This window comes from Hylobates moloch, unplaced genomic scaffold (assembly GCF_009828535.3).
Source record: "Hylobates moloch isolate HMO894 unplaced genomic scaffold, HMol_V3 SCAFFOLD_19, whole genome shotgun sequence".
Lineage (NCBI taxonomy): Eukaryota > Metazoa > Chordata > Mammalia > Primates > Hylobatidae > Hylobates > Hylobates moloch.
In genome coordinates, this window is record NW_026652294.1 from 33,174,878 (window position 1) to 33,319,056 (window position 144,179).

At 39.9% G+C, this 144,179-nt stretch overlaps 5 protein-coding genes across 9 annotated transcripts; 2 read left to right on the forward strand and 3 right to left on the reverse strand.

Moving 5' to 3' along the window:
* Positions 1 to 4,174: 4,174 nt before the first annotated feature.
* ASPA (aspartoacylase) lies at positions 4,175 to 32,414 on the reverse strand. Of its 3 annotated transcripts, XM_032138550.2 has the most exons (9): positions 32,345 to 32,414; positions 30,774 to 30,891; positions 30,260 to 30,297; positions 28,039 to 28,301; positions 22,520 to 22,715; positions 20,917 to 21,010; positions 14,824 to 14,931; positions 9,087 to 9,196; positions 4,175 to 4,683 (listed from the first exon to the last, which is right to left on the reverse strand). In XM_032138550.2, exons 4-9 carry the CDS (start codon positions 28,272 to 28,274, stop codon positions 4,486 to 4,488), a joined length of 942 nt encoding a protein of 313 aa, XP_031994441.1. In that variant the 5' UTR covers positions 28,275 to 28,301; positions 30,260 to 30,297; positions 30,774 to 30,891; positions 32,345 to 32,414; the 3' UTR covers positions 4,175 to 4,485. The 3 variants fall into 3 exon arrangements, with proteins under 3 accessions (XP_031994441.1, XP_058287548.1, XP_058287549.1); XM_058431565.1 differs by lacking the exon at positions 30,260 to 30,297; XM_058431566.1 differs by lacking the exons at positions 30,260 to 30,297; positions 30,774 to 30,891; positions 32,345 to 32,414 and having other exon boundaries at positions 28,039 to 28,438.
* Positions 32,415 to 32,555: 141 nt separating this feature from the next.
* SPATA22 (spermatogenesis associated 22) lies at positions 32,556 to 59,636 on the forward strand. 3 transcript variants are annotated; one of them, XM_058431567.1, is made up of 9 exons: positions 32,556 to 32,691; positions 35,013 to 35,128; positions 36,865 to 36,993; positions 39,765 to 39,825; positions 39,954 to 40,049; positions 50,516 to 50,858; positions 53,059 to 53,188; positions 56,366 to 56,463; positions 59,308 to 59,636. In XM_058431567.1, the coding sequence occupies exons 2-9, from the start codon at positions 35,086 to 35,088 to the stop codon at positions 59,497 to 59,499; spliced, it is 1,092 nt and encodes a 363-aa protein (XP_058287550.1). In that variant the 5' UTR covers positions 32,556 to 32,691; positions 35,013 to 35,085; the 3' UTR covers positions 59,500 to 59,636. The 3 variants fall into 3 exon arrangements, with proteins under 3 accessions (XP_058287550.1, XP_031994435.1, XP_058287551.1); XM_032138544.2 differs by having other exon boundaries at positions 32,566 to 32,829; XM_058431568.1 differs by lacking the exons at positions 32,556 to 32,691; positions 35,013 to 35,128; positions 36,865 to 36,993 and adding an exon at positions 50,125 to 50,357 and having other exon boundaries at positions 39,809 to 39,825.
* Positions 59,637 to 77,398: 17,762 nt separating this feature from the next.
* LOC116458917 (olfactory receptor 1D5-like) lies at positions 77,399 to 94,392 on the reverse strand. The gene is given in 5 exon segments (XM_032139033.2): positions 77,399 to 77,713; positions 77,716 to 77,955; positions 77,957 to 78,352; positions 83,077 to 83,260; positions 94,368 to 94,392. Coding segments are annotated over 4 exon segments (969 nt in total). The 5' UTR covers positions 83,095 to 83,260; positions 94,368 to 94,392.
* Positions 86,866 to 104,513, reverse strand: LOC116458352 (olfactory receptor 1P1-like). The gene is given in 6 exon segments (XM_058431144.1): positions 86,866 to 87,155; positions 87,158 to 87,533; positions 87,535 to 87,886; positions 98,889 to 98,943; positions 102,021 to 102,129; positions 104,388 to 104,513. Coding segments are annotated over 6 exon segments (1,308 nt in total).
* Positions 104,514 to 136,344: 31,831 nt separating this feature from the next.
* Positions 136,345 to 137,331, forward strand: LOC116458959 (olfactory receptor 1D5-like). The gene has a single exon (XM_032139124.1). The coding sequence runs from the start codon at positions 136,345 to 136,347 to the stop codon at positions 137,329 to 137,331; it is 987 nt and encodes a 328-aa protein (XP_031995015.1).
* Positions 137,332 to 144,179: the final 6,848 nt, after the last annotated feature.

Below are 144,179 nucleotides of genomic sequence, written 5' to 3' on the forward strand. Positions count from 1 at the left end.
CACAGTGATATAAATTGTACGTTGTAAATTTTACAAATAACTAAAATTTGAGGGAAGAATAAAGTATTCTTGCCAAAATTTACACCTGGAAAAAGCTGACCTAGAAAAATTGGACTCAGAAATAAAACACAATGGAACATTCACAGCGGGAGAAGGAAGCTTGGCAAAACTTAGGTACAAAAGCTGATAAATCACATTTTTACTACAGAATTCAGAAGGAAGAGAGTTTATTCTAATGCAAATAATTTTGGTGAGGTACAAAAATAGAAAAAAATGCTGAAAAATTTAGAAAGAATATGTGCTTTCCAGAACAGTGAATATGAAGTAAAATTGGCTTAGTGGGGTTCAATTTGGAAGAATGAAAATGTATAAATATATAATATTCATTTATTTATTCATTCCAGATAATGTTAGTATTTTTGGTAAATACATTTGAAACTATGATTATGGATTCATTGGGGGTACAGATCATGAAATAAAAACACTCTTTATTGGCTGCTGTGGGCTAAGAGGATGGCGGGGAGGGCCCTGGTAGGGCTGGAGAGGGAGGGGGCAGCATCCAGCAGAAGGTCCTTTGAGGAGAAGAATCATGGGAGGCAAGGGATTTGGGCATTCAGGACGTGGCAGGACTTCTTGAAAGACTGTATTTGCAAACTATAGCTGTGGGTCACATTTCTATGTGTGTCCAGTGCCCTGTTGTTGACTTTCACCACCTCTGCTGGCAACAGCTGGAGCCCAAAGACCTCCTCACACCTTGCCTGGTGGGCATATTCTTTCAAAATGAGAAGTGACAGCTGTGAAGAATAGGCCTCTTCCAAATTTTCCATGTTGGGAAGAAACATTAGCTCCTCAGGGGGTGCATGAGGTGTCTGAAGGAGGCTCTGTGCTCCATGAGGTCAGTGCAGAGCAGTGGGCATGCCACAGTAGCAATGCTGTGTGGGTTACTGTCTGTTTGTGGACAAAGGGCCACTCAGTTTCTTAATATAGTCATATGTCATCTTTACCATTAAGCCCTCATTTCTCTTTCATATTTCATCTACAAAACAGCACTTAAAAGTCTCCTCTGGATTTCGCAACGAATGCTGAAGTTTATAGACTACACTTAGTATATTGCTATTAACCCAAATATAAAAATTGAAAAAATAGCAAGCCTGCACAACTTGTTTCTACTAGCACTTATACATTACAGGCATACCTCAGAGATATTTCAGCCTTGGCTCCAGACCACCACAATAAAACAAATATTATGACAGATGAGCCACACACATTTTTTGATTTTCCAGTACATGTAAGTTATGTTCACACTATACGTAGTATGTTAAATGTGTAATAGCATTATGTCTAAAACATGTACATTCCTTCATTAAAAATGCTTTATTGCTAAAAAAGAAGCTATAACCATCATTTGAACTTTCAGCGATTCACGATCTTTTTGTTGGTGGAGGGTCTTGCCCTGATGATGGCCGCCTGATCAGGGTGGCGGGCACTGAGGGTTGGGATGGCTGTGACAATTTCTTAAAAAAACAATGAAGTCCGCTGCATTGATTGACTCTTCCTTTCATGAACCATTTCTCTGTAGCATGAAATGCTGTTTAATAACATTTTACTCACAGTAGAACTCATTTTTTTTTTTTTGAGATGGAGGCTCGCTCTGTCCACCAGGCTGGAGTGCAGTGGCGCAGTCTTGGCTCACTGCAACCTCTGCCTGCTGGGTTCGAGTGATCCTCCTGCCTCAGCCTCACAAGTAGCTGGGACTACAGGCACGTGCCACCATGCTCGGCTAATATGTTTGTATTGTTATTAGAGAGGGGGTTTCACCATGTTAGCCAGGTTGGTCTCGAACCCCTGGCCTCAGGTGATCTGTCTGCCTTGGCCTCCCAAAGTGCTGGGATGACAGGCATGAGTCACTTCGCCCAGCTGAACTCGTTTCAAAATAGGAGTCAATCTTCTCAAACCCTGCTGTTGCTTTATCAACTGCGTTTATGTAATATTCTAAATCCTTTGTCATTTCAACAATGTTCACAGCATCTGCAACAAGAGTAGATTCCATCCAAGTAACTACTTTTTTGCTCATTTATAAGAAGCAACTCCTCATCCATTCAAGTGTGATCATGAGATTGCAGCAATTCAGTTACATCTTCAGGCTCCACTTCTCATTCTCTTGCTGTCACATCTGTATGACTTCCTTTACTCAAGTCTCGAACTCCTCAGAGTCATCCAAGAGGGTTGGAATTCACTTTTTCCAAACTCCTGTTAATGTTGATATTTTGATCTCCTCCCACGGATCCTGAATGTTCCTAATGGCATCTAGAATGCTGAATCCTTTCCAGAAGGTGTTCTGTTTACTTTGCCCAGCTCCATCAGAGGAATCACTGTCTATGGCAGCTACAGCCTTATGAAATGTTTTTTTTCTTCCTTCCTTTTTTTTCTTTTTTCTCCCCTCCCCCAGCCTGGAATGTATTTCTTAAATAGTTAGATTTGAAAGTCACAATGGTGCCTTGATCCGTGGGCTTCGGCTGGATGTCGTGTTAGCAGGCACGAAAACAACGCTAATCTCTTTGCACATCTCCAGCAGAGCTCTTGGGTAACATGGTGTATTGTCAGTCAGCAGTAATATTTTGAAAGGAATTTTTTTTTCCCCAAGCAGTAGGTCTCAACAGTGGGCTTAAAATATACAGTAAACCATGCCGCAAACAGATGTGCTGCCAGCGAGACTTTGTTGTTCCATTTATAGAGCTCAGACAGAGCAGGTTTAGCATCAGTCTTCAGAGTCCTAGGATTTTTGGGCTGGGCACGGTGGCTCACGCCTATAATCCCAGCACTTTGGGAGGCCGAGGCAGGCGGATCACGAAGTCAGGAGATTGAGACCATCCTGGCTAACACAGTGAAACCCATCTCTACTAAAAAAAAATACAAAAAATTAGCCGGGCGTGGTGGCAGGCACCTGTAGTCCCAGCTACTTGGGAGGCTGAGGCAGGAGAGTGGCGTGAACCCGGGAGGCAGAGCTTGCAGTGAGCCGAGATCGTGCCACTGCACTCCAGCCTGGATGACAGAGCGAGACTCCATCTCAAAAAAAAAAACAAAAAAAAACCAGAGTTCTAGGATTTTTGAAACAGTTAATGAGCTTTGGCTTTAACTGAAAGTCACCAGCTGTATTAGCTCTTAAGAGAGTCAGCCTGTCCTTCGAAGCTTTGAAGCTAGGCATTCATTTCTCCTCTCTGGCTGGGAAAGTCCAAGATAGCGTCTTCTTCCGATAGAAGGCTGGTTCAACTACACTGAAGATCTGTTGTTTAGTGTAGCTGTCTTCGTCAATGATTTTAGCTACATCTTCTGGATAACTTGCTACAGCTTCCACATCAGCAACTTGTTGGTTCACTTTCCACTTGTAGGTTTTGGAGCTGTCTTCTTTCCTTAAACCTTGTGAACCAACCTCTGCCAGCTTCCTGCAGCTTCCTCACCTCTCTCAGCCTTCACAGAATTGAAGAGTTAGGGCCTTGCTCTGGGTCATGCTCTGGTTTAATGTTGTGGCTGGTTTGATCTTCTATCCAGACCACTAAAACTATCTCCATATCAGCAATAAGGTTGTTTTGCTTTCATATCATTTGCGTGTGTGCACTGGAGTAGAATTTTTAATTTTCTTCAAGATCCTTTTCTTATAATTCACAACTTGGCTAACCGGTGCAAGAGGCCTAGCTTTCAGCCTGTCTCAGCTTTTGACATGCCTTCCTTACTAAGCTTAATTTCTAGAAGTATGACCCTTTCTTTCACTTGAACACATACAGGCTGCTGTAGACTTATTAATTATTCTGTCTCAAGGAATAGGGAGGCCAGAGGACAGGGAGAGAGACAGGGAAATGGCCAGTCAGTAGAGCAGTTAGAACACACACAACATTCACGAAGTTCACAGTCTCACATGGGCACGATTCATGGTGCCCCAAAACACTTAACAACAGTAACATCAAAGGCCACTGATCACAGATCACCATAGCAGATATAATACATCATAAAAAAGCTTGAAATATTATCAAAGGGTGACACAGAGACAAGGAGTGAGCATGTGCTGTTGGAAACATGGCACTTAGACTTTCTAGACACAGGGTTGCCAAAAACCTTCAATTTGTAAAAAAAATACAGTGTCTGTGAAGTGCAATAAAGCAAAGCACAATAAAACAAATAACTTTATATATATCTATTTCAATTTTATATTCTGAATACAAGGCTGTTTATTAAGAATGTTGAGCTACCCAAGTATAACGTATAATAAGCTATACAGAAATAGCAAACACTTCTTTGAATAAGCTACCTACATAAAATATGATATCTTTAAGATATATTAATTTAAGAAATTTGCTTAGATGCCTACCGAGTAAGGCACTGTGCTAGGAGCTATGTATGCAGTTGAATAAGGCACAACCCTGCTCTTAAGGAGCTTACAACTAGCAGAATTTGTAAGACACTGTATAAGATGTGAGCTACAAGTGATTTCTAATGTGAAGAGCAGCGAATACTTTTTGCATTGAGCGTCAGTTTAGTTGTCTTTGCAAAAGCTTCTTTCTTTTCGTAATACGCGGCCTCATTCACAAACACGGGGTACACAGTACAGTCTCCGCCCAGGGGGATCGTCTTCCCATCAAGAGTTAAAAACACGGGATCCCCAGGATGCAGTGGTTTCCAGTCTTGATCCTCTCAGGAACAATCAAAATAAATATATTATATTTGGTTTTTCTCCTCTAAAAATGTATGTGAGACTCTAGACAACTAACAAATTACAGTATTTTGTTTTAAAAGAGATACTTGAGCGAGGCATCGAGATGCAGGCAAGTGATCTGACTGCACTGAAATTGGGTCATGCATTTTGGCAGTAGTTTTAAGAGTTCCCCTTTGCATTTGTATAATTGAAACATGTAATTAACATTTGCTTCAGCCAGGTGCAGTGGCTCCTTGCCTGTAATCCCAGCACTTGGGGAGGCCGACGTGGGCGGATTGCTTGAGCCTAGGAGTTCAAGACCAGCCTAGGCAACACAGAGATCCCATCTCTAGAAAAAATATGAAAAGTTAGCTGGGTGTGGTGGTGCATGCCTGTAGTCCCAGATACTCAGGAGGCTGAGGTGGGAGGATTGCTCAAGCCCCCAGAGGTTGAGGCTACAGTGAGCTGTGTTCACACCACTGCACTCCAGCCTGGGTGACAGAGTGAAACCCTGTCTCTAAAAAAAAAAAAAAAAGAGTTTGCTTCAATACCAGGTTTACCTTGAATGTAGCCAAAGAAATTTATAATATTAAAAGGCAAAACTAAATGCATGTCTACCTAAGTGCATAGTCTGCCTGTTGCCAGCTCAAGTTAAATTCTGTTCAGCAAAATTTAGGAAATATCCATTAGGAGTCTTCTGTGTGCAAGACATTCTACTGCTGGGAAACATAAAAATGAGCCATGTTGTACCTGCATAACAGGAGATTCTATTCTGACGGGGATTGGTGAGAGAAGGTGGTGCTGGGCTGGGGAGAGTCTGGGACAAGGTGAGTGTATTTCAAATGTGCTCCTACATTAGGGTAACAACTGAGTTATCTGAAGGGTCCTGCACCAGGGGTTTGGACCTTTGAGCCCTCAAGCACCATGGCTGTCACACCACAGGAATCCCAGAACAGTTCTTCTCAAACTTTGAGGTGCTTGTAAATCGTCTGGGGATTTTGTTAAGATGAAGATTCTGATTCTGTAGGTTGGGGGTGGGGGCCTGGGATTCTGCATTTCTAACATTTCCCAGCAGCATCTGCATTGCCCAGGAGCTTGTTAGAAAAGCAGGATTGCATTATGCGCAACAGACCTACCAAATCAAAATCTTCATGTTAACAGGTCCCCGACGTTCACGTGCACAACATTAATGTTTGAGAAGTGCCGCATCACAGCAGTTTTCTCCATCCTGGTGGTGCATTATGATCGCTTGGGATGTTAAATACATATATACAGGTAGAGGGGCTGGCCCATTTCAGATATCAAATCAGAATCTGAGAGGAGGGCCTAGGCATCATTATTTTTAAATTTTATTTTAAAATTTACATACAGTGAAATTCACTCATTTTTGTGTACAGTTCTGTGAGTTCTGACTTGCAGAGCATAGAGTCATATAACCTGCAACCATGCGATCAGGATACGTACTTCTTTCACCCATCTCCTCGAATCCCTCATGCTACCCATTTATAGTTCACTGTTTTCTGTGTTTATTGTATTTAGGCCCCAGATGATTTACAGGGTGGCTCGGCTGAGAACTATTTCTCTGAACCGGTGGTTTTCAGGCAGAGACTTGCCCCAGAATCACTAAAGGAACCTCTTCAACACACGTCTGGCTAGCCCCACCTGCGGAGATTCCGATGTCGTGCAGTGCTATCCAGACCTGAGCCACATAAAAATCACCTGGTGAACTCAATTGGTTCCCTGTCTACACCGTGATGAATGAGATCAGAGCCTCTGGGAATAGGACTCAGGAATCAGCATTTTTTTTTTTTAGACGTCTCAGCTCTGTCCAGGCTGGAGTGCAGTGGCACAATCTCGGCTCACCGCAACCTTTGCCTCCCAAGTTCAAGTGATTTTCCTGCCTCAGGCTCCCGAGTGGCTGGGACTACAGGCACCCACCACCACGCCCGGCTAATTTTTTTGTATTTTTGGTAGGGACAGGGTTTCACCATGTTAGCCAGGATGGTCTCGATCTCCTGACCTCATGATCCGCCTGCCTCGGCCTCCCAAAGTGCTGGGATTACAGGTGTGAGCCACCGCTCCTGGCCAGGAATCAGCATTTTTAAAAAGCTCCCCATAATTGTCACGTGGCTCAAGTTTGAGAAGCACTACTTTAGTAGTTTGTGGTGGGTTCTAGGCACTGGGAGGGGGTCCCTTACGTGATTCCAATTAGCATCCCTTAGTAAGAACCATCACTCTTAGGACAAAATCTAGACTCATAACTAGGTCCCGGACTGTGTGTTTTCTCCAGGCTCTACTGTCCTCTGCTCACTGCTACTCTCCAGGGACATGGGTCTTCTTGCTGTTCCTCAAATGCTCCAAGTTTGTTCCAGCCTCAGGGCCTTTCACTTGCCTTCCACATGGCTGGCTTCTCATCTTCTAGGTTCCAACTTCAGTGCCACCATCTCTGAGATGGCACTTTGTGACCACTCCATCTAATTGGAACCCTTTGTTATACCCTCTGCTATATTATTTTGTGTATTTCTTTTACAGCACTTATTACAGTTTGAAATGATTTGGTTTACATATTGTTTACTTATTCATGGTCAGTTCTCCTCACCCATTGGGATGGAAGCTCCATGAGGAACATTCCCTATCTTGAATCTCAGGGCCCAGAATGAGCTTAGTTGTCATTCAAAAATATTTGTTGGAAGAATTAACCAATCAATCCCTCCTGTAGAATACTGAGCCATTCCTTATTGTCTGTCAAATCAAAACCATCCTTCCTAACTTTCAAGACCTACCACTAGCCCAGTTTGCTACTGACCTCATCCATCTCGCTTCTCCGCCTGTCTGGGATTATTTTTGTACTCCTCAAAGTATCCTAAAACCTGAAAAATCCTGTTTTAGCCTGCCATGACATCATCACCTTGGCCTCTGTTTCTTGTACTCGATATTTTTGTCACCAATAGTGCTTTCTTCCTTTCTCTCCCCCAGTCTTTACCTTTCCTTTAAAACATTGCCTAAGGCCGGGTGTGGTGGCTCACGCCTGTAATCCCAGCACTGTGGGAGGCCAAGGTGGGCGGATCACGAGGTCAGGAGATCGAGACCATCCTGTCCAACATGGTGAAACCCCGTCTCCACTAAAAATACAAAAATTAGCTGGGCGTGGTGACATGAGCCTGTAATCCCAGCTACTCGGGAGGCTGAGGCAGGAGAATTGCTTGAACCTGGGAGGCAGAGCTTGCAGCGAGCTGAGATGGTGCCACTACACTCCAGCCTGGGCGACAGAGCGAGACTCCGTCTCAAAAAAAACAAAAACAAAAACAAAAACCAACACTGCCTAAGGCTCCTTCTTCAGGTTTCCACCTGGGTCCCATTAAGCCACAAAGCAGGATTTGCTTCACTCCTCTGTATTACTGGGCAGGCCACTTCATTCCGTTGCAAGTCTGAATGACTATTAGAGTCACTAAACAGGGATAGGAACTGGATCAATCAGTGTTTTTCCATCCTGATTATCCAAGCCAAAAAGATCAGAGTATCTCAGAGTGGAGTCCTGCCATTGCTATTATTATGTTTTTTAAAAGCTCTCTAGGTAAAGGTTAGTCGGGGTTGAAAGCCCCGGACTGATAATCCACCAGTTCTCTTCCATCCCTGAGGTCTGAGAGCGTGCAGGCCACTCACGCTGGGGAATGGATACTTCGGCTTTGGAAATCTCTTCTTCTCTCCTTTTCCCTTTGCCTTTTCCAGATTTAAACCTCCTACATTCTCTCAAGAGCCTTTTTTCTTTTCCTTCTTCACTATGTCATTATTGATAAAACTAGGCGAGGAGTAGATTCTGGGTGTTCTGAGGAGAGTCGGGGACTAGTGGCAGAAGAAAGAGGTTCCAGTTGTTTTTCTCTAACTTATTCTGTCACAGGGAGGTAGCAAGCAATGTGGCCAATTTGAAAGAGCACTAACTCTGGATCTGTCATTGATAGCTACATGGCTATGGGAAGGATCTAACTTCTGGCCCTGTATTTCCTTATGTTAAAATAGACATCATAATTCCCACCCGCTGAATGTGGGTAGGAATTTCACTTTCTCTAAGCGGCCTTGGCTGACCACTCCTCTCCCACCTCATTATTCTGTCATCACATCTGGCTATCTTCATTTCTAGACTAAAGTTAGACTTTTGTGTACCTACACTATAAATTCCATTGAGCGTGTAGGCCATCCTTACTGATGTGTCCACACAGCCAGCACAGGTTACACTGAATAAGTATTGAGCGACTGTCCGAACATCTTCCCTATCTACACTCAGTGTCTTTTGAGAGCATCAAATGGGCGAATGTACGCAAAGTGCTGTATGAGCTGTAAACTTCTATTCAAAGGTACAGCATTATTATCTTCAACACTTTAAAGAAAGAACAAATGTTACCTGCAGATTAGGATGGATGATAGCAGCAATTTCTCCATTTTCATCCCTGGGATAATCAACTTTCTCTATAATTTTATAGACCTCGATGGCACAGGGAGGAAATTCTTTTCCTATGACAAAAACAATATGTATCAATGGCAACTAAAAACATCTCTGGGCTGGGCATGGTGGCTCATGCCTGTCATTCCAGCACTTTGGGAGGCTGAGTTGGGTGGATCACCTGAGGTCAGGAGTTCGAGACCAGCCTGGCCAACATGGTGAAACCCCATCTCCACTAAAAATACCCAGGTTGGGATTATCCTAGCTACTTGGGAGGCTGAGGCAGGAGAATCTCTTGAACCTGGGAGGTGGAGGTTGCAGTGAGCCATTGCACTCCAACCTGGGCAACAAGAGCGAAACTCTGTCTCAAAAAAAAAAAAATCTGGAAAAAGGGAAGTTGACAATGTAAGGAAGAAACAATAATAACAACAACAACAATAACAAAATGAAGAGCGATGGGGAGAACAGATAACGTTTAGTTAAGGATGTTCATAAACAGCACTAGGCCAAAAGATGTCCTTGAATGATTCCTATCAGCACTCTGTCCACAAACATGCCAACGGACAGAGGTAGAAAACAGAACTGAAAAAGCCAGTTTGGGAGAAAAAGAATCTAGGTTTGGGGGTCAGGAGACCTGGGCTCTAATCCCCTGGCTATGCGGCCTTGAACAAGATGCTGAACTTCTTTTTTTTTTTTTTTTTGAGACGGAGTCTCGCTGTCACCCAGGCTGGAGTGCAGTGGTGCGATCTCGGATCACTGCAAGCTCCGCCTCCCGGGTTCACGCCATTCTCCTGCCTCAGCCTCCCCAGTAGCTGGGACTACAGGTGCCCGCCACCGCGCCCAGCTAATTTTTTGTATTTTTAGTAGAGACGAGGTTTCACCGTGGTCTCGATCTCCTGACCTCGTGATCCACCCGCCTCGGCCTCCCAAAGTGCTGGGATTACAGGCGTGAGCCACTGCACCCGGCCGATGCTGAACTTCTTGAGGCTCGCTTTCTTGACCTGTCAAATGAAGGTATTGGATTAGCTTATCTTGGAGGACCCTTCCAGCTATGATGCTTTATGACTGAATATTTTCAGGAGGAGTTCCAGCAACTTAGGTGACTTCAGTATCGTGCTCTTTTTCTTTTCTTTTCTTTTCTTTTCTTTTTTTTTTTTTTTTTGAGATGGAACCTCGCTCTTTCACCCAGGCTGGAGTGCAGTGGCGCGATCTCGGCTCACTGCAACCTCCACCTCCTGGGTTCAAGCGATTCTCCTGCCTCAGCCTCCTGAGTAGCTGGGACTATGGGCATGCACCACCATGCCCGGGTAATTTTTGTATTTTTAGAAGAGATGGGGTTTCATCATGTTGGCCAGGATGGTCACGATTTCTTGACCTTATGATCCGCCCACCTTGGCCTCCCCAAGTGCTGGGATTACAGGCGTGAGCCACCATGCCGGGGCCTCTTTTTCTTAACTAAGTACATTAGACACTTGGACAGCTCCTGAGTAATGAGATCTTGCGATGCAGGCAGCCTGCCAGTGGTGGAGACCAACTTCCAAAGATGCAGCAACCTCAACCCAGTTCCCAGAAACTTGGAAAAGGAGTAATTTATGTATATACCAGGCTATCTCTGAGCAAACGGACGAACTTTTGGTCCAACGTAGGGCCCACAGTGTGTTATGGTCACAACTCAAAGGAAAGCCTTCCTTTGCTTTAGAGCAGAGTTAGAATGGGTATACCCAGTGATCACTTCTGTGTCAGTTAGCTTCTGCTGCATAACATACTACCCCAGAATTTAGTGGCTTCAAACAACCACCTCCTAATTTAGTTCATGATTCTGTGGGTTGGTTGAAAAGTTTCTTCCGTCTACACTGGCTTTGTGGATTCTTGAATGTTTTGCTCCTGCCTTTGTGGTAAGCTGACAGCTCACCTGGAGGCTGGATCCTATGGGATAGCCTCACTCTTATGTCTGTCAGCTGGAGTTGCATGACTGTCTGTTAGGGTGCCTGAGTTTTCCACCTCAAAGTCTTTCATTATCCAGCAGGCCAATGTGGGCTGTTGCACATAATGGTACATGTACAGGGTTTGCAAGAGCAGGAAGAGAGCAAGCTCCAATGTGCAAGTGCTTTTCAAGCCTCTTCTATGGCACAAAACAAGTCACATGGGCAATCTAGCTATTCCAGGAGTGGAAAAATAGACTCTATCTCTGAACAGAAGGATATGAAACATCCACTGCCAGGATGTGGACACGGGAAAGGGAAGAATTAAACTCTATCACACCTTCCAAGATGAAGATGGGAACTTACCAGATCTCATTTCTTTAAACCAAAAAGTTGGATAGGAAGAAAGTAAAAACTGATAGAACACAAAGGAGTATGTTTTTGCTACTTACAGTTGGAAGGAGTCTTGAAAACCTAACTTCCATCTATGTTTGAATATTCTCCGTATTGTTCTGGCCATCTTACAGATGCAGAAGATGACTTCTTACAGCCTCACAAAGTGTGGCCCGTTTCATTGCTGCTCAGCTTGGTTAATAAGAGATTTCTGTCTCGCCAGGTGCAATGGCGCAGGCCTGTAACCCCAATGCTTTGGGTAGCCGAGGCAGGCAGATTGTTTGAGCTCAGGAGTTCAAGACCAGCCTGGGCAACGTGGCAAAACCCTGTCTCTACAAAAACCACAAAAATTAGCCGGGTGTGGTGGTGCACGCCTGTGGTCCCAGCAACTCAGGAAGCTGGGTGGGAGGATTGCTTGAGCCCAACCAGTGAGCCGTGACTGCACCACTGCACTCCACCCCGGCCGGGAAAAAAAGGAAACCCCTTAAAAAAAAAAAAAAAAAAGAAAAAAAAAAAGAAAAAATTCTGTCTCTAGGTAACTTTATCTCATTGATTCTGTTCTGCCCTCTGGGTCACAGAAAATATGTCGAATTTCTTTCCAATGTAGACTTCTTTATTTCTTTTCTTTTTTTTTTTTTTTTTTGAGACAGTCTCACTCTGTCACCAAGGCTGGAGTGCAGTGGCGTGAACTCGGCTCACTGCAACCTCCGCCTCCTTGGTTCAAGCGATTCTCATGCCTCAGCCTTCGGAGTACCTGGAATTATGGGCGCATGCCACCATACCCAGCTAACTTTTGCATTTTTAGTAGAGACGAGGTTTCCCCATGTTGCCCAGACTGGTCTTGAACTCCTGACCTCAAGTGATCTGCCTGCCTTGGCCTCCCAAAGTGCAAGGATTACAGGCATGAGCCACCGCGCCTGGCCAGGAATTATTCTCACTATGATTTTCAAGCTCTTCAACATTCTCAATGCTCTCCTTGGCTAAATTCCTCTTTATAGTTGTTTCTCCTGGATTACAGACTCAGAATTTATTTACACTTCTCAAGTGTTGTTTATTCAAGGCAGAAAAAAAAGACCATTACCTCCCTTATTCTGGGATTTTTTTTAAACATAAGAATAAAACTTTGTCCCTGATGTTGTTAACCTTAAACATTTGGTTTAAACAGTTGTTAAAGATGGTCAGGACTTCTTGGCTCTGCCTTCTCAGCCAGGATGTTTTCCCGCTATCTTCCTGCAACCTGTCACTTAGGTGAGCATGTCGCATATGTCTTTATCCAGTTCGCTAACTACAATTCTGAGTAGTACAGAGTCAAGAACAAAGCCCTTCAACACACTTCTTGAGACTTTTCACATGGGGCTATGATTCATTTGTCAGCATTCTTTGGATACAAGTGCTCAGTTGAAAATCCACCAAGCTGGATAGTCTAAATTAATCGTGGTTGACAATTTTTGAATTGCCAAATCCTTTGCTTAAATGAAATGTTACACAGAAGAGCTCTAACATACAGAAGAGTTCTGGTTGAAGCAGAGATAAGGGGTTAAGGGGTGGGGTGTTGCAGGAACTGCTTTTCTCCACCCTTGTGATAGGATTCTATGGACCATGATCTGAAAACCCTGCTTTCCACCCAGATTTGTGGTCTTCTATCTGAATGTATCACTTCTTAACATATTGTAGTCCCACACTTACTATTTAAAGAGTTTATTGTAAATATGTTGTGGTCTTCTCAAAACCAGTTCCATTAGACACTATAGAACCTGCCCTCAGACAAAGATGGTAAAAAGCACATTTTCAGTTTTCATGATTTTGGAGTCAAAGGATTTCCAAGCACAAAAGGAAAGTCTGTGATTGCAGTAGGATGCACAATCTGAGGTTGAGGAATTTACTCCCCACAGACACTGAAGTATACACCAGCTCTGTTATTATAATTGCCCATTCCTCAACAACAATTTCAACTCAGTCTGTTGGAATAATTGTTTACATAGAATGCCTCTTTGATTTTAAGCAATTATTTTCCATTTTAAAGTAAACTTCTTTTATAATTAATAGACTTTTTAGTGCAGTTTTAGATTTACCAAATAAATGAGCAGATAGTACATAGAGCTCTATATACCCACCTTGTCCACCAGTCCCCATTTAATTTTTAATTACGGAAATAATACGTAAATACATTATTCTTATTGAATATAATTAAGACAAAATTAGCCTGGGTTTTGCCTCCCCTCCCCAGTAACCACTGTTATCAGTTTGGTGTGTTTTCTTCTAGGACTTTTCCTGTGATATGTTAACATATATATGTATCCTAGAAGGTGATGACTATTAGTGTTATTTTAAAGCCAGTTGGTGTACTGAATGTCTTGGGCTGCAACTTGCTTTCTGCTAATTACCAACGTGTTTTGAAGATTCTTCCATGTTAGTTTATTTAACTGTCCACCAACAGGTGGACATTCGTGCTGCTTCCATTCTTTTGCTGTTATAAATGATGCACGATAACTATCTTTGTAAACAACATGTTGCTTGTGCTTGTGTTTCTTTGAGATGTGGAATTGCTGGGTAATAAGATTGGTGTGTTTTAAGAAGTGGATGATGTAAAATTATCCTCTAAAATGTCTTTACCAACTTATATGTTCACTTATATGTTCATCAGCAGGTAATGAGAGTTTCCCCTTTTCCTACACATTTACCAACGCTTGATATTTGCAGACTTTAATATTTTCCCAACTTAATGGGGGAAAATGATTACTTATTTTAATTTGCATTTCTCTAATTACTAGTGATGTTGAACATCTTTTCATATGTTTACTGGGCATTTGTATTTTCTCATCTTTCTTTTCTTTTTAAAATGGAGATTAACAGGAAATGAGGATTTAATGTGGAGTCTTTATTTGGCAGCTGCTTTTCTTGGATGTGTCTATCCTGGCCATTGGGGAATAGCTGAAGTAGATAAAAATTTTAAAAAGCACTTCATATCATTAGCATGGCAAATTTGACCCAGGTTCCAATTGTTTTTTTGTTTTTAGTTTTTTGTTTTTTGTTTTTTTTTTGAGATGGAGTCTTGCCCTGTCGCCCAGGCTGGAGTGCAGTGGCGCGATCTCGGTTCACTGCAAGCTCCGCCCGCTGGGTTCATGCCATTCTCCTGCCTCAGCCTCCCGAGTAGCTGGGAATACAGGCGCCCGCCACTACGCCTGGCTAATTTTTTGTATATTTAGTAGAGACGGGGTTTCACCGTGTTAGCCAGGATGGTCTCAATCTCCTGACCTCGTGATCCACCCACCTGGCCTCCCAAAGTGCTGGGATTACAGGCGTGAGCCACCACGCCCAGCCACCAATTGTTATTTAAATGTTTGGTGGTTAAGTTTGATAACGTCACCTTCATTATTACTTACCTTCATTGAAGTGATGTATAAAATCAAGAGCATGTTTAATCATTTTTCTCATTTGATCCAAGATATCAGCTCTCAGAACCCCTTGAGGCTGAGGACCAACTTCTATACCTAGGTACAGAAGGAGAGATAGTCACATTTATATAAGTATGAAAATATATTATAAAACGAAGCATTTTAATGTATCAAGATTTAGAATTATGTTATTAAAAATTATTAAAAAGGTAAACCATGTAGCATCATGGAAAATATTTGAGACATAATGTTTGGCAAAACGTAAAGCAGAACATTTACATGTTTAAGTTAGATGCATAGTGAATAAAGACTGGGAAAGAACATGGAAAAAATCAGTGGTATTAGAAATAGGAAACTCTTGTGGTCTTTTTTATTTAGATTTCCTTCAATATTGCTAAAATATTTAAAAGTCGTAACATAGTAAAAGAGGTGGATAAGTTTATGCTGACAAAATAATAGGTGGACCTGAAGAGAAACTGTTAAGATCTAACACTTAGCCGTGACGGGAGGAAGCACATCTATTTTTATAGATTTCACAGAAATCCAGACTAGATGAATCATGGATTTCAGTCAATATGACAACCTACGTGACCCTTGAGCAATTATTTTGTGCTTAACATAACAATCCATCCTAACACAATAGTGCAATGGTTTTAATTTTTTTTTTTTTTCGAGACAGAGTCTCACTCTGTCACCCAGGCTGGAGTGCAGAGGCGTGATTTCTGCTCATTGCAACCTCTGCCTCCCAGGTTCAAGCGATTCTCCTGCCTCAGCTTCCCAAGTAGCTGGGATTACAGGCACGGGCCACCACTCCCGGCTTATTTTTGTATTTTTAGTAGAGGCAGGGTTTCACCATGTTGGTCAGGCTGGCCTCAAACTCCTGACCGCAGGTAATCTGCCCTTCTCGGCTTCCCCAAGTGCTGGGATTACAGGCATGAGCCATCGTGCTTGGCCTGGTTTTAATTTTATGCAGGAAAAACTTGTGTTCATTTCTTCTAACTCATATGAAATGATGCCTGTACTGTTAGGTCTACTTCGTGTGGCTGTTAAGCATCCATCCTTACAACTACAAAATACTCTTTCTTTAAACTATTTCTGTAGACCCTTCCTTCCTGTTCAAGTCTCCCACAGTCATCTCCCCAGTCATCACCTTCTCCATTTGTCAAACCATTTACCAACTGCACTACCCTCATTCTCTTCCATCCCATTAACATACTGCATTCTTTTACACTTATCTTGTTTTCACCCGCTTCTGTTATTTCCCAATACACAAAATCTTATCATATTCTCTTGCATCATTTTTTATTTGTTGTGCTTAGGTTTCTTGCATATACGTGTGAACATATATTTAAGTATATGTTGTTGTAAATGTGGCTAAGGTATGCATCTGTGCATAAATGACTTACACAAATACGTGAAAAAGTGTGTTTGTAGATATGTCAGTAGGAATACTATAGAATACATTGTTGTTTGCCTACCCCAAATCCATTTCACCTTCCTCCTTTTTCTAATAGAATCCTGATTTTAGTTGGGCTTCCAATTTTCAAGGTAGGTAAATTTTTCTCCAGTTCAAGAGTAAATGTTGAATAGTTTAAGTCAATCATAGTAATCTCCTAGTCAATGATTTAAGAATAAAGGAATCTTTATTATGCACAAAAGTATCAATACTTGAAGTAAGGAATTGGAGTAAGCTAAATATCAAAATATAGGCAATTAGCTGAAACAAATCAAAGGTTTAGCAATAAGAGATACAGATCCTGTTTCTCTGTGACACCAAATAAAAGCTTAAAATTTCCAAACTTTCAAATATCAATCTTGGGCTATGATATTTGTGGGCAATGCTACTCTTAGCCAGAACAAACATCTGCTGATATGTTTGGCCCTTACAAGTTCAGCCAAATCTTTAAAATATTTCAATATGAGGGAATATTAAGCTCATTGTAAATAATTAGAAATGTTATATGTTCTCCTTCCAACTTTGCTGTTTTTTTTGTTTGTTTGTTTGTTTTGTTTTGTTTTGTTTTTTGAGACGGAGTCTCGCTCTGTCGCCCAGGCTGGAGTGCAGTGGCGCGATCTCGGCTCACTGCAAGCTCCGCCTCCCAGGTTCACGCCATTCTCCTGCCTCAGCCTCTCCGAGTAGCTGGGACTACAGGCGCCCACCACCACGCCCGGCTAATTTTTTGTATTTTTAGTAGAGACAGGGTTTCACCGTGGTCTCGATCTCCTGACCTCGTGATCCGCCCGCCTCGGCCTCCCAAAGTGCTGGGATTACAAGCGTGAGCCACCGCGCCGTCCCCAACTTTGCTGTTTTATTTGGAATATTTTTATATCATGCACTCATTGGAAAAAAAGCATGTTTAACATTAGAGAGAATCTTTCTGAGTCAACATTTTATAATGCACTAAGAATATTACTGCATACAAATTTTGCTTTAACTTCTAGTAGGCATCTACAAGGACCACCTTTGTACTCTGTTCCCAAGGCAGAAGAAATGTGACAGGATCATTCTAGGTAAACCTTATCCTAGAAAGAAGCAGTTTGCTGCAGCCACTCTTATGATCATACACACACACACACACACACACACAAACACACACACACACAAAATATGGGAAAGCAACTGGACACAGCCCTCTCCTAACTTTCTCAGATTAACCGTGGTCTCATTTGAGACTTAGAAAAGTTATTTGTATAATTATTGTTCATTCAGCGCCACTCCTGACTCTGCCATAGCCATGTCCTACAATCTAAATATTCTGCTCTGATATGAGATCTTGTATTGAAAAGTTAATTTTTGGTTCGGACAATAGGGCCACCAAAGATGGCCATATAAAGATCCCTTTATTATGCACAAAAGTATCAACGCTTGAATATCCAGAATAATTTTAGATTTTTATTTATTTATATTGTTTGCCAACCTGCTTTTAAATTAAATTACTCCTGGCTAAACCATCTGAGATTTAACAAAAAATATTTTAAGTTGTAATTTTAATTGTAGTGTAGTCTGCAGATAATTAATTATGCTAATGGGGCACTCAGGAAAGAGAATAGAATAGAGAAGAAAGAGGGTGTTTGAGAGGGTGTATGAGAGTGTGGGGCTGCATCTTGGAAGTTACCAGAAGGTAAAGATGAAGTCACAGCCTAGTAACTGGCAGGATAAACAAGTGAATAGATGACAAACAGCTCGTGAAATGTCTATTGCAAAGCAGATGGTAAGAGGAATGTGCAGAGAGGATTCTTCATGGATCTTCTGCATATGTGCAAGTCTCGTGAGCAAGACACGGACTATTTTTGTTCCAGATGATCTTTTCAAGGATGTCTGTATAGTGAACAGCCTTGGAAGTTACGAATGAGGTCTTCCTTGGGGCAAGGGGCACTCGTGCCTACTGCCCATTATAAAAATGAAGGTTCACAGCTGGGCGCGGTGGCTCATGCCGATAATCCCAGCACTTTGGGAGGCCGAGGTGGGTGGATCACCTGAGGTCAGAAGTTCGAGACCAGCCTGGCCAACATGGTGAAACCCTATCTCTACTAAAAGTGCAAAAAATTTGCTGGGTATGGTGGTGGGCATCTGTAATCCCAGCTACTCGGGAGACTGAGGCAGGAGAATCACTTAAACCAGGAGGTGGAGGTTGCAGTGAGCCGAGATCGTGCCACTGCACTCCAGCCTGGGCAAAAAGAGCGAAACTCCATCTCAAAAAAATAAATAAATAAATAAATAAAATTAAAGTTCCCTCAGCTCAGGGTTTCTCTCCTAGAATGCAACCACTGGCATGGATAGCTGCCATCTGGCTCTCTCCATGTCACCCTGTGGGAACTGGAGCCTGGGGAATGGTGCAGAAATGCTAACACTCTGCTATTACTACTGTCAATAATCTATTCTTTGTCTCTGTTTCAGGAGTCTTGTGTCTTCTACTGGCATCCACTCAGAGGTGCTAGGCTAATGGTTAGCTTGAAAGTCGGGTACAATTTCTCAGATCTTCGACAGGTCTTGATAAGGAGAGGGTCAGAAAACCACCTGGAGTAGGTCACTGGTAGCACAAGCACTTTGGAGAAACAGATCCCTTGCCTTTCTGATCCAGTCAGATCTGACCACTCCGGACAAGCTCATGAATGTATGTATTTCCGGTGTTAGATGGCTAGTATTTTTTGTTTGTTTGTTTTTTTGAGACAGAGTTTCACTTTTATTGCCCCGGCTGGAGTGCAATGGCATAATCTCAGCTCACTGCAACCTCTACCTCCAGGGTTCAAGCGATTCTTCTGGTTGGCTAGTATTTTATATATGGTTATAGTTATAGAACCTGCGTGGGAAGGAATGGATAAGTTTGTATGAGTCTGTGTGGGATATGTATGATTAAAACTGTGAATGAGGTACAGGCATGGTGGCTTATGCTTGTAATCCCAGCACTTTGGGAGGCCAAGGTGGGAGGATCTCTTGAGTCAGGAGTTTGAGACCAGCCTGGGCATCATACCGAGATCCTGTCTCTACAAAAAATAAAGAATTAGCCAAATGTGGTGGCACGTGCCTGTAGTTCAAGCTACTCGGGAGGCTGAGATGGGAGGATTGCCTGAGCCCAGGAGGTCAAGGCTGCAGTGAACTGTGATCATGCCACTGCACTCAGCCTGGGCAACAGAGTGAGACCCTTTCCCAGAAAAAAAAAAACCCAACTGTGAATGATGATCATTTATAAGTTGGAATTGTGTACTTACTGGTAATTTGAGCTAATATTTAGTAAGCATATATTAGCAGCCTGCAGAAGTGGGTAGGGAACAGAGAGTGCTAAGATAAATGGAGAACACAGTGTATCAAGTATGGCATGTCATCAATTAGGGGTTTGGGGCCTTTGTATATGATATTCCTTTTTCCTCAAAGTGTTGTCTGAGGACAGGGACTGGTCCACCAATTGTCTGCTGCTAGTCCCAGGCAAGATAAGTACAGAAATTAAAGTAAGTGTTTAGAAACTTTTATAGCAATTTGACATTGCTGCAACATTCAATATGTGATCGTTTTTCTAGAAATTCATTTTAAAATCATATTTTACAAAAGTATTGCTCTATAGCAGATTGGAAATCAACAATGGCCTTTCGTCACAGATAATTTCAAGACACTTGTCTAGAATCCTGTTGAGTGCTCTCAATTTTTTTCCTTTCCTCCCCCAAACACATACACATACACAATCTTAAGATGGATCCCACTTCTTTGCGCCTTCTGTGATCCATCAAGACTGGGTTAGGTCTTTCCTGCTCTTCCGGTCTCCTGTAATTGCCCCTATTTAGCATTTATCACTCTGCAATGATTACCTGGTTACCTGTCTGTCTTCTCATCAGATACGAAGCCGTTTGAGGGAAGATTGTGTGTCTTGCTCATTGTTCTGTCCCCCGTACCTAGCACAGGGTTGGTCTCTGGTAGGCAACTATAAATATTAGTCAAATGTACACATTTCTGGAGTAATTAATGCTGTAGAGGGGGGTCAGGGAAAGTTCTATAGGAGATGACAGGTGAACTGAATCTTGAGAATGAGAAGAGTTGTGCCAGACTAAATAGAAGGGCCAAGCATTACAGCAAAGGGAACATGAACAAAACCAGAAAGCTGCTCAGTGAAATTGGGGCAATTCGGTACAGTTAGAGCCTGCCTGGAGCTACGCTGCTTGTTACTTGACAGTTATAAGCCCAAGGATATGGAAGGTAGCTGTAAATGTTTTTTTAAAAATAATTTTCTCGACCAGGCACAGTGGCTCTTGCCTGTAATCCCAGCACTTTGGGAGGCTGAGGCAGGTGCATCACCTGAGGTCAGGAGTTTGAGGCCAGCCCTGGCTAACATGGTGAAACCCCATCTGTAATAAAAATATAAAAATTACAGGGTGGCACATGCCTGTAATTCCAGCTACTAGGGAGCTTGAGGCAGGAGAATCACTTGAACCGGGGAGGTAGAGGTTGCGGTGAGCTGAGATCACACCACTGGACTCCAGCCTGGGTGACAGAGCAAGACTCTATCTCAAAAATAAAATAAAAAGTAAATTTCTCTGAGTTTCAGCTAGGACATATTTTATTGAGTTATGACAATGGGAACTATGACTTACCCACAGGATACTTGGCTATAGAACGAGTGGTCGCATATTTGAGGGAAGGATGCTCAATAAGATAAACATAGCAGGGTAGTGGAGCCAAAGAAGTCTGAAAAAAATCGAAAACATCTTTCTTATTATGTAAAAACCGTATGTTTTGTTCTCTTTGCTTCAAGAGAGTCAATAATACCTTCAATACATTTTACTTCATCAACTAAGATTGGTAAGACAGCTTTATGAAATACTTTAAAACCCAATGGTATTATAGCTTTGAAAACATACAAATAAATTATACAATATGAAATTCATATACAACTGAATTATACAATGTCTTTCCAGGTAAAATGTACATTAAATAGTTCTCCAGAACCATGATCAAAAAACATGAAATAAATGTTCTTTCTTAATGGATGTGGTGATTTTTGTTTCATCACTGGTTACACTAACTATTTAGCTTGGTATTGGTCTCTTAAACAATTCTGTTTCTATTCCTGTGGTCCAGCTCTCTACAGATGTTGGGTGATTCCCCCTCCTCTTGCTTATCTGCATGAAAATTGAAGACAGGCCTCTTGGTTTGGATAACAAAGTGTCAGCAATACTGCTTCCATATCTGGCAACCAAAGCATTCAGCTCTCTCTTCAATAGGCAATGAAGAATCGCTACATTATGATCTCCTACCGGGACCACTACCCAGTTACTGTCCAAAACTGAAGGGAAACAAAAATAATAATCTTTACTATAGGCCAGGTATTAGGCTAAATGCTTTAAATACTTTATGTCATTTAAGGCTTTGAGTACCCTTCTGGGTAAGTGTTGTTATGACACCAATTTTATAAAATGAAGGAGGCAAGGTTTTGGGAATGGTGCGTTTTGTCTAAGGTTAGTGAAGGAGAAAGTGAGGATCTGAGCACAAGCCACGCTCTTCCCTCTCAATCATCCTCACTCTCAGGAAGGAAGGCTATCTAGTACACACAAATAAGCACACAGTTCCTTATGTGTGTTTCTGGCTATTTTCTAGCAAATCTTCTCCGAGATTTCTGAGCCTTAAAATGATTAACTATATGAAGTACTGAAAGATTAGACGTGTTCTGGGGTGTCTAAATCAAATGGGGACGAGGGCAGGACTAAAGGGAGGCAATCTTTTTTATCACTCGGCTTTAGTCTACACTAAAGGGCTATTCCTTAAGTTTCCTAAAACCTTGTAATTGAGATCCCATACCATTTAAAGTTTTAATATTAATTTTACTTGGTTTTAACAAATTGACCATACCATTTAAACTTTTAATATTAATTTTACTTGGTTTTAACAAATACCCCACCATCTGGTGGCTGTCTGGATAAAACGTGTAATTTTATAGACACAAGAATCCACAAGTGTTTTATTACTTTATTAATTGTGTTTATTATTTTACTTGTTTCCTCTCTTTTTCTCCTTCCTCTCACCACTGCCTCTATGTTCTGGTAGCACCCTTTCCCCCAACCACCAAGCCTGGCTGTGGAATAAATCCCATTTCTCTTGCACCTTCCCTCGTAACCGTTTTCTGATTGTCTCACATCCATAATTGACTTAAAAGTACAAGTCCTTTGCTAACTTATAAATTAATAACATTAACATTACCTTAATATAATGAAACATCTGAATTAAAAAGTTATTCCTGGAATCCTCAAGAATAAGAGTGCACCCCATGTTAGAAGTGGTGTTGTGAAGGTCAAAAATAATGTCATAGGAATCTTCACTATCTTTTGGACCAAATAAATGATTTATTTCTTGAGCCCTTCTCACTTCATATGGCAAATCTTCTGACATCTTTTTGCTGTTATAAGCAGAAAGAAAAAGATTAACAACATCTGTGCTTGAGATAATATAAACATATAATAAGAACACAGTGTAAAAAGAACCAGCCGCCAAATCTTTAATATGAAAAATCTGTGTGGTAAGTAAAAACTTACCTGAAATGTTTATACATGAAAACTTACATTCTTTTTCTTCATTTGATTCCATATAACTAATGTTGCATTGGCATGCTTGCAGAGTAATACGTTCATTTATGTGGCTAGTCATGAATAGGACATATCAAACAGAATTTATCATTTGATTTCTATCTTGAACACAACATATCCATTAATTTAATGAACAGTTTCCTAGTAGTTATGGTACACTGGGTTATTTATTATGGGACTAGACCATCAAATGCATCTTTTTTTCCCCCACTTTAGCTAATTCTAGTGCACAAATATAGTCACTTAGGGGCTCACATAATCTAATTAGACATCATTTTAATTTTTTGAGACAGGATCTTGCTCTTTTGCCCAGGCTGGAGTGCAGTGGCCCAATTATGGCTCACTGTACCCTCAAACTCCTGGGCTCAAGCAATCCTCCCATCTCAGCCTCCCGAGTAGCTGAAACTGTGGTGCGCGCCACCATGCACAGCTAATCTTCTTATCTTTTGTGGAGATACAGTCTTGCTATGTTGCCCGGGCTGGTCTTGAACTAAAACTGCCTTTGCAAAAATTATAACTGAGACAATTATTACAATGAAAGAGATCTAACCTGACTCCATCTTGCTTCTAATCTCCAAGCTATTCTTGTTCATGCCTGGGTGTAAACTGAACTAACTTTGGGAGGAACTTATAGTTTAACTTTGAAACAAAGATGATAACAGCCCTTTCCCAAAACAAGCCCCCTTCCTACCTGGGGACTAGACTGCCTTTGCAGGACTAACAAATTAGCCACAAGATTAGAAATTATGATTTAGGAGTCATGCAGCCGGAGGGCCGCACGATTCTGAACCTCCTGAAATTGCTCCTGGGGATAACACCCCTATTGTAAAACCTAAGATCAGGGCTTGAGATACTTTGTAAACCCTGAGTTGACAGATCAGCTGGCACCACCCAGATGGATAAACTGGCTTATCTGGTCCGTGGTCCCCACGCAGGAACTGATTCAGCACAAGAGGACAGCTCCAACTCCCTGTGATTTTACCTCTGATCTGACCAATCAGCACTGCCAACTCATTGGCCCCCTACCCACAAAATTATCCTTAAAAATGCCAGTCTCTGAGTTTTCGGGGAGACTGATTTGAGTAATAATAAAATTCTGGCCTTCTGTACAGCCAGCTCTGCGTGAATTAAACTCTTTATTGCAATTCCCTTGTCTTGATAATTCAGCTCTGTCTGGGCAGCGGATGAGGAGAATTTGCTGGCTGGTTACACAAGTTTTGGCCTCAGGCAATCCTCCTGCCTTGGCCTCCCAAAGTGCTGGAATTACAAGCATGAGCAGCCACACCTTGCCTAATTAGAGATTCTTAACTGAGGTCCAGGAACCACTAGAGGTCCAGGGAGAACGTTTTCAAAGAGTCTGTAACCTCTCCAAAAAGGCCACAAGTTTGCAGGTATAGATATATGTATTTTTTTCTGGCACAAGGGCCAATAGTTTTTCTTCCATTCTCAAATGGGCCTCTATCCTCTCCCCACTTCCCACAATGGTTAGGATACATTTTTTTTCTAGATATAATAATGTTTTTCATTTACTTTTCCTCATTAAACCGTTCGACCACATTTTCTTAAAATTCCATCTATTTGTATTCCTTGGTTATTTTTGCTAGTATCTTCAAGAGACCTACTGTGCAATGGGCTAATTCCTGCCTGGAATGCGATCAGGAAGGTGGAGTAGTTATTTTGTGACTTTGAAGCAAAAACCATTAGGACAAAGCCTGCATCTTGAGACAGGGCAGTGGGAAGGTAGAAGGGACCATGTCGAAATGGTGCAGTGGGAAGGTAGAAGGGGCCACGTTGAGATGGTGCAGTGGAAAGGTGGAAGGGGCCACGTCGAGATGGTGCAGTGGGAAGGTAGAAGGGGCCACGTCGTGATGGTGCAATGGAAAGGTGGAAGGGGCCACGTCGAGATGGTGCAATGGAAAGGTGGAAGGGGCCACGTCGAGATGGTGCAATGGAAAGGTAGAAGGGGCCACGTCGAGATGGTGCTGTGGGAAGGTAGAAGGAGCCTATGCATTGATGATATCATGTGGCCACTGCGCCAGCCCTGGACAGCCTACTTCTGGACTTATTATTTGTGAACAAGAAACCCTCATTTGTTTAAACCACTATTCTTAGGTTCCTATTATATGCAAACCAAGCCTAATGGATATTTATACATTTTAAAAGTTAATTCATGAAATAACCCCCTGAGGTCGCCTCCAACAATTTTAGTTCTTTATCATTCTTCCGCATTTGAGTAAATGGTGCTAGTATCTACCCAGTTGCTCAGAGTCAAGTCTTGAAGTTTTGAAAAATGATGGACACTTTTGAGTTCTCATGCCTGCAGTTGAGCTCCCATTGGAAGAGTCCCAAGGGATGAAGAATAGGGAAGAGTGAGATTCTGAAGGGCATTAGCCATACTAGGTTGATTAAATCTATTCTGGATACATTTTTAAAGAATTTTCAGCAGGGGAGAGATATGATAAGATTTGCATATTAGGATGATTCCTAGAGGTATCAGATGGAAAATAGATGGCAAGAAGGGTCAGAGCAAGTCTGGATGCAGAGAGACCCTTTAGGAGGCTATTCTAACTGTCCACAGAGGAAATCAACTAAGGTAGTAAAACTGGAGAGGAAGGCTGGATTTGTGAAGTACTTGCAAGGAATAATTGGGAGGACTTACTGACCCACTAGACGTGGGAGACAAAGCACTGGGAAGGTTCTAGGGTGATTTTCATATGGGACTTGGTGGATAATGATGCTACTACTGAGATGAGGAATACAGGAAAATGAATAAATTTGGGAGAGGTAGGATGGGAGAAGTTAATTAGTTTATCTATTTTATAATTTTTCAGCCACGCTGGGAACAGTCTAGTCTCTGAATAGTGTTAACAGTAAGGAGCAGAAAGTGAATTTAAGTGAAAAGACTGTGCTCACTGAAATGCATACTTCTGGGTGTTCATAAACTCACCCCAGTCCATTTCACACCTATTTGGGAAGTTAATATGCCGACTAAAAGTTATTCTTCAACAAATTCTTACTTGTAATATAGAAGTTAGTTAACAGCTATCTTAGGTCAATAGATAAGCATGAATTGTGTTGACATAACCTCAGTCATGAAGATAAAGCATTTCTCAAATTAAAATTTATGCTAGTAAAAATATGATTTGATACAAACAGGATGACTGCCGTATAATTGCCCTGAAAAACATCTATTCCATAAAGTGAGGCATGTTTCTATTAAGAGTAGTGTCCATTTTTTGATCTGTGGTGAGACTAAACCTAAGGAGTGATCTAACTCAAATTAGAGTTGATCAGAAAACAGGCACATAGAACAGCGGCTAGTTGTGCCTGTGCGTATCTTATATCTTTTTTTTTTTTTTTTTTTGAGACGGAGTCTCGCTCTGTTGCCCAGGCTGGAGTGCAGTGGCGCAATCTCTGCTCACTGAAAGCTCCGCCTCCCAGGTTCACGCCATTCTCCTGCCTCAGTCTCCCGAATAGCTGGGACTACAGGTGCCCGCCACCATGCCCGGCTAATTTTTTGTATTTTTTTTAGTAGAGACGGAGTTTTACCGTGTTAGCCAGGATGGTCTTGATCTCCTGACCTCATGATCTGCCCGCCTCGGCCTCCCAAAGTGTTGGGATTACAGGTGTGAGCCACTGCGCCCAGCCATGTATCTTATATCTTAGCTAGTAGTCTACCAACTCCTTGAGGGGTAGAAACCAAGTGTATAGAGCTGTGTACTCCCCCAGCACCTGGCGCAGTTTCCTGAGAAAAACAGATGTTTCAAAATATTTTTTAGTAAAAGAAAAAAAGTGGCCCAGCATGGTGGCTCACACCTATAATCCCAGCACTTTGGGAGGCTGAGGCAGGCAGATCACCTGAGGCCAGGAGTTTGAGACCAGCCTGGCCAATATGGCGAAACCCCATTTCTACTAAAAATAAAAAAAATTACCCGGACATGGTGGCGGGTGCCTGTAATCCCAGCTACTCGGGAGGCTGAGGCAGGAGAATCACTTTAACCCAGAGGTGGAGGCTGCAGTGAGCCGAGATTGCACCATTGCACTCCAGACTGGGCAACAAGAGCGAAACTCTGTCTCAAAAAGAGAAACAAAGAAGAGGTAAAAAGCAAATATGTGGAGTCATATTATATCTACAGTGGTAGCTATTATGATGTAAACAAAGGCAAAAATAATTAATAAGGACCTAACCTAGCATGTTATGACTGCATACTTGTATGCAATATATTATAAATCAGCAAAATTTAAGCTCTGAAAATTCAGATGGTGTCTTTAGTTCTCATCTCTGGCATCCCATCTACAATAATCTACCACGGAAGTTAAGTACGTCTGCTACTTCGGATCACAGGGAGATCTGATGTCTTCTGTTTTTTTTTTTGAGACGGAGTCTCGCTGTGTCACCCAGGCTGGAGTGCAGTGGCGCAATCTCTGCTCACTGCAAGCTCCGCCTCCTGGGTTCACGCCATTCTCCTGCCTCAGCCTCCCAAGTAGCTGGGACTACAGGCGCCCGCCACTACGCCCAGCTAATTTTTTGTATTTTTAGTAGAGACGAGGTTTTACCGCGTTAGCCAGGATGGTCTCGATCTCCTGACCTTGTGATCCTCCTGCCTCGGCCTCCCAAAGTGTCTGATGTCTTCTGGCAAAAGATTTAATAACGCTTTCATTCAACAAATATTACTTGAAACATTACATTTTTTTGAACTAGAACTTTATGCATTACCGTAAACACAGTTGCTTGAAAACATAGTAGTGAATTTCCTAAAAAGCTAACAATTATGTATGCAAGCATAGTGGCCAAACACTAACTCAATGCAAAGGAGTATTAAATCTGTTTCTTTAAAAGTATGATTTTAAAACAAAACCCTTTTCTATTTATTGTCTCAGTCTGTATACATTTGAAAAGAAAACTTAATAATCCAGTGCTTAAGAAAGTTTATAAAAGAGCACGTGAATGCCCAGTTTAGATAACTGTGCAATTCACAATGCAGTATAATTAAAAGTGAAAGTAATCTTATTCAACATACGACTGCATGTACGGACATCAATTATCATCTGCATATACATATATGTGTTCTCTTTCACACGCCTACCACTTTTCACACAACATACATACATATACAATACAAAGCATAGTCTTACCCAAGATTTTCAAGGTCAAAAATGCGATTCAGGTCACAGTCAATATATCTGGTACACTTCTTCACTGCTCTGGGGTTAGTAATAAATGGTTTTACCTCCAGCCCTGTTCTCTGAATCTCAGCGCCATTCTCTAGCCAATACTTAACCAGAAATACTCCGGTTAGCTCATTGCCATGGGTTCCTCCAAAGATAGCAACCTTTTGTATATGTTCTTCAGCAATGTGACAAGAAGTCATTTCACCAAGTAGTTTTTTATCTGATTTCTGCAATTCAGAAGAGAGATCAAAGGAAATTTTATTTTCTTAAGAAAGGTTTAGAAATGTAAATGAGACTTTACCCAAAGGGCAAAGTACAGAATTCCCTTGAGTGGAGTATATTTTAATTTTCTGTTACAAGTTCTGAGCCCCATTTATGGACACTCCCTTCTTTAGCCCTGCCCTTTACCATATTTGGATTAAAATATGCAAAGATCCACTAGAGATACAGCTGTTTACTTTAACTTCTAACTCCCTCAGATGGTCAGTAGATCTAAATACAGTAATAAGTTAGCAGTTCATACTAATACAAAAATTCTGTTCTTTTCCTCAGCTAGGATGTTGTCCAGTGAGGCTTTCACAATTATTTCTAATAATAAAAATAGTTTATACATTTCTAATCTCAAAAAATAAAAACGTGGCCCACTCAGTATTTTCACGGGCATTTCAAAACAGTTCTTCTCTGAAATAAGTTCAAGCACTTTTCATGATCTGAGGGCATTTGAATCTCACCTCTATAAACAGCCAAAGGCTGACCCTCAGAGACCTCCTCTTGAACCAGCGCCCATTCTTTCAGAATGCTTTTTCACAATCAGAAACAGAAGGGCCAAATCAATGACCACTTGGGACTCGAAAAGCTACCCTGAAACATCCCTTCATTTCTTTCCCATGAAGTTTTTGGTAATTCTGTGTTAACTTACTTATGAATCTTCCTCATTTTTTGCCTAAATACCAAAGGAAAGACAACTGTTAGTAATTTTCAAGTCTTTGTGATGCCTGAAAATGTCTTGGGACATACTGCATGTGCTAACCACGTCATGTGAACTTATATAGACACAGCCTTATTCACTGTCAGCAGGGACTCTCCACTGGACTGTGTTACTCCAAAAGGGATCTTATTAGGGGAAATTATCCAGAATACTAAGATGATTACCTCCCTTTGGAGAAATGACTCTGAGCCAAATCTGATTTGATTTCATGCTCAATCACCCAGAAAGTCAAATATGTTCAAGTACTGGAAATACCATGTGCCAGTAATGCCAGGTTGTTTGATAGAGGGTACGATAAGAGTAATTTATTACAATTGCACAGTTTAATTTATAACGTTCTTCCACTCAGTTTATTCATACATTAATTTTATACGATAGGGTGGGTTAGGTGTTGACATCCCCACTGTAGGGGTAAACGAAAGAGAGGTTAAGTAACTCAGTTAAGGTTCTGCAGGGATGTAGGAGAACCTAGGCCTGAGACCCATGTTTCTCATTCCAAGTCTAGTGTTTTTCACAGGACAATAGGGTGCCTGTCTATTATTTTTGGTCTTCTTCACAGTTCCAGTTTTGCTCTTTCAGAATTCACATAAACAGCCATTACAGTGTGCTCAGGAAACAAACATACATACAAAGAAAAGACATGGTGGAAAAATGAAATATGAATGCTTCCTAATATTTAATAAACCCAACGAATGTTCTTCCTTTAAGAGCTTATAATGCAGAGACAGAGAAAGCAAAATAACCACATCAAATCTACATATTAAAATGACTGTTCTAATAGAAAAAAAAGCTCCTGTAGCCTTCGACTGTCTGTCCACATCCATGTACACTGAACACTTCAGACGGTGTAGAGATGATGAAAACACACGTAAAAGTAAACAGATGACAGTTGTTTAGTTGCTTTGGTTTTAAGAGCAGTAACTGTGGTGAATTATTAACACTCTACTATGCTTGGTTTCTTTTCTGCTGATTTGTAGTTTGTTCTGTCCTTTGCCCTAGTCTCTCTGGAAATGCTGCTTCAGTTATTTACTCGTAGCTGGCACAAATGACTTGCATTTTGAAGCTTGTTTTATGGAATTTTAACAGATCAGCACTTCGAAGCACATTTCACATTCATAAATAAAGTTTCTCTTACATGTCAAAATGAATAACTTTTTTGAGAGTTAATGAATTGCAGCAATTATTTCCCATACTTACCTTGTTTTTTGTGTACAGAGTTTGTCTTCTGTGGAAAGCTTTATTAGGAAAAAGGAGAGCATTTCCTCAGAACTAGAGCAACAGAGGCTTTTCATACTCTTATACCAAGTTAACTTCCGAAAGATTTTTAACTCCCTGTTTCCCAAAGTGTACTTGATTTTTGGGATGACCCACAAAAACCACACTTTTTTATTAGTTCTCAGCGAACTGATAGTATACGAAGTGAAACCCTTTCAAATTGTCACTATCTCATTATTAAGTTGAATATATAATATTCTGAAGTACTTAAAAGAGTAAGCATAACTTCCAGCATTACAGATGTTTTGTGGGATAGAGTTGCCTGATGTATTAATAAAATAACGTAGTTTAAAACAAAAGGAGGCCGGGCGTCGTCTCACGCTTGTAATCCCAGCACTTTGGGAGGCCGAGGTGGGCGGATCACCTAAGGTCAGGAGTTCGAGACCATCCTGGCCAACGTGGTGAAACCCCGTCTCTACTAAAAATACAAAATTACCTGGGTGTGGTGGCAGGTGCCTGTAATCCTGGCTACTTAGGAGGCTGAGGCAGGAGAATCACTTGAACCTGGAAGGCGGAGGTTGCAGTGAGCTGAGATCTTGCCATTGCACTCCAACCTGGGGAACAAGAGCGAAACTCTGTCTCAAAAACAAAACAAAACAAAACAAAAGGAGAGCAAAGTTTTACTTCACAGTCATGGCTGTCCAGTAGATCATTGCCAGAAATTTTGTAGGAGACAAATTTAAGGTGGGTTGTTTCCTAAATGGTATGATAGGGGGATAAGAAGGGTTTTTTGTTAAATATTATACATAAGATGTCTCATACATAATGTGATGTTCAGTAGTTACGTAATCAAACTACTTTTACTACTTTTTCTCCTTCCCTGTGACCCATCCTGACCAGCTTTCCAGGTGGAAATAAATAACCAGAACAAGACAAGTATAAAACAGATTAAGTTTATAAACTGCTAGCAAAGATTCTATATTGCTCACGTCTGCAGTACTTACAGAAGTAATTGGCTTAAGGTGTTTTTTTTTTTTAATGAAAAATCTATTTTTGGGGTGGGTAGGTGAGTGTTGTAAACGTATGCACATCCGTATGTAGATATCAAGTCAAAATCTGCTTCCCTGAAGCTTCTATTCATGTTTTGGGTAACTCCTCTCTGGAACCATGATAAATAACAAGTTTTATTTTTATTGTTCAAGTCTTCTTCTTCCCAAAATAAAAGATGGCCCTATTCCTTGAAAGCTATTCCTTACTCTGGCATTCAAGGTCTGCTATTATCTGGTCTCAGTCTACACCTAATATTATTTTCTAACACTCTTCTTTACTTGAGATAGTTTTAAAGCAACTACTAAAATGTCTGTGGTCTTATAGGCCTAGGCCTTTACCAACAATCTTCCTTTCATCTCTGAGCCCTTCCCTATCCCAGTCTTCAAATGGTTAGAAGATACAGTAACAACAAAACATGGTCTTTGAACTCAGACAGAACTAGAATCCACTACCTGGCCCATAGTAAGTTCCGGATAAATGGCAGCTACTGTTATTCATATTAAATAAGGGCTAACATTTACTGGGCATTTACTGTGTGCCAGGATTATTTCATCTTCTAGGATTTTTAGGGCGATTGTTGTTATTGCTCTTTTACTGGTAGGTCCAGAGGGTGTTCAGTAAGTAACTTGCCCAAGGTCACAGGGCCAGGAATCCACAGTCCTCTTTGCCAGGAAGCCTGGAGCTCAACGCTCAGGGTCACACACCACGCGGCTTCCCCTGTAGAGCGTCTCTGCGGCTCACGGGCGTTTCCCTCCCGCAAGCTCCCGCAGCCCCGGCCCTGCCTCGCTGACGGCTCTCCGCCTTCCATGGCCGCCATCCGAACCCGGGCTTCAGCTCTGTCCCCAGCCTCCTGGGGACTCAGATTCCCTGACCCTGATCCGACCCAGAAATTGAGCCAGACACCTCGGGTGGCCTTCGAGGCAATGTCTGAGCACACCCTGGCTGGCCACCAGCATCTAACAAACGGATGTCTGGACCCTAAGAAAGGGCCAGGGGGTACGGGGAAGCGGGGCACACTTTTTTGACGACGCTGGGGCTGAGGCCGGTTGGGCAGGAGATCTGCCCCTGTCTCTCCAGTCACAGGACAGTCTCCTTTCCTTTCTGGGCAAAACTCTAAGGAGTTGGAGCCATCCCTGTGCCCACAGCGGGAGAACGCCAAGGAAGCGCGCTAACGTCATCGCCACGCAGGCCGCGACAACGCCATCGCGCCGAGGAGGCGGCCACTGCGCCTGCGCCTGCGCGGTCCGCGGCGCCTGCGCACAGCCTGATTCCCGCGCTTTCTTCGCAGGCGGGAAGGGTGGCGGTTGCTGACGGGGCTGCCTGGACGACGGTTGAGGCGGCGAGGGAAACCGAGGGCGAAAGTTGTGCGTCGTGTTGGCAGGGGGGCCTAGAAGGGAAAGGCTGTGCGTTGATACCAAAGTGCCCCCACTCCGTGGGCGGGTCAGGAGAGGCCTTTGGAAGAGCGTCTCAACTCTGACTGGAACCTCTTCTCTCCCGCCCCGGTCAGGAGCCAAAACAGGCCGCCATTTGAGGCTGTGGCTTTTGTGGGTGTTGTGTGTGGGTGGTGGTGTGTGTGTGTGTGGTGGTGTGTGTATGTAGATGGAGCACACTTTTTGCACACCAATGCCACCAACCCCATTACTAACGCCACTTAGGTTCATTTGGGAGCTGGGATTGGGGGTAAATGAGGGTCCCCGCCCTCAGGATCAATGGTCCCGTGGGTAGAATGTTACATTTAAAAATTTTGTTGTTGTTGTTTATTCTGTTTGTTTGATCCTAAGAAACATAATAGCCCTCGTAAGCCCCTCTAAATACAGGATGTGAGTTGCGCTGGTAGAGAAGGTGGCAGAATCCCTGTTGTGGCTCCTAGGATGGCACCAAGAATATTTTTCTTTCCTTTCCCTTCCTTCCTTTCTTTCCCTCCCTCCCTTCCTCCCTCTCTCCATTTTTTTTTCCTAGAGTTTCGCTCTGTTGCCCAGGCTGGAGTGCAATGGTGTGATCTCAGCTCACTGCAACCTCCGCCTCCCGGGTTCAAGTGATCCTCCTGTCTCAGCCTCCAGGGTAGCTGGGATTACAGGCACCCACCACCATGCCCGGCTAATTTTTGTATTTTTAGTAGAGACAGGGTTTCACCTTGTTGGTCAGGCTGGTCTTGAACTCCCGACCTCAGGTGACCCACTTGCCTTGGCCTCCCAAAGTGCTGGGATCACAGGCGTGAGCCACTGCACTTGGCCACCAGGAATATTTTCTAAAGGGTCTGTCTCTTCTACCCAGCTTCACGCCTAAGATGTGGAAACAAAGGAGAGGCAGCACCTGACCTCGTGTTTCCCAAGTTTGTTTGTTTGTTTTTTTGAGATGGAGTCTCACTGTCGCCCAGGCTGGAGTGCACTGGTGCGGTCTCGGCTCACTACAACCTCTGCCTCCCGAGTTCATGCCATTCTACTGCCTCAGCCTCCCGAGTAGCTGGGACCACAGGGGCCTGCCACTGCCCCCGGCTACTTTTTTTGTATTTTTAGTAGAGACGGGGTTTCCCCGTGTTAGCCAGGATGGTCTCGATCTCCTGACCTCGTGATCCGCCCGCCTCGGCCTCCCAAAGTGCTGGGATTACAGGCGTGAGCCACTGTGCCCGGCCTGTTTTCCAAGTTTTATTTTCACAAACGATATTTGAAAATTAACACCTCGGCCTGACTTGCATTATTGCTTAGTTGTGTATGTGTCGGTCTGTCTGTCTCATTGGGTTGTGAATTTGGAACAGAAGTTACCTGGTTTGGGTTTGTATCTTGCCTCTTCATGCAGTGGGCAAGTGTTCGTTGAATTGGATTGGGGTTGAAATGTGTTAAGGGGCTAAACATGCGAAATTACGGAGAAATTCTATTGTAAAAGAAGAAACTAAGGAAAAACTTATTTCACTTGTTGAAGTTGTGGAAATGGAGTAGAAACTTGTCATTACAATTATTCTAGATATGAAGGGAGGACTTAGTCTTTTTTTTTTTTTCTGAGATGGAGTCTGGGTCTTGTTGCCCAGGCTAGAGTGCAGTGGCACGATCTCGGCTCACTGCAACCTCGGCCTCTCGGGCTCAAGCAACTCTCCTGCCTCAGCCTCCCGAGTAGCTGGGATTACAGGTGCCCGCCACCACTCCCGGCTAATTTTGTAGTTTTAGTAGAGATGGGCTTTTGCCATGTTGGCCAGGCTGGTCTTGAACTCCTGACCTCAGGAAAACTTAGTCTTTGATATTATATAATCCAGGCATTTCAAACTGATGCAAAGGCAGGTGACCTGCACAATGCCTTAAAGTGGGGCATGGAGAAAGTTCCTGGTGGCTAAATACTGTGTTTCCTCCTTGGCCTTGGAAGCATGTATGTTTGCCAACGCTGTGGTCCATTTTCCTCTTTGTAGGTGTGGTTCAGAATTCTCTTTGTGGGTGCTGGATTCTGAAATAAATTACATATACTGTGTGAAAAAATGCACATATGTTTACGAAGCAAGGTTACAGTTGCCCTAGTCATAACTTAATTTGAACAGGGTTGGAAAAGTGGATTATGGTGTAAACTCTTAGAAAGCAAAGGACTCCCTAAAGTGTTTACATGATCGGGTTTGAAAGTAGTTTAAAACCATAATTTCAGTAATCACTGGGCTGATGATTGGGTTTTGTAGTTGAGACAATATAAGTTTCTTTCTTTGCAGGTCTAGTGGGACAATGTCATATTATAAATTTGGAATGCTGAAGAGAAAATTATAGATTTTGATATTGAAGGAAATGAAGCGAAGCCTAAATGAAAATTCAGCTCGAAGTACAGCAGGTATTGAACAACTTTTTATTTTTAAATTTTCTATATAGCATATAAAGCTTGTATAGTTTATAGATATAACATTGGAAATAAATGTAAAATAGATTGAACAGTTAATCTAGCCTCTTTACTTTTTTAGGTCCAAGGAAGTAAAATAACTTACTCAAGACAAAACATTTAGTGGTAGAGGTGGGAGTAAGATAAAAGTTTCTTAGATTTATTTTGATATTCTTTCTACAAATTCGATGTGCTTGAGTTATTCTGTGCTTTAAAACTGAAAACAAAGAAATAGATCTATTTTTGTTTGTATTTGTGACTTACTTGTTAAAAATATTTCCAGAAGCACTTCTGTCTTTCTAATAGCTTCTCCTTTCATTTTTGCTTTCCCAATTTATTAATATAAAGACAGAGGGCAAGGATGATAAGAACCAGGGGAATGATGATGCATAATGAAGATAATAGTAACTATTATTTATGGTGGATTAACTGTATTCAAGACATTAATTATATATATTAATTTATTTAATCTTTACACCAATACTCCGAGATAGGTTATTATAATCATTTATATTCTTCAGATGAGAAAACCAAGGCTAAAAGAGGTTAAATAAGTAATCCATGAAGTAGCAGAATCAGAATTTGAACCTAGGAATCTGGCTTTTAGTCCATGCTCTTAATCATTATGCTATCATTATATGTCATATTGGCACAAAGAGCTTAGGGAAATTGCCCAAGATCATACTCTGAAGTTGTAATTCAAACCTACTTTGAAGTCATAATTCCAGACCCAGGTGGTCTGATTCCAGAGTCCACATGATTCTCCCAGCCTTTCATCAGAGACTGTTCACAGAGTCTGTATTTGCCTGTAGAACAATTGATGATGACCAGTTAGAGAATGGTACAGTGGCAAGAGATCCGAACTAACATTTAGGAATCTTGTGTCCTATCTAGATTCTTCCACTGACTTGCTCTATAGCAATGCAACAAGCTTTTTGAACTTCTTTTCCCTTCGAGTTCCCTAAGTTTTAAAGTTTATATTTTGTGACTTTTGGCCTGAATTGAGATCCTAGATCCGCCATCTGGAGGAATTGGTACTAGTATTTATTCTCATTTGGACTGGATATTATTACTCTCTAAGGCATTCTCAAAATGATCCACAAAATACATAATTACAGATACCTGAGGTGCTTGTTAAAATTGCAGAGTTTTGAGTTCCAGGCTAAATCTGTTGAAATAAAATCTATGAGAGTGGAGTCTAGGAACCTGCACGTTAAGCAGAATTCCAGATAAATCTTAGTCCAGTGAAACTTTGAGAACCAAGGCCCAAAAGGGTATGCCACTGTTGTCCAAAGCATGGTTCAGAGTTTGGTTCTTCCTCACCTCTGTTGTACTTCAAAGGTCCCCTGCAGTTGATATGGTATCAGGCAAGCACAGGAGGGGGATAAGAAAACAAAAAGTGGATTTGGAAAGGTTAGGGGATGAGGGGGGAGATGGGAATTACTTCCATATGAGAGGAATTAAAACTGTTAGGGTAGAATAAGAAAAGGTTTTTGAAGGAACAAATTAGGCGATTCAGGATCTTAAAAAAGAATGTAAAAATCAATCTAAGGTTATAGAAATCTGTAAGTATATTAGCATATAGAAGTAGATAAATTTAAAATGTGTATTATTATATACTAGTAATTGTTTTACAACTAGATCTGCTTATTTGTCTATTATGTACTAATTTATTGGTACATTCAATTTAGGCTGTTTGCCTGTTCCGTTGTTCAATCAGAAAAAGAGGAACAGACAGCCATTAACTTCTAATCCACTTAAAGATGATCCAGGTATCAGTACCCCTTCTGACAATTATGATTTTCCTCCTCTACCTACAGGTAAGAAAATTAATAAGGTAAAAATTTTCAGGAAATACAAACTAGGATTATAGAAAATTGTAATTTATATTATAATGAAAATAGAAAGTTTATTTTTTCTTCTTTTCATTATCCACATATAGAAATTACATGGCACTTTCTGAACATTCCAGGTCAGGAGTTTAAGTTTCCTTATCTACAAGGGTGGCTTAGCATTTAAATGGAGTATCTTAGATTTGGAGTCTTTGTTCTAATAAAGTAGTAACATACATTGCAAAAAATATTTTTTCTTTCTCAAAATACACGTGGATATTGTATTATAGCCTATACATTTGGTGGTAAAGAATGGAAACACTTGAATTGCCTCAGGAGTGGGGATGAGTGTGCATGGGAACACAGGAAAAATAGGGAAAAAAAAGATAGATTTTAGGAAGTGCAGATACCTGGAAATATCTGGTGCCTGGCCGTAGTCTTTTTCTCTTTTTATGGCATTTTTGCCTTCTTCATTCATTTGTTAGCTGTTTATGGTCCAAATGTGATCCCCCCCCAAATTTATATGTTGAAACTTAATTGCTGGTGTGATAGTATTAAGATGTGGGGCCTTCAGGAGGTAATTAAGTCACGGGGGCAGAGCCCTCATGAATGAGATTAGTGACTTTATAAAAGGTATGAGGAAGCTTTTCCATCCTTCTGTCATGTGAAGACACAGTAAGAAACCTTGACTTCCCAGCCTCCAAAACTGAGAAATACATTTATCATATTTATAAATAACCCATTCTAAAGTATTTTGTTACAGTAGTCCAAACGGACTAAGACCCACCTTCATGCAGTTGGCTTCTTTATAGCTTCAACTGGCACATGAACTAAGTTGCCCTTCCTGTGAGTTTGCATAACCTTTTAGTTCTAGTTCTCAGAGGTCGCGGGTAGACTGCCCTCTGTATCTCTTAATTCAAATCCTAGAGACAGCTTGTGATTCAGCTCATCTTTTAAGTAAGGCCACTGAAATCCTGGCTTTGGTTTAGGTTAGGCCTCTTACCTCTGAACCAGTTAGCTGAGGTTTGGTGGGTGCTGGGAGGTCTTAATGGTTGTTGTTGACTTTTTGCTTTCCTCTGGAAGAGGAATGGGCAGGCAGACATTCTGAAATATACATGGTACATGCTGGGTATATACATTTACATTTTGGGGGCACATTTTAAAAATGATTAATAGGATCTTATATAGCTAGAATTTAAAAATATCTCTGATATAGCAATACTTGTATTGTTAATTTCATCCAGTGTGCTCCCATAGACTTTAATATACTTCTAAATCTGTAATTATTTTGTTTAAAGTAAACAAAATATATAAAAGATGTATTTGAAGAATTTTAGGTATGAAGTTCGTATGTTTCCAGTTTTTGTGTATAAAAATCATAAATGCACATGGATATGCACAACTGGGCATTTGTCTGGTCATACTCCACCATTTAAAAAACATTCCATCATTTAAAATATTTTTATAAGTAGCATGAATGTTGACCTTGAAAACTTGAGCTACTCCATAAGGAAATGTGTATCCTCCTGAAGTACTTCAAGCTCGGACCAGGGTTACTATTTGTCAGAAATAGTAGCTTTCCTGTATTGGGTAAGAGATAGGACTACATCAGTGTTTTTTAAAAATGTTTGTCTTGATCCATTAGTCAGTCTGAGGTATAATCGATCTTTGAAAAAAGAAATAGAAGAGAATAAAGTAGAATAGAAAATACAGCCATGCATGTTTTGGTCAATCACACCACATGTGTGATGGTGGTGCCATTACAAATATAATGGAGCTGAAACATTTCTATCTCCTAGTGACATAACGTAGTAGCTGTCATAATGTCATAGCACGGTTTATTATTATTTTATAAATGTAGCCTAAATGTATGGTGTGTTTAGTGTACAGTAGTGTATATGATAATGTCCTAGGCCTTCATATTCACTCACCACTTAATCACTAACTCACCCAGAGCAACTTTCAGTCCTGCAAGCTCCATTTATGGTAAGTGCCCTCTTAGGTGTATTGGTTTTTGTCTTTTATGTTGTATTTTTACTGTACCTTTTCTGTGTTTAGATATGTTTAGATACACAAATACTATTATGTTACAATTGCCTATGGTATTGAGTACAGTAACATGTTGCACAAGTTTGTAGCCTAGGAACAATAGGCTGTAACATACAGCCTAGGTGTGTAGCAAGCTGTACTCTCCAGCTTTGTGTAAGTAACTCTATGTTGTTTGCACAACAAACTCACCTAACAATGCATTTCTTAGAATGTATCCCTGTCATTAAGTAACACATGACTGTGTCAGAGTGTATCATACATATTAAGGATAAGATTTGATGGTGAAGTTTTATACTCTTTTTTCTCCTTTCTCTATCTCTGTTTGTCTCTGTCCCACACATATACCATGCATATATATGTTCTGAGTTATGATGTATTTCTTTCTGTGGGCGAGATTTTAAAAGTTCAGTAAACATTGGATTAGGTGAAATTCATGTTACAAAGTTAAAGATACTATACTAGAACTGATTGTAGAAAAGATACAGATTAAATTATCTTTGCTTAAAATACAATGGATAAGAAAGACATCTATAAAAATTAATAAAGCAGGCTGTGACAGGTTTTCCAACAAAGTACTGTTGAAGAAATCCATATCTTCAAGTTTTTTCTTCTTCAAGTTTTTAAACCCCCCAAATTAAATAAGTATGAAGTTATCATTTTGAAAAATACTACCTATCTTACTTTTATCTGTGTTACTTATATCTTTTGAGATTGGGCCTGGGAAGCTATGAATCCAGAGTTGGCTCCTGTAATGAAAACAGTGGACACCGGGTATGTGGAGAAATATAAACCAATGGATGTGTGTCTGTTACTGACTGATGTTATTCTTCTATGTATATCTTAATTTCTCAATTTGAAAGCAAACTATTAATATTTAACAAGACATATTCCCTTGAAAGGCAAATACCACATTCAGTTTCTCATCCTCTGAGAAGTCAAGATTCTATCTTTAACTCTATTCAATCAAATACTGGAAGAAGCCAAGGTGGTTGGAGGTGAGTCTACTTAAAATTTCTTTCTTCTTCTATTCCTTCTCATTTTCCTGTCTTCCTCTTCATTCTTCCCTCCTCCTTCACTTCTTTGTTTCTCAGACAGAATTACATTTAGGAAATTTCTATAAATAACAACTATGGCAGTATTAATTATGTTTTATGAAAGAACTTAAGAGAACATGCATGTAAAACTTTAAAAAATATGTAAATTTCACAGTGATTATGCTTCAAAAGATTATTAATGTGACAATGAAATTTCTGCCAATATTCATTGCTATGAATTTATGATTTTGCTTATGGGTTATTAATGATTTAATTGACAATAGACAGGAATCATATCTTAGTATTGATTAGGGATTGAGAACCAATTAGAGTGCTTAGTCTTATCCTGTAAGACAGTCGGCTTCAAGGTAAACAGAATGGAAGAAGAAAGAAAAATGGAGGCTGAGATGCATATGCATCTGCAATAGTAGGGGCTCAAGAAGTGAAGGAAATGGTCAAAAAGATGGTGAGTGTTCTTGCCATAAGGACCGAAGTTTAGTGTTTAAATAGTATGAAAAAATTGATAGAAAAAGAACATGGATTTTTCTTGGTTGGATTTTAGTAGCCTTGGATAAATGGCAATATTGAAGGAAATAATTTTGGAAACGAAGTGCTGGGAAAACAACACCAAATCAGTCACTGTTAAGTGCTTTGATATGTTATTTCAGTAATCCTTACAACAACCATATGAAGTTAATACTATTCTCATTTTTATTGTATAAAGATAGCATATTTTTTTAAAAGGGGGAACTTTTTATATAGTTGTTAATAAATACATTGAAATAATATCTTTATTTAAAAATTAGTTTTGATTTTATTATTCATGCTAGTTTCCCCAGGACAAGTCCATTAGTTTCTTCATAACAAGGCCTTAAAACTAGGCCTGTTCAGTGGTTTGGGATGGTTCTTAGAGACATTGTTCCAACTGCAGGTGCTAGAAGAAAATCCATTCTGACAAGCATTAGGCAGATAATTAGGTAAACAGACTGTAATCTGGACAGGCAGCCAGTATTGGGTATTACAATTTGAATTAATACATGATCTGTCAGACTGTTGGAATACAACAGGAAATCCGGGAGTAGAGAACATTTAAAAATCTTTGCAGGCAGTTGGTAATCTGCCGAAGATCTTTTGAACCAGTTAAAGGACTAATCTTCAGGTTTAGAGTCCAGGCTACAGTTGCCAGATTTAGCAAATAAAAATAAAGGATGCCCAGTTAAATTTGAATTACAGGTAATCAGGAATTTTTTAGTATGTGTCACAGCCAATATTTGGGACATATTTATACCAAAAATTTGTTACTTATTTGAAATGCAAATTTAACTGGCCATCCTGTATTGTTTCTGGCAGCCTAGTCTAGACTTTCTTGGGACATGGAGTTTTGAAGAGCAAAGTACACTCCTATTCTTATAGATACTGTGTTATTAGACACATTGATCAATATAGATTTCATTTACCAGAATTAGGATATGGGCAATTAGTAACATTAGTAAGGATGAGCTTCTTTGCCAAAGCTCCTGCAATTGGCTTTAGACTCTGAGGAGACATTGAGCTTGTACTTACTTAGTAGTTAAGACATCTCAGTTGAGGAGTTGAGGTGATATGAGGACTTTTAACATTTTTAATCTTTTTTTTTTGAGACTGGATCTTGCCACATTGCCCAGGCTGGAGTGCAGTGGCATGATCATAGCTCATTGCAACCTTGAACTCCTGGGCTTAAACAATCCCCCTACCTCAGCCTCCTAAGTAGGTGGGACTGACAATAGGTTTGCACTACCACGCCTGGCTAATTTTTACATTTTTAGTTGAGACGAGGCCTTGCTGTGTTGCCCAGGCTGGTCTTGAACTCCTGGGCTCAAGTGATTCCCTCACCTCAGCCTCCCAAAGTGCTGGGATTACAGGCATACACTGTTGTGCTCGGTGAGAGGAAGGCTTTAGAAGCTGAGAACTGAACACAGCCTGGCAAACGGGTTCAGGTAAATGCATACATTTTAAGGGAACATAGGATATTATTTTTTTCTAAAATAACTTACTATTCTCATTATGAAAATAGAATAATTCTAGAAAAAAGGTAAAAAGAAAATTACACATAGTTGCATTGATCTAGAGTTAATCATTAATTTATTTTTGAACAGAAAAAAGCCATTTCACCTTTTTTGAGTCTTACGTCTTTATCCATGGGAAAAAAATTGAACTAGATGATTTCTAAGGTTCCTTCAGTACTCAATATATATTGTGGATAAAACATACAGTTCTGATGTATTTATATAACTTTGTGCTGTCTTGTCTATCACTACCAAGAAAACCCTTGATTAAGGATTTTACAAATACATGAATTTATCTAACGTGCTTGTATGTGGAATACTTAGAATGCCTATTGCTCTGATTCACCCAGAATTGTTTTCTTATTACACATCATGTCTTTCAACCATTCTTGTTACACAGATCTATAAAAGTTTAATAATATAAAATAGTATATAACTTAAGTCAGTAATTCATAAAAGGAGGTGGCAGGCCCCCAATATCCATATAACTAAATTTTTAAACTTTTAGATCTCCTTCAACTTGCTCAGGATGGCCAAAGATATGAGGAATATTTTCTTTTGGACTCTATTTGCCTCTGGAACACTCTCTTGACAGTCTCATCCTTGTTAACAGTTCTGACTGCAGTTGAATATTGTATTTCTATTGTTATCTTAAAAAATTTTTAATTAGGGCCAGATGCAGTGGCTCACACCTGTAATCCCGGCACTTTGGGAGGCGGAAGCAGGCGGATCACTTGAGGTCAGGAGTTTGAGACCAGCCTGGCCAACATGGTGAAACCCCGTCTCTACCAAAAAAATACAAAAATTAGCCAGGCGTGGTGGCACATGCCTGTAATCCCAGCTACTTGGGAGGCTGAGGCAGGAGTATCACTGCAACCTGGGAGGCGGAGGTTGCATGAGCTGAGATCCTGCCACTGCACTCCAGCCTGGGTGACAAAGTGAGATCCTGTTTCAAAAAAAGTATTTTTTTTTAAGTTATATATATTTGAGGTGTACAACCTGATATTTTAATATGCATATACATAGTTACCTGATTTCAGTCAAGCTAATTAACATATCCATCTCTTCACATAATTACCATTTTTTTCTTGTAGTGAGAACACTTAAGATCTACCTTCTAAGTGATTTTCATCTGTATAACAGAGTATTATTAACTATAGTCCTCCTGCTCTACATTAGATCTCTAGAATTTACTCATTCTATGTAACTGAAACTTCGTACCCTTTGACTGACATCACCTTATTTCTCCCACCTCTTCACCCCTGGTAACCACTTTTCTACTCTCTGCTTCTATGAGTTTGATTTGTAAAGATCCCACATATAAGTAAGCACATATAGTATTTTTCTTTCTGTGTCTGACTTATTTCACTTAGCATAACATCCTCTAGGTTCATCCATGTTGTCAAAAATGGCAGGATTTACTTCTTTTTAATGTCTGAATAGTATTCCGTTATCTCTTTATGATACATTTGTTAGTCCATTTATCTGTCACTTACATTGTTTACGTATCTTGGATTTTTTTTTTTTTTTTTTTTTTGGCGAAGTTTCGCTCTTGTTGCCCAGGCAATGGCGACAAGACAATGTGAGTGCAACGGTGTGGTCTTGGCTCACTGCAACCTCCGCCTCCTGGGATCAAGTGATTCTCCTGCCTCAGCCTCTCGAGTAGCTGGGATTATAGGTTGCGCTACTATGCCTGGCTAATTTCGTATTTTAGTAGAGACAGAGTTTCACCATGTTGGCCAGGCTGGTCTCGAACTCCTGACCTCATGTGATCCACCTGCCTCATCCTCCCGAAGTGCTGGGATTACAGGTGTGAGCCACCGTGCCTGGCCCTCTTGGCTATTGTGAATAATACTGCAATGAATCTGGAAATGCAGATATCTCTTTGAGACACTAATTTCATTTCCTTTGGATATATATCCAGAAGTGGAATTGTTAGATTATATACTAGTTCTGTTTTTAATTTTTTGAGGAACTTCCATACTGTTTTTCATAATGGCTGTACCAAGTTACATTTCCACCAAGAGTGTACAAGGATTGCCTTTTTTTTGCACCCTCGCCAACACTTGTTATCTTTTGAATTTTTGATGACAGCTATCCTAACAAGTGTGAATTGATAATATATCATTGTAGTTTTGATTTGCATTTTCCTGATGATTAGTGATGTTGAGCACCTTTTTATATACCTATTGGCCATCTGTGTGTCTTCTTTAGAAAAATGTCTATTTAGTTTCTTTGCCCATCTTTAAATTGTGTTGTTTTTTGTTACTGAGTTCTGTGAATTCCTTAAATATTTTGGATATTAACTACTTATCAGTTATATAGTTTGCCAAAATTTTCTCCCATGCTATAGATTGTCTTTTCACTCTGTTGATTATTTCCTTTACTGTGCAGAAGCTTTTTAGTTTGATGTAGTTCTCAAATATTTACTTTTGCTTTTGTTGACTGTGCTTTTGGTGTCATATTTAAAAAAGTCATTTGCAAGACCAGTGTCAAGGAGCTTGTTCTCTACATTTTTTCCTAAGAGTTTTATGGTTTCAGTTCTTACATTTAAGTCTTTATTCCATGTTGAGTTGATTTTTGTATATGGTGTAAGGTAAGGGTCCAATTCCATTATTCTGCATCTGGATATCCAGTTTTTCCAACACTATTTATGGCAGAGGCTTTTTTCCCATGTGTGTTCTTCTCACTTTTGTTGAAAATCAATTAAATGTAAATGTAAATGTATGGGTTTATTTCTGGGCTCTCTACTCTGTTCTGTTCATCTATGTGCCTGTTTTAATACCAGTACCATACTGTTTTGATTACTATAGCTTTTAGGCATAACTTGAAATCAGGAAGTGTGATGGCTGCAGCTTTGTTCTTTCTCAAGATTGTTTTGGCTATTCAGAGTCTTTTGTGGTTCCTTATGAATTTTAGGATTTTTTTTTCTATTTCTGTGAAAAATGTCATTGAAATTTTGATAGGGATTGCATTGAGTCTGTAGATCACTTTGGGTAGTTTGGACGTTTAACAATATCAATTCTTCAAATCCATGACACAGGATTTTTCATTTATTTTGTCTTCAGTGTTTTTTTTTTAATCAATGTTTTATACTTTTTAGTGTATAGACCTTTCTCCATCTTGGTCATTTATTCCTAAGTATTTTATTCTTTTTGGTGTTATTGTAAATGGGATCATTCTCTTGGTTTCCTTTTGGGATATCTGTTGTTGGTGTAAAGAAATGCTCCTGATTTTTGTATGTTGATTTTGTATCCTGCAACTTTACTGAATTCATTTTTTAGTTCTAATAGTTTCTTAATGGAGTTTTTAGGGTTTTCTACATACAAGATCATGTCATCTGCAAACAGAGACATTTACTTCATCCTTTCCAATTTGTGCTCCTTTTATTTCCTTTTCTTGGCTAATTGATTGGCTAGGACTTCCAAGACTAGTTGAGTATTCCTTATCTGAAATATTTGGGATCAAAAATGTTTCAGATTTTTTTGGAGTTTGGAATATTTGCAGAATACCTACCAGTTGAGTATCCTAAATTTGAAAATTCAAAATCTGAAATGCTTCAGTGAGCATTTCCATTGAGCATCATGTTGTTGCTCAAAAAGTTTCAAATTTTGGAACATTTTGAGTTTTGGATTTTCAGATTTAGAATGCCCAGCCTGTAACCATGTTTGAATAGAAGCGGTAAGAGTGGGCATCCTTGCCTCGTACTGGATCTTTGAAAAAAAAACTTTCATGGTTTTAGGTCTAACATTTAAGTCTTTAATCCATCTTGAATTAATTTTTGTATAAGGTGTAAGGAAGGGATCCAGTTTCAGCTTTCTACATATGGCTAGCCAGTTTTCCCAGCACCATTTATTAAATAGGGAATCCTTTCCCCATTGCTTGTTTTTGTCAGGTTTGTCAAAGATCAGATAGTTGTAGATATGCGGCATTATTCATTCAAATAAGATAGCAATACCACCTGCAAAATAAATGGGGTCATCATTTCTTCTAAAAAAAAAAAGAAAAAAAACTTTCAGTTTTCCCCCATTATGATGTTAGCTGTGGGAATTTTGCAAATGACCTTTATTGTGTTGGAGTATGTTCCTTGTATACTTATTTTTTTATAGTAAACTGAATGGATGTTGAACTTTGTCAGATGCATTTTCTGAATCTATTTTTATCTTTAATTCTGCTACTGTGGTGTATAACATTGATTGATTTGCGTATGTTATAACAACCTTGCATCCCAGAAATAAATCCCAGTTAATCATGGTGTATAATTTTTTTTAAAAAGATTTTAACTTTCACTTTAAATATAGGGGGTACATGTGCAGATTTGTTTACATGGGAATATTGTGTGATGCTAAGGTTTGAAGTATGGATCCTGTCACCTCACCCATGAAGTGAGCAGAGTACTCGACAGGTAATTGTTTTGATGTGCTGTTGAATTTGCCTTGCTAGTATTTTATTGAGGATTTTTGCATCTGTGTTCTTTAGTGATATTTGCCTGTAGTTTTCTAGCAGTGTCTTTGTTTGATTTTGATATCAGAGTGATGCGTCTCATAAAATGAATTTGGAAGTGGAATTCTCTCTTGTTTTACGAAAGAATTTAAGAAAGATTGGTATTAATTTGTCTTTGAGTGTTTGATAGAATTCACTGCGAAGTCATCTGGTCTTGGGCTTTTGTTTGTTGAGAGGTTTTTACTTCTTTGATCTCCTTATTAGTGGTCTGTTTAGGCTTTCTACCTCTTCTTGATTCAATCTTGGTAAGTTGCTTGTTTCTAGGTATTTATCCATTTCTTCTGTGTTATCCAATTTGTTGTCATATAATGTTCATAATAGTCCCTTATGATCTTTTTTATTTCTGAGAAATCCGTTGTATGTCTCCTCTTTCATTTATTTAAATCTTCTTTTTTCTTTTTCTTAGTCTATGTAAGGGGCTGTCAACTTTATCTTTTCAAAAAAATAAGTTCTTAGTTTTTCTTTTTTTTTTTCTTTTTTTCTTTTTGAGACGGAGTCTCACTGTGTTGACAGGCTGGAGTGCAGTGGTACAATCTCGGCTCACTGCAACCTCCGCCTCTCGGGTTCAAGCAATTCTTCTGTCTCAGCCTCCTGAGTAGCTGGGACTACAGGCCTGCCCCACCATGCCTGGCTCGTTTTTATATTTTTAGTAGAGACGGTGTTTCACCATGTTGGCCAGGATGGTCTCGATCTCTTGGCCTTGTGATCCGCCTGCCTCGGCCTCCCAAAGTGCTGGGATTACAGGTGTGAGCCACCTCGCCCGGTCCCAGTTTTGCTTTTTTTTTTTTTTAATTCTCTATTTTATTTATTTCTACTCTAGTCTTATTATTTCCTTTATATGCTTATTTTGGGCTTAGTTTGTTATTCTTTTTCTAATTCCTTTAAGTGTGAAGTTAGAATGCTTATTTGAGATCTTGTTATTTCCACTTAGGCATTCATTGCGATAAACTCCCCATAGTACTGCTTTTGCTTTCCCATAAGTTTTGGTATGTTATGTTTTGTTTCTATCTCAAGATAATTTTAAAATTTTCTTTTTTAATTCCCTCTTTGATCAATGATTATTCAAGAGTGTATTGTTGTATTTATGAATTTTTTCATTTTCTTTTCTTTTTTTCTTTTTTTTTTTTAATTGAGACAGAGTCTCATTCGCTGCAACCTCCGCCTCCTGGGTTCAATTGATTCTTCTGCCTCAGCCTCCCAAGTAGCTGGGACTACAGGTGCATGCCACCACACCCAGCTAATTTTTGTATTTTTAGTAGAGACGGTGTTTCACCATGTTAGCCAGGATGGTCTCGATCTCTTGGCCTTGTGATCCACCCGCCTCGGCCTCCCAAAGTGCTGGGATTACAGATGTAAGCCACCATGCCTGGCGAATTTTTCCATTTTCTAGCTGTTACTGATTTCTAGTTTTATACCATTATGGTCAGAAAAGATACTTGGTATGATTTTGATCTTCTTAAATTTGTTAAGTCTGATTTTGTGACCTAACATGTGAGTTATCCTTGAGAAAGTTCCATCTGTGCTTGAGAAGAATGTGTAGTCTTCTGCTGTTGGTTGGCAAATTCTATATATGTCTTTTGGGTCTATTTGATCCATAGTATTGTTCAAGTTCACTGTTTATTGATTTTTCTGTTTGGATGATTTATCTATTATTAAAAGTGGAGTATTGAACTTTTTTTTATTATGTTGCTGTCAATTTTTCCTTTTAGATTTGTCAATATTTGCTTTATATATTTAGGTGCTCTGATATTGGATGTATGTATATTCACAATTTTTATATCTTCCTATTGAATTTACCCATTTATCATTATATAATGACCTTCTTTGTCTTTAGAGACAACTTTTAACTTAAAGTCTATTTTGTCTGACATAAACTTAGCCACCCCTGTTTTCTTTTGGTTGCTGTTTGCATGGAATATCTTTTTCCATCCCTTTATTCTCAGCTTTTTTGTGTCTTTGAATCTAAACTGAGTTCATTATAGACAGCATACAGTTGGATCTTTAATCTGCTCAGCCACTCCTCATATAGGCATACCTTATTATATTGCACTTTGCTTTATTGCACTTCACAGATAACTGCATTCTTTACAAGTGGAAGGTTTGTGGTAACCCTGCATTGAGCAAGTCGATTGGTGCCATTTTTCCAACAGTATGTGCTCATTCCACGTTTCTATGTCACATTTTGGTACTTCTTGCAATATTTCAAACTTTTTCATTATTATTATATCTGTTATGATGATCTGTAATCAGTGATCTTTGGCATTACTACAAATCTGCTGTTACCAATAGAGAGTTGTAAAGCTGAAATGAATTTTTCTAGACTATGAATAATAAAAGTAATTTCTATAACCATGAGAGAGAGGAAAGACAAAATTGTGTTTCTGTTCTCTTTATTGAAAATAAAGTTACAAAATTGTTGCGTGTGATGGTACATACCTGTAATGCCAGCTACTCTGGAGGTTGAGGCAGGAGAATCACTTGTGCCCCTGGGTTTGAGACTGGCCTGAGTCCAAAAAAATTACAAAATTATTGTTGTATGAAGAAGTGATCAGTGTAGGAAAAAATTTCTATAAAGGAGTATCAGGCAGTTAATTTATAATAATTCTAATTTTTTTTCTGGGTATCGTGATGTTTGTGGTGTTTATAACTTAAATTGTTGTAATCGTGCTTTCTTTTCTCATTATTTTGTACTAACTTTGTACCCAATTAACAGTGTTCCCAAATTATACAAGCTTCAGGCCTCATAAAACTTGGATTTGTTCCTGGTCAGTAGTGTACCTAGACCTCTTTTTGGATTATTTACCTAAGTAAGGGATGGGTTGTATTGGTTGCCCTCTTGTGATACTTGTGGTATTTCCAGGAAAATTACTGAGAATTAAGAATTTGTGGGCTGGGAATGGTGGCTTATGCCTCTAGTCCCAGCACTTTGGGAGGCCAAGGAGGTGGATCACTTGAGCCCAGGAGTTTGTGGCCAGCTTGGGCAACATGGTGAAACCCTGTCGCTACAAAAAATAACAAAAATTAGCTGGGCATAGTGGCACTCACCTGTAATTCCAGCTACTCAGGAGGCTGAGGTGGGAGGATTGCGTGAACCTGGGAGATTGATGCTAGAGTGAGCTGTGTTCTTGCCATTACATTCCAGCCTGGGTGACAGAGTGAGACCCTGTCTCCGAGAAAAAAAAAATAAATAATTTGTGACTTGGACTAGTTTTGTTTCCTGTGGAATGCCTAACTAGGCTGCTCAGAAATTATGCTTTTGATTTTGGCCTCATTAGCATCTAGCATAATGTTCTGGTCAGCTGATATAACACACAATGTTGCTGACAAATGCTGTACCAAATACATTATAGGGCTTTTAAACTATGCAGTAAAACCACAAAATTTCTAATCAAATATTAATAGCTATCTATCCTGCTTATATGTATTCTCCTTGTGATTTAAAATCATTGATAAGCCACAGTTTAACTTCTTAAAATTTTACTTTGTAGAAAATTTTAAAATTGAATATATAAAGAAGCATGCAAATGCCCTCAAAGTCTTACCACTTGGATACAACTACTATCGTATGAAGAATGCTATCATTTAAAAATATACTTTGTAGTACTAGACTGAGTTGGGAGATCTTGTATTTCCTGGGTTCTAGACTTGTGAGTAATTTCCTGTATGACTTTGGACAAGTTAATTCCTCATTAAGGATCAGTCTTCTCATCTGGAAAGAGAGGTAATACAACATTGTAGGGTTGTTGTGATGTGTTTGGAATTTCTCAGTAGTTATAAAGTGCTTTCTAAATCATAAATTGCCATATAAATGAATTTTTCATTTTTTTTTGTAATTAAGAAACCATATAGAAACAAATGCTTTTTTTTGCACTATTACAGCTACAGAGATGGTAACAAAAATACCAGCTTGAAAACTTGGAATAAAAATGATTTTAAGCCTCAATGTAAACGAACAAAGTTAGTGGCAAATGATGGAAAAAATTCTTGTCCAGTGAGTTCGGGAGCTCAACAACAAAAACAGTTAAGAATACCTGAACCTCCTAACTTATCTCGCAACAAAGAAACCGAGCTACTCAGACAAACACATTCATCAAAAATATCTGGCTCCACAATGAGAGGGCTAGACAAAAACAGTGCACTACAGATACTTAAACCCAATTTTCAACAAAATCAATATAAGAAACAAATGTTGGATGATATTCCAGAAGACAACACTCTGAAGGTAAATGTTTAAATATCAGTGAATGACTTATTTACGTTTTTAAAAATATAAGGTAAATATTTAGAAAACTACAGAGATAAGAGCACCTGAAATAAATTCCATGACATACATTACTTGATTAGCATAAATATTCAGTTCCATTGAAGTGGATGAATGTTAGTTTCCAAAATATTTTCTTAGAGGGTGTGAATGGCTGCTCCTTTTCAAACTTTAGAGTTTTCTACTGGATTCTGACTTTCACTTTACACTCATTTTAAAGATAATGACAGTTTATCCATTGTTTATGAAGTTACCCAGGCTCTTCATATGTCATTCTAAGTATTTTTCAACAGAGGTCAGCAAACATTTTCCTTAAAGGGCCAGACAGTATTTTTGGCTTTATGGGCCATACTGTCTCTGTTGCAGCTACTAAACAATACTACTCAACTCTGCCACTGTAGCTTGGAAGCAGCCATAAGCAATACATAAATGAATGGGCACGGCTCTCCTCCAACAAATGTTTACACAAACAGATAACAGGTTAGATTTGCACTGCAGGCCATAGTTTTCTTTATGATCAACTTATTATGACCTTTGCTTTGTGATCTTGTCCTAGTCTACCTTTGTAGCTTCATATTTCGTAGTCTAATTGTCCAATGCTCTAGCCACTTCAGACTCGTCACAATTCTCTAAACATAGCATACACTCTGTGCTTTGGTTTATATTCTTCCCTATACCTGTATCTCAACTGTACTTCCTCTCTACACTCAGTGCTCTAATTGTTCTTTGTAAATGTTATTTATATATTATGTGTGGTGGTTATTCCTCATCTCTGCTCCCTGGCCCCTTGGCCCACTTGATTCTTCACCTGCCCTTCTCTGTGTTCTGGGAGGCTGAACTGTCCTATGTAGTGCATCATCCTGAGATTGTTTACTTGCTGGCTTTTGCTAGAGGTCAGCCAGTAGGAGTCACTGGTACGACATCACAGCGTGGGAGGAAAGGTTGGGTTTTCTCACTTTCTCCTGTCTTAAATGTTAAATCACCAGCAGTAGCTGTGTCACTGCGTGATGTAGCCCCTTCATGAGTATAGCTTTCCTGGGCTTGATACTTTCATTTTCTCCTCTTGTCCTTTCAGCCTAGGAATGGTAACAACTTCTTACAGTTGTTAGTTTTTGTTCTGCCGATATGTCTGAAAAAGCAATCTTTTCAAAAAGCCATCGGGGTAAAATTTGTTTTTGCATGTTTTGTTTTTTGTTGGAAATAAGATTAATAAAGCATGTTTCACAGTGGTTCTCAATCTTATGTTTCCTTGTACTCAAGAATTATATGACATAATCACCTTAGTAACAGCAGTTTATGTGGCCATAATCATCAACAGGAGGCGTGTTAGAATCTTGGTTAAGAGGAGGAAGAGGGAAGAAACTACCTGTATTTTGAAAAAAAGTCCCATCATATGTTCTTCACAACCCTTACCCTCACAAAGAAAAAAGTGTCCCCCTGCCTTTGAAAATTAGTGTTTTAACACACTGTATTCTTAGTTGATCTTCAAAAATGCTAAGAACATTTCCATCTCAGGGCTTTTATATTTGCTGTTCCCACTGTCCTCATTCAACAACCCACTTAAAATAATAACCCCCATCTCTCTCTCTTTCCATTTACCTTGTGTGTTTTTTTATAAAAGAAGTACATTTCCTGACATTCTGTTATACGTTTATTTTATAAATCCTTCACTAGACTATAAAATCTTTGAGAACAGATACCTTGACTGTTTTGTCCATGAATGTTTCCTTAATAGCTATGTTTGGCATGTAGTAGGTGCCCAGTAAACACTTTTGAAATGAATGAATGAGTGAATGTGTCTGGCTCCTTCCCTAGAGTCCCCTAGAGTGTGAGTGCACTAGGGAAAGGAATGGCCTTACCTATATTTGTCACAGGATCTGGCATATGATGCTTTAAAATATTCAATGAATGAATGAGTGAACGAATACCTATATAAATAATTCTCCTCTTGATTAATTGTCTCTAAGTGCACCCTGGTTTCTCCATCTGTAATATAGTATTGATGGCCTTATTTTAGGGAAGTAACTATACTAAAATTTTCAGTAGTTCTTTTTACACACTTGCCCATTGTAAGGACTTAGAATTTTTACATAGAAGGTAAATGAGTATGATGAAAAAAATGAATATTTTTCTAATACTATGTTTCTTATTTTTTCAAAAGGAAACCTCATTGTATCAGTTACAGTTTAAGGAAAAAGCTAGTTCTTTAAGAATTATTTCTGCAGTTATTGAAAGCATGAAGTATTGGCGTGAACATGCACAGAAAACTGTACTTCTTTTTGAAGTATTAGGTAGGTAAAATACTTCAAAAATACTTCAGTAATACTCTTTGGAGAACAGGTTTTAATGTCTGATTAGTCTTTTTTCTTCCAAATAAAACAGTCTGCTTTTTGCTACTCCCTAAAGTATATTCAAAGAACTGAAGTTTTAATAATAGTCCCTGTGGTAGATAGAATAATGCTCCCTAAAAATGTCTACATTCTAATTACCAGAATAATGCACCCTAAAATGTCTACATTCTAATTACCAAAACCTTATATGGCAAAAGAGACTTTGCAGATGTAATTAAGTTAGGGATCTTGAAATGGGAAGATTATCTTGTATTATTTGGGTGGGTTCAGTGTAATCACAAGGGTCCCTTATACAAGGAAAGCATTGAAAGATGCTACCCTGCTGGCTGTGAAGATGGAGGAAGGGGCCATGAGCCAAAGAATGCAGGCATCTTTGAGAAGCTGGAAAAATTAAGGAAATAGATTCTACTCTAGAGCCTCCAAAAGGAACATAGCTTTGATGACTCGTTATAAGAATTCTGACCTCCGTAACTATTAAGATAATGCTTTTGTGTTGTTTTAAGCCAACCACTAAGTTTGTGGTAATTTGTAAGCGGCAATAGGAAACTGATACAACCTCCTCCTTTTCCTTTTGTCCTGTATGTATATATAAATGTGTGTATATATAGATGTAGATTTCTATCAGTGCACTCATTTCACATGTTTAACTTTCACCTAAAAATGATTCCAGTTTCTCTCTTGTTACCATTAAGGAAAAAGCTTTATTGTATAAAGTGACATTGGATTCAATAGAGACTCAGACTTTGAGTAAAGCACACTGTATTCATTTTCAATTGCTGCGTAACAAAGTAATGGAAACTTAGCAGCTAAAAACCACACCCACTTCTTAACTCAAGTTTTGTAGATCAGAAGTCCATGTGGGCTTGACTGCGTTCTATACTCAGGGTATCACAGTACTGAAATCAAGGTGTTGGCTGGCTGGTTTTGTTCAGTTTTCATTTTTGGCTTTTTGGAGGTTTCCATGTCTCTGGCCTCTGAAACTCCCATATACTTCAGGGATTCTTTATCAAGTCCTACTCATGTTGCTTGAAGCATAGCTGGTTGGCATGGCTGTTACTACTCTATGTTGAAGCTTGACTTAGCTCTTATTTTGTTCTTACCAGTTCTTACCAGTAGCCACGTAACTGCAATAGCAGATGGTATTCTATTTCATGTCAGTTTTCTGTCAGAGCTAGAATACTGTCAGAGGTAGAGCATCTTATTTCAAAGATCTTGACCTTTGTTGGACTTCCCACTAAATTGCTTTTTCCTGTGTGAAGGATGCCTTTGGCTCTCACCTCATTTACAGAATATAAATATTAAAAATAACCTGAGCCTATTAAAAGGACATGCTAATTCCATTCATTTCCCCAGGTCCTCTTTGGTGAGTTGTTCAGGTTCACTCCAGAATAATCCTTTTAAGAATATCACAATACTCATTATAACACCAATAGACATTCTTATCAAGAAATGAAGGGGATCCATGCTTTTATATGTGATGGTTAGCTTTCATAGTGCTATAATAATCCTGAGTTCCTAGGCTAGACTCTAAACTTATCAAAGGTAGATACTTCATTTTACTACACTTTAGTGTCTAACACACTGCACAGTATATAGGAAGTACCTTTCAGTTGCAAGCACCCCCCCCCCAAAAAAAACAACTTTAGTGGATTTTAAATACTCATTTATATTGCTATGTATAATATTGTGTTGCATAGAGAATTATTCACGCAACTGAAAAGTGGCTAGGTTTCTGACTTCAGGCAAAGCTTGATCTAGCTGCTCAAGAGATGGCACAGTGATTTCTCTCCATCCTTCTGGCCAGTCATAATGTTGGCTTCACCTTAAGGTTCCACACTATAGTCTCTCCAGAAGCTTCTGACTCTCTCCTTATGGTAGCAAGTTGATTATTAAATTTCTGTAGACTATACATTCTTATACCACACCATCATATTCTTAGATTTTTCTTTGGATTGCTCTTTCCTAGAAACTAACAAGTGAATCTTTGCATATAACCATTTCTGACTTGGTAACATGCCCCTTGCAGAAACCCTGAACTACGTAGTTGAGTAATAAAATATGCTGATTGGATTAAGTCAGTCACAGTTCACTCCTGGATCTGGGGGTGGGGACAAATCCTATCCAAATAATATGGCTAAAAATGGAATTTTCCTGAAGGATAATCTGGGTCTTTTTAGCAGAAATGGTGGCCAGCCTCAAAATAACAAATGCCCACTACCAGTACTCAGTAGATGGTTATTAAATAAATGAATAATGCTGTCACTTCATAATAGTTTCTTGAGATAAACATGAATTACAATTTGCATTTTATAGGTGAAGAAACAGATTTGAAAGTGGTTAAACAATTTACTCAGAGGAAGGAATAGGGAGATGTAGGTCAAAGGGTACAAACTTGCAATTATGTAGGATGAATAAGTCTAGAGACTTAATGCACAGAGGAGGTCTATAGTTAATATTATTGTATATTAAAATTTTGGTAAGAGTGGATTGTAGGTGCTCTTAACCACACACAAAAAGGATAACTATGGAAGGTGACGGGTATGTTAACTTGCTCACTGTAGAAATGATTTCATTATATGTATGTATATGGAAATATGTTGTATGTATATGAAAATATGTTGTATACCTTAAATGTATATAATAAAAATAAATTTAAAACCCAGTTTGCTCAAAGTCACAAAATATTAGTAAGTTGAAGTACCTGGGACTTGAATGCATGACTCCTGATTCTAATTCAATGTTTCTTTTTTCATTAAATTATGATGCTTATTTGTTACACATGTGCATTTTATTATTGTAATGTTGTAGACTGTTCTGGGGATTTAACCACTCTATACTACACATTCTAAGGAAAAAGTTTCAGATGGCCATTTATTGTCAATTATCTGAGCTTGGCATATAATCTGTTCCTAAGTTGGAGAGAGTCAGAAGTTTTGTTTTCCTACCGATGAAACTGCCTGATAAATATCTTCTCTTCTTAAAATGTCTTCTTTATTACTGTATAAATAGAACTATGAGAGGTTGATATGGATAGTTATTTAAACATCAGCTTTTCTTTGTTAAATTTTATTTGCAGTTTACCAACATTTATTTTTCCCCCATTTCAATATTGCTTAGCTGTTCTTGATTCAGCTGTTACACCTGGCCCATATTATTCGAAGACTTTTCTTATGAGGGATGGGAAAAATACTCTGCCTTGTGTCTTTTATGAAATCGTGAGTATTTTTAAAGAATTATTCGCAAAGCCTATGTCAACAGAGTATAAACATGCAGGCTGTAATTCCAGTTGAAATATAAATTCTGTTAACAATTTAGTACTTTTAACACTTTGGTTTTAGTTATATGAAAGTTGTTTATTTGTATAATACAGGGAGCCTACTATGTGCCAGGTACTGTGCTGGGTGTGAGGGATATAAAGTGGAATATAGATGGCAAACAGCTCTTTCTCTCAAAGAGTTTGTAATCCCAGGTAGAATGGTACAGAAATGTTACACTGTGGTATGGTGAATGGCATGGTGGAGCTACGTATGTGCAGGGTGCTAGAGAAGTAGGTAAGAAGGAAGGGGCAGATCAGGGAAAGATTTTCAAAGAAGGTGATAACTTATCCTTGATCTTTAAGGACTAATAAGAATCAACTAAGCTAAAATGTGTTGCGGGGGGAAAGAAGGATATAGTCTAAGGTGAGGGAGCAGCATATGCAAAGACTTGAAGCTAAGAGAGAGCTTCAGTTGTTCAGGGAACTGAAAGTAGTTATAATTACCAAAGTGAAGAGGTAGGAACCGATAGGGGTAAGGGTAGTGGTTCTGAAATTGGGAGAAAGCATAGTGGGCTGGGATATAAGGAAGAGGCTTGGTGACAAAGAAGTCTGGAGATTGCAAAGGAGTCTATAGACCTACACACATTGAGGCTGTATAAGAACTACATAAACTTTGTAAGTTTGACCTTAATTCTGACATTGGTCTCAATTCTGAAATCAGACTTGGATTCCAGCATTTACCCCAACATTTTCTAGTTTTATGACTTAAGAATGCTGCTTAAATTACTTGAACTTCAGATTTTTTTAAAAAATCTATAAAATAGGGGAGACAAATTCCTACTTCAAAAGGTTGTTAAGGGGATTAAATGATGAAACATGAATATACGGTGCATGACACCTAGTAGGTGATCCGTAAATAATTGTCAATTCCTATAATATCTTGAATGTGTATTATTTTTATCTAGTCTGAAGTTTTTTTAAAAAACTTTGTTATTGAAGTATAGCATGTACAGAAAAGTGTAAAAATCATAACAGTACAGTTATATGAAGTATCACAAAGTGAATGCCACCCAGGTTAAGAAATAGAACATTACCATCACCCCTCAAATCCCTTTGTGCTTCTTCCCATTCACTACCTCTTGTCTTCTACTTACAGGTAAACACTAGCGTGACTTTTAATGTCATCAATTAATTCTGCCTGTTTTCGAACTTTATAAAAATAGTATCATACATTATGTCTTTTTAAATATGTGATTTCCTTTATTTGACAAAATGTTTGTAAGATTCATCTATGTTGTTGTGTGTAGCTGTAGCTCACTCATTTATATTGCTATGTATAATATTGTGTTGCATGAATATGCTACAGTTTTCTATTTCACTGGTGGTGGGCATTTGGGTTTCTGGATTTTTTGCTGTTATGCATAATGTTCTATGAACATTCTTATCTATGTCTCTTATGCATTTGCATGTATTTCTGTTTGATATATACTCAGAAGTAAAATTGCTGGGTCATAGAGCACGTGTATATTCAAATACAGTAGTTATTGCCAAAGAATTTTTCAAAGGATTGTGTCAATTTAAGTACTCACAGGCAATGTAGGAGAGTTGTGGTTGCTCTGCATTCTTACCAACACTTAGTATTGTCAGTCTTTTTTATTATAACCATTCTGGTGAGTAAATTTAGTGTTATCTCATTTCTTTACAATTCCCTGGTAAGTAATTAGATTGAGTACCTTTTCATATGCTATTTAGATATCTTTTTTGTAAAGTCTGTTCAGGCATCTTGCTGTTTTCTTCTCTTATGTGTCTTTTTCTTACTGATTCTAGGAATTAAAAAAAAAACTATTCTGGGAATCAGTTTTCTGTCCATTATGTGCATTGCAAATATTTTCTCATATCCATGGTTTGCTTTTTCCCACTTAATGATGGCTTTTGATAAACAGAAGTTTTTCATTTTCATATAATCCTTTTATCAATCATTAGTCTTTCCCCTTACAATTAGTGCTTTTTGTGACTATTTAATGAAAGCAATTTCAGAATGCTTTAATTTTATTCATGATTGAGAGGATTTGGAGATTGCTAATCTTTTTCTGATTTACTTGTCTCTAAAGGCATCACACTTTTGGGTCCCAACCTTAAGCTTCAGGTCTGAGTGGGGGTGGTTACTAGAATCTCTTTTCCTTGGACCTCTAAGATTCCATTTTTTGTTTCCCACCTACACAAGTCTGTGAAATCTCTGCTCAGTTTCTTAGACTCTCAAATGCCTTTCTGCAATTTGCAGACATCTCAGGGAGAAAGCACCCCCCAAATCAGGTTTCATCTGAGACTCCCATACTATCCTAGATGGGGGGTGGGGGTGTCTCTGTAATTCCTCGCTGTCTTGATATCTCTCTGATGCTTACGAGGAGATTTTTAACAAAGCATTTCATCCAGCTATCCTAATTGTCATCTGATGAGCTGTTTTGAATCACCCAGTCTGCTGCCTACTGAAAGTGGAACTCTGGGAATCTGATAAAAGAGTGGGTAATTTCATGTGTCATTACACTGGGAATTATTCAGTCTTTGAAGAAGCAACAACTTGCCAGCTTGTAAAAGCCCTACCAAGTGAGGGTCTTTCCTCTGTTACAGGGCACCAATATGTGAGTAACTATCATTGTCTCGTTAGCAGTGGGGCCCTGACTCACGTGAAGGAATTATAGCATTTTGAGGTGACACATGTTTAGCTGATCACATAAATATTTAAAAAATTGAAATTCAGATGAAGTAATAACTATTTTTTTGATATTTATTTTTTGAAAAACAGGATCGTGAACTTCCGAGACTGATTAGAGGCCGAGTTCATAGATGTGTTGGCAACTATGACCAGAAAAAGAACATTTTCAGATGTGTTTCTGTCAGACCGGCATCTGTTTCTGAACAAAAAACTTTCCAGGCATTTGTCAAAATTGCAGATGTTGAGATGCAGTATTATATTAATGTGTTGAATGAAACTTAAGTAGTGATAAAAGGAAGTTTAAATAGCATAAATTATAGCAGTTTTCTGTTATTGCTTAATTTACCATCTCCATAGTTTTACAGCTACTATTTTCTGGTATTTCACGTGTTGAATTAAAGTATTTGAATTCTTTTAAATGTGAAAGACTTTTTGAAGTATAATTTTAATGTTTTTATTAAAATGATATATTTGCTAAAATTCCACAACCATCCTAGATAAAAATGATCACTATAACAGGAAGAGATGATGCTTATTTAATATGGGATAATAATACATCTGAGTTAGCTCAAAAGCCGGCATTGGGCTTAAGGGGGAAATACTAGAGGTATTTGCACTATCAGGAAAAAGACAAGTGTGCCCACTGTCATTACTGTTATTAAGCATTGTTCTGGAACTGCTAGTCCGTGTGGTTCATTTAATTACTTCAAATATTTAATGAAAATCTGCTTTGTGCCAGGCATTGTTGCAAATGCTAGAGACAAAGCAGTTCACAAAGTAACAAAAATTAGGGGTACCAGAAAGGTTGGTGTGCTTTGAACCAGGAGCTCATGTATCATCATGTTTCTCCCATAGCCATGATTCACAAGTCTGGAAATCAAGGAGTGGTAGCAGGGCTGACTTCCTCATTATTACACCAACTAACATACCCACAGAACTTTTGCTCCCTACCGCCACAATTTTGGGCTCTGTTGATTAACAGATCTTACTTTTTGTCATAGCCTAGGTTACCCAAAAAGTGGAGACTGAGAAAAAGTCTTATTTGTAAATAGTTTATTTGAGAATTTTACGTCATATGAAGAAGTAAGGAATAGAGGGTGTTAAATAGGGAAGAAAGGAGACCAGTTACTAGGATGGCTTATTGAGTTGGCAACCACTAGGAGGGACTAAGGCATATATGCATAAGCTCCCAGTACCTGTATTTAAGGGTTGACCAACAGGGCAACAACTCCCTTGCACTTTCTGGTTGTGTATGTATGAGCATTGGGCTGGTTTTCCATGATATTCCGCTCCATGGAATCAGAGGAACCATACGGCAGGACACAAGAAGCAGATGGAATAGGCCTGAGGTAATACTGTCAGACCAAATCTATGTGAAGCTGGTCAAAGTCTGCGCAGAATTGGTTATTGCAGCCATGGCTGGAATAAGAGAAGATGGCTGAGAGAATTTTAAGTGGTGGACAAGAAGTGTCTGATACAATTCTTGAAGAAGTGTCTGATACAATTCTTAATGTTTTATCAGAAGTGCTTCCATGGTTCCATTCTACTGAAAGTTGAGACTGCCATTTGGCAGTTTTGGTTCTTTATGTTTTCGAATCAGTAGGCAAAAAAGGGGTTTACTGTGCTGCTTGTGGTACTTCAATCCCAGTTAACAACGGAGAATTGTGTTTCTCTGCATAATGAGGAAAGGGAAGACCATATCTGATATGCAGGGGATTCTTTTGGATGTCACTTAGTAAAAGTTAATGGAACACTATTATAGCAACCCAAGAAAAACAGTAACACTGAGGATTCAGACTCAAAAGGAATGTGGGTTGAATCTAGCTGAATTTATGTAAAAGGGAACATGGAATGGGTGTGGAAGAAGGAGTTGTAAATGTCAGTTGTGGTCTTGTGATCAGTTGTAGGGTAAGGAAAAGCTAGTATGAAGAGGTAATATGACACATGAAGAGTGGTTGAGATAATGATGGTGTCTGGTTATTAAGGTTTTCCTAGAGAGGTAAGGAGCTAGAAGTAACTCAAAGGGCTGCAAATATGGATTTACTTTTCCATATTTGCCTGAGGAAGAATTGAATGTGATCCGGGAGAGTTAATCTTTTCTCTTATTCCTGTCCTTTATATCTGTATATGGTTGGGTAATGGAAGTCTGATCCTTGTTGGTTACCATTTTTCCCTCTCCTAGGGCCTATTTACAGGGAGTTGGGTTATAGTGAGAGATTCTGCCACCTGGAAATATTTCCAAAGCATATGTCTTTCCATGGTGGTCCTCTATTCAAAGACCACTGATGGCTTTTTGTTGTCTACAGGATAAAGCCTAAACTCTTAGACTCTTAAGATATTTTAGGACATTTACAGTCTGGTCCCTGCTTGCTTCTATGACTTCTCCAACCATTTTTCTTCACTTCTCAAGATGTAGGCCCCAACCTCACAGGCATGCTCTCCAGTCCCTAAGCAGGCAATGATTAAACACCCATCCCTGAACTTCTCTCCATTCTCATGATCCCCCTAAGTATAGTAAGGTGTGATCAGCAGCTGTAATCAGTCACTGTTGCAGGACTCTAAGATAATTTGTTCTAGAGAGGTCCTCTGTAATTACTTTGTTTTTAATGAGTTCCTCCAGGATCTAGGCTCCTCTGGGATGCACAGTCCCCTAGGGCCAGGGATAGGTAGAAAGAGAGATGTCAGAAGGGTGGGTACAGACACAGGTGATGACTACAAAGGCTGTTGCAACCAATAAAGGGGAGGAGGATTTTGGATCAGGGCCCTGGAGTTAACCTCAGACACAGAATAAGTTGGGCAGGAGGGTACCAGAGATACTGGTACCTTAGTATCCCTACAACCTGAGGGTCTTGATTTCCCCAGTTGTATGATGTTCTATAGGATAGTTTTTCAGATATAACTCCTTTTCTCCACCTCTCTGCTTTTCAAGACTTTTCTACGTTCCAGAAATATTTTGATTTAATGTTCACAACTTAATATCTTTTTATTAATGGCAGTGTCCATTAATACTATGTAGTGTCCTCTCTCATGATTGTATCATTTCAACATAATGACATCTCTATGAGATAGGCATTTAATACAGAGATTTCAAGCCCTCGGCCATGTATTTGAATTACTTAAGGAGCTTACTTAAGGCCTCCTCCGGAGATTCTAATTACATTTATTGGGGGATGGTGCCGTAATCTGTATTTTTAAAATGTATTATATGTCCTTACTACTCAGTGTGGTCCACAGAACAGCAGAATTGGCATCACCAAATGTAAAATTTTAACTTTCGAAATGTAGAATATTAGGCCCTACACCAGACCTATTGAATCAAAATCAGCATTTAACACGACCACCAGGTGGTTTGTATGTAAATTAAAGTTTTAGAAGCAGTGACCTTTTTGTGATTCTTATATTCAGTCCAGACTGAGAACTGCAGATTTACCAGGTGAAGAACATGAGAGGCATTATTGAGGGAGCAGCTGAAATTTATATTCCCCATCAGTGGCAGCCTTCACAAGTGATGTCTCCCTGGCTTGGAATTTCTAATAAGACCCTTGACACCAGAGATTGGTCCCACTCATTTCCCAAGCAGGAAAACTTCTGAGAGAACAGGCATGTGAAACTTCACTTGATGCCATTTCCCTACTACAATACTAGCACATTATGTCCAAATGTGAAAAACTGTTAACGTGGGTAGACTAAACATCATTAGCAGGGTGAAGATCCCGGCAGTTAGACTCAGCTACATCCCTCTAGGGAAGGAACTTCTCACACGCCCTAACACCCTTCAGCTTTCTTAGCTCAGAGGCGTTTTGAGGTATGGCTATCTGGAGAGGAAGTACAGCGAGGTCTCAAGAGTGGATATCCTCATTCCCTTTCTCCCCAAATTATACAAACTTTCAGATACATTTCTTCATGTCAACATAACAACCATGTAGACATCAACACCAAAACCAAAATGACAGTGTCAACACACATAATGGGCTGTCTTTTTAAAATAAAGAGTAATGTGGTTGGATGGTCTAACATTTTCCATAGGTCTGAAGTTTGTCTCAGAATTGTGTAATAAAGTGTCAAAACTAGCACTAAATGGTTAAGGCTAGTGAATTCTTATTCTGGGAGGATTTAATAGGAGTAGTTATTCTAACTACAATGGGAGTTGCCTGCTTTAAAGTTGGAGGGGCTGGGCGCGGTGGCTAATGCCTGTAACCCCAGCACTTTGGGAGGCCGAGGCGGGTGGATCACCTGAGGTCGGGAGTCCGAGACCAGCCTGACCAATATAGAGAAACCCCATCTCTACTAAAAATACAAAAATTAGCTGGGTGTGGTGGTGTATGCCTGTGATCCCAGCTACTCATGAGGCTGAGGCAGGAGAATTGCTTGAACCTGAGAGGCGGAGGTTGCGGTGAGCTGAGATCGTGCCATTGCACTCCAGCCTGGCCAACAAGAGCGAAACTCTGTCTCAAAATAAATAAAATAAAAAATAAAGTTGGAGGAGTGTATGTCTCAGCCTGAAGGACAGCCAACAAATACTAATGAAACATTGGCCATATCCAGGCACCATCCCAGGTGCTGGCCTTGCTGCAGTCACAAAGGCAGTCATGGCCTTATCTGTATGGAGTTTACAATTTGGTAGGAAACTCAGCTATAAACAAGAAATCAAGGTCATTGAATGCTGCTGGATGAGTACAGGATGCTGTGGAAACATAGAAGCAGGTCTCACCTGGTCTGGGTGATTGAGCTGAGCCAGTGACATGTAATAAACCTGCAGGAGAAGCAGGGGTATGCCAAGTAAGGAGGCAGAGGGGCTGGGCATGGTGGCTCACGCCTGTAATCCCAGCACTTTGGGAGGCCGAGGCAGGTGGATCACTTGAGGTCAGGAGTTCAAGGCTATCCTGGCTAACACGGTGAAACCCCGTCTCTTCTAAAAATACAAAAACAAAATCAGCCGGGCGAGGTGGCGGGCGCCTGTAGTCCCAGCTACTTGGGAGGCTGAGGCAGGAGAATGGCGTGAACCCAGGAGGTGGAGCTTGCAGTGAGCCGAGAATTCACCACTGCACTCCAGCCTGGGCGACAGAGTGAGACTCCGTCTCAAAAAAAAAAAAAAAAGAATTTTCCCATTTTTCTCTGAGGGATCAACCCAAACTAATAAGCAGATTACACTTTAATAATTAATTTTTAATTGATGAATAATAATTGTGTATATTTATGGGGTACGGTGTGATATTGATCGGTAATTAACATAGCCATCCCTTCACCAACTCATTTTTGTGGTGAGAATGTTAAAATATATCCTTTTATACAAACTGGAAGACATTATGCTAAGTGAAATAAACTAGACACAGAAAGATAAATACTATTTCACTTACATGTAGAATCTAAAAAGTCAATGTCATAGAATCAGAGACAAATAAGCAGACTTCAAAATAGAAAAATTCATGAGATTTTCAGAGAAACTAGAAAATATTGAAACTGTTGCCTAGGTTTCAAGGCTTCTGGAAATAGTGAAGATCAAGCGAAGGTATGGCAAGAATCAGAGAGAAGATACTCATGATTCTGAATGTTTTTTTATTTTTTTGAAGAACCTCCAAACTGTTCTCCGTAGTGCTTGTATTAAGGTACACGCGCATCAGCAGTGGATGAGGGTCCCTTTTCTTCTCATGTTCACCAACATTTGTTACTGCCTGTCTCCTGGATAAGAGCCATTTTAACTGGGATGAGATGGTATCTCATTGTAGTTTTGATTTGCATTTCTCTGACAGTCAATGATATTGAGCACCTTTTCATATGTCTGTTTGCCATTTGTCTATCTCCTTTTGAGAAATGTCTACTCAAATATTTTGCCAGTTTTTAAGTTGGATTATTAGATGTTTTCCTGTAGGGTTGTTTGAGCTCCTTATATATTCTGATTATCAATCCCTTGTCAGATGAGTAGTTTGTGTATATTTCCTCCCATTCTGTGGGTTTTCTCTTCACTTTGTTGACTATTCCTTTGCACAGAAGCTTTTTAACTTGATGTGATCCCATTTGTCCACGTTTGCTTTGGTTGCCTCTGCTTATGGGATATTACTCAAGAAATTGTTGCCCAGACCAACGTCCTTGAGAGTTTCTCCAATGTTTCCCCGTAGTAGTTTTTCAACTCTAGAATTTCTGCTTCTTTTTAATAATTTCAATCTCTTTGTGAAATTTACCTGATACAATTCTGAATTTCTTCACTGTGTTATCTTGAATTTCTTTTCATTTCCTTAACACAGCTATTTTGAATTATCTGTAAGAAAGATCAAATATCTCTATTTCTTCAGGATTGGTCCCTGGTGCCTTCAGTTCATTTGGTGAGCTCATGTTTTCCTGGATGGTCTCAATGTTTTTAGGTGTTCATTGGTGTCTGGGCATTGAAGAACTAGGCATTTATTGTAGTTTTTGCAGTCTGGTCTTGTTTATCCTTCTTGTCCCTTCCAGTCCCTGTTCCCATTTCCAGGGGGAGCTTCTAAGTGTCTTGAGCGTCCTTCACAACATAGCCCATACAAATGGGCACTTATGGATATGCTTCTTACTTTTGACTCTCTGCATATTTGCTTTGTTTTTGCAGGCAAGCCAATTAGAAAGCCAACTAGAAAGCCAACTAAAAAAACTTATCAATGAGTACTTTTAATAATAATATGGGTTAAGTAGGATGGGGTTTTGAATTTTTTTTTTCAGTCAAATGGCATCTTAGGTACCACTGCTGGGGGTCCTCAAAATATGCACTTCTAGTCATTCTCTTAAGAGCTGAGATCTGGATTGTGTGTGTGTGTGTGTGTGTGTGTGTGTGAGAGAGAGAGAGAGAGAGAGAGATTGAGATTCTTAGGCTAAGAAGATGTTTTTGGCCCATAGCTAAGTGGGTTGCTTGCCTGGTGGTGGAGGAATCGCAGGCCAGGCAGTGTGTCCTATGGCCTTGGAATGGACGAGAAAGGCCTGGGCTCCACTGAAAATGACAAGTTGTTTCACTCCACGGGCTCTGCTGCACGAGAGGGTGCGTGTGCCTTCATTCTTCAGCTGCTGTTAAAGCAAAGCTAGGCTGTGCGGCCGTGGCAGCCCTTTCCTTGTATTGCATTTCACCTTGCGTGTTTTTGTGAGCGTAGAGACTACAATTCGATATGGCTCCTGAAGGCTTACAGTCAGGAAGTAGCCACATCTTGTGTCAGTTGACTGTGGCCTCGGTCCTCTTACTCATCCATCTGTTCATTCAACAAGTATTTATCAAGCATTTACTACATATGAAACAATTGACCCAGATACTGGGAAAACTGGTGAACGAAACCAGAATGTCTAATCAGGTGCATGCTGGCTGGGAAGGACGAGGGTAGATGCTGAGAGGTTCTGCTTTTGAATGTTTGATACTGTGATTTACCTTCCAAAAATACACAGTCTCCGCTTGCCTCCCTGCAGGTTTTACCTCCGAAATTCCTCTCTGATCCCTCCTCTCCTTTATGCTTCTGTTACTTCCTCTTCAGGTGCTTCCCCTCACTTCGCCCCAATCTGGCAGTCTCCTAACTGATCTCCCTGACTTCACCCTTCAGCCCTGTTTCACATCCATTGTTGACAATGCCACTTAACACAAAGCTGGGTGTGTCATTTCCATGCCTGAGACTTTTCATGGGCTCTCTATTGTCTATTGCATAAAATCCAAGCTCCTTAACTAGCCGTAGGGGGCCCTCAATGACATTGCTCACACGTGTCTGTGGACACATGGAGATAATCTTCAAGAACAGACCTGCTGCCCAGCTGTGAGGAGCGTGGTCGGCAGACAGCCTTCAGCTGTCAGCTCCTTTAGGGTTTACCGTAGCTACAGAGAGCCTCCTTCCCCAAGGCAGTCCCTTTTCCTGGACAGCCCACACCTGGTGATTGAGGCAGGGGTATAAAGACTGTCCATTTTAACCTGGTATGGGACAGCTCCGATAGCCAACAGTCATTCCAAATCTCCCTGCTGGGTCGGTGCTATGGTGTGAAAGTGTCCATTCTGAAAGTCATGTGTTGAAACTTCATAGCCAGTGCGATAGTATTATGAGGTGGGGCCTTTAAGAGGTGATTAGGCCACGAGGCTCCTCCCACGTGAATGGGATTAAGACCCTTTATAAAAGAGGCTTCACGCAGTGTGTGGCTTTCTTGTTCTTTCACCTTCCCCCATTCGAAGATGCGGTGCCCTTGCCCCCGGAGAGGATGCAGACACAAGATGCCATGTCGGAAGCAGGGACCAGGTCCTCACTAGCTGGCAGCTTGGTTTGGATTTCCCAGCCTCCGGAACTGTGAGAAATAATTTTCTGTTTTTTATAAATTACCAGGTTCAGGTATCTTTTTTATAGAAGCAGAAAATGTGCTGAGACAATTGGCTTTCTGGGAGGCCAGCCTGCAATTTGACTTCCTCCTCTGCCCAATCAAGGTTCCTCCCTTGTTCCTTCACAGTTGTTGTTCCCTAGTAAACACCTTTTACTCCAAACTCTTTCTCATACTTGCTTCTGGAGCCCCTGGCCTGTGACACTGCCTGGATAGCGTCATTGCCGCCGCTCTGTTTATACCACACTCCCTGTCACTCCCTGCACACACCCTGTTTCAAATCCCAGTGCGTTCACGTGTGCTATTCCCTTTGCCTCAACTTTTCTTCTCAATTTTTTTTCTGGTCAACAAAACTTCTGTTTTTCCTGTCTTTTCAAACCCAGCTCAGGGAATATCTCCTACCTGGCTCCTTGTTGCTGGGCTTGGCTTGCTTCTTCGTTCTCTCCCACCTCCCTTTGCTTACAGAGTACTGCTGTAGTTGGTGGGTACAGTATTGTATACAGAAGTGTATTTGGTACCCAGAAGTGATGGATTCCAGAGCAGAAAGGAACCCAGGACTACCTGACACGGTGGTTAATTGTGATTCTGGAGCAGGAGCTGTGATGGACACGGGAGAGCACATATGCCTTCAACATGCTGACTTCATTTCCTTCAGGTACATACCTAGAATTGGGATTACTGAAACATATGGTAGTTCCATTAAAAAGGAAAGTCATTTTTTTAGAGGCAAGGTCTCATTTGCCCAGGCTGGAGTGCAGTGGCACAATCATAGCTCCCTGCAGCCTTGCCCTCCTGGGCTCAAGAGATCCTCTTGCCTTAACCTCCCCAGGAGCTAGGACTACAGGTGTGTGCCACTATGCCCAGCTAGCTTTTTAAATTTTGTGTTTGTAGAGACGGGGTATTGCCATGTTGCCCAGGCTGGTGTCAAACTCCAGGCTGTAAGTGATCCTCCTGCCTCAGCCTTCTAAAGTGTTGGGAGTACAGGCATGAGCGACTGTGCCCAGCAGTGGTTCTATTTTTAGTTTTTAAAGAAACTCCATACCATTTTCCATAATTGCCATGCTAATTTACATTCCCACCAACAATGCTTAAAAGTTACCTTTTCTCTACATCCTCCAATACTCACCATTCATCTTTATGGTGAAGGCTGTTCTAACAAGCATGAGATGATGCCTCATGGTGATTTTGATGTACATTTTTCTAATGATTAGTGATGCTGAGCATATTTTCATGTACCTGTTGGCCATTTGTATGTCATCTAAAGAAACGTCGGTTCATATACCTATAAAGAATATCATTGCTATTTTGATATGGATTTTTTTGCATTTCTAGATTGCTTTGAGTAACATGGACATTTTAGTAATGGTAATTCTTTCAATCCATGAACAGGGAGTATTTTCTCATTTACTATTCTTTTTCACTTTTTTCTTCAATGTTTTATGTTTTTATTTTAGAGATCTTTCATCTCTGGTTAGATGTACTCCAAGGGATGTTTGGTTTTGGTAGCTATTGTAAATGGTATGGTTTCTCCTTTTTTTTTTTTTTTTTTTTTTCAGATAGTTCACTATTCATGTATAGATGTTTCTTTTTTTATGCCAGTACCATAGTATTTTGATTAAAATTGTTTCGTAATATGTTAATATGTTTTGAAATTAGAGAGTGTGATGCCTTCAGCTCTGTTCTTTTTGCTGAAGTTTATTTTTGGCTATTGGGGTCTTTTGTGGTTTTATACGAATTGGTTTGTTTTTGTTTATTAAAAATTTTATTTAAAAAAATTTTCAATATGGAGGGTACATATGCAGGTTTGTCGCATGTGTATATTGCACCCAGCCAGAGAGCATAGTACCAAATAGGTAGTTTTTCAACCCATGCCTCCCTCCGCTCCTCCCCACCCCCCCCGTTAGTCTGCAGTTTCTGTTGTTCTCGTGTTTTTGTCCACGTGTGTTCAATGTTTAGCTCCCACTTACAAGTGAAAACATGTATGTAGTTTTCTGTTCCTGAGTTAGTTTGCTTAGGATTATGGCCTCCACCTCCATCCATGTTGTTGGGAAGGACGTGACTTCATTCTTTTTTATGACTGCATAATATTCCATGGTGTATATAAGCATTTTCTTTAGTCAACCACTGATGGGCACCAAAGTTGAATCCGTGTCTTTGCTATTGTGAATCACATACATATGTCCTTATGGTAGAATGATTTATATACCCCATAATGGAAATGCTGGGTCGAATGGTAGTTCTGTTTTAAGTTCTTTGAGAAATCTCCAAACTGCTCTTCACAGTTGCTGAACTAATTTACATTCCCACCATCAGCATATAAGCATTCCCTCCCTTTTCTCCACAGCCCTGCCAGCATCTGCATTTTTTGGGCTTTTTATTAATAGCCATTTTGACTGGTGTGAGATGGTGTCTCGTTGTGGTTTTGATTTGCATTTCTTTGATGATTAGTGACGTTGAGCATTTTTTTCATATGTTTGTCGGCCAATCGTGTCTCTTCCCTTGAGAAGTGTCTTTTCCTTTGCCCATTTTTTAAAATAGGGTTATTTTTTGCTTGTTGATTTAAGTTCCTTACAAATACTGGACATTAGAGCTTTGTCAGATGCATAGTTTGCAAATCTTTTCTCCTGTTCTGCAGGTTGTCTGTTTACTCTTTTGCTAGTTTCTTTTGCTGTGCAGATGCTCTTTAGGTAATTAGGTCCCCTTTTCAATAGTTTGACCTATTCTTTTCTTATTTGGACGCCTTTTATTTCTCTTGCCTGAACGCCCTGGCTAGGCCTTCCAATACGACGTTGAATAGGAGTGGTGAGAGTGGGCATCCCTGTTTTGTTCCAGGTCTCAAGGGGAATGGCTCCAGCTTTTGTCCATTCAGTATGATGTTGGCTGTGGGTTTGTCATAGATGGCTCTTATTATTTTGAGGTATGTTCCCTGGATGCCTACTCTGTTGAGGAGTTTTATCATGAAGCGATGCTGGATTTTACCAAATCCTTTTTCTGTTTCTATTGAGATGATCATATGGTTTTTGCTTTTAATTCTGTTTATGTGATAAATCACATTGATTGATTTGTGTACAGCCTTGCATCCCAGGAAGTAAGGTTGGGCAAGTCCAGATGGTCATTTTACAGGTACTTGCGGACATGCAGTTGCCTCTCAACCCGGGGAAGACTAATGAAAGCAACTGGGTTTTGTGGGGAAGGTGGCTCAGGATTTGAGCCTGAAAGGCCTATGGACAGTGTTGCCTGCAGCACGATGTTGTCGACTAGTTTCTTCTGGTGTGGCACCTCTTTTGGCCAGAATACAGAGCAATTCCCAAGATCTGTGTGCTGGCTACTTTAAGTCCTACCTTCATTGTTTGTTTCTAACTGACCTCAGGTGGTCTAACTGCTGGCACTCTCTCTGTTTCCCCTGGGATGAGACAAGAGTGAGCTTGCCTCCTCCTGCAAAGGATCCTAGAATGGTGGGGAAACTGAGTATCGGCCTCCAATTCACTTTTCTTATTGTAGAAACTGTGGGTCTAGGAACATTCTCTGTGTGTGGTGCGGTGCTGACTTTGGGGAGGGTGAAATGGTCAGAGAACAATTTCTGTTACTCTTTGGTCATGCCTTTTCTCAATTGTGTGCCCAGGGTGGTGTCTCAGCCTCAGTCCCAATTCCTGGAATATTCAAGATGTTTTTCTAAAAATTTTAAGTTCCGGGATATATGTATAGGATGTGCAGATTTGTTAGGTAGGTAAACGTGTGCCATGGTGTTTTGCTGCACCTGTCAACCCATCGCCGAGATACTAAGCCCTGCATGCATTAGCTCTTTATCCCGATTCTCTCCCCCCACCGCCCCCACTCCCCCAACAGAACCCAGTGTGTGTCGTTCCCCTCCCGGTGTCCTTGAGTTAGGATGGTATTCTTGACTATGGGTGCTTCTAGTTGGATTTCTGTGTGGGGAGTGAACCTGGAGAACTCCTATTCTGCCATCTTGCTTATGTCGTTCTCTTCTTGACCAATTTTTAATAAAAAATATATGATTCAGATTTTGTATGTGTTTGGAGGGGAAGGAAGTATTGTTATGGACTCAATGTTTGTGTCCCTGCCAAATCTATTTGTTGAAGCTCTAATGCCCCATGTGACTGTACCTTTGGGAGGTAATTGGGTTTAGAGGAGCTCATGATGGTGAGCCCCATAATGGGATTAGTGCTCTTATAAGAGGAGGGGCCAGTGCTTTTCCTTCCTCTCCTTGCATACACAAAGAAGAGGTCATGTGAGCACACAGCAAGGTGGTGGCTGCCTACAAGCTAGGAAGAAGTCCTACCAGAACCCAACCATGCTGGCATCCTGATAGTGACTCCTAGCTTCCACAAGTGTGAGAAAATAGATCTGTTGTTTAAGCCACCCAGTGTATGGTATTTTGTTATAACATCCCTAATTGACTAACACAAATGTGTTTTCCACATCTAATCATTCATCCATTTTATAAGTCAAACTCAATGGCAAACCAAACCTTCAGATCCTTTAAAAACTAAAAAAGTAATTATGAATAATTTCTTTTTCTTTTTTTTTGCTTGGTAAATCAACTATTTTTATTTTATTATTTTATTTTTCATAAGTCATTGGGGTACGGGTGTATTTGGTTACATGAGTAAGTTCTTTAGTGGAGATTTATGAGATCCTTGTGCACGCATCATCCAGGCAGTATACACCGCATCATATTTGTTGTCTTTTATCCCTCGCCCCCCTCCCACTCTTCCCCCCAAGTCTCCAAAGTCCATTATATAATTTTTACGGCTTTGTGTCCTCATAGCTTAGCTCCCACATATCATTGAGAACATATGATCTTTTGTTTTCCATTCTTGAGTTACTTCACTTAGAATAATAGTCTCCAGTCTCATCCAGGTCATTGCAAATGCTACTAATTCATTCTTTTTTTATGGCTGAGTAGTATTCCATTGTATATATGCCATAGTTTCTTTACCTATTCGTTGATCAATGGGCATTTGGGTTGGTTCCACGATTTTGCTTTTGTGAATTGTGTTGCTATAAACATGAGTGTGCAAGTATATTTTTCAAATAATGACTTCTTTTCCTCTGGATAGATACCCAGTAGTGGGATTGCTGGATCAAATGGTAGTTCTATTTTTAGTTCTTTGAGGAATCTCCACACTGTTTTCCATGGTGGCTGTACTTGCTTACAATCCCACCAGCGTAGAAGTGTTCCCTGATCACTGTATCCATGCCAACATCTCCTGTTTTTCTATTTTTTGATTATGGACATTCTTGCAGGAGTACGATAATTTTTTGATTATGGCTGGTTTTTTGCAGGAGTACAGTGGCATCACATTGTGGTTTTGATTGCATCTCCCTGATCATTAGTGGAGTATTTTTTCAAATGTTTGCTGACAATTAGTTTATCTTCTTTTGAGAATTGTCTAGTCATGTCCTTAGCCCACTTTTTGATGGGATTGTTTGTTTTATTCTTATTTGAGTTTGTTGTAAATTCTGGATATTAGTCCTTTATCAGATGTATAGATTATGAAGAGTAAATCAACTATTTACCCCTATTCAGGCAGTGTGGTTTATATTCTGAAAATGACTCACAGATTTTGAAAAAATTACATAAAAATCTTATAATTTTATAATTTTCTTTCCATCACACTTTCTCAGCATTTTTGCCATAACATTTTCTTAAACTAAATGAATTTGAATAACTGCCCTGTGATTTACTTAGGAAAATTGCTTATGTATCTGTTTCCTCGTTTGTAAAATAAAAATAACAAAACCTTCTTCGTGAGATTGTTTAAAGGACTCAATGAGAAAGTCCCTGTAATCTGGCAGATGTGGGAAATACGAGTTTCCTTCCTTTCTTGACACCAGTGAGCGTAATAGAAAAGTAATAGAAATAATGCTTTAGCTAATTTTGGTTAGAAATAACCATGACTTTTGTCTCTATAGATCCATGAATAGATGAGTTTTAAAGTCTGATTCATTCTTTAGTCTTTATTAAGTCGATGGCATAATAAAAACCTCACAGATATAAGCCATCTTTTTATATCTCACATTTTGACACCATATCAAACCCTTTTCCAGGTACCATTTAACTCACTCAGTTGAGAAAGATTGCGTGCCTAGATTGCTGAAGACTTTTATTCCTTTCACATACAGTTAAAATTGGGAGTAAATGCTTCGCAATAGTATAGATGATGTGGTGTAAGGTAGAATAGCACTTAACCATGCATAAATTCAATTATACTTGTGTCTTATAAGGTATAATTAGGCAAAAATTAGATTCTAATTTTAGTTTATATAATTACTGTGGTAAAAGATGTATTCTAATGTTTAAGTACTGGCATTTTTTTCTGGGTTTTTGCATTCTGATTCTCTGTTATAGTTTTTTCTTCCCATAGTGGTTTTCTGTCCTATCCTCCCTTTATAAATTTGCAATATACATTTTTAAATGCAATTTCTGCATAGTTCCATTTTCTACGAAAGAGCAAACAGTTCAGCTAGGAAAAGGGAACAATATCAGCCTTTAGATAGTGTGGGTGAAACAGAGTCACTTCCCTTTCAGCTCAGCTTTGATTTCAAGTTACTTAAACTACCTGAAAATGATTTTATGTCATATACTTGTACGATGTAAACATCATCCAAATTAAAAATGTTAAAGCCTCAATGTCTTCCCTAAGTATTTATGAAAATAAGAAACTATTTCTGATTCTATTATCAATATTGAGAAGGAATGGTCAGTAAGTATATGACATTTTATAGTCTTTGATCATGAAAAGAGGAAGGTAATTTGATAGTGTTTGTGTTCTATTTGTAACCTTATCTGCTGGAATTTATGTGTTATCTGTTGGAATTGCCAGCCCATATAAGGCTATATGTTTTAAATAGCTAATTTGTTAAAGAGCCATTAAAAATATGAGTTTGAAAATAAAGGAATTTAATACTACTTAATATTTTAGGGTTAAAAATAAGTGTTACATTTTCTTTAGTGGCATATTTCAAGCATATAATAAGAAAATAATTTTAGACACATATATACCATCCACAAAATTAAAAATATTGTTACCTGATCATGTCACTTCTTTCTATAAAAAAGATTTAAAATATTATAGATAACACTAAAGCATTATCCCTATTCCTTTCCCTCATTTTGTTCTCCTTTTCAAAGGATTTCCTGAATTTGAGAACAATTTTCAAGTATGTTTGTACTTTAGGAGAACAGTTCTCAAACTTTTCGTTTCAGGATGCATTTACCTGCTTAAAATTTTTGAGACCAAAAGAGCCGTAAGCTGTGTTTATATGGGTTTTATCTACTGATATTCTCATATTAGAAAGACATTTAAAGTATTTATTTACTAATTCCATCATAAAACAATAATATTACCATGACATGTTTTTATAGTAGGATTTTAAATAGAAATAACTATATTTAAAAAAAATTATTGAAGAATAGTATGGTTTTACTTTTTTTCCAATCTTTTTAATGTCTGACTTAATAGAAGAGAGCTAGATTCCTGTATCAGCTTCTGCATTTATTTGTAGTGATATGTTATTTTGGTTGACATGTATGAAGAAAATCCAGCCTTATACAGATATGTAATTGCAAAAGGGAGGATGTTAATAACCTTTTCAATTAATATTATTTGATACTACATCAAAACGTGTTAAGTGGTAGTTTCTTAAAGGTTAGAAGCAATGCAGAATCTGATAACACATGAATAGACATTTTATCCCCTATGTCATTAAAATCCATTGGCTTCTTTTGTATTTTAAGTTGATCTTTTATTTATGTGTAAGTTTTTCACATAATGCATTGGTCATTTGAAAAATACTGGCTCACTGAGTTATGCAGATCTTCCAAATGTTGACACATTTCATGTATATATGAAATATATATCCATCACCATGATGGACGAATTTTCCAAAGGGGTGATATTGCTTGATAGACCAAATATTTATTACTGGCAACAAATACTGTCAATTTTTCTTACAGTGACAGGCTCACTTCATTTATTTGGTGGCAACATCTGCCAAATACCAATTCTGAATAACTATAGCTTATCAGTAATTCTAACAAATAAAAATGTTCCATGAAATGGCTGGTTGAGCCCAAATTCAATCATTCAAGTACTTCCTCACAAGACAATCATTGTACTTTGAGATGCAGAAATACTCTCTGGTACTAGCCATTATATTATACAAAATATTAAGAAGACACACATGAAAAGATGTGATTTGATAAAAATTTACTGCTTTATCAAGGACAACATTAGTTTAGAATTTTATCTTTCTCTGCATCTATTGACATGTTGATTTTTTCTTTTGATTTGTCAATATAATAAACACTTATGGATTAAAAAGTATCAAATTATCTTTATATACCTTTGACATAGCCTAATGGGTACTTATGCAATATTATTATTTTTAAATTCTCTGTTGGATTCAATTTACTAGTTTTTTTTGGGGGATACCTATATTTATATTTTTAAGTGAAATTAGCTCTTGCACTTTTTCTTGTCTTCTTTCTGCTTTGATATCAGGTGATAATTATGACATAAAACTATTTGGGAAGTTTTATTTTTCTATTCTCTGCAAATATTTTTTTTAAAAAAACTGGATGATCCATAACTTGCTAAGTTTTATAAGTAGATTTATATTTGTGATATGTGTACATATTCATATATATGAATATTTAAAATGATTGCTTAAATTATAGTTATAGGACTATTTAATTTTCTTATTTCTTGAGTCAGCTTTGACAAGTCACATTTTTTTCAAGGATTTTTTGTCAAAATGTTCAAAATTATTGGCATGTAGATGTTGATGATATTCCCTCTTCATCATCCTAATCTTGATGTTTAGTTTTTATCCCCATTCTTCCCACTGTAGTCTTTGCTAGTGTCTTTTCTTTCTTTGCTCAATATCCCAGGGGTTTATTCACTTCATTTTATCTTAAAAGAACCTATCTTTGGCTTTTAAAATCCTCTTCGTTGTATTTTTGTATTTTATTGAGTTCAATTCCCAATTTATTTATTAAAATATCTCCTTTCCTCTGTTCTCTGGGATCACTAAATTGTTCATTTGTTCCAGAATCCTCCCCTTCTACTGGCCCTACTACCACTGCTATTTATGAATATGTATTGATGTTTGAGAGTTTTGTTTTGACGGGTGGATGGAATTCTTGCATGAAGAAGAGAAGGAAGGTGAGGAACTACAGAAATAAAAGATAGGATGGTCTTTCCAAAGGCAAGGTCTGACTTCCTACAGAGAAAAGGAATGCAGGGAAAAGGCAAGAGAGTGTTGCTTTAGAGGCCCCAAAGATAAAATCAACCCAGAGCACAAGAGGAATCTTGTTGGCATTTCTGCATGAACCATATGGGCTGTGTCCAGAGTGACGATATGTCAACATTGAAGTGGTGTATGTTGTACCTGTTAGAGCATCAAGAAAGGGGAAGCCTCACCCAGGGCATCTGTGGCAGGGGTAGTGCAAAGTGTCTTCTCCAAAGAGCTTGAAGGTAGCAGCTCCTTAGAGAAGCCAAACCTCTGGGTCATAAGTGAATGGGTGCTAGAAAACATGAGAGCCCTCCCTAAGCTATGACTGGTTATATATAGATAAGCCTAGGACTGTGGGCCTATGATCAAGCAGGTTTCAATATTTGACCCTGTAAAATCCTGGTAGTAGTGTTAGCATGACATTATTTATTGCCAAGGCTGGTGAGGTCTGGGAGGCACTGGGATACACATTGTCTTTTCTTTACCACAGATAAATATGCTCACCTCATTCTGAGCTGGAGCTGTACTCTAATGACTGTTGCACATCCCACAGCATAATGCCTTATGTGGGTGAAGGGTATTTCTGGTCTCCACTTCAATCCCCTTTCCAAAATTACCTTCATTTAGGCCTCTGAAAGGGTCTCCCTAGGAGTCTTCCCAAAGCCCCATGCACATCTTTGTTCCTCAGGCTGTAGATGAAAGGGTTCATCATAGGTGTCACCACAGCATACGTCACTGTGGCTACTGAGTCCTTCATGGAGTAGGTCTGGAGGGGCTGCAGGTACACCATAGCAAGCATCCCATAAAAGAGGGAGACCACACCCAAATGTGAGGCACAGGTAGAGAAGGTTTTGTATTTCTTAGAGGTTGAGGGTATTTGAAGGATGGTTCTGACAATATGTACATAGGATGTGGTCATGAACCCTAAGGGGGGATGATGAAGATGAAGCAGCCAGTGGCAATCAGCACTGTGTGAGTGATGTGGGTGTTGGAACATGCCAGCCGCAGCAGGATGTACATCTCACAGAAGAGGTAGTGGATCTCTCAAGGCCCACAGAAGGTCACCCTGGTCATGAGGAGGATGAGGAGGAGGCCATAGAGAACAGACAGCCCCCAACACAGGGAGAGGAGCAAGACACAGAGCCCAGGGCTCATGGCTGTGACATAGTGGAGGGGGGCAGCAGATGGCCACATAGCAGTCATACGCCATCACGGCCAGGATGAGGTTGTCCAGAGTCACCAAGGAGACCAGGAAGTAGAGCTGTGTCAGACACCCTGCATAGGAGATGGCTTTGTTCTGGGACTGGAGGTTCACCAGCATCTTGGGGATTGTGTTGGTGACAAAGAAGAGGTCAGTGAAGGAGAGGTTGGCCAGGAAGAAGTACATGGGGGTGTGCAGGCAGGAATCAGAGTTGATGGCCAGAATGATGAGCACATTTCCCACCACCGTGACCAGGTACATGGACAGGAACATCCAAAACAGCATCCGCTGCTGCTCAGGACTCTCTGACATCCCCAGGAGAAGGAACTGTGAGTTCTCACTCTGGTTGCCTCCATCCATTTCCCCAACTCTCTGCAACATTAACACCAACAAATGTTTATTAAGTGCCCTCATTTGAATAAGAACACGAAGATAAGCAAAATCAACTCTTAACATTAAAATATCTTGGACTAAATTTTAAAAATAATAAAAGCAACAGATCATCATAGGCATAAAAACAGAATATAGAAGGTATGCAATTATTCCAGCAACTTCTAACCTGACATGCTGAATATTATAAAAATAATGTCTAAGCCTTATTTTTAATCCTGCCATCTTCCAATAGTCTTGAAGTGTTTGAAGTTTAGTGTGTTACGTTATGATTTTATACAGGGTTTTAAGTGGTATTTAATACAGGTATATGCATTACAAGAAATGATTATTGTCCAATTGGAGGAAGTGGAGAAATAAAATATTGGAAAGGAGACAGAAGAATGATTATTACTTGTTGATATAATGATCACTCTGTGAAATCTAAGAAAATCAGTGGAAACATTAGACAAAAAAAGATGTCTGTGATTAGTCAGTGAAGTGACCCATGACAAAATGAACCAGACCCTCAGCTTTCATGGTCCCCGTAAGCCGTGTAGTGCAGCGCTAAAGACCGTCCTGTGGGAACTCTTAAATTCAAGTCAAAGCACTGCCTCTTCCTGGCTGTAATGCCTCAGGCAGGTCACTTGTGTTCTTTAAGACTCAGTTTTTTTTAAATGTGAAGAATGGGTTGGGGTGAGGAGAAAATTAAGGAATAAAGTACTTAACACAAAGAGCTGACATGTGGAGAGCACTCAATAAATAGTACCTGTTATTATATATGAATGATGATCAAAAATACTAAGATTAAAATATAATATGAAACACATTATCAGCAAACAATCTATGCATTAAGATATTAAGAATCAGCTATGGTCTTCAAATTCTCTATTGAGGCATAAAGTAAACATTTGTTAAATGGACAGATATAAACAAGATTCTAGATAACAAGATGAGACGTTGCAAAGGTGCATATTCTAAGTTATTGTAAAATTTAACCTATTTCAGAGTCAAAATTGTAACAGGGTTTTAAAGAAACGAAAGCTAGTTTAAATTTCCTCTAAAAATAAGAATGAAAATAAGCGAGGAAAATGTTGAAGACAAGGAGACACTTGCTCTGTCAAATATTAAGAACTCTACAATAGTGGGGGTACTGGTGCTGGAATGAACAGATCAGTAGAACTGCCTAGAAACATAAGAAACCGCCAAGTTCATGTGGAATGTGGCGGATTGTTATGGTGACACTTTAATTCAGCCGGGAAAGTTGCATTATGTAATAAATGGCATTAGGACAACTGTCTACTTATTTTTTGGGGGAAAGTTATATCAATGTTTTGTATTTTATCCAACATACTAAAACATACCAAACATACTAGTATATTTTATCAAAATAGACTAAAGATAAAACAATTATCTTTTTCCTTTTGAAAACCTAATGTATATGGAATAAAACATTAAAAAATCTGAAAACTTATCAAAGAAATAATATAAATTCTATCAAATTCCAGCATGTAGAGCTAGACAACCATGGCTAATGTCTTTTTAGTCAAGATGTAAAGGACCACAAAAAGCCAGCCTTGTAACATGATGGGCAGAGAGCTTTGCAGAAAAGCAGGTGCATGTACAGATGCCCTGAGGGGGGAAAGGTCTTTCTTGTGTTTAAGGAAGTAAATACAGGCCAGCACGTCTTGGGGTGAAGAAGATATTGGTGAGACAGGACATTGTGCCATGGCCAGTAATGAACTGTAAAGCAGAAGTGGCTGTGTACATTTAGCAACTATTTTTTTCTTTGTATTTTATCAACCATATTTTAAAAATCAGGTATGGCTGTTGCATTTTTAATCAAATGCTTTTTCAGTGTCACTCAAGATATATTTTGTGAATAGCCTTCTCAATATTGAAGCATACTTGTGTGCCCAGTATGAAGTACTGAATCAATTTGCCAATATTTTATTTAGACTTTTGTAGTCACAATTATTAATGAGGTCTGTCTACGGTCTTTTTTGGTTTGTGTCTTTTTAGTACGATTTGGCTTCCATCAGAGTCCATAGTAAACTTGTATTCACTTATTTTCAAGTCTAACATTTGAAATTTGTTGCAGTTTCTTTAATAACTTACAAGAGAAATTCTAAAAATATGTTGTAGAATTCTTTTTGTATACATTTATTTATTTAGAGATTGGGTCTCACTCTGTTGCCCAGCCTGGAGTACAGCAGTGTCATCACAGCTCACTGTAGCCTTGAACTCCTAGGCTCAAGCCCAACTCCTGGCCCCAGCGATCCTTCTGCCTTGTCTTCCCAAAGTGGTTTGATTACAGTCATAAGCCATTGCACCTGGCCCTGGAATTCTTTCTCTAAATAAAAATAGCTTCAGCAGGGTGCAGTGGCCCACGCCTATAATCCCAGCACTTTGGGAGGCAAGAGGTGTGCATATCGTTTGGGTCCAGGAATTCCAGACCCAGCCTGGGCAACATGGTGAAACCCATCTCTACTAAAAATACAAAATTAACTGAGTGGGGTGGCAGATGCCTGTAGTCCCAGCTACTTGGGAGGCTGAGGTGGGAGGATCACCTGAGCCCGGGAGGCCGAGGCTGCAGTGAGCCATGATTGTGCCACTGCCCTCCAGCCTGGGCAACAGAGCAAGACCCTGTCTCAAAAAAATGGCTTTAAAAAACTATATTGTAATCTATTGATTATAAACAAAAAATTTCCAATGTGAACAATTAAAGCAATACCAAAAATTTATACGGAAAGTAAAAGTCATCCCAAATTCTGTCAGAGCAGCCACTGTTTACACTTTGGTGAAGATACTTTTCCACTTGATTTATTCAGTCGTCTTTATTCACTCAGCAATGTGATGGGGAACTTCCTCCAAGTCAATATTGTCATTTATTAGCTATTGTTGTTGTTGTTGTTTTGTTCAGGGACCTTATTTTTCAGCCTGCGTGATAGTTGTTTTTTTTTTCGAGACGGAGTCTCTTGCTGTCGCCCAGGCCAGACTGCAGTGGCACAATCTCGGCTCATTGCAACCTCTGCCTCCCGGCTTTAAGTGATTCTCCAGCCTCAGCCTCCCGAGTAGCTGGGACTATAGGCGCCCGCCATTATGCCCAGCTAATTTTTGTACTTTTAGTGGAGAAGGGGTTTCACCATGTTGGCCAGGCTGGTCTTGAACTCCTGACCTCAAGTGATCTGCCTGCCTCGGCCTCCCCAAGTGCTGGGATTACAGGCGTGAGCTGCATGATAGTTTTTAAATCTTAATATTTAAAAAAAAACACAACCCAGCTACAGGCGTACCTTGGAGATATTGTGAGTTTGATTCCAGATCACCTCAATACAGCAAATATTGCAATAAAGTGCATCACACAATGTTGTGGTTTCCCAGTGTATACATGTTATGTTGACACTGTACTGTAGTCTGTTAAGTGTGCAGGAGCGTTATGTCTAAAAATGTACATTCCTTAATTTAAAATACCTTATTGCTAAGAAATGATAGCAATCACCTGACCCTTCAGCAAGTTATAATCCTTTTGCTGGTGGAAGGTCTCACCTTGATGCTGACGGCTGCTGACTTACCAGTGTGGTGGCTGCTGAAATCTGGGGTGGCTTTGGCAATTTCTTCAATAAGGACAATAAAGTTGGCCACATCAGTTGACTCTTCCCTTTAGGAAACATTTCTCTGTAGCATGTGATGCTGCCTGACAGCATTTTACCTACAGTAGAACTTCTTTCAGAATTGGAGGCCATCCTCTCAAACTCTGCCACTGCCTTATCAAGTAAGTTTGTGTCGGATGCTGTGTTCTTTGTTGTAATTTCAACCATGTTCGTGGCATCTTCACCAGGAGTGGTGTTCATTTCGAGAAACTGCTTTCTTTGCTCATCCGTAAGAAGCAACTACTCATCTGTCCAAGTTTTATGATGAGATTGTAGCTCTTCAGTCACGTCTTCAGGCTCCACTTCTAAAATTTTCTCTGCTCTTTCCACCACACCTGCAGTTACGGAATTCTTCCTCCCAGCGAAGTCTCGAACTCCTCAAATTCATCCATGAGCTTTGGAATCAACTTCTTCCCAGCTCCTATTAGTGTTGATATTTTGACCTCCTCCCATGAATCATGAATTTCTTAATGGCATCTAGAATGGCGAATCCTTTCCAAGTTTTCCCTTCCCTTTGCCCAGATCCATCAGAGGAATCACTATCTATGGCAGCTGTAGCCTTACAAAATGTGTTTATTATATAATCATAAGTCTTGAAAGTAAAAATTACTCCTTGATCCCTGGGCTGCAGAATGGATATTGTGCTAGAGGCATGAAAACAGCATCAACCTTCTTGCACATCTCCATTGGAGCACTTAGGTGACCATGAAGAGTCATATTTTGAAAGGAATATTATTTTCTGAGTAGTAAGTGTCAACAGTGGCTTAAGATATTCAGTAAACCATGTTATAAACAGATATGCTGTCATTCAGGCTTTGTTGTTGCATTTATAGAGCACAAGCAGAATAGATTTAGCCAAATTCATAAGGGCCCTAAGAGTTTTGAAATGGTCAATGAGCGTTGGCTTCAACTTAGTCACCAGCTGTATTCGCTCATAACAAGAGAATCAGCCTGTCTTTGAAACTTTGAAGCCAGGAATTGACTTCTCGTCTCTAGCTATGAAAGTCCTAGATGGCATCTTTTTCCAGTAGAAAGCGGATTTGTCTACATTGAAAATCTGTTGTTTAATGTACTCACCATCATCAGATATCTCATCTAGATCTTCTGGATAACTCGTTGCAGCTTCTGCATCATCACTTTCTGCTTCACCTTGCACTTTTATGTTATGGAGAGGGCTGCTTTTCTTTAACCTTATGAACCAACTTTCGCTAGCATCACATTTTCTTCTGCTGCTTCCTTAGTTGTCTCAGCCTCTGCAGAACTGAAGAGAATTAGGAACTTGCTCTGTATTAGGCCTTAGCCTAAGGGAATGTTATTGCGGGTTTGAGCTTCTATCCAGACACTAAAACTTTCTCCATATCAGCTAGAAGGCTGTTTCACTCCTGTCATTTCTGTGTTCACTGGAGTAGCACTGTTTAATTTCCTTTGAGAACTTTTCCTTTGCATTGACAATTTGGCTAACTTTTGTGCAAGAGGTCTAGCGTTTGGCCTATCTCTGCTTTTGCATGTCTTTTTCAACCAGCTTAATCATTTCTGGCTTTTGATTTAAAGTGAGAGACGTGTGACTCTCCTTTCACTTGTACACCTAGAGGCCTTTGTAGGGTTACTAACTGGCCTAATTTCAATATTGATATGTCTGAGAATAAGGAGGCCTGAGGAAAGGGAGAGAGACGGAGGAATGGCTGATCAGCGGAGCAGTCAGGACACACAAGACATTTATTGATTCTGTCCTACTTCTTATGTGGGTGTGGTCCATGGCAATGACAGTGGTTATGTCAAAGATCACTGGCCACAGATGAGCATAACAGATGTAATCATAATGACAAAGTTTGAAATGTTGTGAGAATTACCAAAATGTGACACAGAGACGTCAAATGAGCACATGCTGTTAGAAAAATCGTACTGACTGGCTTGCTTCATGCAGGGTTGTTGCAAACATTCAAATAAAAAAAAAAAAAAACACAGTATCTGCAAAGTGCAGTAAAGCCAAGTGTGACATAACATAGTATGTCTGTACATGCTGTCTACAGGAGACGCACTTTTTTGTGTTTTTTTTTTTTTTTTTTTTTTGAGACAGAGTCTTGCTCTGTCGCCCAGGCTGGAGTGCAGTAGTGCAATCTCAGCTCACTGCAACCTCTGCTTTCCAGGTTCAAGCAATTCTCCTGCCTCATCCTCTGGAGTAGCTGGGATTAAAGGCTTGCGCCAAGACGCCCGGCTAATTTTTGTATTTTCAGTAGAGATGACATTTCGCTATGTTGGCCAGGCTGGTCTCAAATTCCTGACCTCAGGTGATCCACCCGCCTTGGTCTCCCAAAGTGCTGGGATTACAGGCGTGAGGCACCGTGTCTGGCCCAGAAGACAAACTTTAGATTCAAAGGTACGAATAGGTTGACTGTAAAAAATGGGAATATATATATCATGTAAACATCTACTACTAGAAGGTGGAGTGGTTATACATTAGCCTTTAAATATACAAATAAATAGAAAAAATAGACCTTAAATAAGTTACTAGAGAGAAAAAGATCCATTCCATAATAAGAGATTTAGTTCATCAGAAATATGTAATAATTGTAGACACATAGATACCAAAATGTTTGAAGCAAAAGCTGACAGAAACAAGGGGAGAAATAGATAATTCAACAATAGTAGCTGAATAACCAAATATCCTGCTTTCAATAATGAATGGAAAAACTAGGTAAAAGATCAGCAAGGAAATAGAGGACTTGAATATTACAAATGAAGTATCCCTAACCCATATCTCTAGAAAACTCCACCCCAAGATAGAACAAGATTCTTTTCAGCCGTCCTTGGAACATTCCCCCAGACAGACCATATGCAAGGCCATAAAACAAACCTCAATGATATTCAACAGATAGAAATAACACAAAGTATGTAATTCAATTACAAAGGAATGAAATTTGCAATGGAAAGAAGAAAAAATGGAGAAAACTCACATATTTGTGGTAATCAAACACCATCCTCCAAAATAACCAATGAATCAAAGAAGCAACAGAAACAAAAGATAGATGAAAGTGAAGATACAACTTTGCAAAACTTATGGGATTCGGGGAGTGTAGGAGAAACGGTGGATAGGAGGCGGGACTAACTGGCAGCTCCCACTTGGACGGACAGAGCAGCCTGTGGAGACTCCCACTGTGAGCTTGTGCTCCAAGAACGACCGCAGGAACGCACCAGGAAAGCCGAGGTAAGGTGTCTACCTCTGCCTGAGCACGAAGCATGCTTTCTGATAAATTTATCATGTATTTTCCCTACGGTAGCTGAGGCTCCCCGTTTCCCCCAGAATAGCTCAAGTTTATGGCCAGGCGGTCAAGGCCCAGGATGCTTCCGCCCCACTGGACTCTCAGGCTTGCCTGATCTCCACTTTCTACTCTAGCAGTGCCCTTGCAGTTTGTATGTTTCTAGAATACACAAAATATTTTGCCTCTGTCCTGCATACTGATTGTTCCTTTTCACCAAATATGCTTTCTTCATTCTGCTTTTCCAGACTGAATTTTTTTCCTTCAGTTCTTGTTAGCCTGGTAAGACCTGCTCTAGCACCTGCTTAAGCATCTCCTCCTCCTGACACCTTCTCCCACCCCAGAGGTAACCACTCCAGTTTCTGCACTGTTTTGGTCTTTGTATTCTTTTTAGGATTGACCCTTTGCACATTTTGCTTAACTATCCATTCTCTGCAAGACTGAGAGAGTCTTGAGGGTAGGGACATTGCTCTGTATTCCTGCATCCCCCGGATCTTGCACAATGCCAGGCATAATGTAGAGATCAGTAAAAGAAGGTTGAACTAAACTGTATAGAATAGTAGACATTTCATGCATTTAACATAAATGAATGGACAAGAGTCATGAGACCTGGCGCCCATGTATCGATGAAAATGTGGTTGCTTAGGGAACTAGCTGATGCCAGGGCAATGTGGAGTGCGTTCTGCAAATTCAGTCTTGAACAGGATAAATTTGAAGTAGCAGCTGGGTAAGCAAATGTGGATGTGGGAACTGTGAGCAACCTAGAAGGTTAAAAGTAAGTTGGAGCTGCAAGCTTTGGTGGAGGTAGGATGGGGCAGGCAAGCATTTAGCAAATGAATGTGTTTTTTTAATGTTTATTTTATTTTATTGACAGAGTCTCGCTCTGTCACCCAGGCTGGAGTGCAGTGGCACAATCTCGGCTCACTGCAACCCCTGCCTCCCAGGTTCAAACAATTCTCCTGCCTCAGCCTCCTCAGTAGCTGGGACTACAGGCGCCCACTACCATGTCCAGCTAATTTTTGATCTCAAAAAAAAAAAAAAAGAACTACACACTAGTTACCATAATATATAACTTACATTTATTTATATCTTCCCATTACAAATTGTAAATCTTTTTACTAAGAGAACATAGATCACTCCTATATTGCTGAGAGCTTTAATAGCTGCAAATATTTTTGATTCATAACCTTGAGACAATAAGTATTTGTATAATTTCCTATTTTTGTAGGAAAACATACTTGTTCACTTAAAGTTGTAGTCTTTGCCATCTGATATTGACTTTATTGCTAATATTGTTATTAGCCCACTTTCTGTGACCTCATTAAGTTTTAATAAACTAGCATATAAAAGGCTACACAGGCTTTTAGAATTAAAAGCATTGCAAAAGTCACGCCTCCTTGTGAAAAATTATTAATAAGTTAAATGAGCAAATAAGGAGCTCTTAACAGATTAAGCACAAAGCAAAATCTTGACTTTCCTTTATAACACCAAACTTGCAGTGGGCATTCGGGGAGGGGAGTGCTGATAAGGGATATGTGGGATTCAGAAATTAGACACTTGAGATAGAAATTTCTGTCAAGCCCCTCACTGGAGGGGATGGAGAACACCTTCAGTTTCTCAGCAGAAGTCGCTGGCCCTGTGAGAAGGAGACTCTACCCTCGAGAAGTCTAACCACCACAGCCTTCATGTCCTTGTTCTGCAGGCTGTAAATAAAGGGGTTCAGCAGAGGGGTCACCATGGTGTACATGACAGCAGCCGCTGTATCCCCCTCTACTGAGTTGGAGGAAGAAGATGAGGGGCACAGATAAGCCCTGATCACCACCTCGAAGAACACAGCAACAACAATGAGGTGAGAGCCGCAGGTAGAGAAGGCCTTACGCCTTCCCTGGGCAGAGGGGCCCTGAGGATGGCTGAAGTGATGCGGATATAAGAGACCAGGATGAGCATAAAAGGAATTAAAATGACTGCTCCCCCTAGGAAGAGGAGCACAAGCTCACTGACCTGGGCGTCAGAGCAAGACACCTTCATCAGCGATCCCAAATCACAGAAGAAGTCAGGAATGATCTTAGAGCAGAAGGAAAGCCAGAATATGAGGAAGGTGTGAGTCATGGCGACAAGACTCGTGAGGGTCCAGCCGGCGGTCACCAGGAGGGCACAGCGGCGGAGGCTCATGATCGTCATATAGAGGAACGGGTGGCGAATGGCCACGTAGCGGTCATAGGCCATTGTAGCCAGGAGAAAGATGTCTATGTCCCCAAAAGTCAAGAAGAAGTAGGTAGCGCTGTGCCAAGCACCCTGCGTAGGAAACGGACGTGCTCTGGGTGTGGATGTTCACCAGGGCCTTGGGCACAGTGGTGGAGGTGAAAAAGATGTCTGCACACGACAAGCTGGCAAGGAAGAAGTACATGGGGGTGCGGAGGTGTGTGTCGGTGCCAGTGGCCAGGACAGTGAGCAGGTTCTCAGCCACAGTGACCACGCACACCCACAGACACAGCAGGAAGAGGATGTGTTGCTGCTGTGGCTGGTCTGAGAGCCCCCAGAGGAGGAACTCCAAGGTGCTAGTCTGATTCCCTCCTTCCAGGAGCTCACAGGTCGGAGGAGAAAAATCTTGAGTAAGCCCCACTAGAATTCTGTAAAAATGTTTTACTTTAGACTGGTGAGCATGCTATTCCCTGGGCTTAAAGGAAGAAGAAAGAAAGACAGTGTGGTTGTATTGGCCATCTACTACGTGTACTGTAAATTTTTATTGAAATACACTGTGCTAGAAAGTGTGGGAGATACAATGTAAGGTAATTAAAATACATTTCTCGTTTGTTTTTCTACACTCTTTTCCATCCCAAATTTCTTTAGTTGTACTCTCAGAGGAGTTAAGACGCTTTCATTCATTAATTTTACAGATGTTAATTTCTGACTCTGGACCTGGCACAGTGCTAGGTGAATAAGACAGTGGTAACCCTTAACCTCAGGGAATTTTCGATCTAATGGGCTAGACATAACTGCTTCTGTTGGAATCTTATTTTTCCAGCCATTCACGCGCGTTCAAACCACTCTCAGACCCCAAGACTGTACCCGTTCTGATTAATCAAGCCCAAAACTCAATATTCTCTGAAGATGCAATTTCATAATCAAGCCCAAAACTCAATATTCTCTGAAGATGCAATTTCATATTATTTATTCTTCTGGAAAACAATTCAACAATCAACTATTTAGTAAAGACCCACTATATACAGGTTACTTTTTGAGGTGTCAGTGAAACTCCAAAGAAAAAATCATATTCTCTAGTCTCCAGAATCTCAAACAGAACAGAACAGGACAGAATGTGTCCTGAAAGAGAAGCTGAAGGCCAAAACTCAGCATTTAGGTAACTCAACCCAGGGTTACGACTGGAGAAGCAGCTAGGGCTGTTCTGGTGGAAACGGCCTTCATATGGATAGAAACATCAGCAATAGGCCGGGTACGCTGACTCAGGCCTGAAATACAGCACTTTGGGAGGCCTGGGTGGGCAGATCACTTGAGGTCAGGAGTTCGAGAATAGCCTGGACAACATGGTGAAATCCCATCTCTCCTAAAAAATACAAAAAAATTAGCCGGGTGTGGTGGCAGGCACCTGTAATCGCAGCTACTCGGGAGGCTGAGGCAGGAGAATCACTTGAACTGCGGAGGCGGAGGTCCGTACTGAGCCAAGATTGCCCCACTCATGCCAGCCTGGGCCACAAAGTGAGAAAAAGGAAGGAAGAAAGAAATCAACAGGGAGTAAAGGTCCCCTAATGAGTACAGCCACTATGGGGGGGTGACTTTTCTCTCCATCTCTGACTGGTAAAATTCCACACATTTCCACACAAATGCCACCTACTACTTAACAATTCACGGTCCTTCTATAAGAAAAAGGTTGTTCCTGCACCAAGCATCCACAATATTTTGACTACACATCTCTTTTTTTCATCAGCACTTGAACATTTTTGTGCCCCCGTATTAATGATAGATTCTTTAACATGCTATGTCTTCCATACAGTAGCTGTAGTGGTGTCTTGAATATACAGAAATGAATGTTATTAAATGATTAAAGTTTCTACTTTTCTACTTTCTTAGGGCTTATCTTCCTTTCCTGAATTTATTCTTCTAAAGGCTGAGAATTTTAAAACACGGAGTCAAACATGAGTTTGGGTCAATTTAATTCAGTTCAATTCTGTAAACGTTTATCAGTCTTCTCACCCTCTGTACATATACCTTGACTGTCTTTCTTTACCCAGAGAAGGAGTACATTCTGTATATTTTATCTGCATAAACACCCCTGGGCTGAATGGAGTGAAGTGTTAACTGTTGACCGGTGGTGATGGCTTTGAGGATTCTGTGAAAGGGAGAAGTTTTAAAACATAATTTGATAAAGTCACAGATAAAACTTTCAGAAGCTTTTGGTATCCTTTTCAACAAGTACATATCTGAAGAAAGAATAAAAAGGGTACAAAGGGAACTACATTAAGAAAAGGGTGCATAGAACCATTTATATCTGAATTATGTATTTGGGACTCAACAGTGATTGTCTAGATCCTGATTTTCTTATGTCTCCCCTGAGAACTATGCAAAGTGACAAGGAGGGGCAACATAAGCTCCGATACATATACTTTCATTGAAACATAAGCTCCGATACATATACTTTCATTGAAACTGAGAGTCAGAAACATCTCACATTAAAAAAAAAGAAACCTTGGAAACGAGTGGAAGAAAACACCATGAATCATCCCCATCAATGCTGAAAGCAAAGGCCAAGTAGCAAAGTAGGTGAGTAGGGCAGGGAGTGATGGGGAGTATCAGAATCTATAAATCCTTAGCTGACAATCATGCCTAGAATCAGAGGGCGTGACCCTGAGGGATAGTTGTTATGTGTAGATCTGAGGAAACAGGGCAAGAAGTCATGCTGAAGAAAGGTGAAGAGGAAAGGTGAAGCACTTGTACACAGAAGCCTCATGCGATAAAGCAACCTTCATCTTTGTAGCAACGGAAGGAGTCCTTGAATGGAGAATCTGGGCAAGTTACCCTAATCTTGCTAAATCTCTGGTACTGAAAAAAGGCAAATTGTTCAAATGTGAATCATAACTAATGACTAAATTGCTGGACCTATAGAGAAATATAAAAAAAGGAACCCCTGAAAAGTCAAGCTTTTTATCATGAGAGAACTCACTAGGAAATTGTCTCTATTGAGAAAAATTCCAATACAACATGTCTTCAAGAATTTTCAAAGTCATGAAACTAATTGTGAAAGAATACTACAAAGGGGAAATCAGAAAACTCAGAGAAAATATGCCTGACCACAAGAAGGTGTGAAATAGGAACTGAGAGAAGTCTGGAAAGAAAGCAAAAGCTACTTATTCGATGAGGAATAAGTTACAAAGAGTTTTTAAAAATAAACAATACAGAAATCATTATAAAGGACCTAAAGGCTAGAAATCAGAAAAGCAAAAGCAACAAAAATAAAGAATGGGGTTAAAGAGTTAAATAGGTCTAGAAGACTGACGAAGAAGATTCAGTATATTATAAGCAGAATCCCAAAGAAAAAAGTAAATTTCAGAATAGAAGATTAAAGTGAACTTCCCAGAAATAAAAGACTTTAATCTACATATCGAAAAGTCATGTATCTTGGAAAATGGATATAAAATAGTAAATTCCAAAAAATATCTTAGTAAAATTGTTAGACCTTTAAAATAAAGAATCCTTCAGGTAACCAGTTCCTCCTCCCCGACCAAAAAAAAATCAGGTTGACATCAGTCTTGATAGCAACTTTCTATACCAGGAAACAATCAAAGAACACTTACAAGAAACTCAGAAATATAAAGATGAGCCAGGAGTTTTACAGCAAGTCTGTACTTCAAGTATAAGGGCTACAAGCAAAGGGTCTGAACATAAAGAAACTCAGGGATTATTGTTCCCATGGCTCTTTCTGGGGTTTCTACTAGAAGATGCGGTTCATATAATCAGGACAATGTTGGAATAATCTTAGAAAAATACAAGTGAAAAGCATTGAATATAGATTTACTGCAGAACTAAACCAGGATCAGAATGTGGGGCCAAAGGTGACAGGATAATACCTAAATGCAATATATGCTAATAATATGGAAATAACTAACCAATAAGTGGGAAAAGGAAAGCAGGAAGTATAAGTTTCTGATTATCTCTTAGGAACATTTAGGAGAAAAGGAATATCATATAAAGCAAATAAGTCAAATAGTAGAAGCTTAAGCTTGTCTAAGAGGATAAAGAATATTCTTGAAAAAATAGTAATATTGAATGGGGAAAAAGAGGTAGGAGACGTGAGAATAAAGTTAACAAGTTAATTTCATTGTATATAATAAGGAACAAAAGATACTATCTAAAGAAAGAAGAGACTAAAGGTATTATATTGGCATATATTATATAGCATATATATTATATATTATTACATATATTACATGTATTACATATATAGCATATTAGCATATATGAGAGAATGACAGACTACATACTAAACATAGTCATATGGCACACCTAGGCCTAACACATCAGTTATGTTAATAAATGTAAATGAGCTTAATGAACCTTTTAAAAGAAAAATCCTTCAAACTGACTCTCAAAGCAAAACCCAACTCTATTCTGTATATAAGAGAAATTGCTAAAATAAAGTAATTCAGAATGATTGAAAATGAAATGATAGGCAAAGACATAGGAGGCTAATGTGACCAAAACAGCGTGATCCTTATATTGAAAAAACAGAATTCAGGAGGACAAAACTAAACCTACAATCAAAATAAAATTGTTTTTAAAAACCTATAATATTTATGAAGCTTAGTTTGGCTTACTTCAACCATTGTGGAAGACAGTGTGGTGATTCCTCAAGGATCTAGAACCAGAAATACCATTTGACCCAGCAATCTCATTACTGGGTATATACCCAAAGGATTATAAATCATTCCACTATAAAGACACACGCACACGTATGTTTATTGCGGCACTATTCACAATAGCAGAGACTTGGAACCAACCCAAATGCCCATCAATGCTAGACTGGATAAAGAAAATGTGGCACATAAACACCATGGAACCACTATGCAGCCATAAAAAAGGATGAGTTCATGTCCTTTGCAGGGACATGGATGAAGCTGGAAACCATCATTCTCAGCAAACTAACACAGGAACAGAAAACCAAACACCACATGTTCTCACTCACAAGTGGGAGTTGAACAGTGAGGACACAGGGACACAGGGAGGGGAACATCACACACTAGGGCCTGTTGAGGGGTGGGGGGCCAGGGGAGGGACAGCATTAAGAGAAATACCTAATGTAGATGATGGGTTGATGGGTGCAGCAAACCACCATGGCATGTGTATACCTATGTAACAAACCTGCACATTCTGCACGTGTATCCCACAACTTAAAGTATAATAAATCTATAATATCTTGGTATTACATAAAACAGAAATTTTCCTAATGTAGAAACTATAAAAGATACACGAAGAAACAAACACATTAATAAAAAGAGAAGGTTTTGTCAGTCCAAGGCAGATCAAGTGATTAAAAAGGAAGGATAGAAAATATCAAACAAGGCTGGGAGTGGTGGCTCATGCTTGTAATCCCAGTACTTTGGGAGGCTAAGATGAGCGCATCACGAGGTCAGGAGATTGAGACCATTCTGGCTAACATGGTGAAACCCCGCCTCTACTAAAAATACAAAAAATTAGCCAGGCCTGGTGGCTGGAGACTGTAGTCCCAGCTACTCGGGAGGCTGAGGCCGGAGAATGGCGTGAACCTGGGAGGCAGAGCTTGCAGTGAGCTGAGATCGCACTACTGCACTCCAGCCTGGGCAACAGAGCAAGACTCCATCCCAAAGACAAAAAAAGAAAATATCAAAATAATATGTGCATGAGTATATGTGTGCATTTGTGTGTATCAGTATGTTTTAATAATGGTAGTGAATACACTGTCAAGTTCCTATAGAACACTTTTTAAAGACAGTTTATAGAGCTACAACAAACCCTCAAATGAATTCCAAAAAGTAGCAGTAATTCAACTAATGATCGCTGACAAAAGTGCAATAAAAATAGAAATTCATTACAAAACCAAAAAATAAAAATGGTCTTTTAACCTGGAAAAAATGTTTCAATATCTTCATTAAATAACTCTAGGGTCCAAAAGAGATATAAAGATCTAAATTCCAGAATTGTTAGAAAACAATAGCAATAATAATACCACATATCAGAATCTATAGAATAAAAAGGGTACAAAGGGAACTACATTGAGAAAAGGGTGCATGGAACCATTTATATCTGAATTATGTATTTGGGACTCAACAGTGATTGTCTAGATCCTGATTTTCTTATGTCTCCCCTGAGAACTATGCAAAGAATAAATATTGTTAACACCATAATAAAAAAATTCACTGCCTTAAATACTTATATGAATGACAATAAAGAATAAAACATATAAATTAAGCATCTCACAAAAATAAATTGAAAGAAGAAAAAATATTTAAAGCAAAAATTGAGTTAGAAACCAGAACACAAAGTTAAAAAAACAACAGTTCTTTGGTCTTTTCAATAAATAGTTTTGGGACTGTTGCAAAAGGATGAATTGGACCCCTAACCTCAGCTAATACATAAACTTAACTCAGAATGGATTAAAGACCTATGTAAGAGCTAGAGTTATAAAAGTCAGAAAAGGAAACACAGGCATAAATCATTGTGACCTTGGATAAGGCAATAGTTTGTTAAATATAACGCCAAAAGCACACAACAAAATGAAAAGCAGACAAATTGCACATCATCAGAATTTAGAACATTTGTGCTTCAAAGGACACTATTAAGAAAGTGAGAAGACAGCTTATGGAATAGCTCACTTCTCACATAACAGGAAATTTTATTTTTTCCTATTCCATAAGCAGATAAGGAATTTCTATCTAGAATATAGAAAAAAACAAATACAACTCAATAATGGAAAAGACAACTAACAATGGTATGATTTAGAAATCAGTTCCGATACGAGTTTTTTCCAAGTAACCTCACTGAAACTATATAATAGGATGCATTTTTCTTTGTGAGGGTCTACGTGATCATTTTCTAGAAAGCAGAGGTATCTGTACTTACCTTTTTATATGAATAAAATAGTGTCCTTGTGGTTTTAAAGACAAATACGAAATAAAATTGTTTCACCTGAAAAAAAAAAAAAACAATAACGAGATACCACTTGCCACCCCTCTAGGATGGCTGGAGTCAGTAAGTCAGGTAATAACATGCATTATCAAGGATGTAGAGAAATTGGAACCCTCTACACTGCTGGTGGGAATGTAAAAGGGTGCACCTCACTGGAAAACAGTTTGGTAATTATTCACAAGGTTAAACAGAGATTACCGTATGACCCAGCAATTCCACCCCTAGGTATACACAAGAGAAATGAAAACAAACATCCACACAGACATTTTACACATATGTTCACAGCAGCATTATTTATGATAGACAAAACCCACAAAAACCAAAACAACCCAAACACCAACTGGCGAATGGATAAAATGTAAAAAGTGCATAGCTGTAGAGTGGAATAGTAGGGCAACAAGGAATGACGTACTGACACATACTTCCACATGGATGACCCTGGAAAACATGACGCTCAGTGAAAGAAGCCAGTTTATATGTTTATATGAAAGACCCAGAATTGGCGAATCCATAGAGGCAGAAAGGAGATAAGTGTCTGCCAGGGGCTGGGAGAGATGGGCAAGTGTGGGTCATTAAGGAGTTGTGGGGGTTTCTTTTTGGAGTGATGAAAATGTTCTAAATTTGACTGAAATGATTGTTGCACAACTCTGAATACAGTAAAAGACAGTGAACTGTAAAAGCCACTGAACTGTACCTTGTGAATGGGTGAATTATATGGTATGTGAACTATATCTCAATAAAGCTGTTAATTTTTTGTTAAACAATTTCTTTGAAAAAGTCAATAAAAGAGATAAGCCACTTGCTAACCTAAACAAGGGTATGTGGGGAGAGAGAGAGAGAGAACACAAATAGACAAAGTAAGTAATGAAAAGGAACGTACACACTGAAAAAGAAACTTTTTAAAATCACAAGACTGTTTTGCAAAAGTCCATAAGAATAAATGTGTAACCCTAGATGAACTGCAATGTACCAAAAATAACCCTGGAAGGGATAAAAAGTCTAAGCTAATCATATTCCACAAAGAAAAAAATGTATTAATCATTTTTGTCTTGTTAATACTGTGATAGAAACTACCCTCAAATCCCAGTGGCTTAAAAAAGCAAAGATTTGCTCACTTATATGACCTGCAAGTTGTGTGTACTTTTGGTTAGCACTGCTTCATGTGTCTTCGTCTTGGGACATTTCTTTACTTCCTGTATTTAACCAGCCTTGCATTCCTGGGATATGCTTTTTTGGATGCTCTAAGAATGCCATTCTTAGAGAAAAGGAGAAAAAAGTAGAGAACTTACAGGACCACAATGGCTCTTAAAGCTTTTGCTTGGAACTGGCACACATCATATCCAGGCAAAGAATGGAAGTGTATAATCCTCTTTCAGAGAAAGTGGAAAACAATTGACAGCAAAAATACAGTCTAGTCTGTCAAGGACCTACCCTCTAAAAAAGTGCCAGGATGACTTAGTGTCACAGGAGATTTGCCTAGGCATTTAAACGGAAATCTCTTTTTCTATTCCGACTCTAGAAACAGAAGAAAAATCTTCCAAAATACTTTTATAAAGTAGGTATAATATTGATAAGTATTGCACAAAATTAAAACCACAGAAGAATCTCACTTGTGAGTATTGATGCAAAACTCAAAACATAAGCACAAGCTAACAAAACGCTAGAAGAACACTACATCTAGGCTGGGCATGGTGGCTCACACCTGGAATCCCAGCACTTTGGGAGGCTGAGGCAGGCAGATCACCTGAGGTCAGGCGTTGAAGACCAGCCTGGCCAACATGGTGAAACCCCGTGTCTACTAAAAATACAAAAATTAGCCAGGTGCGGTGGCGGGCGCCTGTAATCCCAGCTACTTGGGAGGCTGAGGCAGGAGAATTGCTTTAACCTGGGAAGCAGAGGTTGCAGTGAGCCATGACAGTGCCACTGCACTCCAGCCTGGGTGACAGAGCTAGACTGTGTTTCAAAACAAAACAAAAAAAAATATTACATCTTCATCACGTGGGATTGATTCCAGGAATGCAAGGCTGGTTAAATACAGGAGAAACATAATCACCCATGGAAATGCTGAAAAGCCATTATTATAGACTAAAAGTCTATAAGAGGAATCATAACTAGTTGGACAAGTTCCCTTCCCTCTAACATCCTCCTCCCAGCAAACCCATCCCAGCCTCAGCAGGGAGGCTTTGGCAGGAACACGCTGTGCGCAGTTTTACTGTACTGGGAATGCTCCTTTCCCCGGGGTGGATGAGGGTCTTGCTCTGAGCCTGCATTCTTGGGTCTGGTAGAGCCAGGCATCCATCCCAGTGCCTGAGTCTTTGCTCCAGTGGAGAAGACATGGGCCTTCAGAGATCACTGGCAGCCTGGTGTTTCTGTCCAGCCCATGGGACCCAAGCCTCCCTCTCCCAGCTGTTCACACAATTCCTCATCCCCACTCACCTCTCTCTCCTTCTGTCTGTTGCTGGCTGCATGTAGAGCACAGCCGATTCCATACTCTTCTCTCCCCTGCACTGTATCTAGATGAACCTCACCCATGACTCTGAGCTTCCCTGACTTCCCCACCAGTGAGGGGAGTCTGTCTTTTTCTTATGACAACTTACCTGTAACTCCTCAAGGTATTTTCTTACCTATAATCCCTCATTTCTCCCTTTTGTTAAAAGAATTAGCATTGGCATTAGAGGTGCTGTTTCACAGCACCTTTCTGTCAATTCAAGAATCCTCTTGCAAGCATCTGAAGAGGCACTTTGCCTGCTTAGGGACTACAGCCATGGGGAGCTCCCCCTCAGCAAAGCGACCTACTACACCTTGAAGAAGCTTCCATTTTACCCTGTGACACTGGAAGTCCAGGCACTTTTTAACACTAATGTGTTTAATATGTGTTTTTAAATTAGGATGTGTTTTTAAAACACTTTTCAGTTAATATTATATTTTACCTGTGTAAAATATATTATTTACACACATTTACAATTATAATGCATTTACCTGTGTTATTAAGCTACCAGTCTATTCATTTTTTTCTCATTATTTTTATCTCTTTTTGCTTTCACATGAAACTTTTGACGAAATCTCAAGTTTTTACTCTACAAAATAGATGATCACTTCTGGAGTATTGATATTATCTGTACCCTATGTAGGTTTTTAAAATTTACATTTTCATGCTGAAATATTTTAAATGCATTGACAGTTATAATGCATTGACAAATATAGTGCATTTACCTGTGTTAAGTGTTTTTCAAAACACGATTCTAACAACGTGTGATTTCCTCTTTCTATCTGTGCAAATGCTGCCTTACCCTCTCCTCCTCTATTCCAGACACTCTGAGCCACTTAGTGCTCTGAGGGTGCATGCTTTGGCCTCAGCTCTGGTGTAACATCCTCTAGAAAGCCTGTTCTCACCAACAAAACCAAATGAAATACCCCTCCAGTGTCTAGAATACATTAGTGTTCTCTGCTCCTGTGACATGCTATGCATCTCTCTACTACAACACTCTACACTGTGTTTCTAGCCTGCCTCTACTACTGTTTGAGACAATGAAGAAACAGTGATGAACAAGCTGAAAAGGAACCTACTTCCATAGAGGAAAAGACAGTGAACAAGTAAACCTAACCAAGATAATTGCAACATGCCGAGTGCCATGACGTTGGCAAGCACAGGATATGCCGAGTGCCATGAAGTTGGCAAGCACAGGATATGACTGAGCCTGACCTATATGTGAGGGTGGCTTCTCTACACAAAGAAGTCACGAAAGGACTCTGACTTAAAGGCATATGAGCTGAGACTTAATAATTAAGACTTGTTAGTAATTTAATCGGAATCGTGTTGTATTTATATTTTGTCTGGGGAGAGTTAGGATTTTTATGATACATTTTCCCAGCCTGGAACTTTTTCCCATTTTTTACATCTTGCTGATTTTCTTCATAAAATGTTGTAATTTTATGTTTTACTCGTTGCATTTATTCTTAAGTGTTTCATAGATTTTGTTGTCATTGTTGCTGCTGTGATTTTTTTTTTTCAATTTCTATTTTTAGCCTGTGGTTACCAAAGCTGAGAAAAAATATATAGCCTGCACTCATATATATATGTGTGTGTGTGTATATACGTATATATATGTGTGTATATATACACGTATATGTGTGTATATATACGTATATGTGTGTATATACGTATGTGTGTACATATACACATATATACATATACACACACATATATACATATACACATACATACATACACACACATACAGACACACACACACACACATATATATATATATGTATGTATATCCCTTGTGTCTGTCTGTCTGTCTATCCATCCATCCATCCATCCATCCCTTGCATCCAGGCTTTTATGTGCAATCTCTACCCCAAGATACTTACAGGGTTCCTGGCATACAGTTTATACTCAGTTAATATTTGTTGAATGAGTGAATGTCATACTGTTAGTAAAGGAAAGGTCACCTGTTCTTGCCTCTCACCAGAGATCCGCTTTGAGGGTAGAGAGCTTTGAGTTCACCTAGAAAACGAGAAGGAATCAACTTGCTGTGGTCAAACACAAGAGCCCAAGAGTCCAAGTTTTCAAGTTTGAGAGAATTGGGCTTGAGTCTTGATTCTACCATTTAAAGTTATATGAACTTTAAATAATTTTTGAATGATTATTTTTTACTTTTAGAGATAGGGTCTTGCCCTGTCACCCACGCTGGAGTGCAGTGATGCAACCATAGCTCACTTTAGCCTCAAACGTCTGCACTCAAGCGATTCTCCTGCCTCAACCTCTTGTGTAGCTGGGACTATAGGAAAAGGCACTGTGCCCAGCTTATGTGAACATTTTAAGTAATTTATCTAAACGTCAACTTCCTCACCTGTAAATTGAGATAATAAATAGTTTCTTCCTTTTAGTGTATTGTGAAGGTGAAATAAAACAGCTAAAGAACTTTGAGTTCTGTATCCTGAACAGTAAGCTCTCAGTAAATGCTGATCCGTACTCAATAGAGGTTGATGAATATTTATCTTTGAAATTTAAAAGCTCCAAGATATGTACATGTATGTCATTGTTCTTCAATAATTATTTGCAGAATTCTCAGAGCCATTTAGATTTCCAATTGCAAGTCTCCTTCTATTTTAGTACAAAGGGCTCTAATATTTTCCTTTGGCGTTTCTCAAATTTTTGCATTGGATTTTAGTTCTCTATTCCCTGTAACTATCAGGCAGCAGGTGAGGTGATGCAGCCGGGAGCCAAAGATCCCCTGCGGCCACCTGAAGCTTGGAGAGATAGGGAAGGATGCTCCTCTGGAGCCCTGGAGGCAGTGTGGCCCTACTGACAGCTTGATTTTGGACTTTGCACCTCCAGAACTGTGAGAGAGTGAATTTCTGTTATTTTAGGCCACCAAGTTTGTGACAATTTGTTGCAGCAGCAGTAGCAGTACACATACCAGGTAAAGTAACACAAGTTCCAGGGATTTGGATATCGACATATTTGAGAAGCCATTATTTAGCCTACCAGTCTTTATTCATTTTTTTCTCATTATTTTTTATCTCTTGTTGCTTTCCTGTGAAACTTTTGAGGAAATCTTAAGTGTTTACTCTACAAAATAGATGCTCACTTCTGGAGGGTTCATATTAACATTATCTGCACCCTATGTAGGCTTTTTAAATTTACATTTTTATGTTGCAATATTTTAAAGTAAATTGTAATTATTGTGGCATTACACCCCTAAATATTCAGCCTACATCTCTTAAAAACAAAAAAAAAACAAAAAAAAACCTTCTTCCACTTGCCCCAAATAGCACTTTCACACGACTCAATTAATGATGATTTCTTATTATTATTTATTACTGGGCATATTCAAATTTTTCCAGTTTCCCTGAAACTATCGTTTTTGTCTGGTTTGTTAAAACAGGAATCCAGTCCAGAGCCTTGCATTGTATCTAGGAGCCGTGAACCTAAAATGTCCTAAATTCCTCTAGAGTCGCTGGAGACAGACCTTGCTATCGTCCTGTGTGAAAGGAGCACACTGAGGCTGAGGGAGTAACCCCAAAGTCACACCCTGGTAAGTGGCAGAACCTGGATCTGATCATTACTCTTTTGATCCCAAATGTTATGCCCTGGTGTGGTGTGCTTTGGAAAGAAGAGTGGCCATGCACAGCTTATATTTGGACCCAAATAGCTTTTCCTTCTGGCCAGCTGTTGTCCAGCAGGCCCATTAATCAGATGCTGTATCCACTCTTCCTCCCAAAAAGTGCAAGTGTCAGGAATTTTTTTTTTCTTTTTTTTGAGATGGAGTCTCACTCTGTTGCCCAGGCTGGAGTGCAATGGCACGATCTCGGCTCACTGCAACCTCCGCCTCCTGGGTTCGAGCAATTCCCTGCCTCAGCCTCCCTAGTAGCTGGCATTGCAGGCACCCGCCACCACACCCAGCTAATTTTTGTATTTTTTGTAGAGGCCAGGTTTCATCATCTTGGCCAGGCTGGTCTTAAACTCCTGACATCATGATCCACCCGCCTTGGCCTCCCAAAGTGCTGCAAGTGTCAAGATTTCATTTGGTGACTCCATAAACTGCCTCGGGAATCTCGTCTTTGGGTTGAAAAGGCTTTTAGACTTATATAGTTCTTCCTCCCCAAAAGTGCGAGTGTCAAGATTTCATTATATTTTTGTTATCAGATAATTAGGTCTTTATTCCCTACTTGACTTTGACTCTTGGAGATGGAGAGCATGTCTTAGATACTTTCATATTATCTCACCACCATTTCTCTGTTGAACAGAGGCTCTCCTGGGACTTGTGTCCCAGCCCAGCTGGGAGGCTTACCTGCCGGCCTGTGTCCGTGTCAGCCACCATCACAATGACCTGTTGCCTCTTCTGTCCTCTACATCATCGGAAATAAACATTAAAAAGCTGCCTGAGAACTCAGAGGCTGTCCCTCTGTGGTGCGATGAACACGGCCAGGTTTCTCTTCCTCTGTGGCAGCAGAACTTTGCTGCACCCCAACTGCAGCAGAACAGCAGATGGGAGATTTCTGTTCATTAACCCCAAGACCTCTAGACTAATCCCAGGTTCTCCAGCCCTCGGCTACAGGGGACTTGTCCTATGTATTTATTTCCCAGGTAGGCTCTGTGTGAGCTCCCTGGGGTGTCCTTGGGAAATGGGAGCTTTGTCATTTCCCATGCCCTCTGTATGCCCTCAGGAGCAGTTTCTTGGAAGGGGGAAGGATGTGGTCCAGCAGTACTGGGATTTCTTCCATGAGAAGTTATTATCTGCCTGTTTCTTGGGTGGAACTAGAGAGCTTACCAATCTATCAAAAAAAAAATCTCCTTTGATATTTGCAATGGTACTCTTCAGTCACAACAGGCCTCTGCTGAAACTAAGATGTCTTGCCTGAGGGAATCATCTCTCGAGACCATAAAGTGTGAAGCCATGGCCGTTCTCATTTCAGCGTGGGTTTTTTCTTGGAGTCTTTATGAGAAGCTCGTTCTAAACTTGGTCAGGAAATGGGGAGATACCAAGAGAAAGACATAGTGCTTCATGAGCCTCCAGCAGGTAGAAGTTTGGGTACAAGCGGCAGCAGATGTTAGAAAACTGGGGGCTCTGGACATACCTCCGGCTCCACCTGCAGATCCCCAGTGAACATGAGCTCCAGGGTGCACGGCCATTGCCTTCCCCAGAGTGGGGATCCAGCACTGGTCCTCTGGGTGCAGCTGCTGCAACTGTGATTAGAGGTCAGATCCAGAACCACGTCCATCCCACCAGCATCTCTGTGGCCACGAACTTTATTGCTCTTCCTTCAGAAAAAGACTGGAAAAGAAAAGCTCAATTTTAGAATATACTTACAGTTGTCTTAGAATCACTAACCTGGCCGGGCACGGTGGCTCACGCCTGTAATCCCAGCACTCTGGGATGCTGAGGCAGGCAGATCATGAGGTCAGGAGTTCAAGACCAGCCTGGCCAACATGGTGAAACCTCATCTCTTCTAAAAATACAAAAATTAGCTGGGCATGGTGGCGGGTGCCTATAATCCCAGCTACTCGGGAGGCTGAGGCAGGAGAACTGCTTGAACCTGGGAGGTGGAAGAGATTGCAGTGAGCTGAGATCACGCCATTGCACTCCAGCCTGGGTAACAGAGCAAGACTCCGTTTCAAAAAAAAAGACCTAGGTTAATTCTCCCTGCCCCCTTTCAGTGGGGTTATGTTACTCATTTGAAAGATAGTGGGAGTGGGAGGGGAATGTGTTATAAAATCATAAAACATACCATATAGGCAGATAGATTGAGCTACAGGTATAGATGTTGATACAGCTACAAAAACAGATATGTATATAAAATCAGGTATAGAAGATAACCAAAAAAATAATACAACTAGAAACAAATAAATCTAACTATTTCAAATTAATAACAAACCACACTGAAGAAGAGGAAGGAGATCTAATCCAAGTAGCTCTTGAACATAGTAATTTGACTATGTATGTTCAGGATAAAGAAAACTTTAACCGTAAAAAATATATTCTCTTTTTTTTTTTTTACAGCAGTATGGAAATACTTCATGTATATTCTAAGATTTAGCAAATAAATAAATATAATATGGATAACATAATAAGAGCCAGGTTGCTTAATGTTGCAGAAGGGAGTTACAAAAATGGAAAGGGTTGGCCGGGCATGGTGGCTCACGCCTGTCATCCCAGCACTTTGGGAGGCTGAGGTGGTAGACCATTTGAGGTCAGGAGTTCGAGACCAGCCTGACCAATATGGTGAAACCACGTCTCTACTACAAATCCAAAAATTAGCCAGGCGTGGTGGCAGGCATCTGTACTCCCAGCTACTTGGGAGGCTGAGGCAGGAGAATCACTTGAACCTGGGAGATGGGGACTGCAGTGAGCCGAGATCGTGCCACTGTACTCCAGCCTGGGTGACAGAGTGAGACTCCACCTCAAAACAAACAAACAAACAAATACAGAAAGGGGAAGGGCTAGAATGAACCCTGGGATGTTGCACTGGAATTGAAAGTATGGTTATAAGCGCATGGTTCTGGAGAGAAAGAGAGGAGATGGAGGTGTGTGTATCTGTGTATATGCGTATGTCTTGGCTCTGTCCATTGAGAGGACCTCGAAGCAATGACAACTCAATAGCAATGAGCACCTCTATTAACTTACCCAGACCTCAGCTTTGAAATAGCATTCTCTTCCAAGAGAAATAAAGACTTTTTGGAGAAACATATAATTCCACTTCTAGACAGAGAAAATAAAAGATGAGTCTGGAACATTTGTTCTGCCAGAAAGGAGGAAAGTGTTCCAAAATTGCTGAAAGCCAAAAGACACAGAAGCCAACTTGAAGGGTCCCCAGTGACAAAGTGGGAAAATCAAGCAACAATATAAAGATAGGAATGAATTATAACTCATAGATAAAATCAAAGTAAGTTTATCGTACTGCTGCAAATGGATTAATAAATGAATGAATAAGTGAACAAAGCGATGAATAAACAAATAATAAAAAAACTTCCTTGGATATAATTTCAACTAATGTATAAGGCATGATTGAATCAGAAAATCAATCATATTTGGCAGACACAATAACAATTGTCCCGGGATAGTTATTCATTACAAAGAAAAAATTGTATCTCTTCAGTAGACAGACTAGTATATATCACTTTTCCCAAGTGGTCAGCAACAGCATCACCAATATTGGGATAAGTTATGTGCCTTCTCATAGACCGCACTGAGAAGGACACAGCATTTCTGTCATGCTCCTGCCCACAGCTTCATAACCTGAATCTATATATGAGAAAATATCAGACAAAATTCAAACTAGGCATTGATGCAGTTTTCATAGAATTGAAGAGAGTTAGGGTATTGCTCTGGATTAGGCTTCGGCTAAAGGGAATGTTTTGGCTGGTTTGATCTTATCCAGACCACTCAACCCCTCTCCACGTCAGTAGTAAGACAGTTTTCACTTCCTTATCTTTCATGCGTTCACTGGAGTAGCAACTTTCACTTTCTTGAAGAACCTTTTCTTTGCGTTCACAACTTGGCTGTTCGACACAAGGCTTAGTTTCCAGTCTACCCCTGCTTTCGACACGCCTTCCTCACTAAGCTTAATCATCTCTGGATTTCGGTTTAAAGTGAGAAAGTTGAGTACAGTGGTGCACATCTGTAATCCCGGCTGTTTGTGAGGCTGAGGCAAGAGGGTTTCTCAAGCTCAAGAGTTTGAGACCAGCCTGGGCAATATAGTGAGACCCTGTCTCAAAAATAGTAATAAAGTTAAAGGCATGCAACTCTTCCTTCACTTCAACACTTAGAGGCCACTGTAGGGTTATTGATTGACCTAATTTCAATATTGTGTCTCAGGGAATAGACCCAAGGAGAGGGACAGAGGCAATGGAATTGCTGGTTGGTGGGGCGGTCAGAACACATATAACATTTATCAATTAAGTTCACCATCTTACATGGGTGCAGTTCATGGAGCCAAAAACCAATTACAAGGATCACATCTAAGGTAAGTGATCACAAATCACCATAACAGATATAATAACAAAAAAGTTTTAAGTATTGAGAGAATTTGACACAGAGACCTGAAATGAGCACATGTTGTTGGAAAAATGGCACCGATAGACTTGCTCAAGACAGGGTTGCCATAAACCTTCACTTTGTAAAAGGTGAAATATCTTCATACAATAAAAAATGAGGCATACATGTATATGAAACATTTTTCTGGCATTATTGCATCCCCAGGCTGGAAAAGCAGGTGCCAAGAGGGATCCTGCCAGCAGCAACTTCCCCTCATGAGGGGAAAAGAAGAGTAGGAGATCCCTCAGGACCTCTCTCCACTTTGGACACCTTTCCCCACTGAGGACCTCCACAGTCTTTGCCAGTGCTGACTGCACCTGACAGAGCCAGGCAGAGCCCAAGCAATTGCAGCCCCATCTGTGGAGACAAAGCAGGAACCGCTGCTACATGCCAATATCCCTGATGAACATAGATACAAAAAATCCCTGACAAAATACTAGCAAACCCAATTTAATGGCACATACACCATGACCCAGTGGGATGTATCCCTGGGTTACAAGAATGATCAACAGATGCAAATCAATCAATGTGATACACCACATTAAGAGAACAAAATGTGTTAACAGAATGAATTTTAAGATGAAAGAAATAAATGATCACAGAGACACAAGTGTCTCAACAGAAGTAAAAAAAACATTTAACAAAATTCAACATTCTTTCTTGATAAAAACTCTCAACAAAATAGGTATAGAGGATGCAGAGGAAGATGGCTCATTAGAAACCTATACTGATCATCCTCCTTGTAAGAACACCAAATTTACAACTATCTACACACAAAAAGCACCTTCATAAGATCCAAAATCAGGCAAGCAATCACAGCACCTCGTTTGGACTTCATATTGCTGAAAGAGGCACTGAAAAGGGTAGGAAAGACAGTCTGGAATTACAGACGTCACCCTTCTCCCATCCCCCAGCAGTGGCTACATGGTACAGAGAGAGACTGAGTGCTTGGGGGAGAGAGAATGCAGTGAGTGTGGGACTTTGTATTGAAACTCAGTGCTGCCAACACTGGGTAAAACTCAGCTAATGTCCGTGAAGGGCGCATTTAGACAAACCCTAGCCAGAGGAAAATTGCCCATCCCAGCAGCTGGGTCAGAGCCCAAGTTTCAGCAAGCCTCACCACCACAGGCTAAAGTACTCTGGGGTCCTGCAAAAACGTGAAAGGCAGTCTAGGCCACAAAGACTGAAACTGCTAGGTGAGTCCTGGTGCTGTGCTGGGCTCACAGATAGTGGACTTGGAGGGGCGGGCACGTGACCTAGTGAGACACCAGATGGGGCAGCTAAAGGAGTGCTTGGTGCCACCCGTCACCAACCCCAGGCAGCATAGCTTGCAGCTTTGAAAGAGGCCCTTTCCTTCTGCTTGAGGAGATCAAGACCATCCTGGCTAACACGGTGAAACCCCGTCTCTACTAAAAATACACAAAATTAGCCAGGCGCAGTGGCGGGCGCCTGTAGTCCCAGCTACTCGGGAGGCTGAGGCAGGAGAATGGCATGAACCCGGGAGGCGGAGCTTGCAGTGAGCCGAGATCTCGCCACTGCACTCCAGCCTGGGCAACAGAGTGAGACTCCGTCTCAAAAAAACAAAAAACATCTTGCAAACTACTTAGGTTGTAAGTGCAAAGTGTGGGGTTTGGTCAGACATGTTAGCAGGATGACTGAATATGGAAATATGGGAAAAAGAAATCGAGACCACATATACAGACATGACAGTTTACTAAAGAATAGTTGAATCCACTGTGGACTTGGATTACTACAAAAAGAAATAAGGAAGACGAGGAAGAGAAGACTGCTATGGATTGAGTTTGTCCTCATCAAAACTCATGTTGAAATGTGATCCCCAGTGTGGGAGGTGTTGGGAGGTAAAGCCTAGTGGGAAGCGTTTGAGTCATGAGTGGTCTGGTGCTGTTCTCATGGTAGTAAGTGAGTTCTCATTCTCTCAAGACTGGATTAGTCTTAAGGGAAGGTTCCTAAAGAGTAGGTTGTGATAAAACCAGTATACTTCTCGGGTTTTCTCTCTTCCCGTGTCCACTTCCCTGTTGACCTTCTCTGACAGGTTATGATGCAGCATGAAAGCCCTTGCCAGAAGCCACGGCCACACTCTTGAATGTCCCAGCCTACAGATCCATGAGACAATTCAACCTCTTTTCTTATGAATTACCCAGTCTCAAGTATTCTGTTACAGCAACACAAAATGAACCAAGACAAAGGCCAATGGAAAAAGCACTGTGATTATGTATAGTTACGGGCTTTGAAAAGAGAGAAAAGCTGTCAAAAAGATAGGGAATATCTGCTTTGAAAATCAAACACCTGTGGAGTAAGTTCACTGAGCTTGTTTTTCTAGGACCTAATGCCAGTTGTTTTTGTTTTAGAATCTGATGGCAGTGTAGACACCTCTGACTTCCTGGGCTCTGGGCTCACCCTGAGACTGGTTGGAGGAACAACTTTAAATTGTCCACTGCACTCCTACTATGACACATCCTTTGCACTGGAGTATTTTTTGTTTGTTTGTTTTTTCACAAAGACTCCAAGAGGCTATCCTTTTCTTACCATGTGTAATAAAATTATTGTGTGAGTCTGGCTTTCCTATTAAATTATAAGGTCTTTGAGAACAGATGCTATGTCTTGTATAACAAATAAATGGAGGGTGGAGCCAAGATGGCCGAATAGGAACAGCTCCGGTCTACAGCTCCCAGCATGAGCAACGCAGAAGACGGGTGATTTCTGCATTTCCATCTGAGGTACAGGGTTCATCTGACTAGGGAGTGCCAGACAGTGGGTGCAGGACAGTGGGTGCAGCGCACCATGTATGAGCCAAAGCAGGGCGAGGCATTGCCTCACTTGGGAAGCGCAAGGGGTCAGGGAGTTCCCTTTCCTAGTCAAAGAAAGGGGTGACAGACAGCACCTGGAAAATCGGGTCACTCCCACCTTAATACTGCGCTTGTCCAACGGGCTTAAAAAATGGCACACCAGGAGATTGTGTCCTGCACCTGGCTCAGAGGGTCCTGTGCCCACGGAGTCTCACTGATTGCTAGCACAGCAGTCTGAGATTAAACTGCAAGGCGGCAGCGAGGCTGGGGGAGGGGCGCCTGCCATTGCCCAGGCTTGCTTAGGTAAACAAAGCAGCCAGGAAGCTCAAACTGGGTGGAGCCCACCACAGCTCAAGGAGGCCTGCCTGCCTCTGTAGGCTCCACCTCTGGGGGCAGGGCACAGACAAACAAAAACTCAGCAGTAACCTCTGCAGACTTAAATGTCCCTGTCTGACAGCTTTGAAGAGAGTAGTGGTTCTCCCAGCACGCAGCTGGAGATCTGAGAACAGGCAGACTGCCTCCTAAAGTGGGTCCCTGACCCCCCGAGCAGCCTAACTGGGAGGCACCCCCCAGTAGGGACAGACTGACACTTCACTCAGCCGGGTACTCCTCTGAGACCAAACTTCCAGAGGAATGATCAGACAGCTGAATTTGCGGTTCACGAAAGTCCACTGTTCTGCAGCCACCGCTGCTGACACCCAGGCAAACAGGGTCTGGAGTGGACCTCTAGCAAACTCCAACAGACCTGCAGCTGAGGGTCCTGTCTGTTAGAAGGAAAACTAACAAACAGAAAGGACAGCCACACCAAAAACCCATCTGTACATCACCATCATCAAAGACCAAAAGTATAAAAAACTACAAAGATGGGGAGAAAACAGAGCAGAAAAACTGGAAACTCTAAAAAGCAGAGCACCTCTCCTCCTCCAAAGGAACGCAGTTCCTCACCAGCAACAGAACAAAGCTGGACAGAGAATGACTTTGACGAGTTGAGAGAAGGCTTCAGAGGATCAAACTACTCCGAGCTACAGGAGGAAATTCAAACAAATGGCAAAGAAGTTAAAAACTTTGAAAAAAAATTAGACGAATGGATAACTAAAATGACCAATGCAGAGAAGTGCTTAAAGGAGTTGATGGAGCTGAAAGCCAAGTTTCGAGAACTACGTGAAGAATACAGAAGCCTCAGTAGCCGATGCAATCAACTGGAAGAAAGGGTATCAGTGATGGAAGATGAAATGAATGAAATGAAGTGAGAAGCGAAGTTTAGAGAAAAAAGAATAAAAAGAAACGAACAAAGCCTCCAAGAAATATGGGACTATGTGAAAAGACCAAACCTTTGTCTGATTGGTGTACCTGAAAGTGACGGGGAGAATGGAACCAAGTTGGAAAACACTCTGCAAGATATTATCCAGGAGAACTTCCCCAATCTAGCAAGGCAGGCCAACATTCAGATTCAGGAAACACAGAGAACGCCACAAAGATACTCCTCGAGAAGAGCAACCCCAAGATACATAATTGTCAGATTCACCAAAGTTGAAATGAAGAAAAAAATGTTAAGGGCGGCCAGAGAGAAAGGTCGGGATACCCACAAAGGGAAGCCCATCAGACTAACAGCTGATCTCTCAGCAGAAACTCTACAACCCAGAAGAGAGTGGGGACCGATATTCAACATTCTTAAAGAAAAGAATTTTCAACCCAGAATTTCATATCCAGCCAAACTAAGCTTCATAAGTGAAGGAGAAATAAAATACTTTACAGACAAGCAAATGCTGAGAGATTTTGTCACCACCAGGCCTGCCCTAAAAGAGCTCCTGAAGAAAGCTCTAAACATGGAAAGGAACAACCGGTACCAGCCACTGCAAAAACATGCCAAACTATAAAGACCATCAAGGCTAGGAAGAAACTGCATCAACTAATGAGCAAAATAACCAGCTAACATCATAATGACAGGATCAAATTCACACATAACAATATTAACTTTAAATGTAAACGGGCTAAATGCTCCAATTAAAAGACACAGACTGGCAAACTGGATAAGGAGTCAAGACCCATCAGTGTGCTGTATTCAGGAAACCCATCTCACATGCAGAGACACACATAGACTCAAAATAAAGGGATGGAGGAAGATCTACCAAGCAAATGGAAAACAAAAAAAGGCAGGGGTTGCAATCCTAGCCTCTGATAAAATAGACTTTAAACCAACAAAGATCAAAAGAGACAAAGAAGGCCATTACATAATGGTAAAGGGATCAATTCAACAAGAGCTAACTATCCTAAATATATATGCACCCAATACAGGAGCACCCAGATTCATAAAACCAGTCCTGAGTGACATACAAAGAGACTTAGACTCCCACACAATAATAATGGGAGATTTTAACACCCCACTGTCAACATTAGACAGATCAATGAGACAGAAAGTTAACAAGGATATCCAGGAATTGAACTCAGCTCTGCACCAAGCGGACCTAATAGACATCTACAGAACTCTCCACCCCAAATCAACAGAATATACATTTTTTTCAGCACCACACCACACCTATTCCAAAATTGACCACATAGTTGGAAGTAAAGCTCTCCTCAGCAAATGTAAAAGAACAGAAATTATAACAAACTGTCTCTCAGACCACAGTGTAATCAAACTAGAACTCAGGATTAAGAAACTCACTCAAAACCACTCAACTACATGGAAACTGAACAACCTGCTCCTGAATGACTACTGGGTACATAACGAAATGAAGGCAGAAATAAAGATGTTCTTTGAAACCAACGAGAACAAAGACACAACATACCAGAATCTCTGGGACACATTCAAAGCAGTGTGTAGAGGGAAATTTATAGCACTAAATGCCCACAAGAGAAAGCAGGAAAGATCCAAAATTGACACCCTAACATCACAATTAAAAGAACTAGAAAAGCAAGAGCAAACACATTCAAAAGCTAGCAGAAGGCAAGAAATAACTAAAATCAGAGCAGAACTGAAGGAAATAGAGACACAAAAAACTCTTCAAAAAATTAATGAATCCAGGAGCTGGTTTTTTGAAAAGATCAACAAAATTGACAGACTACTAGCAAGACAAAGAAGAAAAAAGAGAAGAATCAAATAGATGCAATAAAAAATGATAAAAGGGATATCACCACTGATCCCACAGAAATACAATCTACCATCAGAGAATACTACAAACACCTCTATGCAAATAAACTAGAAAATCTAGAAGAAATGGATAAATTCCTCGACAAATACACCCTCCCAAGACTAAACCAGGAAGAATTTGAATCTCTGAATAGACCAATAACAGGCTCTGAAATTGTGGCAATAATCAATAGCTTACCAACCAAAAAGAGTCCTGGACCTGATGGATTCACAGCCGAATTCTACCAGAGGTACAAGGAGGAACTGTTACCATTCCTTCTGAAACTATTCCAATCAATAGAAAAAGAGGGAATCCTCCCTAACACATTTTATGAGGCCAGCATCATCCTGATACCAAAGCCTGGCAGAGATACAACCAAAGAAGAGAATTTCAGACCAATATCCTTGATGAACATTGATGCAAAAATCCTCAATAAAATACTGGCAAACCGAATCCAGCAGCACATCAAAAAGCTTATCCACCATGATCAAGTGGGCTTCATCCCTGGGATGCAAGGCTGGTTCAACATATGCAAATCAATAAATGTAATCCAGGATATAAACAGAACCAAAGACAAAAACCACATGATTATCTCAATAGATGCAGAAAAGGCCTTTGACAAAATTCAACAACTCTTCATGCTAAAAACTCTCAATAAATTAGGTATTGATGGGACATATCTCAAAATAATAAGAGCTATCTATGACAAACCCACAGCCAATATCATACTGAATGAGCAAAAACTGGAAGCATTCCCTTTGAAAACTGGCACAAGACAAGCATGCCCTCTCTCACCACTCCTATTCAACATAGTGTTGGAAGTTCTGGCCAGGGCAATCAGGCAGGAGATGGAAATAAAGTGTATTCAATTAGGAAAAGAGGAAGTCAAATTGTCCCTGTTTGCAGATGACATGATTGTATATCTAGAAAACCCCATTGTCTCAGCCCAAAATCTCCTTAAGCTGATAAGCAACTTCAGCAAAGTCTCAGGATACAAAATCAATGTACAAAAATCACAAGCATTCTTGTATACCAATAACAGACAAACAGAGCGCCAAATCATGAGTGAACTCCCATTCACAATTGCTTCAAAGAGAATAAAATACCTAGGAATCCAACTTACAAGGGACATGAAGGACCTCTTCAAGGAGAACTACAAACCACTGCTCAATGAAATAAAAGAGGATACAAACAAATGGAATAACATTCCATGCTCATGGGTTGGAAGAATCAATATCGTGAAAATGGCCATACTGCCCAAGGTAATTTGTAGATTCAATGCCATCCCCAACAAGCTACCAATGACTTTCTTCACAGAATTGGAAAAAACTACTTTAAAGTTCATATGGAACCAAAAAAGAGCCCACATCGCCAAGTCAATCCTAAGCCAAAAGAACAAAGCTGGAGGCATCACACTACCTGACTTCAAACTATACTACAAGGCTACAGTAACCAAAACAGCATGGTACTGGTAACAAAACAGAGACATAGATCAATGGAACAGAACAGAGCCCTCAGAAATAATGCCGCATATCTACAACTATCTGATCTTTGACAAACCTGACAAAAACAAGCAATGGGATAAGGATTCCCTATTTAATAAATGGTGCTGGGAAAACTGGCTAGCCATATGTAGAAAGCTGAAACTGGATCCCTTCCTTACACCTTATACAAAAATTAATTCAAGATGGATTACAGACTTACATGTTAGACCTAAAACCATAAAAACCCTAGAAGAAAACCTAGGCAATACCATTCAGGACATAGGCATGGGCAAGGACTTCATGTCTAAAACACCAAAAGCAGTGGCAACAAAAGCCAAAATTGACAAATGGGATCTAATTAAACTAAAGAGCTTCTGCACAGCAAAAGAAACTATCATCAGAGTGAACAGACAAGCTACAGAATGGGAGAAAATTTTTGCAATCTATCCATCTGACAAAGGGCTAATACCCAGAATCTACAAAGAACTTAAATTTACAGGAAAAAAAGCCACCCCATCAAAAAGTGGGTGAAGGGTATGAACAGACACTTCTCAAAAGAAGACATTTATGCAGCCAACAAACATGTGAAAAAAGCTCAACATCACTGGTCATTAGAGAAATGCAAATCAAAACCACAATGAGATACCATCTCACGCCAGTTAGAATGGCCATCATTAAAAAGTCAGGAAACAACAGGTGCCGGAGAGGATATGGAGAAATAGGAAGGTTTTTACACTGTTGGTGGGAGTGTAAACTAGTTCAACTATCATGGAAGACAGTGTGGTGATTCCTCAAGGATCTAGAACCAGAAATACCATTTGATCCAGTGATCCCATTACTGGGTATATACCTAAAGGATTAGAAATCATTCTACTATGAAGACACATGCACAAGTATATTTATTGTGGCACTGTTCACAGTAGCAAAGACTTGGAACCAACCCAAATGCCCATCAGTGACAGACTGGATAAGGAAAATATGGCACATATACACAATGGAATACTATACAGCCATAAAAAGATTAGTTCATGTCCTTTGCAGGGACATGGATCAAGCTGGAAACCAACATTCTCAGCAAACTAACACAAGAAAAGAAAACCAAACACTGCACGTTCTCACTCCTAAGTGGGAGTTAAACAATGAGAACACATGGACACAAGGAAGGGCACATCACACACCAGGGCCTGTCAGGGGATTGGGGGCAAGGGGAGGGATAGCATTAGGAGAAATACCTAATGTAGATGTCAGGTTGATGGGTGCAGCAAACCACCATGGCACGTGTCTACCTATGTAACAAACCTGCATGTTCTGCACATGTACCCCAGAACTAAAAGTATAATAATAAAAAGAAGAAACTGACCTGGGGAAATATTTCTGTGCTTACTTCATAGTTTAGACTATATCTAAAGATAATCCAACTCCTCCTAAAATCTTACTAAGACAGTCACTAATAAATAATAATAATAATAAACAAAAACAAAAGCAAAGAAAGAATGACCACAGGATTCAGGATGAGAGAAAATTCAAAAGGAGAAATGGGGGAATAGAACTAGGGTTATCACATAGTTAGATGTAGTTTATTACTACAGTCCTAATATTCAGATTAAGTGGTGAGGCCAGGGTGTTTATGAAATTATGATTGATAGTTACATAGATACATAGATAAAAGCTCTGAATGAAACAGTGAGAGCTTCTCTTTAATCAAGAACGGATAGATAAGAGAGCAGTAAGGGAGGAGGGGAAAGTGATGAGACCAGGAGTTTAATTAGACATCTCTTAAAGCAATCTAGGGAAGAGAGAGGGAAGATACAAAATGAATACAAGACTAATTTTGCTGTTATGGATAAACTCAGTAAGATCAAATGGAATTAGGTGTTTATTGCCCATGGTGAAATAATAAGTACCAAAGAAGATAGATACTATATAAGAAGGTATCCTTCTTTGCATCTACGATCTAGATGCAAAGGTAATGTGGAAATAGAAACCATAGAATGAATTATTATGATAGCAATAAGATGTCTACAAGATTTTGAGTTTGACTCACTAAAAGGAAAAAGATGCCCTTAATGACAGCAGTGAACAAAAGAGCAATTTAAGAAAAAAAATAGTTCCATTCTGGGTGTGTTTTTAGTGTTCCTGTGACTCCTGTGGATGTATTGAATTAGATGGTACAATGAAGATATAAAGCTTTGGAGCAAAATTAACAGAACATGGATCAGAGGGGAGCTGATAAGTCAAGTTTTCAACAAAGAGACTTGCGGAATGACTAAACTTCAAGAAAGGGAGCCAGGATGGAGAACGAGGATTCGAGCTGGGGAAGGAAGACACTTGTACAGTCAAGACTTGATGTCCCTCCAAGTCAAACTATGTGTCTCCCTCCCTTTTATATCAGTCAAGGGACATAGCACAGTGTATTGTCCTGCACTACTGATTGGGCACTCAAATACTTGCTTTTGAAAAAAACGAAACAAGGAAAAGTGATAAGTGCTACAAAAGAAGTTAATGTGCCACGTAAGTTCAGAGAAAGTAGCCATTTCATTACATATGAAATGTACGTATGTATGTGGGTGAGTGCATTTAGTATATCACATATATTATTGTCTCTTAATTTTCAAAGCAGTCCTGTGGCACAGATGGCAATAGCCCTCCTTCCAGATGAAGAAGTCACATCTCTAAAAGATGAAGTGATTTAGCCCGTGTCTTTCAATTAGAAAAATGCAGATCTTGTATTTGAGCCCAGTTTTCCTCATGCTGAATGCTCTTCCTCTGACTCCACAGCTGGCTTGTAGAGGGAATATAGAATAATGAGGAGAGACACCCAAGGAAGTCAGGATGTGTGCAGCAGCAGGAAACATGGCTAGAACTTTAACAAGTAGAGCGGACACTCCAGCCATGGTAATGGTCCTTTTTATAATTCCTATTTATTTATTGCATTTTAAGTTATTCCCCTTTATCTTATGTTTTCATTCATGCTTGTAGGATTTTGATATACATGCTTAGCTTCTCACAGTCCATTTACAGTTAATATCACACCACCTCATGTAAAATGTAGAAGCTCTGTATTTGCATAATCTCATTTACTGTTCCAACTGCCTTTTGCAAGATGCTATATATATAACATCTACCTACATTACAAAGCTGGCCATCGGAGAAATGCAAATCAAAACAACAATGAGATACCATCTCACACCAGTTAGAATGGCGATCACTTTCTTATTTTCAAAAATTATAAAATTGGGTTTAAGATATTCTTAATTCTAAGAAAATAGAATTTACACTGACCTGGTGGCTCATGCCTGTTATCTCCGCACTTTGGGAGGCTGGGGTAGGAGAACTGCTTGAGGCCAAGAGTTCAAGACCAGCCTGAGCAACATAGCAAGACCCATCTCTTAAAAAAAAAGTTTAAGTCAAAGTGGACACCACAGAAATAGAAAAGATCATTCAAGACTACTGTGAACACCTCTATACGCACAAACTAGAACATTTAGCAGATATGGATAAATTCCTGGAAGAACCTTCTTGGAAGTATATTATCCTCCACAATATGGAAATGAAATAACATATGGAAATGAAACATGTTTTTCAATTTTTTCTGCTATTCATTGCTAATTTCATTCCATTGTAGCTGGAAAACATACTTTGTATTTTTTGTAGCCTTTTAATATCATTGGGATTTGTTTTATGGCCTAGCATATGGTCTATCATAGAGATTAGTCCAATGACACTTGAAAATAATTTTCTTCTTTTATTGGGCAGAATGTTATATAGACATCTGTTAGGTGCAGTTAATTTATAGTGTTGATCAAGTCTTTACTTCCTTGTTGATCTTCTGTCTGGTTGTTCTATCCATTATTGAAAGTGGTGTGTTGAATTCTCCAAATACTGTTGTTGCATTATTATTATATTATTATTATATATATTATATACATTATAATATATTATTATTATATATATTATATACATTATAATATATTATTATTATTCCCTACCCCACAACAGGCCCCGGTGTGTGATGTTCCCCTTCCTGTGTCCAAGTGTGAAGATAATGTATGGAGTTTTTCTATGTGGATAAGTTATCAGCTTCAAACAGACTGTTATAAGAATTTTTATCCAAATCTCATGGTAATCGCAAGGAAAAAGCCATTGTACAATCAAAAAATAAGACTGACAGGGCATGGTGGCATGTGCCTGTAGTCTCAGCCACTCAGGAAGCTGAAGTGGGAGGATCACTTGAGCCAGGGAGTTGGAGACTGCAGTAAGCTAGGATCACGAGCCACTGCAATCCAGCCTGGGCAACAGAGTGAAACCCTGCCTCTTAAAATAAATAAATGAAAGTAACTTTTAAAAACTAAGAGAAAAGGATCAAAGTATATCACTATTTTAAAAAATCATCAAATCACAAAGACTGCAACAAGAGATGGACATCCAGCTTTCCCAGCATTCCAAGACGCCTATCAGGATGCCCACTCCAGTCTCACCTCACAGAGGTCATAGCAGGGTAATGGCAAGATTAACTCCCTGTGGTCAGATACAAACAAAGAAGGGAGGTGTTTCTCTGAGAAAGAGAGAAACAAAAGACTGACAAACAAGACAGAACACAATCACATATTGACAATAGTGTTTGCCTATCAATAATTACTTCAATAATTACTTCAAGTATAAGCAAATTACACTCATTATTCAAAGTATATACAGCAGCTAAATGAATTAAAATACATGATCCAACTATGTGCTTTCTACAAGACACAAACTTGAAATTTAAGGACACACAGAAACTGAAAGTAAAGAGAAGAAAAAATACATTCTATGCCAATAGTAACCAAGTGATGTAGTTTGGCTCTGTGTCTCCACCCAAATCTCATTTCAAATCGTAACCTTCATGTGTCAGGGGAGGAACCTGGTGGGAGGTGATTGGATCATGGCAGCAGATTTTCCTCATGTTGTCCTCATGATAGTGAGTGAGTTCTCATGAGATCTGATTGTTTAGAAGTGTGGCACGTCCCACTGCCCCTGTTTCCTGCTGCCAAGTAAGATGTACATTGCTTCCCCTTCACTTTCTGCCATGATTTTAAGTTTCCTGAATGCTTCCCCAGCTATGCAGAAATGGAGTCAATTAAACCTCTTTTTTTTATATACATTATCCAGTCTCAGGTAGTTTTTATAGCAGTGTGAGGATGGACTAATACAGAAAATCGTTATCAGTGGATTAGGGTACCTCTATAAAGATACTTGAAAATGTAAAAGCAACTTTGAAACTGGGTAACAGGCAGAGGTTGGAGCAGTTTGGAGCACTCAGAAGAAGACAGGAAGATGTAGGAGAGTTTGGAACTTCCTAGAGACTTGTTGAATAGTTTTGAACAAAATGCTGAAAGTGATATGGACAATGAAGTCCATGCTGAGGTGGTCTCAGATGGAGATGAGGAACTTATTGTGAACTAGAGTAAAGGTCATTCTTGCTGTGCTTTAGCAAAGACACTGGAGGCATTTTGCACCACTCTAAAGATCCGTGGAACTTTGCACTTGAGAGAGATTATTTAGGTTATCTGGTGGAAGACATTTCTAAGCAGCAAAGCATTCAAGATGTGACCTGGCTGTTTCTAAAAGCATATAGTCATATGCACTCACAAAGAGATTATCTGAAATTGGAACTTATGTTTAAAAGAGAAGCAGAACATAAAAGTCTGGCCATGTAGTAGAAAAGAAAAACCCATTTTCTGGGGAGAAATTCAAACTGGCTGCAGAAATTTGCATAAGTAAGAAGGAGCTGAATGTTAATAATCAAGACAATGGGGAAAATGTCTCCAGGGCATTTCAGAGACCTTCACAGCAGCCCCTTCAATCACAGGCATGGAAGACTAGAAGGCTCAGTGCAGCCATGGGACATGGCACCCTGCATCCCAGCCACTCCAGCTCCAGCCATGGCTAAAAGGAGCCAAAGTACAGTTCAGGCCATTGCTTCAGAGGGTACAAAAGTCCTAAACATTGGTGGTTTCCACATGGTGTTGGGCCTGCAGGTATGCAGAAGACAAGAGTTGAGGTTTGGGAACCTCAGCCTAGGTTCCAGAGGATGTGTGGAAATGCCTGGATTTCCAGGCAGAAGTCTGTGGCAAGAGCAGAGCCCTCATGGAGAACCTCTACTATGGCAATGCAGTGGGGCTGGAGCCCCCCCATAGGAGAACTGCCTAGTGGAGCTGTGAGAAGAGGGCCACCATCCTCCAGCCCCCAAAATGGTAGATCCACCAACAGCTTGCACTAGGTGCGTGGAAAAGCCACAGGCACTCAATGCCAGCCCATGACAGCAGTTGCAGGGGCTATACCCTGCAGAGCCACAGGGGTGGAGCTGCCCAAGGCCTTGGGAGCCCCCCTCTTGCATCAGTGTGCCCTGGATGTGAGACATGGAGTCAAAGGAGATTATTTTGGAGATTTAAGATTTAATGGCCGCCCTGCTGGGTTTTGGACTTACATGAGGGCTGTAGCCCCTTGGTGTTGGTCAATTTCTCCCTCTTGGAATGGGAGCATTTACCCAATTCCTATATCCCCATTGTATCTTCGAAGTATCAAAGTAGCTAACCTGTTTTTTATTTTACAGGGTAGTAGGCAGAAGGGATTTGCCTTGTCCCAGATGAGACTTTGGACTGGAACTTTTGAATGCCTGAATGAGTTAAGACTTTGGGAGACTATCAGGAAGGCATGATTGGTTTTGAAATGTGAGAAGAACATGAATTTTGGGAGGGGCCAGGGTTGGAATAATATGATATGGCTCTGTGTCCCACCCAAATCTTACCTGGAATTGTAATCCCCACATGTCAGGGGAGGGAATAGGTATGAGGTGAATGAATCACAGAGGCAGATTTTCCCCATGCTGTTCTCATGATAATGAGTGAGTTCTCATGACATCTGATGGTTTAACAGTGTGGCACTTCACCCTCCCCTTCTCTCTCTCCTGCTGCCATGTAAGATGTGCCTTGCTTCCCGTTTGCCTTCCACCATGATTCTAAGTTTCCTGAGGCCTCCCCAGCCATGCAGAACTGTGAGTCAATCAAAGCTCTTTTCCTTACCTAGTCTTTACCCAGTCTCAGGTAGTTCTTTATAACAGTGTCAAAACAGACAAATACACCAAGTGTGCAGGGTGGCTATACTTACATCAGATAAAATGGACTTTAATTCAAAAGCTGTTACAAGACACAAAGAAGGTCATTACATAGTGACAAAATGGTTGATTCCACAAGAATGTGTAACAATTATAAATATACATGTACCAAACATCAGAGCACCACCTAACTATATAAAGCAAACATTGACAGATTTTAAAGGATACATAAAAGCATTACAATAATAGGAGACTTTCCAAAAAGGATTTATAATCTGAACGGAAAATCAATAAGGAAACACCAGATCTGAACAATGCCATGAACCAATGTATGAGTCTGACATATACAAAACATTCCACCCAACAGCAGCAGAAAACACATTCTTCTAAAACAGACATGGAACATTTTCCAAGAAAAATCACACGCTAGGTTACAAAATAATTGTTAACAAACTTAAGAAGATTGAAATCATTCTGTGTGCCATTTCTGGCTATTAAAAAATGAAAAATGAATTCAATAACAATAGGAAAATTCCAGATTATGTGAAAATTAAACACTCCTGAACAACTATTGACTCAAAGAAGAAATTAAAAAATATTTCAGGAAAAACAATGAAAATAAACACAATATACAAAAACTTACAAGTTGCAACAAATGCAGTAATAAGAGGGAAATTTACAGTGAGAAACTTACATTATGAAAGAAGAAAGATCTCACATAAACAACCTAACTTTACACTTAATTAAGTACAAAATAAGACATTAAACTCAAAGTTAGCAGAAGGAAGAAAATAATAAAGAATAGAGCAGAAATAAATGAAACAGAAAATAATTACAAAAATAGACAAAAGTAGACATTGTTTTTTGGAAAAAAATGTGAAAAAATTAATAAACTCTTAGCTAGAATCATTTTTAAAATAAATACTCAAACAAAATCAGAAGGGGTGAAATTTCTATTATCTATGGCCATGGAAATAAAAAAAGATCAGAAAGGATTATTATAAACAATTGCAAGCCAATTAATTGGACAGCCTATAAGAAACTGATAAATTTCTAGAAACACACAACCTTTCAACCTGAATAAGAAGTAGAAAGCCTGAACAGTCCAATAACAAATAAGAAGATTGAATCAGTAATTTAAAAAACAAACTTTCAAACAATAAAAGAAACATGAACGGATGGCTTCGCAGGTAATTTCTACCTAATATCTAAAGAAGAATTAATACCCAAACTTCTTACATTCTACCAAAAATAATAGTAGGAAACACTTCCAAACTCATTTAATGACACCAGCATCACCCTGATACCCAAGCCAGACAAAGACACCACGAGAAAGGAAAACACAGACCAGTATCTCTTATGAAAATAGATTCAAAATACTCAGTAAAATATAAACAAACCAAATTCAACAGCACTATAAAGGATCATACACCACAGCCAAGTAGGATTTATTCCTGGATGCAAGGTTGACTCAACAGACACAAATCAGTCAATATCACACACCACACTAACAGAATGAAGGATAAGAACTACATGATTATATCCATAAATGCAGAGAAGGCATTTGACAAAATTCAAAATCATTTCATGATGAAAACTCTCAACTAATTAGGTACAGAAGTCACTTATCTCAACACAATAAAGGCCGTATGTGGAAAGCCCACAGCGAGTATCATTCTCAATGAAGAATAACTGAAAGCTTTTCTTCTAAGATTTGGAAGAAAGCAAGGGTGCCATGTTGGCACTTCTATTTAACATAATACTGGAAGTCCTAGCCAGATCAATTAGGAAACAAACAAAAAGACATCAACTAACACAGGAACAGAAAGCCAGACACCGCATGTTCTCACTCGTAAGTGGGAGTTGAACAATGAGAACACATGGACACAGGGAGGGGAGCATCACACACCGGGGCCTGTCAGGGGGTGGGGTGCTAGGGGAGGGATAGCATTAGAAGAAATATCTAATGTAGATGACAGGGTGATGGGTGCAGCAAACCACCATGGCATGTGTATACCTATGTAACAAACCTGTCCATTCTGTACTTGTATCCCAGCACTTGAAGTATAATAAAAAAGAAGATAAAAAAAGACATCCAAATCAGAACAAAATAAAATTATTTACAATCTTATATGTAGAAACCCATGAAGACACCACAAAATAAACTATTAAAATGAATTAACAAATTCAGTAAAGTTGCAGGATATAAAATCAATGTACAAAAATAAGACATATAGACCTTATACACACACACACACACAAATATATTACTCGGTCATAAAAAGAAGTAAATCCTGCTATTTGTGATATGGATAAACCTGGAGAACACTACACTAAGCAAAATAAGTCACACAAAGAAAGACAAAAACTGCAGGACCTCACCTATATGTGGAATCTGAAGAAGTATAGCTCAAGATGGAGAGTAGAAGGATCCTTACCAGAGGCTGGGAAAGATAGTGGTGGGGGGAGATAGCTAATGGGTACAAAAAATCGTCAAAATGAATAAGGCCCAATATTTGATAGCACGACAGGGTGACTATAGTCAATAATAATTTAATTGTACATTGTAAAATAACTAAAAGGGTATAATTGGATTGTTTGTAACACAAAGGATAAATACTTGAGGGGACGGATACCCCATCTTCCCGATGTGATTATGATACATTGCATGCCTGTATCAAAGCATCTCATGTACCCCATATATATATATATATATATATATATATATATATATATATACCTACTATGAACTCACAAAAATTAAAAATTAAAGATTTTTTAAAGTATAGCTCACAGAAGCAGACTAAAAGAGTGGTTACCAGAGGTCAGAAGATGGAGGAATTGAGGAAGCATTGGTGAAAGGTTACAAACTTTCAGTTATGAGCAAGTTCTGGAGAGCTAATATATAGCATGGTAACTCTAGTTTGTCGTTGGTGGTGGTGGTGGTGTTTTAGAGGCAAGGTCGCCCAAGCTGGAGTGCAGTGGCATGATCAGAGTTCACTGTAGCCCCCAACTCCTGGGGTAAAGCAATTCTCCCACCTCAGCCTCCCAAGTAGCTAAGACTACAGGCACACACCACCATGCCTAATTCTTTATTAAGTTCTCTAGAGATGGGGTCTCACTATGTTGCCTAGGCTGGTCTCCAACTGCTGGCCTCAAGTAATCCTCCCACCCCAGCCTCCTAAAGTGCTAAGAATACAGGCCTGATCCACCACACCCAGTCTCTAGTCAATAATACTATGTTACATAGTCAAAATCTGCAAAGAGAATAGAGTTAGTGTATTCTCACACCAAAATAAGAGTAACTATGTGAGATGATGGATATGCTAATTAGCTTGATTGTGGTGATCATTTACAATAGATATATATTACATATATAAAAACAGCACTATATAAACCTTAAATAGTTTTTATTTGTTAAGTATACCTCAATAAAGATGTGAAGAAACCATTTACACAGCAACGCCGTACGGAAAGGATGGCCTTTTCAATAAATGGCACTGGATCAGTTGGAGATTCATATTTGTGGAATAAAAATATATCTTGACCTATACCTCATCTGATGTAAAAACCAGTTTTAGATTGACAGTAAATCTAAATGTGAATGGTAAAACAATACATCTGTTAGCAGAAAATATAAAAAGAACATTGGCAAATATTACTTTTAAAGGATGCAAAAAGCAATAATTCTGAAATGAAAATTGATAAATTGGACTACGTTAAAATTAAAATCTTCTGTTTCTCAAAAGCCACCATTAGTTGCATGAAAGCCAACCCGCAAACTTGACACAGATAGTCTATTAGGTTGGGGCAAATGTGATTGCAGTTTTTACCATTAAAAGCAACGGCAAAAACCGCAGTCACTTTTGCCCCAACCTAATACAGGCATTTGCGAAGATTCACGAAGCGTGTAAGGAAATACAAACCAACATAAAAAGATAACATAATAGAAAAATAAGCAAAATACTTGAATGGGTACTTTACACAAGAAGATACATGGTAGGTAGATAGACAACAAAGATAGATAGAGAGACACAGATAAACAGCCATATAAGAGAGTACTTGACCGCATTACTCAACATGAAAATACAAATTATAACCATAAACAATACCACTACACACACACTAAAATATTTTCAGATACCAACTTATGTTAAAATGTGGAGCAACCAGAACCCTCATACACTGTGCGGGGAAATTAAAATTGATACATGTGTTTAGAAAACTGTAAGTCTGCCCTAGGTTACAGAAATTCAAAGCCAGGTATGTATTTCCAACAGAAACGTGCATCTGCCCTTTTCAGAACAAGCCCAACTGGCTACTAATATCTATCAATGGTTAAATGGATTTATCAAATGGTACATTCACACAATACAATGTTATATAGCAATAAATATGAGCAATAATATACAACCACATACAACAGTGTGACTGAATCACACATATATAATGTTGAGTGAAAGAAGCAGATACAAAAGAGAACAAACTGTATGATTTAATATAAAGTACACAAATGAATAAAGCTAATTTATGCTATTAGGAGTCAAGATACTGATTACCCGCGTAGGAACAGGGACTACAGAGGAAAACGAGGTGACTTCTGGAGGGCCAGTAATGTGTTTCCGTCTGAGTACTGGTTACTCTTTATGACTGTTCCATTTGTAAAAGTCACCGACGAAATTTTCAAGTTTCATTTTATTTTCTAAAACACCATAAGCATGACTGTTTTTTAATCTGTGTCTAATAATTATATCATCTGGAGTCCCTATATGCCTCCCATCTGTTGGTTCTTGCTATTGGAATCTTCCATCCTTGTGTGTCTTATCTTCAGATGTATGTTGGATGTTGTGCTTGATAAGGTATTAAGAGAAATAATTTGAGCTCAAGGGGGCATTGTTCCTCCAAGTAGGATTTTTTTTCAATTGCTTTTGCTTAGTATTTGGGGTCACTAGAAGTCTAGATCATCCTAATCGAAGTTTAGTACTTCAGATTTTCCAGACCTCTGATAAGTCAAAGCCAGGCTGCAACATGTGTGAGATCTGCTTTATCCCTGCCTGACTCCCAGCGTGTTTTAGGATTGCCGCGCAGTAAAGAGCTGGTTTACTTCTCGTAAAACAAGACTCATTTCTCAAGGTTCTTGCCTCTACATAGTAACACTGGAGCAATTATCCATGTTCATCTCAAGAGGCTACCCTTGGGATTGTATCTCCAGGGCCTCTCCAAAACTGAGAAGTAGGTCTGATATAGTCCCTGTTTAGTCCTTTCCATCATGAATCTGGGATCCCGACATCAGTTCTCAAATCCCCCCAGCCTCATAAGGGCATAAAGAGCCTCAAATTCTGTCTCCTCTTTTGCAGGGACTGAACATGCAGGCAACAAGTTCTCTGCTCTTTACATTTAGCAAATAGGACAAGTCACCAAGTTCTATTCAGGAAATAATGCATTGTAGTCTCTCAGGTCCTTACGGAATTTTCATCCTGTAGAGCAGGAACGTGGAGGCAGCCGAATCAGTGAACTCAGAGCAGCACAGAGCAGTGGGTAAGGTCCGTACGCCTCAGGCTCAAGCTCTTTCTCCCTCTTCTATCTTCTCCTCCATTTTCTCTCTCATATTTGTGGGATAAAAAATATATCTTGACCTATACATCACCTGATACAAAAATTAGTTTTAAATTGATAGTAAATCTAAATGTGAATAGCAAAACAATAAATCTTTTAGCAGAAAATATAAAAGAGGACATTGGCAAAGATTTAGCAAAGACTTATTTTAAAGGATGCAAAAAGCAAACATACTCACATACTTTGGAACATCTTCATAATCTAACTGCTAAGGGTTTAAGGTAAGATAAAAATTCCTCCAATTTTTTTGGCACTCTGCAGTTTTCAAGGGCTCACTGGCGAATGTCCTGCTGCCTGTGATTCTCACAACCTACAAGAACGCCCACATGGTGGTTCTGGGGGATTGACTGCCCAACTCAAAGTCAAAACGGCTGGGGAGCAACAGAGGAGGCACAAAGGCCAGTGTTCCAACAGCAAGCTTGCAGCATTTTTCTGTAAAGCACCCACACTCACTGTCCTCTCCCCCAAGCCACACTACCTAGGAGTTTGTGTCTCTATGGCCTTCACACCACACGAGCGTTCAGAATCCGTTGACTCTTACAGGCTGAGAGCAGTGTTTCCCAAAGTATAGGATCAGAATCACTCGGGGCTCACTAAAAAGAACTTGGTCCTCAGAACAGAACCAGTACTTCAGGAGAAGGGGCAGGAAAATCAGCTTTTTGTCTTGGAGCATCGCAGGTGATCCTAGTGCTCACTGCAGCGTAGGAGATGATACCTTTAGGGCGAGCGAGCCCAGGTGTCCAGTCCTCTGGGCAGCCTTGGTTTTCTGAAGTCCCATCACCTCCCTCCTACCTTCTCCCCTGTCAGGAAGCTGTCCCACCCAGAAGGCAGGAAGGAAGTAGTTTCTTCCAGGTCTAAGACGGTGGAAGCCATTTCTCTCCATGGCAGAAACAGAGGTGGTGGCGAGTGTGCTCAGGATTGGGGGCCCTGCAGGGAATTGCCACCGTGCTTCTTTCCACGCTCAGGTCACGTAGGGGGTCTTGGGGTGATCTCAGCGATGAGCCCATCAGCTCCCTCTTTCTCATTTTAACCGTTTTTCTAAGAGCAAGCAGAGCTTTGGTCATGGGCTCATCTCTGCCATCAAATCACTCGGACTTTAGGCAGATCTCTTTGGATCAAGGCTGCACGTAAGTACAGTAGTGTGGGAAATAAACGGGCTCGTTTGTAGTTAGATTCACAAGACAACTAATAGATAAGAGATGTGGGAAGCTGTAGATACAAAAAGTCTTGGCCGGGCGCGGTGGCTTACGCCTGTAATCCCAGCACTTTGGGAGGCCAAGGCGGGTGGATCATGAGGTCAGGAGATCAAAACCATCCTGGCTAATGCAGTGAAACCCTGTCTCTACTAAAAATACAAAAAAATTAGCCAGGTGCGGTGGCGGGCACCTGGAGTCCCAGCTACTCGGGAGGCTGAGGCAGGAGAATGGTGTGAACCCAGGAGGCAGAGCTTGCAATGAGCAGAGATTGCGCCACTGCACTCCAGCCTGGGCAACAGAGCGAAACTCTTGTCTCAAAAAAAAAAAAAAGAAAGAAAGAAAAGAAAAGAAAAAGAAGTCTCTGGAGCGCATGTGCTCAGGGTTCCTCCCACTTTCACTGAAATGCCAGAGGACCACTCCATCATTAATCCGTCATTTGGAACCTTATTGCTAAAAAAGGCCTTAACCAGCACTTACTTCCACTAAATGCTTGAATTGGCTCTGAAACGATCGCTCAGCCCATGGCATCGTGCAGCCTCTTCTAGTCCCTTTTGTGACAGGGAGTTCACCTCCTTCCCAGTGCCCTTCACCGGCCCAGCACTTAAGTCTTCTGGGTGACAGCCTGGCTCCTATTTCTCTCTCTCTCTCTCTTTGCCCCCTGGTTTCTGACCGAGGCAGTGCTTATCCGTTTGTATGGGAAGCCCATCATAATATCCCCTCATCTCTCTCCCATGCAGTTGCACCAAGTGGCCGGACACGAGTAAGTCCCAACCCTGACACCCTGGACCACTCCCTGCAGACCCCAGGGTGGACTGAGGGATCCCAGGGTGCCTGAGTGGGGGGCAGAACCAGGTCCAGGGTGGAGAGTAGTTTCCTGCTGGAGTGGGGTGGGAGGTAGAAGCTTGAGGACATGGTTAAACAGGACTCCCTTTGCCATCCCCCTAACAGCACCTCCCATTTAACATCAGCTTTCAAGCTAGAGAACTCCTTCCACATTCAGGATTTCAGCTCTTAACGTTGCATAAAGTAGACATCATTACTCTCCTTTAACACGCAGTTGAGTAGTTGGGGCATCAGCTTTGAGTCAGTGAAGAGGGTTAAATACTGACCCCATTCTTTTACAAGCTGAGCAACTGTAAAAAGATTATTGATCTTCTAATTCTCGGTGGAATCATCTCTCATAGAGACAAATAGTTCTGTGTGTGGACTAAATAAAAGACCTTAATATAGATAAGGCACGTAAGCACATTATCTGTCCAAGAGCTCAGAAATGGGGAGTTATTTGCTGGCGGGGGCAGGGGGCGCGGAAAAACATTGTATGTGTTGAGGTAGGATTTGAATCCACATTTCTGACTCAAACTTTCCTTTCAGTAAACCACTGACCCTAGATATCAGGGAATTCAACTCTGTAAATTGAGATTTTAAAATCCATTAATGGCTGGGCACGGTGGCTCATGCCTGTAATCCCAGCACTTTGAGAGGCCAAGTCAGGAGGATCACCTGAGGTCAGGAGTTCGAGACCAAACTGATCAACATGTTGAAACCCCGTCTCTACTAAAAGTACAAAAATTAGCCAGGTGTGATAGTGTGTGCCTGTAGTCCCAGCTACTTGGGAGGCTGAGGCAGGAGAATTGCTTGAACCTGAAAGGCAGAGGTTGCAGCAAGCCAAGATCACGCCACTGCACTCCAGCCTGGGAGACAGAGCAAGACTCCAACTAAAAAAAAAAAAAAAAAAAAAAAAAAAACCATTCATTTGCTAAATGCTTGCCTGCCCCATCCTACCTCCACCGAAGCTTGCAGCTCCAACTTACTTTAACCTTCTAGGTTGCTCACAGTTCCCACATCTGCATTTGCTTACCCAGCTGCTACTTCAAATTTATCCTATTCAAGATTGAATTTGCAGAACACGCTCCACATTCCCCTGGCATCAGCTAGTTCCCTAAGCAACCACATTTTCAGGCCGGGCACGGTGGCTCACGCCTGTAATCCCAGCACTTTGGGAGGCCGAGGCAGGCAGATCATCTGAGGTTGGGAGTTTGAGACCAGCCTGGCCAACATGGAGAAACCCCATCTCTACTAAAAATACAAAATTAGCCGGGCATGGTGGTGCATGCCTGTAATCCCAGCTACTTGAGGGACTGAGGCACGAGAATCGCTTGAACCCGGGAGATGGAGGTTGCGGTGAGCAGAGATCGTGCCATTGCACTCCAGCCTGGGCAACAACAGTGAAACTCTGTCTCAAAAAAGAAAAAAAAAAAAAAAAAAGGCAACCACATTTTCATCAATACATGGGTGCCAGGTCTCATGACTCTTGTCCATTCACTTATGTCAAATGGATGAAATGTCTACTATTCTATACAGTTTAATTCAACCTTCTTTTACTGATCTCTACATTATGTCTGGCATTGTGCAAGATCCGGGGGATGCAGGAATACAGAGTAATGTCCCTACCCTCAAGACTCTCTCAGTCTTGCAGAGAATGGATAGTTAAGCAAAATGTAGGAAGGGTGAATCCTAGAAAGAATGCAAAGACCAAAAATAGTGCAGAAACTGCAGTGGTTACCTCTGGGGTGGGAGAAGGTGTCAGGAGGAGGAGACGCTTAAGCAGGTGCTAGAGCAGGTCTTACCAGGCTGACAAGAACTGAAGGAGAAAAAATCAGCCTGGAGGAGCAGAATGAAGAAAGCATATTTGGTGAAAAGGAACAATCAGTATGCAGGACAGAGACAAAATATTTTGTGTATTCTGGAAACACAAACTGCAAGGGCACTGCTAGAGTAGAAAGTGGAGATCAGGCAAGCCTGAGAGTCCAGTGGGCCGGAAGCATCCTGGGCCTTGACCGCCTGGCCATAAACTTGAGCTATTCTGGGGGAAACGGGGAGCCTTAGCTACCGTAGGGAAAATACACGATACATTTATCAGAAAGCATGCTTCGTGCTCAGGCAGAGGTAAGCGCTTTACCTCGGCTTTCCTGGTGCGTTCCTGCGGTCCTTCTTGGAGCACAAGCTCACAGTGGGAGTCTCCACAGGCTGCTCTGTCCGTCCACGTGGGAGCTGCCAGTTAGTCCCGCCTCCTATCCACCGTTTCTCCTACACTCCCCGAATCCCATAAGTTTTGCAAAGTTGTATCTTCACTTTCATCTATCTTTTGTTTCTGTTGCTTCTTTGATTCATTGGTTATTTTGGAGGATGGTGTTTGATTACCACAAATGTGTGAGTTTTCTCCATTTTTTCTTCTTTCCATTGCAAATTTCATTCCTTTGTAATTGAATTACATACTTTGTGTTATTTCTATCTGTTGAATATCATTGAGGTTTGTTTTATGGCCTTGCATATGGTCTGTCTGGGGGAATGTTCCAAGGACGGCTGAAAAGAATCTTGTTCTATCTTGGGGTGGAGTTTTCTAGAGATATGGGTTAGGGATACTTCATTTGTAATATTCAAGTCCTCTATTTCCTTGCTGATCTTTTACCTAGTTTTTCCATTCATTATTGAAAGCGGGATATTTGGTTATTCAGCTACTATTGTTGAATTATCTATTTCTCCCCTTGTTTCTGTCAGCTTTTGCTTCAAACATTTTGGTATCTATGTGTCTATAATTATTATATATTTCCGATGAACTAAATCTCTTATTATGGAATGGATCTTTTTATCTCTAGTAACTTGTTTATTGAAAATCTATTTTTTCTATCTATTTTTATATTTAAAGGCTAATACATAACCACTCCAACCTTCTAGTGGTAGATGTTTGCATGATATATATATTCCCATTTTTTACAGTCAACCTATTTGTACCTTTGAATCTAAAGTTTGTCTCCTGGGCTGGGCACAGTGCCTCACACCTATAATCCCAGCACTTTGGGAGGCTGAGGCAGGTGGATCACCTGAGGTCAGGAGTTTGAGACCAGCCTGGCCAACATGGTGAAACCCCATCTCTGGTAAAAATACAGAAATTAGCCAGGCATCATGGCACACACCTGTAATCCCAGCTACTCGAGAGGCTGAGGCAGGAGAATATTTGAACCCCGGAAGCAGAGGTTACAGTGAGCCGAGATCGCACCACTGCACTGTAGCCTGGACAACAGAGTGAGACAATGTCTCAAGTTAAAAAAAAAAAAAAAAAAGTCTGTCTCCTGTAGACAGCACGTGCAGGCCTACTACGTTATGTAGCAACTGCCTTTACTGCACTTTTTCTTTGCAAGTACTGCATTTTGTTTTTTTGTATTTGGTTTTCTTTTTTTTTTTTTTTTAATGTTTGCAACAACCCTGCATGAAGCAAGCCTGTCAGTGCCATTTTTCCAACAGCATGTGCTCATTTCACATCGGTGTCACATTTGGGTAATTCTCACAACATTTCAAACTCTGTCATTATGATTACATCTGTTCTGCTCATCTGTGGCCAGTGATCCTTGATGTAACCATTGCAATTATTTGGGGGTGCCATGGACCACACCCACATAAGTCGAAAGGAATCAATAAATGTCGTGTGTGTTCTGACTGCTCTGCTGATCAGCCATTCCTCCGTCTCTGATCAGCCATTCCTCCGTCTCTCTCCCTTTCCTCAGGCCTCCTTATTCTCAGACATATCAATATTGAAATCAGGCCAGTTAGTAACCCTACAAAGGCCTCTAGGTGTACAAGTGAGAGTCACACGTATCTCACTTTAAATCAAAAGCCAGAAATGATTAAGCTGGTTGAAAAAGACATGCAAAAGCAGAGATAGGCCAAACGCTAGACGTCTTGCACAAAACAGTTAGCCAAATTGTCAATGCAAAGGAAAAGTTCTCAAAGGAAATTAAACAGTGCTACTCCACAGAACACAGAAATGACAGGAGTGAAACAGCCTTCTAGCTGATATGGAGAAAGTTTTAGTGGTCTGGATAGAAGCTCAAACCCGCAATAACATTCCCTTAGGCCAAGGCCTAATACAGAGCAAGTTCCTAATTCTCTTCAGTTCTGCAGAGGCTGAGACAAGTAAGAAAGCTGCAGAAGAAAATGTGACGCTAGCAAAAGTTGGCTCATAAGTTAAAGGAAAGCAGCCCTCTCCATAACATAAAAGTTCAAGGTGAAGCAGAAAGTGATGATGCAGAAGCTGCAACGAGTTATCCAGAAGATCTAGATGAGATATCTGATGATGGTGAGTACATTAAACAGATTTTCAATGTAGACAAATCCGCTTTCTACTGGAAAAAGATGCCATCTAGGACTTTCATAGCTAGAGACGAGAAGTCAATGCCTGGCTTCAAAGTTTCAAAGACAGGCTGATTCTCTTGTTCTGGGCAAATACAGCTGGTGACTAAGTTGAAGCCAACGCTCATTGACCATTTCAAAACTCTTAGGGTCCTTATGAATTTGGCTAAATCTATTCTGCTTGTGCTCTATAAATGCAACAACAAAGCCTGAATGACAGCACATCTGTTTATAACACAGTTTACTGAATATCTTAAGCCACTGTTGACACTTACTACTCAGAAAATAATACTCCTTTCAAAATATGACTGCACAGTCATCCAAGCGCTCCAATGGAGATGTGCAATAAGGTTGATGCTGTTTTCATGCCTCTAGCACAATATCCAATCTGCAGCCCAGGGATCAAGGAGTAATTTTTACTTTCAATACTTATTATTATGTAAGAAACACATTTTGTAAGGCTACAGCTGCCATAGATAGTGATTCCTCTGATGGATCTGGGCAAAGGGAAGGGAAAACTTGGAAAGGATTCGCCATTCTAGATGCCATTAAGAAATTCATGATTCATGGGAGGAAGTCAAAATATCAACACTAATAGGAGTTGGGAAGAAGTTGATTCCAATGCTCATGGATGAATTTGAGGAGTTCGAGACTTCGCTGGGAGGAAGAGTTCCGTAACTGCAGGTGTGGTGGAAAGAGCAGAGAAAATTTTAGAAGTGGAGCCTGAAGATGTGACTGAAGAGCTACAATATCATAATAAAACTTGGACAGATGAGTAGTTGCTTCTTATGGATGAGCAAAGAAAGCAGTTTCCCGAAATGAACACCACTCCTGGTGAAGATGCCACGAACATGGTTGAAATTACAACAAAGAACACAGCATACGACACAAACTTACTTGATAAGGCAGTGGCAGAGTTTGAGAGGATGGCCTCCAATTCTGAAAGAAGTTCTACTGTAGGTAAAATGCTGTCAGGCAGCATCACATGCTACAGAGAAATGTTTGCTAAAGGGAAGAGTCAACTGATGTGGCCAACTTTATTGTCCTTATTGAAGAAATTGCCAAAGCCACCCCAGACTTCAGCAACCACCACACTGGTAAGTCAGCAGCCGTCAGCATCAAGGTGAGACCTTCCACCAGCAAAAGGATTATAACTTGCTGAAGGGTCAGGTGATTGCTATCATTTCTTAGCAATAAGGTATTTTAAATTAAGGAATGTACATTTTTAGACATAACGCTCCTGCACACTTAACAGACTACAGTACAGTGTCAACGTAACATGTATACACTGGGAAACCACAACATGGTGTGATGCACTTTATTGCAATATTTGCTGTATTGAGGTGATCTGGAATCAAACTCACAATATCTCCAAGGTACGCCTGTAGCTGGGTTGTGTTTTTTTAAAATATTAAGATTTAAAAACTATCATGCAGCTCACGCCTGTAATCCCAGCACTTGGGGAGGCCGAGGCAGGCAGATCACTTGAGGTCAGGAGTTCAAGACCAGCCTGGCCAACATGGTGAAACCCCTTCTCCACTAAAAGTACAAAAATTAGCTGGGCGTGGTGGTGGGCGCCTATAGTCCCAGCTACTCGGGAGGCTGAGGCTGGAGAATCACTTAAAGCCGGGAGGCAGAGGTTGCAATGAGCCGAGATTGTGCCACTGCAGTCCGGCCTGGGCGACAGCAAGAGACTCCGTCTCAAAAAAAAAAAAAAAAAAACAACTATCACGCAGGCTGAAAAATAAGGTCCCCGAACAAAACAACAACAACAACAATAGCTAATAAATGACAATATTGACTTGGAGGAAGTTCCCCATCACATTGCTGAGTGAATAAAGACGACTGAATAAATCAAGTAGAAAAGTATCTTCACCAAAGTGTAAACAGTGGCTGCTCTGACAGAATTTGGGATGACTTTTATTTCCTGTATAAATTTTTTGGTATTGCTTTAATTGTTCACATTGGAAATTTTTTGTTTATAATCAATAGATTACAATATAGTTTTTTAAAGCCATTTTTGTGAGACAGGGTCTTGCTCTGTTGCCCAGGCTGGAGGGCAGTGGCACAATCATGGCTCAGCACAGCCTCGGCCTCCCGGGCTCAGGTGATCCCCCCACCTCAGCCTCCCAAGTAGCTGGGACTACAGGCATCTGCCACCCCACCCAGTTAATTTTGTATTTTTAGTAGAGATGGGGTTTCACCATGTTGCCCAGGCTGGGTCTGGAACTCCTGGGCCCAAATGATATGCGCACCTCTGCTCCCAAACTGCTGGGATTATAGGCATGAGCCACTGCACCCTGCTGAAGCTATTTTTATTTAGAGAAAGAATTCCAGGGCCAGGTGCAATGGCTCATGACTGTAATCAAACCACTTTGGGAAGACAAGGCAGAAGGATCGCTGGGGGCTGGGAGTTGGAGACCAGCCTGGGCAACATAGCAAGACCCTGTTTCTACCAAAAATTTAAATCAGCCAGCCATGGTGACACACGCCTGTGGTCCCAGCTACTCGGGAGGCTGAGGTGGGAGGATGGCTTGAGCCCAGGAGTTCAAGGCTACAGTGAGCTGTGATGACACTGCTGTATCCCAGGCTGGGCAACAGAGTGAGACCCAATCTCTAAATAAATAAATGTATACAAAAAGAATTCTACAACATATTTTTAGAATTTCTCTTGTAAGTTATTAAAGAAACTGCAACAAATTTCAAATGTTAGATTTGAAAATAAGTGAATACAAGTTTACTATGGACTCTGATGGAAGCCAAATCGTACTAAAAAGACACAAACCAAAAAAGACCGTAGACAGACCTCATTAATAATTGTGACTACAAAAGTCTAAATAAAATATTGGCAAATTGATTCAGTACTTCATACTGGGCACACAAGTATGCTTCAATATTGAGAAGGCTATTCACAAAATATATCTTGAGTGACACTGAAAAAGCATTTGATTAAAAATGCAACAGCCATACCTGATTTTTAAAATATGGTTGATAAAATACAAAGAAAAAAATAGTTGCTAAATGTACACAGCCACTTCTGCTTTACAGTTCATTACTGGCCATGGCACAATGTCCTGTCTCACCAATATCTTCTTCACCCCAAGACGTGCTGGCCTATATTTACTTCCTTAAACACAAGAAAGACCTTTCCCCCCTCAGGGCATCTGTACATGCACCTGCTTTTCTGCAAAGCTCTCTGCCCATCATGTTACAAGGCTGGCTTTTTGTGGTCCTTCATGTCTTGACTAAAAAGACATTAGCCCTGGTTGTCTATCTCTACATGCTGGAATTTGATAGAATTTATATTATCTCTTTTATAAGTTTTCAGATTTTTTAATGTTTTATTCCATATACATTAGGTTTTCAAAAGAAAAAAATAATTGTTTTATCTTTAGTCTATTTTGATAAAATATACTAGTATGTTTGGTATGTTTTAGTATGTTGGATAAAATACAAAACATTGATGTAACTTTTCCCAAAAAAATAAGTAGACAGTTGTCCTAATGCCATTTATTACATAATGCAACCTTTCCCTGCTGAATTAAAGTGTCACCATGACAATTCGCCACATTCCACATGAACTTGGCTGTTTCTTATGTTTCTAGGCAGTTCTACTGATCTGTTCATTCTAGCACCAGTACCCCCACTATTGTAGAGTTAATATTAGACAGAGCAAGTGTCTCCTTGTCTTCAACATTTTCCTCGCTTATTTTCATTCTTATTTTTAGAGGAAATTTAAACTAACTTTCGTTTCTTTAAAACCCTGTTATAATTTTGACTCTGAAATGGTTAAATTTTACAATAACTTAGAATCTGCACCTTTGCAACATCTCATCTTGTTATCTAGAATCTTGTTTATATCTGTCCATTTAACAAATGTTTACTTTATGCCTCAATAGAGAATTTGAAGACCATAGCTGATTCTTAATATCTTAATGCATAGATTGTTTGCCGATAATGTGTTTCATATTATATTTTAATCTTAGTATTTTTGAGATTATCATTCATATATAATAACAGGTACTATTTATTGAGTGCTCTCCACATGTCAGCTCTTTGTGTTAAGTACTTTATTCCTTAATTTTCTCCTCACCCCAACCCATTTTTCACATTAAAAAAACCTGAGTCTTAAAGAACACAAGTGACCTGCCTGAGGCATTACAGCCAGGAAGAGGCAGTGCTTCGACTTGAATTTAAGAGTTCGGGATCAATAGATGCCCAAACGTCAGCATCTCTCAATATATCCTTGTGACAAATCTGCACATGCACCCCCTGAATCTAAAATTAAAATTAAAAAGAAAAAAAAAAGAGTTCCCACAGGACGGTCTTTAGCGCTGCACTACACGGCTTACGGGGACCATGAAAGCTGAGGGTCTGTTCATTTTGTCATGGGTCACTTCACTGACTAATCACAGACATCTTTTGTTTTCTAATGATGTTTCCACTGATTTTCTTAGATTTCCCAGAGTGATCATTATATCAACAAATAATAATAATTCTTCTTTCTCCTTTCCAATAATTCTCCACTTCCTCCAATTGGACAATAATCATTTCTTGTAATGCATATACCTGTATTAAATACCACTTAAAACCCTGTATAAAATCATAACATAACACACTAAACTTTAAACACTTCAAGACTATTGGAAGATGGCAGGATTAAAAATAAGGCTTAGACATTATTTTTATAATATTCAGCATGTCAGGTTAGAAGTTGCTGGAATAATTAAGTTGCATACCTTCTATATTCTGTTTTTATGCCTATGATGACCTGTTGCTTTTATTATTTTTAAAATTTAGTCCAAGATATTTTAATGCTAAGAGTTGATTTTGCTTATCTTCGTGTCCTTATTCAAATGAGGGCACTTAATAAACATTTGTTGGCGTTAATGTTGCAGAGAGTTGCGGAAATGGATGGAGGCAACCAGAGTGAGAACTCACAGTTCCTTCTCCTGGGGATGTCAGAGAGTCCTGAGCAGTGGCGGATGCTGTTTTGGATGTTCCTGTCCATGTACCTGGTCACGGTGGTGGGAAATGTGCTCATCATTCTGGCCATCAACTCTGATTCCTGCCTGCACACCCCCATGTACTTCTTCCTGGCCAACCTCTCCTTCACTGACCTCTTCTTTGTCACCAACACAATCCCCAAGATGCTGGTGAACCTCCAGTCCCAGAACAAAGCCATCTCCTATGCAGGGTGTCTGACACAGCTCTACTTCCTGGTCTCCTTGGTGACCCTGGACAACCTCATCCTGGCCGTGATGGCGTATGATCACTATGTGGCCATCTGCTGCCCCCTCCACTATGTCACAGCCATGAGCCCTGGGCTCTGTGTCTTGCTCCTCTCCCTGTGTTGGGGGCTGTCTGTTCTCTATGGCCTCCTCCTCATCCTCCTCATGACCAGGGTGACCTTCTGTGGGCCTCGAGAGATCCACTACCTCTTCTGTGAGATGTACATCCTGCTGCGGCTGGCATGTTCCAACACCCACATCACTCACACAGTGCTGATTGCCACTGGCTGCTTCATCTTCATCATCCCCCCCTTAGGGTTCACGACCACATCCTATGTACGTATTGTCAGAACCATCCTTCAAATACCCTCAGCCTCTAAGAAATACAAAGCCTTCTCTACCTGTGCCTCACATTTGGGTGTGGTCTCCCTCTTTTATGGGACGCTTGCTATGGTGTACCTGCAGCCCCTCCCCTACTCCATGAAGGACTCTGTAGCCAGTGATGCTGTGGTGACACCTATGATGAACACTTTCATCTACAGCCTGAGGAACAAGGACATGCATGGGGCTCTGGGAAAACTCCTAGGGAGACCCTTTCAGAGGCCTAAATGAAGGTAATTTTGGAAAGGGGATTGAAGTGGAGACCGGAAATATCCTTCACCCACATAAGGCGTTATGCTGTGGGATGTGCAACAGTCATTAGAGTACAGCTCCAGCTCAGAATGAGATGAGCATATCTATCTGTGGTAAAGAAAAGACAATGTGTATCCCAGTGCCTCCCAGACCTCACCAGCCTTGGCAATAAATAATGTCATGCTAACACTACTACCAGGATTTTACAGGGTCAAATATTGAAACCTGCTTGATCATAGGCCCACAGTCCTAGGCTTATCTATATATAACCAGTCATAGCTTAGGGAGGGCTCTCATGTTTTCTAGCACCCATTCACTTATGACCCAGAGGTTTGGCTTCTTTAAGGAGCCTGCTATCACCAAGCTCTGTGGAGAAGACACTTTGCACTACCCCTGCCACAGATGCCCTGGGTGAGGCTTCCTCTTTCTTGATGCTCTAACAGGTACAACATGCACCACTTCAATGTTGACATATCGTCACTCTGGACACAGCCCATATGGTTCATGCAGAAATGCCAACAAGATTCCTCTTGTGCTCTGGGTTGATTTTATCTTTGGGGCCTCAAAGCAACACTCTCTTGCCTTTTCCCTGCAATCCTTTTCTCTGTAGGAAGTCAGACCTTGCCCTTGGAAAGACCATCCTATCTTTTATTTCTGTAGTTCCTCACCTTCCTTCTCTTCTTCATGCAAGAATTCCACCCACCCCTCAAAACAAAACTCTCAAACATCAGCACATATTCATAAATAGCAGTGGTAGTAGGGCCAATAGAAGGGGAGGATTCTGGAACAAATGAATAATTTAGTGGTCCCAGAGAACATAGAGGAAAGGAAATATTTTAATAAATAAATTGGGAATAGAACTCAATAAAAAACAAAAATATAATGAAGAAAATTTTTAAAGCCAAAGATTGGTTCTTTTTAAAAAAATGAAGTAAATAAACCTCTGGGATATTGATCAAGGAAAGAAAAGACACAAGTAAACACTACAGTGGGAAGAATGGGGGTAAAAACTAAACATAACATCAAGATTAGGATGATGAAGAGACAATATCAACATCTCCATGCCAACAATTTTGAACATTTTGACAAAATAAATCCTTGAAAAAAATGTGACTTGTCAAAGCTGACTCAAGAAGAAATGGAAAAATTAAATAGTCCTAAAACTAGTAGAATTTAAGCAATCGTTTTATTCATATATATGAATACGTACATATATCACAAATACAAATCCAATGATACGCAACTTTTAGCAAGTTAGGATCATCCAGTTTTTAAAAAAAAAAATCTCTGCAGAGAATAGAAAAAGACACTTCCCAAATAGTTTTATGTCATAATTATCACCTGATATCAAAGCAGAAAAAGAGTACAAGAAAGAAAAGTGCAGGAGCTAATTTCACTTAAAAATATAAATACAGGTATCCCAAAGAAAATTCTAGCAAACTGAATCCAACAGAGAATTTAAGAATACTGCATAAGGATCCACTAGGATATACTAAAGGTATATAAAGATAATTTGATACTTTTAAATCCATAAATGTTATTATATTGACAAATTAAAATAAAAAATCAACATGTCAATAGATGCAGAGAAAGAAAATTCTAAACAAATGTTGTCCTTGATAAAGCAGTAAAATTATTTTATTAAATCACATCTTTTAGTGTATATCTTTTTAATACTTTGTATAATAAAATGGCAAGTCCACACAGAGCATTTCTGCATCTCAAAGTACAATGGTTGTCTTGTGAGGAAGTACTTGACTGATTGATTGAATTTGGACTCAACCAGCCACTTCACGGAACATTATTTTTATTTGTTAGAATTACTGATAAACTATAGTTATTCAGAACTGGTATTTGCCAAATATTGTCACAAAATAAATGAAGTGAGGCTGTTATTATATGAAAAACTGACAGTATTTGTTGCCAGTAATAAATATTTGCTCTATCAAGCAAATATCACCGTTTGGAAAACTCATCCATCATGGTGATGGATATATATTTCATATACACATTAAATGTGTCAACATTTGGAAGATCTGCATAACTCAGTGAGTCAATATTTTTCAAATGACTAATGCATTATGTGAAAAAGTTACACGTGGATAAAAGATCAATTTAAAATGCAAAAGAAGCCAATGAATTTTAATGACATAGGGGATAAAAATGCCTATTGATATGTTATCAGATTCTGCATTGCTACTAGCCTTTAAGAAACTATTACTTATGTTTTGATGTAGTATCAAATAATATTAATTGAAAAGGTTATTAACATCCTCCCTTTTGCAATTACATATCTGTATAAGGCTGGATTTTCTTCATACATGTCAACCAAAATAACATATCACTACAAATAAATGCAGAAGCTGATACAAGAATCTAGCTCTCTTCTATTAAGCCAGACATTAAAAAGATTTGAAAAAATGTAAAACCATGCTATTCTTCAATAAATTGTTTTTTAAAATATAGTGATTTCTATTTAAAATCCTACTATAAAAACATATAGTGGTAGTACTATTATTTTATGAATGAATTAGTAAATAAATATTTTAAATGTCTTTCTAATATGAGAATATCGATAGCTACAATCCACATAAACACAGCTCACAGCTCTTTTGGTCCCAAAAATTTTAAGCAGGTAAATGCATCCTGAAACCAAAAGTTTGAGAACTGTTCTCCTAAAGTACAAATATACTTGAAAATTGTTCTCAAATTCAGGAAATCAGTTCCTTTGAAAAAGAGGACAAAATGAGGGAAAGGAATGGGGATAATGCTTTAGTGTTATCTATAACATTTTAAATCGTTTTTACAGAAAGAAGTGACATGATCAGGTAACATTAATATTTTTAATTTTGTGGATGGTATATATGTCTCTAAAATTATTTTATTGTATGCTTGAAATTATTCATAATTAGTTTTGTAGTTTTTAAAGGATCTGAAGGTTTGGTTTGCCATTGGCTTTGAAACTGGATGAATGGTTAGATGTGGAAAACACATTTGTCTTAGTCAATTAGGGATGTTATAACAAAATACCATATACTGGTGGCTTAAACAAAAGATTTATTTTCTCACACTTGTGGAAGCTAGGAGTCACTATCAGGATGCCAGCATGGTTGGGTTCTGGTAGGACTTCTTCCTAGCTTGTAGGCAGCCACCACCTTGCTGTGTGCTCACATGACCTCTTCTTTGTGTATGCAAGGAGAGAAAGGAAAAGCACTGGTCTCCTCCTCTTATAAGAGCACTAATCTCATTACGGGGCTCACCATCATGAGCTCTTCTAAACCCAATTACCTCCCAAAGGTACAATCACATGGGGAATTAGAGCTTCAACAAATGGATTTGGCAGGGACACAAACATTCAGTCCATAACAATACTTCCTTCCGCTCCAAACACATAGAAAATCTGAATCATAGAGTTGTTATTTAAAAAACAGTCAACAAGAGAGTGACATAAGCAGGATGGGAGAATAGTTTCACTCCCCCACACAGAAATCCAACTAGAAGCACCCACAATCAAGAATACCATCCTAACACATGGACTCCGGGAGGGGAACGACACACACTGGGTTCTGTTGGGGGAGTGGGAGCGGTGGAGGGAGAGAATCGGGATAAAGAGCTAATGCATGCAGGGCTTAGTACCTCAGCGATGGGTTGACAGGTGCAGCAAAATACCATGGCACACGTTTACCTACATAACAAACCTGCATATCCTGTACATGTATCCTGGAACTTAAAATTTTTAGAAAAACATCTTGAATATTCCAGGAATTGGGATTGAGGCTGAGACACCACCCTGGGCACACAATTGAGAAGAGCCATGACCAAAGAGTAACAGAAATTGTTCCCTGACCATTTCACCCTCCCCAAAGTCAGCACCGCACCACACACAGAGAATGTTCCTAGACTCACAGTTTCTACAATAAGAAAAGTGAATTAGAGGCCGATACTCAGTTTCCCCACCATTCTGGGATCCTTTGTAGGAGGAGACAAGCTCACTATTGTCTCATCCCAGGGGAAACAGAGTGCCAGCAGTTAGACCACCTGAGGTCAGTTAGAAACAATGAAGGTAGGACTTAAAGTAGCCAGCACACAGATCTTGGGAATTGCTCTGTATTCTGGCCAATAGAGGTGCCACACCAGAAAAAACTAGTCAACATCATGCTGCAGGAAACACTGTCCATAGGCCTTTCAGGCTCAAATCCTGAGCCACCTTCCCCACAAAACCCAGTTGCTTTCACTAGTCTTCCCCAGGTTGAGAGGCAACTGCATGTCAGCAATTATCTGTAAAATGACCATCTGGACTTGCCCAGCCTTAGTTCCTGGGATGCAAGCCTGGTTCAACATACACAAAGCGATCAATGTGATTTAATACATAAACAGAATTAAAAGCAAAAACCATATGATCATCTCAATAGAAACAGAAAAAGGGTTTGGTAAAATCCAGCATCCCTTCATGATAAAACTCCTCAGCAGAGTAGGCATCCAGGGAACATACCTCAAAATAATAAGAGCCATCTATGACAAACTCACAGCCAACATCATACTGAATGGACAAAAGCTGGAGCCATTCCCCTTGAGACCTGGAACAAAACAGGGATGCCCACTCTCACCACTCCTATTCAACGTCGTATTGGAAGGCCTAGCCAGGGCGATCAGGCAAGAGAAATAAAAGGCGTCCAAATTAGAAAAGAATAAGTCAAACTATTGAAGAGGGGACCTAATTACCTAAAGAGCATCTGCACAGCAAAAGAAACTAGCAAAAGAGTAAACAGACAACCTGCAGAATGGGAGAAAATATTTGCAAACTATGCATCTGACAAAGGTCTAATGTCCAGTATTTGTAAGGAACTTAAATCAACAAGCAAAAAATAACCCCATTTAAAAAAAATGGGCAAAGGAAAAGACACTTCTCAAGGGAAGAGACACGACTGGCCAACAAACATATGAAAAAAATGCTCAACGTCACTAATCATCAGAGAAACGCAAATCAAAACCACAATGAGACACCATCTCACACCAGTCAAAATGGCCATTAATAAAAAGTCCGAAAAAGGAGATGCTGGCAGGGCTGTGGAGAAAAGGGAGGGAATGCTTATATGCTGATGGTGGGAATGTAAATTAGTTCAGCAACTGTGAAGAGCAGTTTGGAGATTTCTCAAAGAACTTAAAACAGAACTACCATTCGACCCAGCATTTCCATTATGGGGTATATAAATCATTCTACCATAAGGACATATGTATGTGATTCACAATAGCAAAGACACGGATTCAACTTTGGTGCCCATCAGTGGTTGACTAAAGAAAATGCTTATATACACCATGGAATATTATGCAGTCATAAAAAAAAACGAAGTCACATCCTTTCCAACAACATGGATGGAGCTGGAGGTCATAATCCTAAGCAAACTAACTCAGGAACAGAAAACCACATACATGTTTTCACTTGTAAGTGGGAGCTAAACATTGAACACACCTGGACATAAACACGAGAACAATAGAAACTGCAGACTAATGGGGGGGAGGAGGGGAGGGAGGCATGGGTTGAAAAACTACCTATTTGGTACTATGCTCTCTGGCTGGGTGCAATATACACATGCAACAAACCTGCACATGTACCCCCATATTGAAAATTTTTTAAATAAAATTTTTAATAAACAAAAACAAACCAATTTGTATAAAACCACAAAAGACCTCAATAGCCAAAAATAAACTTCAGCAAAAAGAACAGAGCTGAAGACATCACACTCTCCGATTTCAAAATATATTAACATATTATAAAACAATTTTAATCAAAATACTATGGTACTGGCATAAAAACAGAAACATCTATACGTGAATAGTGAACTATCTGGAAAAAAAAAAAAAAAGGAGAAACCATACCATTTACAATAGCTACAAAAACCAAAGATCCCTTAGAGTACATCTAACCAAAGAGATGAAAGATCTCTAAAATAAAAACATAAAACATTGAAGAAAAAATTGAAAAGGGAATAGTACATGGGAAAATATTCCACTCATGGATTGAAAGAATTCGTATTACTAAAATGTCCATGCTACTCAAAGCAAAAAAATCCGTATCAAAATACCAATGATGTTCTTTATAAATATATGAACCGATGTCTCTTCAGATGACATCAAATGGCCAATAGGTATGTGAAAATATGCTCAGCGTCACTAATCATTAGAAAAATGTACATCAAAATCACCATGAGGCATCATCTCACGCTTGTTAGAACAGCGTTCACCATAAAGATGAATGGTGAGGGCCGGGCGCGGTGGCTCACGCTTGTAATCCCAGCACTTTGGGAGGCCGAGGCGGGCGGATCACGAGGTCAGGAGATCGAGACCACGGTGAAACCCCGTCTCTACTAAAAATACAAAAAATTAGCCGGGCGCGGTGGCGGGCGCCTGTAGTCCCAGCTACTCGGAGAGGCTGAAGCAGGAGAATGGCGTGAACCCGGGAGGCGGAGCTTGCAGTGAGCCGAGATTGCGCCACTGCACTCCAGCCTGGGTGACAGAGCGAGATTCCGTCTCAAAAAAAAAAAAAGATGAATGGTGAGTATTGGAGGATGTAGAGAAAAGGTAACTTTTAAGTGTTGTTGGTGGGGATGTTGGAAGATGGTATGGAGCAATTACGGAAGATTATAAAGGGTCTTAATCCCATTCACGTGGGAGGAGCCTCCTGGCCTGGGCACAGTCGCTCGTGCCTGTACTCCCAACACTTTAGGAGGCTGAGGCAGGAGGATCACTTACAGCCATAAGTTTGATGCCAGCCTGAGCAACACAGCGACACCCCGTCTCTACAAACACAAAATTTAAAAAGCTAGCTG

Bases quoted from the DNA above. Each gene is read 5' to 3' on its own strand.
- LOC116458959 (XM_032139124.1), top strand. From the start codon at position 136,345: ATGAGGGCACTTAATAAACATTTGTTGGCGTTAATGTTGCAGAGAGTT.
- SPATA22 (XM_058431567.1), top strand. From the start codon at position 35,086: ATGAAGCGAAGCCTAAATGAAAATTCAGCTCGAAGTACAGCAG. The intron at 39,826-39,953 runs GTATGTGGAGAA...TTCCCTTGAAAG, and splicing joins ATGAAAACAGTGGACACCGG to GCAAATACCACATTCAGTTT. The intron at 56,464-59,307 runs GTGAGTATTTTT...TTTGAAAAACAG, and splicing joins CTTGTGTCTTTTATGAAATC to GATCGTGAACTTCCGAGACT.
- ASPA (XM_058431565.1), bottom strand. From the start codon at position 28,274: ATGACTTCTTGTCACATTGCTGAAGAACATATACAAAAGGTTGCTATC. The intron at 21,011-22,519 runs GTAATGTTAATG...GATTTTTTTCAG, and splicing joins AGATGTTTCATTATATTAAG to ACTTCTTTGGCTCCACTACC. The intron at 4,684-9,086 runs GTAACATTTGTT...TGTTCCTGAGAG, and splicing joins TCATCCATCCTAATCTGCAG to GATCAAGACTGGAAACCACT.